The sequence below is a fragment of the Pyrgilauda ruficollis genome, unplaced genomic scaffold, assembly GCF_017590135.1.
Source record: "Pyrgilauda ruficollis isolate IOZ18807 unplaced genomic scaffold, ASM1759013v1 scaffold48, whole genome shotgun sequence".
NCBI classification, from domain to species: Eukaryota; Metazoa; Chordata; class Aves; order Passeriformes; family Passeridae; genus Pyrgilauda; species Pyrgilauda ruficollis.
In genome coordinates this window covers 5,005,223-5,149,401 of record NW_024526377.1, presented here as the reverse complement: position 1 = coordinate 5,149,401, position 144,179 = coordinate 5,005,223, and the positions used below count along the sequence as shown (strand labels likewise).

At 42.9% G+C, this 144,179-nt stretch overlaps 2 protein-coding genes across 2 annotated transcripts; one reads left to right on the top strand and one right to left on the bottom strand.

The window, feature by feature from the left end:
* Window positions 1–37,748: 37,748 nt before the first annotated feature.
* On the top strand, window positions 37,749–77,372 carry NDRG1 (N-myc downstream regulated 1). Its single transcript, XM_041479398.1, has 16 exons — window positions 37,749–37,802; window positions 51,219–51,297; window positions 54,042–54,077; window positions 61,382–61,487; window positions 62,890–63,010; window positions 65,257–65,319; window positions 66,898–66,958; window positions 67,415–67,501; window positions 68,662–68,718; window positions 69,651–69,754; window positions 70,158–70,214; window positions 70,964–71,015; window positions 71,771–71,818; window positions 73,353–73,388; window positions 74,717–74,768; window positions 75,523–77,372. Exons 2-16 carry the CDS (start codon window positions 51,235–51,237, stop codon window positions 75,786–75,788), a joined length of 1,209 nt encoding a protein of 402 aa, XP_041335332.1. The 5' UTR covers window positions 37,749–37,802; window positions 51,219–51,234; the 3' UTR covers window positions 75,789–77,372.
* Window positions 77,373–87,203: 9,831 nt separating this feature from the next.
* Window positions 87,204–122,468, bottom strand: CCN4 (cellular communication network factor 4). The gene is made up of 5 exons (XM_041479389.1): window positions 122,312–122,468; window positions 94,507–94,786; window positions 90,575–90,832; window positions 88,430–88,623; window positions 87,204–87,574 (listed from the first exon to the last, which is right to left on the bottom strand). The coding sequence occupies exons 1-5, from the start codon at window positions 122,357–122,359 to the stop codon at window positions 87,275–87,277; spliced, it is 1,080 nt and encodes a 359-aa protein (XP_041335323.1). The 5' UTR covers window positions 122,360–122,468; the 3' UTR covers window positions 87,204–87,274.
* Window positions 122,469–144,179: the final 21,711 nt, after the last annotated feature.

Here is a 144,179-nt window from a genome sequence, read left to right as displayed (position 1 = left end):
GCTGCGTCTTTCATTCCTGCAGAGGAAGCAGCAGTTGGTACATGCTGGCAAGGTTTTTTGGGTCAGGGTGGGCTATCAGGGCTGTAATAAAGGGATAATGTGAGGGTTTCTGTGAATCCACCTCACCTTTTTAGATCTCCAGAGATACCAGGATACCACAGCCTTTACCGAAGCACTCCTCTGATAGAAATCAGCATCACAGAGCTGATCTGATGTGAAGTTCATAGGGTCAGGCAGCAGTCTAAGCACCCTTGGAAAAAAATATATAGAGCAAAAATGATTGTTTAAGCTATCCTATGGAATTTAACATGGTAGTAACTGAAAACTGGCATCTATATGGCCTCAAAGTCTTCCTGTGAGATACTGAAATTTTTTTATTATGGTCTTTTTTTTGCAGCTGGTTTTTTCAAGATCATCTTACACATTTGTGCTGGAGCAGGCAACAGAGGTTTTATTATTCCCATGTTGTTCTTTTTGCTGTAGGCTCTGGACATACGTTCTTTTGTCTCCCAATTTAAGTAGGTTAGTTAGCTTTATTTCCTAATGTTAATACAATCTTTGCTTAAGGGAATGTTGCAACTGGATATTGATTTCTTATAAAAGAAATAGGACAGGTCATTTCAATTCTTCATGAACTTCATCTTCCCTACTGCTTTAGCAGAGCTGGAGGATGGAAAACCTGCTCTTGTTCTGCCTCACTGGCCCTTCCTTCTTTCCTTAATTCCATTCCTCCCTCTCCATTTTCTGGTTTCAGGTCCAGCAGAGAGGCAGAATCAGTCCTTTGTCCAAATTTGGCACATTGCCTCCAGGAAGATTTTACTTGAGAAGATAATGCAGGGCTGGGCCCAGGGATGCACCTTCCCATTTCCAGTCTCCTGCTCACTGCAGTGCACCTGAAGCAGGGGGTGGCTCAGCTATGACAGGGTGTGTGTCATGACATGACCTGTGACTCTTAGAGCCACCCATCATTGGGTGTTTCGAAGAAGAGGGTGTGAGGCATGACAGACAGACACTTCAGCAATTTTTTGCAGAGCATACAATGAATCTTCCTCTTACTATTCACTATGTCAAGTGTTATTCTGTTGCACGCTATAGTGCACTCTAGGGTGCACTTCTCTACTAGCCTTGGAAAATAAACTCATTAATTCTTTGTGAGTCCTTAGAGCGATATCTTATCACATAAATAACAATTTTAGTCATTTTATAATCTTTCTATTAAAATGTGGCTTAGCACTGAAGGGTTTTGTTTTTGGCTTGTGTATCTATTTTCTTGGTTTTGTCATTTAAAAATTATTGCTCACTCAGTAAGAGATGTTGTGACTTTTTTCTGAACCAGGAGAAACAGTCAGACCCTAATTTGGCTCTGTCAGCAGTGAAAGGATGGAGGAGGAAAGATGGAGAGTATTTTTCATTTTACTTTGGCCACATATTGCAAGAGTTTGCAATACCTGTTTACAGGCAGAACTGGCCAGTTTGCTGGCACAAATGAGTCATATGAGCCAGAGCAGACTCCATTCACAGCTGTTAACCAGTGCTTAACACTGACAAAGGCAAGGAGGTACAGGGATTGGAAAGTCCTCTTGGGATAAACCTGAGGACAAGCAAAAATATGATAAAACTCAGTGAGAGTTGTCTGTAACTCACCAAGTAGCCCAACACAAAATGCAAAGGCTTGGGCTGGAGCAACAGCAGTTTGGAAGGGACACTTGCTCCAACTTCTCTTAAATACAGGCAAATAAGCTCCTGTGTAACTATGGGCTTGCTGTTGGTAGCCAAGCAGGGATGGTGCAGGTGCAGTCTGACAGTGTAGGAGGGCAGTGGACTAGCCAGAGCCTACGGAGAAATCAACTAATTCAATAGTCAACCCTATCAAAAGGAGATTAAATAAGTCCAAAGGCTCACTAAAAGATACTTGAAAACTAGTTTTCCTAGTCAGTTTTTGGTCCTTTGCACTGTGTAGGGGATGACTATCTGTGGAAGTCATTTTGTTTAAAGGATTAGTGGACAGAACATTCAGGGAAGTTTCATTTATAATATTTTTTTAAAGCATTCTTTAATGACAGAAGTTGGAATGAAGAGAGTGAAAGAGAACTTGGTCTGGGTTACAAACAGATTTTAATGGAAGAAGAACCAATTTTGGTCCATGTCAGCACACACAGATGTGGGTTTGTGCAAGCATCTTTCTCAAACACCCCTCCATGGGCAGCCCTGTTTTGCTGTTCTGGCACAGATGTCTGTTGTTGAACAGATGTTGTCTTGTAAGCTCCCCTAAGCAGCTCCATTTTCCAATCAGAATTGTAACTGGAATTATGTACAGAAGATAATTGCAGCATTTATAAAAGGGGAGTCCAAAAAACTGGCCTTGCAGCTCAGCGAATTGAGGTCACCCACCAGGCTGCTGCCCTCCCCTCCTGCTTGTTTCAGAAAGCCAGATGATTTTATTAGAGTCAGCTGCTGAATAGAGACTGTTGGCATTACAGTCCAGGAAAGACAGCTAGGATACTCTTGTCACTAACTTATTTCTTGGCCAGAGAACAAACCAATGCTTGCTGTATCATCAAACAGGTAACGGTCTCTTGTGTAATTAGATCAAATTATTATAACAGTGATTATAATAATTTGTAGCTAGTCGTCCCTTAAGGCAGCTCCTTCATCATGTTTTCCACTGTCTGCTCTGTGACTGTCTTGTTGAAATCATGAGCATTTTGGGCAGGGACTGTCTGCGTCATATGCAGGGCTGGTCGCCCTCCTCGTGCCTCAGGAGCAAGGTTTTGGTAATTATATTGTATCACTGAAATCAGCTGATAGTGACAGGAGGCACCAGTGTAGCATCTGGATGAGTATATAACAACTGCAAGGAATCACAATATTATTTTCCCTGCCCTTAATTTCAAGACCTGTGCAAACATGTAAATCCACTAGAACTGGGCTGTCTGTGCAGTTGGCTAATGAAACATTGCCAAATAGTTTAGGCCTCAGCTTGTGAGATGCAGTGGTATTCAGCAGGTGTAAATCAGTACAAAATAGTGTTGAAAATCTGACCCATAGATTAGAGAGCTATATATGAAGCCAAGGAATGATTTTTGGATATAGCACTGCCTGAATTAAAAAAAAAAAAAAAAAAAAAAAGAAATCTTCAGTCTGCAATGCTAATACAATTATAATGTCAGAAAAAATAAAGCATCAACCATGTTAAATAAACATCTCTGTGGCAGAAAGAACAGAACTTTTTAAATAGACAACATATATCTGTGAGCCAAACAAAGAACTCTTAAGAGGCTCTCCAGAGTACTTTTCTTCAAACAACTTAAAAGTTTCTCCATAGCTCCCTTTTTCTTCCATATTCTAATCGCAATGATATGATTTTCTAATTCCAATCTCAGAGCATGGCAGACAGATGAAACATTCTACTGCAGATAATCTTGTGGTTTGACAAAATTCCACTGTTTTTGTAAGAGCTTCAGCTTGCTACATAGACTTGATTGCAAAATGTCTGTAGATGCAGAAGTGTGTACACAAAATCTGATGTTAAGATCTAAATGGGGCACTCTAGACCCTTGGATAATGGACCATGAAACTAAAGTGTGCAAGTTGAGGCTTTGCTTCAGTCTCAGCTATTCACAGACCCTGCAGTGGCAGAAGTTATGTCCACTGGAAGTTCACTGCAATGACCAGCTCAGACTCCACCAATGCAGAGTGACAGCATTGCTTCTCGTTCAAGAAACAGATTTTGTTACTGCACTCTGCACAGTACAAAGCACACATGGACGTATTTATGTGTACTAAATTACATGCCTATATAATATACACACATACACACCCTGAAGAGGCATGTATATACTTACAATTGAAAGGAACAAATATTAATATTTTGAAAAATGAGGTTTTAATTGTCTCCATAAGTTTTCAATTTCTCTCAACTATAATTTCAACATAAGTAATTTTCACAATTTTGACCTCATAAGCACTCAGACTAATGGGGTTAAACCAGGTTGTTGTTCTTGCCCACCTAATACAAGCTCTTAAAGGACAATGCTGAATAAGGGATAAGTAGTATTCCATAATACTGGAAGCCACTGGGATGATGGATGGGTTGTGAAAACCCAACAGTCCCACCATGAGCAGGTGGGCTGACAGGTGAATAAAGGCCTGTCATACAGGTCTCTGCAGTTCTTTGTGTGCACTCTTTGGAGTGTTTGGATTGAGGTTATGCAGCTTCTGTTGTGTGACAGGTAAAAGGGACAAACATTCTTAAACATTCTGTGAAATCCTCTAAGATCTACCAGTCACATGAGGGATATTGTTCTCCTAGATTCAGAATGAGCTGGGAGCTGGAATTTCACCCATGCCTGTGGCCATCACTATGAATAGCAGGTGCTTAAAGCAGTCAGAGTCAAAAATATGAGGTAACAGAAATCACAGCAAAACCAGTCATAACAGAAGGTTGTGTTTGTGATGTGCAGCAATTTTAGAACCTCTGGGTATTTCAGTCTTATGTTGATCCCAGCAGTTTCAAAGCTGTAAGATTTCCCCTTGGTCAGCACAGTAGTTGTCTCCCAGCTTGACACAGAAGCCAAAGCAAGAACCATCAACCATCTCCTCTTCCTCCTGTGTCCCTGCCCCATAGTCCGTGCTAGGGCAGGCCTGGCTGCCCTTGGCAGGGCTGGTTCCCTTCCCCTGCAGTGTCCTGGGGAACAAATTGACTTTAGGGGATGGAGAAGGGAGGTCAGACCTCCTGCTTGAAACACAAAATAAACCATCCCTGCCTGTGCACGTGGTTTAACCAAACCATCTTCTAGAGCTGAGAACCAGCTTCCATCCCCGAATCAGCGAGGCTGTTGAGGTGGCCATCATTGAACCTGCCCTGTGCTTCATTGCCATTCCCTCCCCAGGAGGATGCTTTAGGGGGAAAGGTGCAAACACCTCCAGGTACTCATGGCTCTGCCAGCTGGCTCTGTAAGATGTGAAGCTCAACAACAGGCGACAAGCAAGAAATCGAAGAGGAGTCAGTCCCCAGCTGGCCATCCATGGTCAAGAGAAAACTCTGGCCTCATGACAGCTTAAAAATATGTCAAAGCTTCTTTCTGTTGGCCTAAAGAGGCCTGGGAGTTATGGCCCAATGGCCAGGAGATTTGTTGCCCTCCCCATAAAGTCACAATAAAACAGCCTCCTCACCAGAGCAGCCAAGGGGCTTGAGAAGGCAGAGGAAGCACTTCTATATTTGCCTTCTGGATTTTGAGTGCACATCTCTCAGGAGAGGCTGGATTCTTCACAAAAATGCTTGAAACTCCCTAGGAAGGGATTGTTCTGTTTTGTTTTGAACTTAAAGGCCTCCAGTTGGCTTGGGACACTGCCACCAACCACGTAAGGAAAGCTTGAAGCCTTCTTGCTCAGGGTGGGGTAAAATCCTGCTGTGGGTGTACAAAAGGCCTTCAGAGGCACAACTTTCCCTGGGACACAACCTTCTTGCCACAATATATTTTGTGGTTAAATATAAACTGTGTGGCTTGGTGTTTTAATGACAAAATTCTACTGAGGTTTCTCTTTTCCCTCCCATCCCCCTGTGACTTTTACTCCAGGTTTTCCCTGGAAATAATTTTTTTATGGCTCTTGCGTGCCTGCTATCACTTTTTCCCCCCAATGATTTTTTTAAACAAAAAATGCATAAACAATCCAAGAAGCAAATGGAAAACTGGTTTCTCTGCTCAGGGATAGGAACCTTCCTTACTGCCTTGAATATCTTGCTCTCTCTTAACCCTCTCTGTTGCTCCCTGAATCCTGATTATTTTAGTGATTTACAAAACAACACTTATGATCAAAACCCTACACCCTGAGTACGACCTGTATGAGTCTGTGGATGCATTTTGTAGGAAGTGCAGTAAAACCAAACAGGTACAGTGTTGTGACTGCTAAAACTTTAGTCTAACTACCAGTTTCTAAAGACATCTTCATTAAAGATCAAATCTGTGACCATGTGAAAGATTTCAATATGCTGTGGTGAAAATTCCTACAGAAGGAATACTGTTGACCCAAAATACAAAATAAACACATAGTCTATTATTGACTGTAAGTCTCACAACTTCCAAAGCCATAGCATGAACTGCCCTTAAATTTGACTAGCACTACAAAATGAAAACACAGAGGTAGGCAGAGAAATATAGGTAAAGACTTCCTTTATTTGCCTAGTGAGGTGACAATGGGAAATTGCCTGCAAGATGCACCACAGCAATTCAGCTTCAGAACAAGGCTGGGAGCTTGACCTCTCCAGGTCACAGTGTACAAATTGTGCCCATGTCCTATTTAATTGATGTTCTGCTCACCACTCTGTTAAGCAGCAGATTTGGAAAGTCTCCAGCTGGTGTGGATGAAAGAATGGCATCTATTTTCCCCCGTTCATTCCTCCACTGCTGTGCAGAAGAAGGTAGGATTTTCATCTCTGTTGGGATTTTAATCATCACTTTTCAAAATGAGTAGAGAGCACTTATGATTTTGTTTCTGCCTGTTAGGACTGAACTGTGAATGAACAAAGTGGTGGTGTAAAGTGGCTCTGCTTGTGGCCCTGGAGTCAGAAACTAACTTGTTTCTCATTCAGTGGCACTAATCCATTGCAGACATGCAAGTGACATATTTTCAAATAAGATGTCAATGAAAGGATTTGGTTCACTTCATGTTAGGCACATCCTCCTTTTAAATTATAAATGTCTTTCCTCCCCTGCCCCATCCCATCCCCAGTGTGCCCTAGAGGGATTAGTATTATATTCTTGAACTACAGTAAAATGGGGCTAGTGAGCCAAAATCGTTGTCATTATCAGTGTTTTAGTTTTAGATAACAAAGACAGTGCTTGTAAACAGCACATGTAAAGAAATTTATTGACCAGAGGTGATCCACCTACAGAACCAGGCTGCTCATGGACAGGGAAGGAAATGTGAATGGATGGAAAAGCTAAGTTTGTTTAATATCCTAGTGTGCTGATGTTATCTCTGTTTACAGACAGACAAACTGAAACTCATAAGGACTGAATTGCTTGCCAAGAAAACACAGAAAAAGGCAACAGCAGGTCTGGAGAAAGACTTTGGATCTGCTGTCTCCAAATCATCAGCTCTACCAAGCAACAATTACTCCCTTTAATTGATAATTCTCTTTTAAGGGTTTGGAAACAGCTGAGCAACAAGCACAACACAATAAAACATGTATTTTTGGCATCTTTTTGGCCATGAAGGATGTGATTTAATATTCCTTCTTTTTGGCATTGAGAAATCCTATATAGGGCAAAGAGCAGCTGTGTCTGGCCTTCATGAGTGATTAAAGGTGAACAATTGATTTACTATTTTTGCTGCAGATCTTGTTGGCAATCATACAAAATGTGAATTGCCTAATTGTTTTTCTCTTAGTAAATGTAGTGTTTTTAGCATGATAAATATTTTTACTCAAATATTTATCTCTCTGATGACCTGTTCTTTTGCCTTGGTTGTGCTAAACCATCATCTCTCTTTTCAACCTTATCTTCCACAGGGAAAATTTCAGACCCTCTTTTCACTCATAAGAAAGAAATGGGGGGGGGGGGGGGGGGGAAATCCCTCGATTGTTTTTGATATACAGAGATCTTCACATCACTGAAAAAAACCCAGCTGCTGGACTATATCATTAAGTCCTTTCTGCTGTTTAAAACTGCCTCTTGGTATTTGACTTTAGTGTTGTGTTTGGACCTTCCCAGGATGAGTTGTCAGCTGTTTCTGTCCATCTGAGTCTGGCTGCTGAGTCTGTTCCAGGTGTAACAGGGAGGCTTTGCAGACATCCAGTGTGCAAATGCAGAAGCACCTCCCCAGTAGGAGTTAAAGAGGATTAGGGTTAGAGACATCTTAACTGGGGTTCTTAAACCCATCCAACTCTTGGGATTATTTACCCTGTAAATAATAAGAAAAGGAGGCTCAGGAGAACCTCCTCACTCTCTACAACTCCCTGAAAGGAGATTGTAGCCAGGTGAGAGTCAGTTTCTTCTCCCAGATAACAAGTGATAGGAGAAGAGGAAATGGCTTCAAGTTGTACCAGACAAGCTTTAGACAGAGTATTATATCAGTGAACATTCTTCACTAAAAGGGTTACCAAGCCTTGGAACATGCTGACCAGGAAAGCAGTAGAGTCACCATCCCTGGAGATGATGGAGATGTTTAAAAGACATGTAGATGTAACACCTATGGACATGGTTTAGCAATGGACTTGGCAATGCTGGATTAATGGTTGGACTCAATAATCTTGCAGGTCTCTTCCAGTCTAAAAAATTCTATGATTTTAGAAAGCTTAATATGACTTCAGGCAGCCTCAATGCTGTTTACTTTGCTGAGGCACAGGGTCTGCTTGCAGTCCCACAGACAGTGTGATGGTCAGGTGTTTGTGAGGTCTCCGTGTGGATTGAGGTTCCTTGTGCCCATGCTTACCCTGAAGTAGCTCTCCATGGGAACAAGTAGTTCATATCTTACAAACTCCTGCATTCATGTCTAATTTATTCATGCCTGTCTTACACAAACATTGAACAAACTGCATGTGCCCACCAGACCACATGACTTTGTCCCTCTGCCTTCATAGCAGTGTCACTGCTGTGTAAATATTTTGAGCATTTATTTGCTCTAATGTTATTTGTGTGCTATATCCACATCCATACTGAAATCACTGTCCATGAGTCCACTTTCTCTCAGCCCTTCCAAAGTCCAAATATTAACCCTCTTTCTGCCAGGAGACAAAACATGTCCCTGTGTTGCCCACCAGTGTGAACTACCAGATTCCCAAACATGTGAAGCACCTCCAGTGGCACACTCCCAAGTACACATCCTCATACAATGCCAATGGACAAAGTCCAAAAGATTCCTCCTTTTCCACCATCCTCCTGTCCATGTGCTCAAAGCTCTTGCTCCAGTTAAGTTCATTGACCTTGCCAAAGCCTTTCCTGCATTTCTACTTTTGTTTAGCTCATGCTTACCTTCTCTTTCTCCCTGTCCCACCCTTTACCTCCTGACACCTGAGTCATACAATCATTGAATCACAGAATCATTAAGGTTGGGAAAAACCTGAACAATCATTGACTCCAACCATTAACCAGCACCGCTCTTATCACCTTTACACCACATCCCCAAGTGCCACATCTACACATCTTCTAAATATCTTCATTATAATAAATCATAATAAATCACACCAGGACAGATGGTGAGTCAACCCCTTCCCTGGACAGCCTGTTTCAAGGCTTGACAACCCCTTAAGCAAAGAAATTGTTCTTAATATTCAATCTAAACCTCCTGTGGTGCAAATTTCCGCTTCTTCTTGTCTTATTGCTTGCTACTTGGGAGAAGAAGCCAACTCCCACCTCAGTACAATCTCTTTTCAGGGAGCTGTAGCAAGTGATAAGGTTCCCCCCTGAGCCTCCTTTTCTCCAGAATGAAAACCTCCAGCTCCCTGCAGAGCTCCTTGTAAGACTTACTTTCCAGACTCTTCCCCAGCCCTGTTTCCCTTCTCTGGACACACTCCGATGCCTCAATATCTTTTTTGTAGTGGGGGGTCCAAAACTGAGCACAGGATTTGAGGTGTGACCTCATGAGTGTCAAGTACAGGGGGTTGATCACTGCCCTGGTCCTGATACTTGGTCCTGGTCCTGTTTCTGATACAAGGCACTGCTTTAGGGCCCTTCTGGGAAGCTCCTTCTTGTAGGACACTGATCAGGACCATGTCACATCAGCACTGCTTCCAGGTTGCCACCAAATCTCCACTGTTTTCCTTCTTTACCAGGCCTTCTTTGCCTAACTGAGCTTTTTCACTTAGGTTTCATCCTTGGCAACTGCAGACAGCATTTCATGCTACCAACCAGCAGTGGCAAAGAGGGTGAAGGTCCTCTCACTGGAGTAAATCAAACAACTAAATCTGGCATGCTGCTGTCCAAGTGGAAAAAAACAGGCCTGTGCACAAAATACTGCAGAGCATGGAAGTTCAGTGTGCTGTGCCACTGTGAAAGCCATGACCTGTGCACCTCATGTGATAGCAGTGCTAACTAAGCTCTGAAAAGAGATAATTTTTCCAGTAGCCTCTTAAAGGATGTGGGTGGCAAAACAGCGACAGTAATCAGCAATGCTAATTGCAGTCACACATCAGTTCTCATTGGTGTTTTCCAACTTTTCACATAAAAGACATTGTTCCACTAGAAAGTGGAGGTCAAGCTAGCTAATAATTCACAGCATGTTTACTTTCTCCCAGGATTGTTTAGGATGAATTGTATCTTGTGCTTTAAAGCTGTTTCAAGCAAAAAGCCTAGAGAAAAAATAGTTCAGTTTGAGTAAAGATTTTTATAGCTGACCTGCCAGTCAAAGGGATTCAGGTAACTAGCTGGTCTCACTATCTGGTGAATGAGACTCTGTTGCACTGATTAATGTGTGGGGAGTATCTCTGAGCAGTTGATCTGTTTTTTCCTAAAATGTTGATGTCAGTGAAACGGAGCTATTAGACATATCTAAAACCATCCACTATGTCTGTTGCTAAAAATCATGGGACTGTGAGTCAGTCATCCTGAATGACTTATGGCTCTCTCACTGATTCACTGAAAATGAACGTCCACACAGCACCCAGCATGAACCAAATGAAAGCTCAGATGCAAAGAGCAAACAAACCAAAGGCCAGAGGGTTTGTCACTGGCTAATTAGGGTAAATTGTAAGGCTATAGTTTCATAAGTCTGTTTTATTAGGTTAAGGTGTTTCCAGTTAGGAGATGTACTCATTCAGAACGGACTAGTTCCTTTGCAATCATGTGCCCTAGGTTATCTAACCATACCACGGGTGAATAATGTATTTTCCCAGCTGAGAAATGTGCAGACATGCTAAAGTGTTTTGAAAGGAGTGTTTTAGTCATTGCATTGTAGTGAGGTGTTTTTCCTCCAAGTTATGGAATATGACTTTAGTAGATAAATGGGGGAGATTAAGCTTTCAATCACAACATATCTATTTAAAATCTAAATATAGAATGGATTAAAAAATAATCAAGCGAACAAACAACTTTAATTTGTATGCAAGTATAAGACCTGGTACAACACTGCATTGAGGACGGTTAGTGATTCAGCTTTGTCAGCAAACTAGACATTTTCCAGCCTCATTAATGACCTGGACCTTCTAATGCCACCTTATACAGACAAAGGTACTTGTCCCAAATTTGTCAGCTAGTCATTAGCAGTCACTGAAGGCTGGAGAACTCTTGCCTCCAAGACACTTCTGGGAGTTCAGCACCAAGCCTGGCTGCTGCCCCTGTGAAAGGCAAAGCTTTAGGTCAGATCACCGCTGTGGCTTGGCCTCCTTTCAGGGTCTGCTCCAGCTTCCACTTGCCACCTTTTTCCAAATGCCTGATGCTGCCTCCCAGCACAGCCCAGCCCCAGCAGAGAGGGGCTGTGCCCTGCAGGAGCTGCTCAGGGCAGCAGAGGAGCCCTGGGCAGCTGCAGCAGCCACGGTGCTGAGGCAGAGCCAGCACCAAGGAGATCCTGCTGCTGCCCCGGCACCTCCTCTGTGTCTGGGGCACTCACTGCTGCCTTTCTGCAGCAGTCATGAATATTTATTTTTTTAGATGAACTGGCACAGAGCCCAGCCTTGTATGTCCCACAAAAATTAAACCCTTAAGCTCTGCCTTGCTTTAACCTCCTTATAACTTGTCCCTAGGGAAGTGGTGGGTTAGCCCCCCAAGCTGCACACTTCATAGTGCACCACCACAGTTACATGCACACACCCAGAACAGGGACAGAATTCACACCACATTTTGCAAATTGACATCTTGTCAGGACACAAATAAGGGAAACATTTCTTATCCCTTGGCAAGTTCAGGTCACATGCTGGATCTTTGCTCGCACCCTCAGTGATGAGTGACTGTGCTGTTATCTTTGATGTACCTGCTGTCTGGACCAGCACGGGCAGTGGAGCATGTCCTCCCATTCCACAGAGGAGCAGGAGGTTTTCTGTAGAGGTTTTCTGTACTGAAAGTCCCTGATGCAAAGGGAACCACCTCTTGGTTTGGCTGGGATCCAGGGCAGATTGGAAGGACTGGTTTCAAGACAAGGTGCCAGGCAACAAAACAGGCACAAGTGGAACTTCACGTGCTTTATTACTCAATACTGTGATAAGAGCTTTCCTTGCTTGTTCACGTCCCACCTCCATGGACTGCCAGTGCTGCCCTTGGACAGGGCAAGTGTTGCTGTTGGTATCACGTAGTGCTGGTGGAGGACTGGTTCTTTACAGCCTCTGTGCTTGCCTTTCACAAGGACCAGTCACTGAACTAGTTCTGTGGTCAGGCTGATTCAGAAAGCAAAACATTGCTACTACAGGCATCTGTTTGTGTCTGTGTTTGGCACAATCTTGAGGCAACACCACCTCCCTGATCTTCTCTTTCCTGCATCTTTCTTTCAATGCATTTTTCACTTCCTGTCCTGCCCCCTCCTTTAGCAAACCTCAGTTGTTTCATTTCCAGAGAATGCCATTCAATCATATCTTGAATTCAGAAGGTATTTTTCTAATTCCAGTGTATTCACCTTGCTCATTACCAAAAGTCCTTATGAAAATCGTGACGATGTTGGAGGCTCAGAGGGTAAACCAACACACAGTGCTGATGTTACAGGAATCCTTTATCATGGGAAGGGGAAAGAAACCTACACTTTTGCCAGCTTGGAGACTGGAAGAAGAGCTGCCATGAACATTCTCCTCTGCTCTCAGCTATTCCCTCCTGCAATGCTCTTAAAGCAAATTATGCAGGACAGTTCCATATGATTGTCCCTTGTGTTCACATGGGGCTGGGAAATGGATTCCAAATTGCAATGGGAGAGGAGCTGGGTACCCTTAATGCCTTGTGGTTCCCTTTCTTGAACCATTTTGGCCTCAAAAATACAAAAGGCTTTGTTTTGCTCAAAAGAGGCAGGGCACATCTTTGAAAAAGGCAAGTTTAAGCCAACTGTGCTAGTTTTAGTATCCAGTGCAGCCCACAATGCAGGGCTTTGTGCAGACTCCAATGAGAAGAACATATGTGCACATTTCAATGGGAACTGAAAGAAATGTCCTGTCAACTGACCAGGAGCTGGAATGTTTAAGGAACAGTTTTCCAAGTGAGTGCAATGGTGTAAGAGCAGTTAGGAGATTATTCAAACCAACACACAGAGCAAACCTCTCTGAAAGAGTCTTGCCCTGGACAGATCTCAACTGAAAGAGATCTCTTTCTGAATTGTGTTTGAGTAAAAAATGCATAGGCAGGAAAGGATCTCTGATCTCTTTTAGGTTTTGCTCCTCCTGGAAACACTCCCCTTTAGGCAGAGGAGAGGTAGAGAGAGACCCAAACAGAAATGTCCATCTAGTTAGACACGCTTCTGGGATGCACTTGTATCAGTGGTTACTCCTCCTAGATGGAGTCTAGTCATCCACTGCCAGTCTACTGGATGATGCACTTGTGGGAGGGACTGTTGTTTCTTTTTCTCATGGAAAACCAGCTCAATTACTTTTGTCCTTCATCTTGAGCTGATTTCTATGAGCAGCTGACTGAAGAGTGCTGCCACATACTGCTCTGCCTGTAGGGTGATTGGCAGTCATTGACAGCCAGGATAGCAGGGGAAGGAAGGTGGAGACAGCTCAACCACTGCAGCTCCCCAGAGCCTTGTGCACCAAGTTGTGAATGGTGAGCCTTGACAATTGACACAGCAAGGAGAGACTGATACCTGTGATCTAGAGATCAGGTGGGTAAAAGAACACTCCAAGTTCCACTTGGGCCATAGTGGAAAGACAGGCAGAATCTCTCTCAGACTGTTTCACAACTCTTCTGCACGACTCTTGTTTGCTCCAGAAACACTGCTACATCATGGATAATGACAGATATCCTTTATGTAGAACACCTTTTGTGTAACACATCCTCTGCCTATGTAAAGTACCCTAAAAGTACCCTAAAACAGGCATTTTTTAATGGGACACTGCTCCAGTACTCTTCTGGATTGTGGGTTAGGGTACAGCCAAGACCAGAAGGTGCCTGCTTTTTCTTTTCCTGCTTTTCCTTCCTTCCAAAAGGAAAGCCCATACAGGAGTCATCAGCAGCCAAGTACACTCAGGAGAAGGCTCCTCATCCTCAGCACACAGTGATAGCTTCATTTCTCTTCTGCTTCAGGCATATAAATCCAGGGTAGGACAGCAATGCAGCAAACTCATGCACTTCATGTTCCTGTCAGGTGGCAGTGCTTGTGCTGGATCTTCAGATCATGTTTATGCACTGTTTATGGAATCTTACCTCTGGATTTCATGGTGAGGGTTGTGTATGTAAGGCCTGGGCCTTGGCACTCCTGAGGCCAATGCCTGGCTACAGGTCCCCTGAGAGTGGTTTGATTTGCTGCAGGGTCACCTCTCACTGCATGATGAAATGTGCTTTTGCTGCCTTGTTTTAAACACCAGAGTTAACACAGAATCCCACCATGGAGCATCATGTCTGTGATGGGGAAAACACTGGGATTCAAGTACAAGTAGAGCTTATCTCAGTGTGTGGTTGGTCAGTTACTTTCCACAATATTTCTGCTGTGCATAGAACAGTTCTTGTACCTGTGCAGCTGAAATATTACACAGACCAACAAGCTATTGCTGGCCTTTCCTCAAATGTAGGTGTCCCTGCCCACTGCCTCAGGGTGTGTGCACATCAGAAAGAGACAAGCTAACCTGGCAGAAACCATCTTTCACAAATTCATACCTCTCCTGAGCAATTCATCTTGCTTGCAACCATCACCACATCAGTCACACTGTCACTGTGGCATGAACACCACCTCCTTCCATTTGCTGCCCACCTGAGGAATGAGCTTGGCTCCCTTGCATTGCATGGAACAGTGACAGTCCTGGTAGAAGGAAGTGCTGAGACCAATCCACCTGATTGCCAGGGGTGTCCCCCACCTTGACTCTACACCAAAAAATGCTGAGATCTCTGGGCCAAGGTGCCATGGCACTGCTTACCTGCTCAACTGCAACACCATGAGCCAAGGTATCCATGGGAAAGGGTTTTTCCAAACTCTCTGCAAGCTGTTCTTCTTTCCCAGGCTAACATGTTGTCAGTTAAATGGTCTTGAAAAAATGCTGAGAAAAACATGTGGTTTGCACATGTATCTAGCAGACAGGCAACCCCCCCAAAAAGTAGTCTGTTCCTTCTTCTTCCCCATGCCTGGGGAAATCTGTTTCTGATTTCCATTAATTTTTTCACAAACTTATGAAAATCAGAAGTTCAGTACTCTGAGGTTTTTCAGTCACCTGGTTTGAGTAACTTCAGGAGGTAACCCCAGATCTGTACACCTTGTTAACCTAGCACATAAGAACGAGGTTATGAGGTTAGCTCTCAAATTTGTGCTTACATGCCTTTCAGAATTCTGCATTTATGTTTGAAAGGAAATGTTAGGCTGTTCTTACAAGGCTGTGCCCCTTAAAGGTGAGTACACACAAAGGCCACACTACCTGGGTGTCTTTGTTTGACTTTTAGATAGTTTTCTTCCTTTCATCACTCCTAGACAACCTTCTGTGTCTGACAGCAGATGGACAGTTAGAATTTGTCTTTGTGCCCCCCAAATGCCACATTTTCACTGAAAAGTAGCCCATGCATCAGGCAATCAGCTGTGCTGCCCTGTGGGGCATAAAAACTTATTTCCTCTAGGAACTGATCCTTGTCTTCTGTCACAAGGTACACCAGAGTGGTGATTTTAGAATATGAACCTGAGGGTGCATTCCTAGGGGAAAGCACAAGAGCCTGGGGATTCAAAGGCAGCAGGGATGGTGATAAAGGCAATATAAGGCATCTGGTTTGGTCTCACCCTCACTGCATGTGGGGAAGGCTTCTTGAGGGAGGTGCTACCCACATCAAGCCAAAGTTTTGTCTTGGGCACAGCTGGCTGGGCTGGTCTCTAACAGATCCTGGGAAAGAAGAAATGGTTCTGCAGTGTGAGGAGTCAGAATTTGAGTTGCCTCAGTTTCTTACCTGGATAATTTTTATTTGGCAAACATAACCCCAGAGCACAGGTGGGAGATCAAACTGTTCAGAACCCATACAATCCTCTGTCTCAGGGACAGAGAAGACAGAGTCTCTGGTTTTTGAAGGAGGCTCTTCTGCTTAAAGTAATCACCCCTCTTCTGAATTTTTGGATTCAGAAATGAAGCACTAGGCATGGGCCTTTTTGGCTACAAAAAGCCCACCCTTCATGCTGAAGAAGCTCTTTCCTAAAAGATTTTCCTTTCCTCCCTCTTCTGCAGCTGGTTGACAGAAGGCCTTAGAGATTAGCTACGTTCCTGTGAGCTATTTATACAGAAATATTTTGTGTTGAAAGATGTAAGCCCTTTGTTTCCTCTGTATATACACAGTGATCCCTGCGGGCAAGCAAATCCTGCTTTGTTTTGGATCAGATACTCTGTGAATTGCTGTTGTAAAACAGCCCCGAGTGCACTTTTATGAGTCAGTCTCACCTTTTTGCTTCCACATATCACCAGGCACTCTCAGATGTCTGTGCAGCTTTCCAATTGAAGATTAGCCTACTTAAAACAGGTCTAATCCCCACTTGGGATGATGCTTCCAAAACATTTTCTCTGAAACAATATTTCTTGATAATTTTTCCAGGCAGAGAAAACATTTAGCTCCCCGGTTGAGCAAAATAGGAAAGCCCCTCATCAACATGCTTGGCCAATTTGGCTGGCTAATGTGTTGGATTAGGCAATACTCATATGTAATGGAATCCTCAAATCCTAAAATAAAGTGTATGGGATCATACAGTATTCTCTGCTTTTGTAATGGAGAGGGACTGTGCTTCCACACACCCCAGGTGAGAGGACCTCAGAAAGGAAATGGAGATGAGAATAGCACAAAAATGCAGGCAGACAAACATAGGGACAGATTTCACCTCAGACATCCCTTCCCTTCCTCCCTTGCCATAGCACAAAGCTCATCTGCTGGAGCATACAGTCAGGCTCTTATGGAATGAGAAACTCAGGGATGAGACCCTGCAGAACTGCCCAGGTGGAGATTTTTCTACATGTCTCTGCATTGTGGAGAGCACCAGAAATTTGTGAATCTGAAAAACCAGTGAAAACCAATGAGCTCCACACTGAGCCAGCTTGATGGGTCTTGAGACCCTCTGACCAAAACTCCCACAGGCTTTTAGGCTCCATAAGCAAGGACTCTGTCACAGGGAAAAACCCAGAAGAATGAAGCCTGAATACTGGGTTTTGAGGAGAAGTCAGCTGGCAGTTCAACACGGCCTTTCTAGTCTCTAAACCTTCTTCTTCTCACTTCTCTCCTCAGTTCTAACAGGAGCAGAGGCAATTGGCACAAAGTGAAAGACAAGATAATTCCACTGGACATCAGGAAACACATCCTTACCATGCAGGTGACAGAGTTCTGGCACAGGCTCCCCGGGACACTGGTGGAGTCTCTCTTTAGAGGTAACAAAAAGCCAGCCAGATATGATCCTGGGCAACCAGCTCTGGGTGCTCCTGCCTGAGCAGGGGGGTGGACCAGGTGACCTCTGGAAATTCCTTCCTGCCTCCATCATTATCTGTGGTTCTGTGAATGCACAGGAGAGATCCCTTCCCCTGAATCCTCTCACATTCTGTGTGGCAGCAGGGAAGCTCAGCATTAGCAGCAGCTCTCTGTTACAGCTCTAACTGGGAAACAGTTTTATGTGACCCAGGATGAGTCACTGGACTTGCAGGTCAATGGCCAAATACTTCATTTTGTTACACCCATTTAGTCCTGTGGGCTTCAGAGAGTGGGAGGGTAATGGAGCTGCTCCAGCTACATTTTATTAGAGCAAAACTGCATTTTGGCCCAAGCTGTTTCAAAAACACTCAATAAACAAAGCACACTTTAATATAATGTCCTGAAAAGGTCACAAAGTCTTATTCCTTTGGGAAGAGAATTAATTTAAATAAGACTTGGTTGAGCAATAATAGCATTCTAAAGGGAATTTTGCTTTTTCTTGGACAGTATAGGTTGCCATCAGTTGCTGAATCCTTCCTCAGTTGCTCAATTTAGTGATACAAACATAAACTGCTGCTATTTACTAGGCACTATTTACAGTTCTAATTCCTCTGAAATGAGGTTTTATGCTAATGGCTTCCACACTTCACTGGCATTTGGGTTGTAAGAATTTATATTGGAAGATTTTTTACCTCAGCTTTGATTCAAGGATTTTATTTTTGTTACTTGCATGCTATCTGTACCACACTTATTCGGCATGCTGCAGCTTTAAAGGGCTCCTTCAGGTCAACTCAAAGCACTCTGAACACTTTTCCACATTTTTATGATATATTTGGAGAGTCAATGATGATTATTTTCCATATTGAGACAGCAATATGTTCCAAATGTCCCCATCCCTCCCAAATAAATATCCCAACCAAACAAAAAACGTCTATAAATCAAGTTTCATTATATGGTTTTTATGAAACTTTTTAAGGCCAACACAGATGAAGAAGGATGGCAGATGACTCTGGCCTGCAGTGGAATTTTATTCTGCTCTGCAAAGCAGAAGTGCTGTAGGAAAAAAGGTCACTATTGCTGCCAATGTTGCCTTCCAATAACAAAAGTTAAATTTTAATCAATAGGTTTGCTATAATTGATTCTTTTTACATGGAACCATTCTAGGCTATGGCTGATTGTTTTAAATCAAGCATATTTATGGAGAGTAAAATAAAATATATTTGTGATTTGCAGTTTTTCTTTTACTAAGTGGAATATTCATACTCATTAGATTTCTTATTTCTATCAAAAAGGAAAAATCTTCCACTTTTAAAGATAATAAAGCCTCCAGCTATATTTATACAGAAGCCAGACAATAACTCCACATTTTGTCTCTTGAGTTTTTTTCCTCTGTCTTCTTCTTACCTCATATATTTCATAGTCTTCTAACTCTACCAGGCCTGATTGCTGGGATCGTGCCTGGCATTAAACATTTAACAGAGACCTTTTGTTGCTCACTGAATGGTTATGACAAATGGCAGACTGTTACAGCAGGAGCTGTGTTATCAAAAATCAATCATGAGCGTGCCAAAAACTCTGACTCCTGTTGCAGAATTTCAGCGTGGAACAGGCATTGTCTAGATTGGAGAAAGAGACAGCTCATAAACTCCAGCCAAATAAAAACCTTAGGAAGAATGAGGAACACAGAGATGTCCAGCTGGAGCCAGCAAGTGTGTCACCAACTGTGTTCTTTTTTACTTGCTTTTGCATGAAAAATCCCTAAAAGAGGGAGCCTTTAAAGCTGACTGCAGTAAGGACTGGTGAGGGTGAGTGCCCTATCTGCATTTAAGGAGGTGGAAGGAAAGAAGAGGAACAAATCCAAGGAATTCAGTTGAATGTGGAAAGCTCTTGGAACGAATTATGCAATGGCCTGTGAGCAGTTGGAAGAAAATACAGTGCTCAGAAATGGCCAGCATGGTTCTGTCAAGAGTAAAGCATGCCAATGGAATTTAGTTCCTTCTCTGACGTGGTAACTCACTGTGCAGGGCTCATGTGGTCAGGTTTTGGTAGTGCAGGGTTTACAGGGGAGGCTTCTGGGAGAAGGTGCCAGAATCTTCCCACACGTCTGACAGAGCCAATGCCAGCCAGCTCCAAGACAGACCCACCACTGGCCAGGCCGAGCCCACCACCAACAGTGGCAGCACCGCTAGGATAATGAACTAAAAAAGGGGGAAAAAATCTTCTGTGCAACAGCAGCCAGGGGAAAGAGGAGTGAGAATATGTGAAAAAACAGTCCTGCAGAAATCCAGGTGAAAAAATAGTCCTGCAGAATCCAGTCCTGTGAAATCCAGCCCTGCAGAATCATCCAGGTTGAGTGAAGAAGGAAGGGGGGAGGTGCTCCAGTCACTGGAGCAGAGAGTCACCCAAAGCCCAGATTGGTGAGGCAGCTCTGCCCCTGCAGCCCGTGGAGGTCAGTGATGGAGCACAGATCCACCTGCAGCCATGGAAGTCCATGGGGAGCACAGATCCACCTGCAGCCCGTGGAGGTCTGTGATGGAGCACAGATCCACCTGCAGCCTGTGGAGGTCTGTGATGGAGCACAGATCCACCTGCAGCCCGGGGAGTTTTGTGATCAGCCCGTGGAGGTCTGTGATGGAGCACAGATCCACCTGCAGCCTGTGGAGGTCTGTGATGGAGCACAGATCCACCTGCAGCCCGTGGAGGTTTGTGATGGAGCACAGATCCACCTGCAGCCATGGAAGTTAGTGATGGAGCACAGATCCACCTGCAGCCATGGAAGTCCATGGGGCAGCACAGATCCACCTGCAGCCATGGAGGATCCCCTGCCAGAGCAAGTGGATGTGTCCTGAGGGAAGCTGAAGCCTGTGAGGAGCCCAGGCTGGAGCAGGCTTCCAGCAGGACCTGTGGCCCAGGAAGAGGAGCCCACACTGGAGCAGTCTGACCCTGAAGGACTGCAGGCTACAGAAAGGAGCCATGTAGGAAAAGTTCAAGGATAATTGTGTAATTGGACTCCATGCTGGAGCTGGAGAAGAGCATAAGGAGGAACGGGTGGTGAATTGAGTAAAACCTCCATTCCCCATCCCCCTGTGCTTCTGGAGGAGCATGAGGTAGAGGAGTCAGCAGTGAAGCTGAGCCTGGGAAGGAGGATGGAGGGAAAGTGCTTTTAGTTTTCCTTTCATTTCTCACTGTTGCTAATTAACAATAAACTAAATTAATTTTCACCAAGTCAGGTCTGTTTCACCCTTGGCAGTAACTGGTGAGTGATCTCTGTCCTTATCCCAACCCACATAATTTTCACCTCATTTCCTCCCCTCATCCTGCTAAGAAGGAGTGAAAAGAGCAGCTTGATGGGCACTTGCTGGCCAGCCAAGGTCAATCCACCACACGTGCTCAGCTGATGGCAGGGAAGCATCGATGTAATTAATGGCATTAGTAGTAAAGCTTTGGGATAGATGGTCTACAAAAAATACTGTAATGTAACCACAAAATTCAGTGATACGACTCATAGCAGGGTGCCATAATTGCTACCCAACAGAGATGGAACATAAAAAAGCTCCTTTCAGATTGTGATTTATATCACTAAAATAGAAATCCAATTTACACCAGCAACTGGCATCAACACGTGCAGGCAAGTTCAACACTCAAACTGATCTCATTATGCAGAAGAAATGGCCTAAATTAGTGAATTTATTAAAAACATAGAAATCAGAAATCATGAACTAATTAGGAGAAAAAAGAACCTCTCAAGGCAGCAGTAACAGAGAACAGGCTCTATGAACTGAAAATGAAAGAGGATGATATTTGGGAAACAAAGCAAACATCACCCTGGGCTATATTAGCAGGACTACTGTAAGTCAGATACAGGAGGCAAACTTTGCCCTCCATTTATCCTCTTTGAGTAACAAATCCAGAGGACCCTTCAGCACCTCTGACTTCCAGATTTCAGTGCCAGCTTTGGATACCAGAAGTTAAAAAAGATGTAAAGAAAACAGAGAGTAAAAAAACCATGATGCTGGCAAGCCCTTGAAGCAACAGGACATATGAGGAAATGTTTTAAAAATAAAGTTTGTTGTGCTTTTCTATACCAAAAGGGAAAAAGAACCAGTAGAAACACACAGAGAAGGAAAGCCTGAAAACTGCTGGCCTTCCTGTACTTGGAAATGTTATCAAGAATGTTACATATTACAAGGAAAGCTTGTTCTCTAAGTGCCTTTAGCCTATGATAAGAAAGAACTAAAAGGAAGAAAAAATGAAAAATAATTTCTTAAATTAACGTATCTCAGAAGAACCTAGAGAACTCCCAAATTCTATTTCTGGAGGATTTTAAAAGAGGTTAAAAAAGTGTTGATAAGCAATGGTTATATTTAATTGACCCTTGTTCCGAGGAGGCACAGATTCCCATTCTGAGTTTTCTTCAACTCTAGTTTTCTATAATATGATATGAAAATAAATGTTCTTTCCACTGAGAGCTGCTGGCAGCATTCTCACTTTAAGAGGAAAAAAAAGAGTAATATTTGGAACTGCTGTGAATTTCTTTCCAACTCATGTTTCCTTGATTTTTACTCAAAGCCTCAAGGCTAGTAGCCTGGTCTTTTTTCAAATGTTTACAGCAAGTCAGTACTTCCAGTAGCGTTTCCATCTAGTCTCTTTTTTAAATCCCTTTTTATGCAGCACTACATTGCTTTTGGTACTTTTTTTTTTTTTTTTTTCTGAGGTCTTTTACTGTCTAAATGGCTACAAAAACAAGAAACCACTTGAGTTTCCCTAATCCTCTTTCTATAGAAAGCTGGATGAAAACCTTCTTTCAGTCCTTTGCAGGGTCACATCCCATTTTCCAGGATGTCTGAGCCTCCCTTCTCCACATGCTCTGGTGATGTTTATGCTCTTTTCCTTCTTGAAACATTTACACCATTAATAAACTGAGCACAATGCAATAATTAAATATTTGCACAATGAGGAGATTGAGCACAAAGGGATAAGGAGGAGAAATCATATTCAGATTCCAGAGTTACTTGTGTTTTGTCTACTCAGTATAGTGATATATGCCTGTGTTGCCCAAAGCTCTTGCCAGCTGGGCTACCCACTTCCCCAGTGGAGCTTCCTAGACTTAAAATCATCTTAAATGCAGTTAAAGTTTCTAAAACCCAGCAGCTATGCCATGAGTGAGAAACAGTCTAAAGAAGATGAAGTTGACTTTTACCTCAGCTACCAGATCCCTCCCACCCCTTTTTTATTCATGCTTTCTGCTACTACATCCCTCCCTCTATGACCAGAAAAACAGGAATCTGTTCCCATTCAAAAAAGGGTTCAACAAAGAACCTACCCAGTTACTGAAAGCACCTCAAATCTTTGGTCAATCAGTCAGACTGGGATAGATATGCTGTTCCTTTTTCACTTTTATAAACAAACCTCCTATATTAAGGAACTGATAAAAGTATTTAAACAGAAACACACATCAATGGCAACAATGAATCATTATTGTTATTTAACTTCAGGAAGGACTTCAGGTGTCACAACATAAGCGACTGTTTATGAGAAAGAGGTGTTTTAAAATAGTGGTTAATCCTGACCTTAAATATTTACCAGGCCTGCAGGCTCAGTATCTCACTCCGTGCCCTGGCTCAGCCTTTCTGCTGTACCAGGGAACATGGGAACTGAGGCCCCTTCAGATTATTCCAGGGAGGTTTGACACTTGGCCAGGAAAAGTCTTGAGTACATAACATAACTGCTGGATGTTGGCAGTGGGCACACATACAATGTGGCTCTAAAAATGTCTAGTTCAGTACACTGCAGCTGCTGGGAAAAAAAAAGGACACTTCCCCTTTTGGTGAAGAAAGTTCTGCTTTGACAAACTTTTAACAAGAGGCACTGGCAGCTGCAGAACCCAGGGCACTTTTGGTACCAGCAGTTATCATGAGACACAATTGTTTGGGCTTTTTCCTGCTTGGGCTTTTAGTGTGCTGCTGGTTCTGTGTGATGACCCAGGCAAAGGACACAAGCTACCCTGCAGCACTGACAGTGGCTGGTCTCCAAGAGCTGGGCACTTCTTGGAAGCCACTTGGATATAGGTGAGGATCCATTTTCCACAGCACCTTCCCTAGACCAGAAATTCTGATAACTTACTCTTGCAAATTTGCCTGAAGGAGGGTCCAAACCAAGGATGTGGATTGTCCCATCTAGAAAAAGCCCTGAAGGACTTTATCCTGAGGCAGATAGGGTTACAAATCTTGTCCTTTGGGGATAAAACCCACCAGATTCCTCCATCACCTGAGTGTTTATCACTCAAGTTGTGAGTGATAAACGTGAGCTCTTGCCTGAGGTTATGGAGAGGTGGTAGATCAGACCTGGGTGGGCTTCCTGCAGGTATCCCAGGAATTCTTTGGGACCCTTCCTGGAAAACCATCATACACACAGAGAAGGAACAGATGTGGTCTGGCTTTCATGTCTGCATCTGGAGCTTTCAGCATGGCCAAGACCAGGATTAAGCTAAAACCTGATGAAAGCCAATCAATAATGGGTCTCAGGCAGCTCAAGTCTGCTTTCAGCCTTTGTCATGAGTTTCTAATAGTGGCAGACAGAAAGGTCTAAGAAATCTCCTTTCACCATTGAGAATAAACTGCAGTAAAGCAGCTTCACAGCTGCCCAGGGATGTGGGGCAAGAGCTGTTCCTTCTCCCAGCCTGCATCAAATGCCACAGAAAGAACACAAGATTAAATTTGGCTTCTGTGGGCTTTTCTATTCTGAAACTAATGACAGTGATAACCCAGCAGGAAGAGTCAGATATGGCATATCTGATTTTGCACTCAAAAAATCTAGGTACAGGTTTTTGATTATTTCCATGCTACCTTAAAAGAATTCATAAAACAGGTTCCAAATTTTACTGTCATTCCCAGTTTAAAATACTGCTGCAGATGGATCATTATGATTTTCAAAATGTGTTAACTAGTTATGGTCAAGGCTTCCTTTTTCAGTTATGAATTGTTTTCAGGACTTATTTAAGTTTCTAACAAGATGGGTTTGAAATTCTCTCCAAATATAGCTTGAGATATCATGTTTGAAATTTGACAGTAAAAACTGCAACAGATTTTTGCCCTCTTTGATAATTTTTAAAGAGCTTCTTCTGAGACAGAAATAACCTACGATGTGTGGGACAAACAAAGCCATAAACGAATTCCATCAGGGAAAGCACACCAACAGGAAATCTTTCAGTAACAAATATTCTTAATTATTCCCTTATCAGTTTGCTCAGGATCTTTCAGAGCTGAAAGGACACAAAGTGTGGTACAGGCAGACTTTTCAGATACAGGGCCTTTAAGCATGAACTGTTTTGTTTCAGTATACTCACATTACTCTCCCAGGGTGATGTTGTATTAATCATCCTGCTCAGATGTGTCCAAGCTCCACGATACATGGTGCTGTTTGCTGGGATGGATTCTCCCTTTCTGCAAGGCTGCCCAGTGCCACAGACCACGTGTGGGTGGATTACAACACTCAGGTCTTTACACAAAGCGTGCCTACGTGCACTCAGAATCCACTCATCCCACAACACCAATATTTGTGCTAGCTCCAATACTTGTAATTACCAACAACCTCAAAGCATTCCAGTCTTATATTCTGGCCTTGGCTCTCAAGCAGAAAAGGATAGGGAATTTCCTCACCACTTCAATAGTAATTTTTGTCACAAAATGTCTCTCAACATTAATTTTTAGTAAAATAACCTTAACTTAGTAAATTAACCTTAGCTTACTATATTGACCTTAATTGAACAAATTAGCCTCAACTTGGTAAACCAACCTTAACCTAACCTTAGCTCTCCCAAGCAATTTAACACCAAAATCAATGAATAATAATTAGACACATTTATAAAGCTTTGCTACACACTCTTAAACACCTGTGGCCTTGCATCCATTTATGTTATGGCTCAGCTCTGGGTGATGAAAAGCTAAATTTAATCCTCAATCCTCAGCCATGCTGGCAGACACCTGGAGAGTTCAGTGAGGTAACAGGGATCAACACACACTTCCTGAAAAGCTGTTTTTCCCATTTAGCACCACTGGTGATCAGCCCACTGCAGTGAGGACCCAGGAAGCAGCAGCAGGTGGGAGCTCCTGCCCCCAGGCTCTGATCACTGCTGGGCATCACCTGCTGTGAAATGAGATGTGAATTAAAGAGAAATGATGTGTCATTCCACCAGGATCTTCCACCAGGGCCATTTAAGAAACAAGCTATAATGACTGTGCTTCATAGAAGATAAATACAAGTAGCCCTTTAAGATGCATTTTTCCAGCTGCTGTTAACACTGCCTTGGTTGTTCCTTCTTACTCTGCTTGGCCTGTACTTTTTGTAAGTAAGGCAGGCCTTAGGATTTTTCTATCTCTCTTCACTGGATACCCTCCAACACAGCCCTGAAAGTTCCCAGTTTTTGTGACATCCTTGTCCTCAGCATTTTCACAAGAATTCCTTCCTGCTCCAGCTGGTGCTCTGCAGTTCGATGCCTCTGAATCAAGTTTTATTTACAGTGCGCTCTTACCCTTCCAGTGACAAAGGAACAAGGCAGTGCAGCTGCCTCCTAACAATATCTTCAACCAATGTCTTCTGATCTAAAGCCCATCCTTAGCAGTAGTTCTGCCAATGTGGACCACCTATTTGTTTAAAAAAGGAGTATTATGTTTACAGGTTTCAAATGATGCTGACCTGCTCACATCCACCCTCAGATGTTTGCTCTATTAGATCCTTGTTCTGAACATTAAGAAGTGGGTCAGAAATAACCATATTTCTTCCAAAATTAACAGAGACCTTATGCCTCTGATTTTTGCCTTGGGTTTTTAAACTCAAAGCCTTCCTCCCATATCCAGAGGACATGCTGTACAGTAGAATTTCTGTCTAGAAACTGCTTATTTTTCCAAGTAGGTGGAGCCTCCAGAGTTCACCTTTTTAAGCACTCTTGGCACCCTTCACTGTTGACTCTGTTTTACAGTGGAGATCCCAGCACTGCTGTGATCTACTCTACGCACTCCTTTCCTTTGGGCCTGCTCCTTCCACTGAGCAGAACTTACTTTGGTTTCCTGTAGCTTTTTGTTACCGTCTTAAACATCAGATTTATCTCAGCCTTCCAAGCCATGATTTGTGTCTGTTTCCCCATTATATTCTCTGCCACTACCAAAAAGGGTTTGTCTTCATCATCCCTCCAGTTTCCTCTCACACAGGTGCAGGCTGCTGTTAGACCATCCCTGTGTCTCCTCTTGCAGGACAAACAGGCTCAGCTCCCTAACCTTCTCCTTGAAGACCATCTGCCCTGCTATAACTATCTTTGCAGCCCTTTGATGAGCTTTTATGGTTCTTGACATCCTGGTGGGTCCCAAACTGGTCTCACCAGGCATGCATAAAGGAGGTAATAATTTCCCTGAATCTGCTTCTCCTGATACAGCTCCATGTGCTGTTTGCACCACCTGTAATGAGAGCAGATTATTTCCTCCTTACACATTTTGGCATCCAGATTCCCTTTATAAAGGCTCAGCCCTTCAGTTTCCAGCCTGAATGTGTGGGGTTATTCCACACCAGCACAGAACCTGACACTTCTCCCTGATGAATTGCAGGAAGTTCTTGGTACAGTTTTCATGTTTCTCAAAGTCTTTCTGGGTAAAAGCTTTGTCACTTGGGATCAATCATTTTCCCTTAGCAAGCATCATCTGGAATTTGCTGCAGGGTGCACATCCCTTGCCTCATCATCCAAATCACTGATGAAGACATTGAAAAATCCTGGATGCCCTTGCTACTCCATTTGTTACTGGCCTTCAGCTGGATCTTAAGCCACTGATTATGACACACTTTAGGCCTGGCATCACAATCATTTTCCAAGCACACTCATGCATCCTCCAATACTTTCTCAACTTGAAAATAAGAATGCTGTGGGTGAGTGTCAAAAATGTTACCTGAGACAGGATATATTCTCCATTGTCTCTTTATTCACATAGCCAGTCTTTCCAACAGCTGTCCTTTTTCCAAGGACAAATGTCAGGAACCTCCCCTAAATAACATGATGCTTTGCAGATGGTGGACATCAACCTGGCAATCACTCATCTTTGATGGTTGCACTAGTTGGATGGTCCCTACAGCAAGGAACCTCTCTCCTTCTTTTGGCATTAGGCTGAGGAAAGCTTTCCTGGAGGTATGATTTGGATTGCAAATTTCTCTGTTCTGTGGTATCTTGAGGAATTCTTCATTTTTCTTTTACATTTGTTTTCCGATAAAAATACAGCAGTTATATTTTATTTATGGGAGTGTCTGTATTCTGTTAAAAAAAACTTATCAGAGTTGTTCTTGAGTTAACTGAAAGCTGTTAAACATATCAAACATTTCAGTTGCTGTGAGAAATAAGACTACTGCCTTCATTTTGGCACCCAATTTCAGGCAGATGGAAGCTGAATTAGTGCTGAAATTTCCCAGTGTTTTCCATCTATTCAGAAGATGTCAGCAGAGGTGGTTCTTCACTGCTGCAATTCTTCATTAGCGAGAAGTTTTTGAGGAGCACTGAGGGCTTGAGATGTTTGCAGGGGCTGCTCAGTGTTTAACTCCAGGTGGATGCATGTGATAACAAAACACACAGAGGAGCCTGCTCAGATCCTCTGGATGTGTGTAGGCTAAAAGGGACAGGGTGTGAGCTCAATACCCAGACCCTTGCCTTCCCACATGCTGAATTTCTGTTTTGCTCCTTTTTCTGGGCTGCCCTCTTCCCAGGAGCTGCCAGCAGTATGTAGATGACCACACTCCAGCCTCCCAAGGCTGTCTCATCCTCCTGCAGAGCCTCGTGCATACCCTGGGGGATGCAACACACCCCTTCAGCTTCAGGCCATAAAAACATCACTCTTCTGGGTTGCAACACCGCCCTTAGATTTTTTTTCAGAACCTTTGTACTCAAAAACACAGCACAGAAATAAAGATAAATCTTAGGACCCGAAGGGACGCCACTTGCAGCATAGAAGGGAGCCAGGGCCAAATGCCACACAGCTTGTGGGGTCAGTCTGACACAGAGGGCTTGCCCAAAGACTGAAGTCAGGCCACATCACTTGGGGTCAGGGCCAGACACTGGGCTTGGCCATTTTATATTTAGCAGAATGGACACAGCATCTGTTTGAGATGCAGCTTGTACAGGCCAAAACTTAACACCAAAGTGGGATTTTTTTTTTTTGTGACTCTTTTGCTCTGCTAATCTGAAACAGATTTACCATGCCTTGTTTAATAGGGAACAGCCTGTAAAGCTATTAAATGAATGAATTGCTGGTTTAGAGCTGGCTGTTTGGTTCTGAGCAACTGTTTTGAAATGGCTGGCAAAAAGAGCATGTCCAGTGTTGCTGCAAGAGCTGCAATCAGCTTACCTATTGCTCTCTTCTCCTGTCCCTACTCCCTCCATTACTTTGTCTTAAGGCTACACCCAGTATTTGTCAAAAGAAGCTCTTTTAAACAGACTGCAGTCAGAAACTGCTGCTTGTGTCCTATCCATGAAACTTTTATATGAAGCCATTCAACCCTTGTCTCCTCTACCTGGACAGAAGCCAGGGAAGAAACCTGAAGTATCTGTTTCTTAGCTGTTTGTGTTTTATGCCCAGGAGTCCAAGAACAGGAACGTGGTCCCAGTCCTGCTGGTGTGATCAGCTCTGAGTATACAATGCCAACCAACAATATTACTTTGTGTTTCCTAGATTCTGTGTCCAAAGTTCTAAGACCAGCATTTATGACCAACAACTTCAGAAAAAAGCAGCAGCCATCTAACTAATCACAAGTGACACATGTCATTTAGGGTCTTGAAGGGCCAGACTTTCTTTTAGTGAATTGTTCAGCTTTGCACTGCTGTGCTTTGCCTGTGGGCAAAAGGACACACACTTTTCAGTGCACTTTCAAGCAGAGGGCACATGATATTTCTATGTGAGGAAGATTAGACAATGATCAGGCCTTTTACCAGCTCTTCCTTATCAGACATCAGTGAGGACAGAATTATGACTTGCACTTGCTCAGCTACTCCTCAAACTGATAGGCACCCTTCAGCCTGTTCTGCTTGATTTTGAGCTATCTCAGCCTTGGTGGGTTCAAAAGTTCAGCCGAGATGTGAGCTGGATGTTCCTTCAGTGAGGCTGTGAAAAATGGAATGGGAAGGATTCTGGTACACACAGATGAACCCTGGCTACGTGTCTGTGTGTATAGCAATGCCTCAGCCAGACTGAGTGGGAGGAAGAGGTGAGGGGGGAGGGAAGTGTTTCCAGATTTCTAGCCAGTAGAGGAACTTCTTTAAAAATATAACAGCTAAAGATGGGAGAAAAAGGGAGAGAGGAGGGCAATTGCACTTCAGTTTTGGAGCAATTTTGCTCAAACAAATGACCACAGACAATCAAAAAGATGCCAAATTGCATTTGGTGCCTTCTGCCCTGGTCAGTATAGGAACTGCAGGCATCCCAGCTAAAGTGACCTGCAGCAAAGTGTTTGAAATCAGGAGATTTCCTAGTGGCTTCCAATTTCTGTGATCTCTTGTTTCTAACAGCCTAATTTACCAGAGCACAGACTTATACACAGCACCTCTCTGGCCACACTTTCCTGCTAAAGAACAAGTTTCTGCAAAGTCTATTTTACACAGATGGCTTTGAAAGTCCCCTTCAAGTTGCTTGTGCAGCCCCCAGGTGAGCTCTGTTAGAACATCCCTGACACTGTGCCTCCAGGGAGGATGTGAGCAGGGCTCACGATGGTCAGGTACACAAAATCCTCCCTTTCTAGTGTGTGAAAGCAGCTTTTAAGAAAGAACAAGTAAAACTTGCAGACACTTCTTTTAAATTTACTGTTGAATTTGCAGCCCTGGACAGTATTTGCAGTGGATGTCTCAGATTCTCACTGAGCAAATCACAGAACCACAGAACCACAATATTACTTTGTGGCTTGAAAGGACCCACAAAAACCATCGAATGAATAGGGACAGAGTCCTGGCGCCCCTAGGTTTTGGCCAGGCACACTGAGGGAGGATTACAGATGCAAGAAGTTGTGGATGACCAATTGTGAGCATTAGCTGGACTCTGTTAAAATCTCTGCTCACTCAATCCCTCAGAAGTTTCATTAGTGGTCTGTGCAGCTTGTCTTCTTGTAGGTCCTTTGGAAAGAAAAGTTAAAGGGGAAGAAATGTTAAAGGCTAGATGTTCATGCTGAAAGCAGTACTTTCTAATTGGATTTCTTTAGGCAGAGGAAACTCTGTCTGACAAACACGAACTTTCTCATTGGGGATGGGATAGAGAAGGCCACCCATCTCTGAGAGAGCTGAGAAAAATCCACTCATATTTAATACCTTTCAAATTTCCATTTCTCCCATTTCTAAATGCTGTGTAGGACTAAGGCACTGTCTTTAGCTCACAGTTAAAATTGGTTTCTGTACTTCCTTGCCTGCACATAGTTGCCCACAAAAAAAATCAACATGAATGAAAAAAAAATATATATATCATGCCAGCTTGGTAAAGCTACATCTGTAAGGAACTTATTGTGTATGTTTAGTGTAGATCACTATAGCAACAAGCTCTGTGCAATTGTCCACAAGGTGTGTACATGTGTGTTTAACAGGTGGACAGGTCTGAAGAGTGGAATATTCCTCCAGCACGAGCAAACAAACTCGTGCTAACCCAATTCTCTAACCCCCCAGCAGCCCCAAACAGCTTTATTTTAGACCACTGGACAAACAAGAGGGTAGGTGAGTAGCTGGTCACCACACACATCCTGCTGGGGCCCCAGGGACCTTCATGGGCCACAGTGCATGGCACTGTTCAAATTTCTGCACAGTGGCAAGCAGGTGACAAAGAAGGATACACAAAGAACCCATCTGAGCAGCCAAACTGGGACTAAATCAGTGTGTTACACTTTGATTGTGGTGAATTCACCTGAACCTCACAGAATCCCAGTCACAGAATCACAGACTGGGTAAGGGTGAAAGGGACCACAGTGAGTCATTTGATCCAACCTCTCTGCTCAAGCAGGGTGATTTCAGAGCACACGGCACAGGATCATGTCCAGACAGCTCTTGGATATCTCCAGTGAGGAGGCTCCTCAACCACTCTGTGCAATCTGTGCCAGTGCTGAGTCTCCCACACAGTAAAGAAGTTCTTCCTCATTTTCAGGTGGAACTTCCTGGGCATCAGTTTCTGCCCATTGCCTCTTGTCCTTTTCTGGGCACCACCGAGCAGAGCCTGGTCCATACTCTGACACCTCCCTACAGACAGTGACAGACATTGGTGAGGTCCCCTCTCAGCTGTCTCTTCCCAAGGCTGAACAGGCACAGCTCCCTCAGCCTTTCCTTAGAAGAGAAAAGATCCAGTCCCTTTATCACCTTTGTTATCCACCACTGGACCCACTCCAGGAGCTCCACATCTCCCTTGTACAGAGGACTCCTGAAACGCACACATCACTCCAGGTTTGGCTGCACAGGGCTGAGCAGAGGGGCAGGTTCACCCCTCTGACCTGCTGGCAATGCTCCTCCTGATGCACCCCAGGATACCTTTGCCCTTCTTGGTCCCAAGAACACTGTTGGCTCATGTATAGCTTGTTGTCACCAGGACCCCCAGGTCCTTCTCCACAGAGCAGATTTCCAGCAGGTCAGCCCCTAACCTGTACTGATGCCCAGGGTTATTCTTCCACAGGTTCAGGACCCTGCATTTGCTCCTTTAGTCTGAAACACAGGTGCCACTGAGACCTCTAAAACCCCAGCTGGGCTGCCACCAAATCCAGGACATGTGTGAAACCACTGCCACCCTGGGAAAAGGAATTGCTCTAGATCCTAACTGAAACCCCAGCTGGGATTTCTTTCCTTTTGTCTTATCCTGCACAACAGTGAATCCCTGCTGGCTTAAGCTTTGCCCAACAGATAGATCCAAAAATGAAGGCTCTTTCTGTGAGCTCTTGGTGTGAGAGACAGGTTTTCATCTAGATATGGCAATTGGAGCCTTTTCTGTTTAGAGGAGGAGTGAAAGTATGCGGCAAATCCCAATTCCCCTTCCAACTGTAGCAGGGATATAGAGCTATCTCTCTGCCTTCACAATGACATCTGTGAGCTGCAGAGCCAAATTCTTCCTTTTTCCTGTTTGGCTTGAAGAACTTTCATTATTTTTACAAAATGCATTAACTCCTTCAAGAAGAATTGCAAGCAAAGCATTGTGCAATGGATGTACTCCCACCCTGCAGGCTGTGGCTGAGACTTTTTCCTGGTAGCAGAAGAGCTGTGCTCACACACAGCTGAGTGTGGTACCTGACACCAAGTCCCTGGTTGCCTGCATCCTCTATGGGTTACAGACTGTGAGGCAGTACAGAGAAAACTCTCAGTGACCATAGGTATTCATCTCAGAGGGAGCTCACAGTCAAAAACCTTATGTGGAAATAAACATAAAATCTATTTTAGACCTTGTCTCTCTTGGCTTTTTCTCTTGGCTAGCCTTAATATTTACCAGTCGTCATGTTGGCTTCTCATAAACCCAGTTCTTAGGCACTTATTTGTCCATGTCATGGGACCAAAAGCCTGAGTGGGGAACGTGGGGCTGCGTCACTCGGCAGCCGAGTCCCGCTGCCAACGTCGCTCACAGATTCCACACCAGCCAACAGATCTTCCTACAGAAATGCTCCCCTTGGTAAAACACTCCACCAAAACCTCCTGAAGGCACAAACCTGGTCAAAGTGAAACAGATCAACCCCCCAGCCACTCCATTCTTTACAGATAAATGCAATCTTCTGAAATACATTTAAAAAAATCCACTTCCTTTGCAAATGGCAGGAAGTTCCTAATGTAAGACCAAATAAATGACTCACCCCCCATCTATGTTTTTGCTGAAGCAGCTAAACCTGCCAAGAGTAGTTTCCAAACTGGAAATAAGTACTTAAATGGGGATATGAATAATACCAGGCAAATCTCTGACAAAGGCATGTGAATCTTCAGTCTGTGGTGTTATTTATTTATGTTTTTAATTGAGGTCAATGCCCTTGGTTCAAAGCTGCATTGAATAATTTTTGGAAGGACAGCAGATCTGAATGGCTACATGTCAGCATCATCCAGGGATCCAAAGACAACAACAAAAGACTATAGTAGAATAAAATTCCCAGTGGAGAGGGTGTGATATTTGATGGGTCACACAGGGAATGCTTTTAACATGAACCAGCAAACATCAAGTATATTTTTCATAAAACATGTAGCTTAATCCAAAATTATTCCTCCTGTATTGTTAGTGAGAACAAGGGAACACCCAGTTTCTTTTGCAATGACTAATAATATTACCACTGCTTAAATGTAAACAGTGTGCAGAGATCTTTCTAAACAAATGCATAATATCTTTTGCAAAATATAATGCTGTACTCCAACTTTATTTAACTCTTTTTTGCTGCTGCAGCACAACCACTGAAATTTCCTGGATTAATGCTGGTATGGTAAGAAATATAATGTCAAGGGAAAGAGGAATAGTCTCATAATTAACATCTGTTTCCATAGCATTGAAATTGATGGAATTGACACCCTTTGGTGGACTTTGGATCAGGTCTCTACTCTGGTGGTTCTTCATTTGCACCATACCTTTTCCCTGAAGCCTTGTTAACATTGATTAGTTAATGGCTTTAAAGTGCTATTTAAATGCTGAAATATTGTAACTGCCAGATACTGGAACACATAGGCAGGTTTCTGCTCAGCACATGTGATTAGTCTTTCATTAGCATGGAATTATGGCCTTTCATTCTTTGGTTGTGTAGCTACCTACAATAATCCAATTCAGTAAAATAAAATACAACAGTAAATCCAAGACTTGTTTACTTTACCCTTAAATAACTTGAAGACCTATGCTGTGATCTCAAGTGAAAGCACCAGCAGCACAGGAGAAGTTTCAGGTTCATTTGCACAGCCTGTTTGCTGGCATGGGAATGGAGATCTGGTCAGGGCAGCCACCCCTCCGGAGATGCTCTTCTTGAAAGGACAAGTGCATGCCAGCTGCACAGAGCTGGTTTATCAAGTGAAATAATATTTACAGTAGAAGTAGCCATTAGGATTTCAGAGGGCCCACATGGGTGGCAGCTTGTATTGTCTCCCCAGCAGAGTGGTTCCTAAAGTACACACGTCTGTACACGTACAGCTGCTGCTGCAGGAGCCATTCAGCTGCTGTGGGAATGCAGTGAGAGCAGTCCTGCAGCCCAGCACGGCCTGAAAACTCACTAAGGCTGGGTTGCTGCATTGTCAGCAGTGACACTGGCAAATTAAGTCTGGAAATTCCTGTTTTTCCAACCTGTCTTCTATGCAGACTTTTTCAAGCAGAGGGGAGTGATGTTCCCCAAGCTTTCAGCTGTGCTCCTTTCTGGCACAGGTCAGAATTTGGATCTCTGAGTACTTTATCAATTACATCTTTACACAGTAAAATACTTCCTAAGTTGGATTTTTAGAATTACTTCATTTTCTTTCGCAATCCACCGATCTCTCAAAAGGGACTGTAAACCACCATGTTATCCTCAGCCACAACTAGCAAAATAGCTGGGAGGAGTGCATGAACTACTGAAGGCTCTGTTTGGATGCACAGATTACCAGGCTTTCCAAGCAACTACTCCTTGGGACTTCTACCTGCCTGCCTTCAGCATTTTTAAAGGTCCAACACTGCATGTGATCTAAATAACAAACTGCAAGACAAAAGCAAAAGAAAACACTTCATTTCAGTTTTCCAGTCCATTCCAGACTCAGTACTTATTTTTTAACTGCAAAAGTCTGAATCTAGTGAACAGAGAATAGTTCATTTCATCTGAATCTCTGAAGCTTTCAGCCCCTTCCCCAAAAAGCAGCCAAGCACAGCACACTAAAACTGCTTGAGGATGGGCCAAATCATACAATTCAGACACTGCCCCAGATCTGTTTTCTGAAGGACTGAATGGTTTTGAGAGAGGATATTGTTTCATGATCAGATGAAGGAAGGATTAATCTGTTGGAAAATTAGTCAAGCCCACGTTCTCATTCTAGCATTTGCAGTTGTTCCATAACCTGGTACATCGAGCTAGACAGATCTTCCATAACAAACACAGCATGCCAGTGACCTGATGACATAATTTTGAACATATGACTTCAAAATAGGCTCAGTTGCAAATCAAATTATTTGTGATGTTTTCATTGGTTTCCTGACATCACAGTTTAAAACAATTATGAAAAAGATTAGGCCTTTTGTAATTTAAAAAACAAAAACAAAGAAAGCACGTGGAGAACAATGCTGTCTTAGGATGACAAATGCTGTCTTGAATTGTTCAGAAATACTTTTCACCCTTGCAGACATTAGTTAATCAGAGGGAAGAAAACAAAACATTTCCTTTATTCTACACTTGGTAATACTTCAGTTATAGCTGCAGAACATGATCTTCCATAATTTTGTGGTGAAAAAGGAACCAGACTTCCAGGGTTCTACTTCCAAGGCAGCAGTTTCTGATTCAGGTGCAGAAGCTGACTTGGGAGGATAGAAGCTAATATGCATTTAAACAGAAGCAAGCTTTGGTAGACTCCAGTTAATAACCTTATTATATAGCTGAGAAAACAGGGGCTGAGAGTTTAACAGAGTTTCAGAGTTTGAGGAATTTCTGATTTCCTCTTCAGGCTACTTCACAAGGGGCAATGACAACATGCTGTGGATTTGATGTGTTTGGGTCACAGTAACATGCCATAAAAGTGAAGTTTGTTAAGTGAAATCACACGCTTGAGGGAAGAGTGTTTTACAGTAAAGTCAGAAAAAGCAGCTCAGGCAGTGACAGTTTAACCCGCCTCTTGGCGGATGGCTCCACACAGAGCTGTGTATAGAGAGATACTCTTTGCTCAGCAGGCGAGGGCCTCTTTTTTGGAATAAACGATTAGCTGCACTTCTTGCCAAAGGGCTGTTCACTGGGAAACTCACCCAGCACTTGCAGCACCAGCTGCACCCTCTGAACTTCACGAGAAATGTGCAAAGACATTATTTCCCTCCTGCAATTACAGTTCCTTCCTAGCGGTCATTTTAATGTGTGAGCACAAGATTTTGCAACTCTGGTAAACAGACTTTATATCACATAGAAGTATGTCCGCAGGACTTTGCCAAGACCACCTGTGGCAGGACCCCGCTGTCGCCATCCTCGGCTCAGCCTTTCCCAAGGCGCTGCTCGGTCCTTGGGCAAGCCCTTGCACACATCCCCTTCTCCTCGCCAAACTGCTGCATGCCCCGGCTAATGCGGGAAGGGGGACGCGGGTCTCCGCCGCTGGCTGCTCTCCAGCCTGCCCGGGAGCGCGATGCCAGCGCTGAGCCTCCTCCGCCGGGGCTGCGCGGCCAGTGGGGAGGCGGCCCGGGCTTGGGGGTGGATCTCGGGGCTCCCTGCAGATACCAGGGCTCCCTGCAGATACCGGGGCTCCCTGCAGATACCGGGGCTCCCTGTCGGGCCGGGCACGGGGGCGCAGCCGCCGCAAAGGCCCGCGGCCGGCGGGGTTACAGTAAAGTCAGAAAAAGCAGCTCAGGCAGTGACAGTTTAACCCGCCTCTTGGCGGATGGCTCCACACAGAGCTGTGTATACAGAGATACTCTTTGCTCAGCAGGCGAGGGCCTCTTTTTTGGAATAAACGATTAGCTGCACTTCTTGCCAAAGGGCTGTTCACTGGGAAACTCACCCAGCACTTGCAGCACCAGCTGCACCCTCTGAACTTCACGAGAAATGTGCAAAGACATTATTTCCCTCCTGCAATTACAGTTCCTTCCTAGCGGTCATTTTAATGTGTGAGCACAAGATTTTGCAACTCTGGTAAACAGACTTTATATCACATAGAAGTATGTCCGCAGGACTTTGCCAAGACCACCTGTGGCAGGACCCCGCTGTCGCCATCCTCGGCTCAGCCTTTCCCAAGGCGCTGCTCGGTCCTTGGGCAAACCCTTGCACACATCCCCTTCTCCTCGCCAAACTGCTGCATGCCCCGGCTAATGCGGGAAGGGGGACGCGGGTCTCCGCCGCTGGCTGCCCTCCAGCCTGCCCGGGAGCGCGATGCCAGCGCTGAGCCTCCTCCGCCGGGGCTGCGCGGCCAGTGGGGAGGCGGCCCGGGCTTGGGGGTGGCTCTCGGGGCTCCCTGCAGATACCGGGGCTCCCTGCAGATACCGGGGCTCCCTGTCGGGCCGGGCACGGGGGCGCAGCCGCCGCAAAGGCCCGCGGCCGGCGGGGCGAGCCCGTGGCGGGCGGGCGGCGGCACCGCCCGGCGGGCGGGGCAGGGGCTATAAAGGCGCCCCGCGGCCGCGGGCGGCGATCGGAGCGCGGGGCGGCGGCGGCGGCGCAGGGACAGCGGGAGCGTGGCAGGTAAGGGAGCTCCATCCGTCTTTCCATCCGTCCGTTCAGCCGCCCCCGCGGACCTCGCAGTCTCCTCGAGCGCGCATCCTTGCATCACCCTCCTCCTTTTTCCGAGCACTAAATCCCCCTCTCCCGTGGCTCCGAGCAGGGCTGTGCCGGGGGAGCGGGCGGCTCTCCGCGGCTTGGAGGGGGCAGCGCACGGCGCGCCCCGAGCCGGACCCCGGCCCTTCCCGGGAGCGGGATGCTGCTGCCAAGGTCCGGGCTCCCGGGTAGCAGCGGGATGGGATGGGTTGGGCTGCGTAGGAAAACAGCTGTGCAGCCAAGGCACATACTTTCTCTAAGGAAGTTGACCACTGGTGGTGGTTGCTTGTGTTTCTCTGCTCTCGCAGCTCTGTGCTGGGTTTGGAGCACCGGGCAGCACGGCCCCGTGTGCGCTCTGTGTCTCAGCGGGGTTGTTGCCATCCTGTGTGCCGACAGGCACAGTTCCGCCCGTGCTCCAGGCGCTGCTCGGCTCGCAGCCCCTGAGGGGAGTGTGTGCGATGGAGGCGCAGCCACGCGCTGGAAATAAGGGATTTCACTTCTGGTGAAATAAGGGATTTCACTTCTGTTAAGGAGGAGGTTTTGGCTGATGCTTTTCATCATGGTTCAGTTTTCCTATGAAACACTTGCAAGTTGGCATTGCTCACACCATAACCCACTATTTCACAAAGATCACAGCGCCCTGCTTAGCACCCCATCGCCAAACAGACTTAGAAATATTTCTCACCTACGTTATTTTGATGATTTTCTTGCTCTGGTTTAAATAGGAACTGTATTTTGAACCTAGGAGCTGTATTTTGCACAAATGCAATTGTAGTGACGTAGAAGAGGTCAAAGACAACCTGAAGCTTTCTGTCCAGGTTCTCTGCATGGTGTTTTGATTGTTTTGCTTTCTTCTGGCTTTTTATCAACTTTTTTTGTGTGTGTGTATTGAAGTGTGTCAAAGATACACAACTGCTGCAAAACTCGCTGTTGAGGGCAAGCAATGGAAATAACCTGTAAAGAGGAGCTATCAAGTGCTTCAGGCAAACCTCTGACAAGCCTGCCTTGCTGTTTTTAGCCTTGGCTGTTGCAGGTATAATTTACCTCAAAACTTCAGCCAGTGGTATTAAGCAGTGCACTTTGAACTTGGCTCTGGGAACATATTTGGTGGCTGGTTTTTGTGTTTTGATTTTTTGGTTTTTTTTTGGGGGGCGGGCTTTTTCTGTTTTAGTTCAGTTTTGGTATTTTCATTAGGGGTTTTTTTGGTTTTTTTTTTTTTTTTTTTGTGTGTGGACTCTTCTTTCCCGTTGTTTATTTTAATTTTGTGGTCTTTTAACCACAGTCTAATGTAGTTTGACATAGAATGACTGCGTTTTTATCACAGGTACTTGAGTAAACAGCAGTTAGCTAATGCTGTATGATGTTCTGTGCACAGCAAGAATTTAATGACTTTAGATGAAATGCTAAAGCTTGGAGTAGATGCAGCACAAATAGTGATTCTTAAAGGCTTGTACAGCTCCCAGAGTACTAATGAGTCCCAGGCCCTCAAAGAAGAGTAACTCATGAACGTGTTCAGGAGGAACTGGTGTGTGTTTTGATATGGAAAACACAGATGCAGTGAAAGCAGGTTTTTAATGTAGTAATGACGAACTCCTTAGGGTTTGGCTTTTACACCTAATATTTTTCAGTAAAAATGGAACAGATGCCACAGCATAATGGTTTGGGGACCTGGAGGCCTCAGCTTCTGGTTCTGAGTTCTTTGCACAGCAGAAAACTGAAGGGGTTTGATTTCAACTTTGAAAACTTTGAACAGGAATTTCTACAAGTACTGAACTGCAAGATCACAGAATGGTTTTTGTTGAAAGATTATCTGTTTCAACTCCCCTGCCATGGACAAGAACACCTTCAACTAGACCAGGCTGCTCAAAGCCCCATCCAGCCTGGCCTTGAACACTTTCAGGGATAAAGCATCTACAGCTTCTCTGGGCAGCCTGTGCTAGTGCCTCAGAATGAAGGCACAATGAAGAATTTCTTCCCAATATCTAGCTAAAATGGACCTTCTTTCACTTTAAAGCCATTCCCCCTTGTCCTGTCATTACACACCCTTGTAAAAAGATGAGCTCTTCCCCTGAGAATGGGCACTGCAAAGTGACTGACCTTGGACCAGACTGGGGAAGAAGGGTCTAGACAAACTAGGGTTTGCATTTGTTTCCCTTAGAAAGAAGGGTTTGTGTACTTATTTCCTGTATTCATTGGCCTCTTTACCAAGATGACAGCAAGATAGAGATGTCAAAGTGTCAGGTGTCCACAGAATTAGGCAACAGCCAAAAAAGTGTCACCCTCTGCTGAGGGAGGGCTGCCACATGCACTGCCTGTGTTTGGGAACCAGCACCTGGGCTACCAGAAAACAAGCTCTTAAGGTTTTCAGTTTGTGCCTTCCACAATGGCTTTTTTTATTCATGCCAAAAGAAAAGGAACACTAAAACTCTGGCAGACCATCTGGGTAGATTGTATGAATGCTCAGTAAAACCAGCAGGATTCCCCTATTGTCTTTCCTCCAGTGGGAAGTACTCTGCTCTTTGGATATTCCTTTTTGGGCTATGGCAATTACATGGGGAGATTACAGGGCACCTTTTGGAACACTTTGGCAAGGGAACCTGATCCTTAGAGGTAGTTATAGGGCAATTAAGTAATTTGCACTTGTAGTTCAGGTGAGATTAGCAGTGAAGCATTGGGAGAAAAATTCTTTGATTCATATCTTTAAGCCTAAGTGATTAATTTCTTTGACTGAAGTGCAACATAAATCTTCTCATGACCAGCTTAAGAGATTTTAACAAACTTCTAGCTTCCCACAGAAAATACTGGTTTTTTCACTTACCTCATTAGAGCACAAAACATAGAGCATATATGTGATGAGACATTTCCTGCTTTTATTGTCTCAAAACAGACAAAGAGTAAAAGAAAAGATACAGAAGGGGTGAAGCTGACTTGAAGCTCTTCAGAATGAACATGAGCAGAAACTGCGAAACTCTCAAAAATAATCCAAATTCTAATTGTGGTGGATCAGCAATGTTTACATCATGTGCACAGCTGGAAGCTTAAGGCAGCAAAAGCCTGTTTGCTGTCAGGGAGAGCAGAGCCTGGGGAAGCAATGGCCTGGATCAGTTCAGTCACAGCAATGTGCAACATGAGTGGCTGTCTCTAACTGCCATGGTTTGATCCCTTGGAAGGAAAACCTTCCAATATACAGGAAAAGCAACTGCTTAGCATTAACCAGGATGAAACACTGGTTCTGGAGATGAAGTAAGACCTCCAGATGACTTTTTAGATCTAATTTTCAAGTTCAGTCACAGCATCTAGAAATACAGAAGTACGGAGGACCCCAATTTTTCCTGTCACTGTTGTTAAAAGATGGCACTGCACTTATAGACTGCCCCTGGCTTCAGCTTTTGGTGTGAATTTGAATGTTTGCCTAAAGCAGGATGGTGCTGTCCCTGAAGCTGCCTCTGTGGGAAATTTCTCTGGACAGTTAGGAGGGGGCTGATCTCCAGTTTCAGTAGCTCATCACAAAATCATAAAGGGCTTGGGTTGGCAAGGACCTTAAAAACCCTCTAGTTCCACCCCCTCTGCCATGGGCAGGGATGCCACCCACTAGATCAGGTTGCTTAGGTCCAGGAGCAGCAGTTACTCCTCTGCCTTCTGTCCAAAGCTTTGTTGCAAAAGTTCCAAGTAAATTACTTGCTACTACTGGAAAGTTAGGGGAAATATTCTGCAACTGCTTCAAAGACTAAGAGTACGGCAAACCCATTTTCAGGTTCAGTGGTGTGTGTTCCTATGGATGACTAAAATCTGGGTTAGATATCTTGGAAATCAATGGCTGTGAATATATAATGGCTATTGAACTTGGTGTTTTTGTCAAATGGTGGCAGCTTTTTTCCCCATCTGTGTCACTTCCAGAGCCCTGGGTGACTTCAGTGAGGGACAGCTAGTGGGAGGTAATCCCTACTGTCAATCTCCTTTGGCTGTGGTTTTTAAGCAGCCGTAAGGAGCCTTTTAGAGCTTTTCCTGAGTTTGTGTTCACGTATCATTAAAGTGTTATTATGACATAATTAATCCCAGTACTGAGAGTCCCTGCAAATCAGTACCAGTATTTGTCATTTAAGCCAGAACAGCAAGTGTGGAGTATAGAAAAAAGCAAAGCCTGAAATTGTCCAAGTGTCAGACTTGAATGTGCAAGCTCCTATGTTGGATGATGAGGGTTTAGTTTTACTTTTGTCTCAGGGCTGCTGCAGGTTCAGGTCTATTTTGTTTCCCAGCTGGCAAGAGAGTGTTGCCTTTGGATAATGCCCAGGAGTTTGTCGTCAGACGGGGTGTTCTCCATGCAGAGGTGCTCTGTGGTGTGCTTGCTGATGCACAGCTGGACTGCCTGTGCTGAGGAAATTTTCCACAGCTGTATCTCTTTGTACTAAGCAGGATGTGTGTCAGTTTTGCTGCTCTTATTTTGTGTGGCTGATCACGTTTCCTATGTTTCTTTTGGGTTTGGGGCTGCTTCCTTTCAGTTAGTTGTCAAAATTTTAATATATCTTTTTCATCTGTCAAGGTTTTTCTCTTGGTAGCTGGAAGTTAGTCAATATAGATCTTCCTTTTCAAGACCTGTTTTTAGAACTGGGTATTCACTACTTTTCGAAGCCATCAACTGGCTGCTTCCTGCCTGACCTAAGTATAGCTTTGAAAGTATAGCTTTTTCAGCTTATTTTCTACCATGGACATGTAGGGCTGGTCTGCTAGACCTGTATATATGAAGCAGAAATTAGTGGAAACACCAAACATTAGGACTTAGTGCAGCATGAAAACCCCAACTCACTGCAAAACAAATCTTTCCATTTGCCTTCAACAATTCCTTGGATGTTTTGTGTGTGTGTTGTTTTTCTGTCCTTGCCATTTCATCACTCTTACAACCTGACTTTTCTTATAACCTGACTTTAGGAAATTCTGAATTTTAGGAAGCACAAACTAAGTAATAAGGATCTTAAACTCTAATGTCATCACAAAGACTCTGTAGGTGAAGGCAATGTGATAAAAAAGGGGTAACATTTGGTAGTGTGTTTACTGGTAGGCATAATCTGTAATGGAAAAGTAATCAGCAAAGTAGGATGCAACTTTCAAAGGAACTTTTATTTGTGAACACAGTAAACAGACATGGGAAATGCACTGTTCAAGAAAGGAAGGATTGCTCTTGCTGTGGTTTTTTGGGTTGCTTCCTTCAGGAAGCTCGTGTGCACCTTGTCAAACTCATGATGTCACTTTCCTGCTGCCATAGTTCTAGAGTGCTCTAAACATGCTTTGCATGTACTGTAACTTATCCCTGCTAAATTTTAAGATGTATTTTTATCCTTTGACAAAGTTGTGGCTTTTTGGGCCATGAGACTAATTATGCAGTAGAAGCACTGCAGAATTTTATGATAACCTTTTATATTTTCTTTCCTAGATGATTCAGTTTAAGAGCATCACATTTTTTCCCATCTGAAACACTATGAGTTTTATGAAGTTTTACATAAAATCCCAATGCTATATAAAAGCTTGGACATGTATAACTCCAACCCTTCTTGTAAACACGGCCTGGAAAGTGATAAGAAAGTTCTCTGCCTGCGATAGGCACTAATCTGTAGTGTAGATGGGTAAGGCTTTGAAATAAGTCAGCAGAAGATGGTGAATTGCCTTTTGCCTACTTTGAAGGATTTTGAAAGGGCTTGTTTTGAGAAACAAGGAGTATTCTGGTACTGGATGTTGCTGATTTAGACACTTCCTCACCAGTGCCACCTGTTGTGGTACAGGCTGTGTGCTCAGCCCTTGGGAAGATCATATTGTATATTTGGGTGCTGATGCTTGCAGGCAGTGGAAGACTTTTGCTCAGATGTAGTCCCACATAATTCAGCATGTGAAAATGCTTACATTTGGGTAATTTTATAAAGGGACTTGCTTGGGAAGAATGAAAGATATGTCTTTACACAATGGCCATTTGTGCAAAGTTCGAGTTCAGATTAAGCTGTAGAAGGCTAAAGTTCATCCTAGAAAAGGGAGCTGGCCATGCATGGGAACAGAATAATATCCATAAATTATACTTTTCAACAAACAAGCAAAAACCCTCATGCACTCATCATGGAAAACTTCAGCCCAGACATTTTGGCAGGGGTTAGAAAGAACTTGTAATAGCAATGACCAAGCAATTTTAATAGGTGGTAGAACAAGTCATCTATGTACTCAGAAGCTGCAACCTGTATAGTACAACCTCATGAATAAATGTAAATTAAGAAATGTCATCAACTTTAGCTGTGATGCTTTTGTAACTTAAGTCCTCATCATTGCAACATCAATGTGAAAATGCAAAACATATAAAAAGAATCCACTATAATCTTGTGAGGGTGCAACCTAGAGAGCCAGACAACATTCCTCATCTCTGAGGATACTGTGAGCCTCTCCCTTCTGGAATAATCTCAGTATGTTTTTGCCTCTAACTTTGACAGTACCACCCACTTGTTGAAGCGGCTGCAGCTGGGCAGCAGCTCTGAGCTGTTAAGGCATGGCAGATCGAGAATAGGAGGGGGCAGGGAGCATGCCCTGACACTGGTGAGCTGCAGGAACAATAGCTTTTTTCTTGTCTGTTTAGACTGTAATCTTTGTGGCAGAAGCTGTGTCTTCCATGTTATGAAATATCTAATCCATCTCTGCCCCCTCATAACATCTCTGTTATTTCCTCTGCCCCCAAAGCCCAGCCCAACAGCCCAGTGCAGAGCAGGTGTCAGGTCCTGTATCAGTGCATCACCTTTAATCTTTGTTTCGGACCCTTGTGTGTGGTCAGTGGAAGGAGCAGTGGGATGGATGCAGAGGAGGGTGCTGGGGCAGTGGAAGGAGACAGGTTGGCTGGTGGGGTGGGTGTAAGGAAACAAAGCTTGGGAAAGCAGCTGATTGCTCTTCATCCTTTCCACCCTCCAGTGCTGCCACCCATGGCCTGGAGCCCTTTAAAGCTAAAGCACAACACTGGCACCAGTGTGAATGGGCAAATCTCTCTTTTTTGAAGATCTGGTTCCAACCCTTCTTCTGCTAGGCCAGGCTGCTCAAAGCCCCATCCAGCCTGGCCTTGAACACTTCTCTGCATTACCAGAAAGAACCACTTGTCACAGAGGTGTGACCCGAGGCAGTTTCAGGTAAACATGAATTTTTGGAGAATTTCATTAGGGTTTGTAATCTGTCCCTCATGGAGCATGTTATAGTGTAGGTAGCATTAAGGATTGCTACAACAGGAAAAAGCCCTAAGGCATTGAAATCTTTCCATTTCCCTGCCAGTTAGGAAGAGAGAGCACCTCATTATATTGGGAGGGGTACAATGATGGGGACAGCAGGGGTGTCCTTTGGCCAGCTCACCAACCCTCCCACAGCCAGCTTCTACTCCTGTGGAACACGGGAGGACCTCAAGCTTTCTAAGGAACATTCTTCATCGCATCCCACAGAGAGAGGGTTGTGTAAGATACATTGCAACAGTTTCTTGCTCAACATCTGTGGGGTGGGCAGAAGGGCTGCTTCCAGCTCCCTGTGTTTTGGTGCCGCTCTCCATGTGCAGCTGCCGGCGTGGTTTGTGTGTGGATGCTGACCAGCCCCTGGTGTGAGGGACCGGCAGCTTCAGGGCCGTGTCTGATCCCGGAGTGACCGCTGAGTTCTGTCCATCAGGCACTGGGTCCAGAGTGGAGACGAGCCAGGGGAGGTGAACTGGAGCTGAGCCTGGAGATCTCCTCCTCACTGCAGGAGAGTGTCCCAGCTGCTGGCAAGTGGGGCTGGGGAGATGCTGTGGCCCCCAGCTGTGCCTTTGTGCTGGGTCAGCTGCTGGCTCTGTCCCTGCAGCTGTCTCCCTGTGGCTTCACCCGGCTGCTCCTTGGCACAGGGCTCGAGTTCTTGGCTAAAAGGTCTTGGTTTCCTAATCAGATTGATTAGCACATAGCATAAGTGTAAAGTTAAAAATGGTTAAAACTTAAGGTTCTTGGTTTTTTGGCTTGAAAAAGTAACTGTTATGCTGCATTATCTTCCTAACAACTCACATTTGGTTTTCTTTTTCCTTTGGCTGCCAGCTCTCATTTTCAGCTAAAGCCTTCATGAAAACCTGCTGGTGGAGTAACTCACAAAGAGGGTTGAAAGAAAATAAAAGTTAAATGGCTAGAAAAAAGTAATTGAGTATCAGCAGTGTAGAGGGCTAGGTGATAGCAGCTCCCAGGACACCTATGAACTGGAGACCACCAGGCAGCACAACTGTTTCAGCTCCCTGATAATATTTGTTTTAATGCTTTGATTCCTGACCTTTTCTCATTTGAAACTTCAGGCTATTTAAGGGTTCTGCTTTCAAACTTCCTTTGTCTCAGGTTATTAACTTTTAGTTACAAATTGAGATAATGTGTAACTGGAGGCTAAGGAAGCCTGGAGAGTCCCAGGTAGTTGAGCGTCTTCAACTTTTGACACTTCCTGCTCAAAATGTTTGTTCAGATCTTATTTAAATGCCAAAAGTAATTTGCCTTTTTTAAAGGGGAGGAACTGCTGTAAAACCTCTTTCATAATTTATTGTGTGGAACGATGACAGAGAAAAGCAGTAACTGAGCACAAAGGACCTCGTGATACCGACGCCTGTAACAAAGAGTAGTTTAAACAGGGCAGAGTGGGGGCAGATGCTTATGCATGAACTGTTTGGATGCTTGCAAATGAATCATTTGGTTCACAAACAGGAAGATTAAATTTATGAACTTTGTTATAAAATATCTGAGATGTAAACTGCACTTAGAGATGCATTCTGCCCCAAAACCACACACGGGTGCTATGAACTGTCTTGTCTTGCTGTCCACTTATCTCTGTTTAGTCTCTGATTAGTGGAGACTATTTTTTTTCAAGATTGCCTCCAGTTTGCAGTAACCATGTTTATGATAGGCCAGTCAGACAAGTTTACAGCATTTGCTGTTAATGACTGGAAGAGGTCTAATTGGCCGTGGAAGGCTCAAAGGCTGTTTGAGTATTGCAGTAACCTTTCTTCATTGTCAGATGCCTGAGATTGTTTGTTTTTTTTAAGTGGATATTTGCCAATCAAGTTTTTCAGAGCTTTGGAGACATTTTATCTCTCTCCATTCTTCTCTCATTCTTGCATAATTGCTCTGGTGCACAAAACTTCCACCACCCCTGTCCTTCCTACCTTCTTTGGTGACAGTGCAGAAGACACCCATAGTTTTCAAGGGATAAAATGCAGAGTGATGTGACTGCCTTGGAAACACCTTTCACCTGTGGTCCTGGAGCACAAGTTTCATGTGGCCCCTCTCTCTCCAAAGAGAACAACACCAGTTCTTGGGAGCTGGGACCCTCAGTGCCCACAACTGTTTCCCTCTTTACCATTAGATGCTCATGAGTATTTAATCCCACATGCAAAGTGATTGCAGGCTGAGCAAGCAGGAGGGACAGCAGAGAGGAAAATGCCATCAAGGTGCTCTGGTTACCCTTCTACACATCAGTACTCAAAAGGAGAATAATTTCTGCTGCCAGTGTTTAAACAAGCCAATTTGAGGAAATTGCCTTCTTTATGAATTTCAGGCAGGAGCCTTTTGTTGCTCTTTGTTTTCTATGATAGCATATAAATAAAAAATGGTTGGGTGTGAGGGCAGAAAAATGCTGTAGAGCCAGTAGCAGTGCCCCCAAGCCCTTCATGGGTGTGAGGCCATTGTGTTTGATTTTGCACCCCATGGCACAAGCTTGGACAACCCTGTATGTGCCTTCAGAAATAGGAAGTTGGAAATGGGAGATCTTGGAATTTGTTTGCTTTTGTGCTTGAGAGGAATTTGGTCACACTGATGTTTGGTATTTATGATTGCAGTGTTTCTGGGGTCTGAGGATGGCCTGATGGGTGCCTTCTTAGCCTCTTTGCTGGCATCTCTGCTATGCAAAGCCAGGCTGCACATTTATCCTGTACCTTCTGCTACCAAAACAAGGCTGCAGCAATGATTGTCCTTCCAGCAACGATGCAGAGGGAGAGGGGACGTGTTCTGAACTTTTAATATCAAAATAATCAGGCTCCTGACAGAAATTCATGAGCTACTAGCCAGTTGCTGCAGTGGTTTTGGAGCAGTGGGATTGGGCTGGAAGGGATGTATAGAAAAACCTCTGAATGAAATTAGCCAACACAGATGACTTCATCCTACCCCACACTTTCCTTGCTTCCTAAAGTCTGATACCTTTCCTACTACTTGGCAAAGATCGATATGCCATCACTTTTAAAGCATTTTGCCACCTCAGAAGTGTTTTAAACCTTTAGTTTTCTCTTAAAGTATAATTATTTTAAGACAGGTACCTGGGTACAGGTTGGTGGGTGGCCGCTTGGTGGAAGTAGCTTGTCCTGGAGAGGAGAACCTGGGACCTCTCAGCAGACTGAATTGGCCAAGCAGAGTGAAAAAAAGTTGTTTTTCTCCAAGCTGGCAACTTTACACTACTGCTTCCAGATATAAATGAACTTTGTCTTTGGAAGGCATCTGTGAGGGAAGTGCTTTGAAATGTGTATAAAGGGATGCTTGTGTGGTTATCTATTTAGGAGAGTTATGCAGATAGATTAGCTTTGAGCTGCCCTGTCACATAACAGAGGGCAGCACAAAGCACCTATTTAGAAAGTAAAAAATTTGTGCTGAACAAGGGTGGTACAAAGCCACTTCCCCATCTTTCTCCTTAGAAAATAAGATGTTTTTTGCAGTGCTGTCAGATAGCAGGGCTTTGTTTGCCAGCTCTTGTGAACAAACAGCGTGTTGTTATCCCGCCTTGACGCAAGGTTGCTGCTTGGTAGGAATGTTTCAGGTATTCCTGATGCACAGAAGGAAAACCCACAGCTTGGGAATGTCTGATCTGAAAACACGGTGGCTCCAAGATATGGTATCTTTCCAAAAGTGAGGACTTGAAGGTAGGGCTTTTGTTCAGCAAACTTGGTGGCAGTCGTGCAATCTGCTGGTCAGCACTTCCTAATGCCGGCTCTTTCGGAAGCACAGAGCAACAACTTTGAACTCTTGTGAAAACAGGATTGTTTTTAAGGCTATAAAAAGCATCCATCTTGTTCTTTTTTGGCACAGTTTTTTCACTCATTTGTAGGCAATGCTCTGAGTCCCTGAAAATGCAAAACTACCCCATGTAAACAGCTCTATTCCACAAACAGTGGCTGCAGCTTTGTCCCCCGAGCCACTTCTTACTGGAAAACTGCAGGGACCTGCCTTCTTACTCTCCTCACCTTTGGCAAACCATAGAAAAATCTCTTGCACTTCTAATCCCTACTGCAGTATTAGGTGTAATATTAAGGTATTTGTCTTAACAGAATTTGCTGAATTTACAAAAAAAAGCTCTTAGGTGCAATTGCATATGGATATTTCAACTGCCAAATATTGCAACAATATTTATTTTTCCTCTCTGCTGTGTCCAGTGGCCCACTATGTAGAATTATAGAAGGCTGTAATCAATGTAATCACAAAAGCATGTAACATTTCCTAGAACGTCACTTGCATTTTTTCAATATTTTGCAATATTTTTTTTTACTGGTTATTCTTTATGATTAAAATTTATAATGGACAAAACACAATGGAAAACGTGGAGAAAAGGGTGAAGCAGAGTCATTTGAGTCTCCTGACTAATAAAGTACCTCTGATGTCATCTTGTAAATTTGAACTACAAAGCACTGTCAGTGGGGTTAGTTTTGGTTCTGTCTTCATGCCTCAGCTGGTGGTGTAAAATATTAATGAAAAATTTCTCTGAACTTAAAATCCACAGTCTAATTTTTACCTAAAATCTCCGCAGTTGCATAGCTAGCAAGAAGAGCTCCTAAAGTCCAAAGCTATTTGAATGTGAATGGACACCCACGTTTTTCATTAAAACATCAGAATTAAAACACTCTTTTAGTCTGAGTGTGTCCCTTTGTGGCTTTCTGCAGCATCCAGCTGTCCTGCAAACTGTCACCAGAGCATCTCTGCCCAGGGACAAGTGCATCGAGTTAACCCGTGGGGCAGAGTGAAAAATAATGCTGCTGCCACTGCCTGGGTGCTCCTGCAGGCTTCACAGCCCTTCCTGAGCCTTCAGGTCATTTATGTAGACAGCATGATGGGCTTAAATCAGATTTAAGTCAGGAGATGGGGAATCATGCTTTAAAGAATCGATGTAAATTGTGTTCTGTACTTCTATGCTTATTTTCAGAAAATAATTAAAATGTGTTCAGTTACACTTAATCAATAATTCCTAAATATGTTTCAGGCTTTTGGCTTGCTTTGAGTACACCTACTCATATGCTTTACTTGAGACCGTGCTAAAATTTTTATAAAAAGTAAAATATTTAATTTGTTTTATAATTGTGTAGATGGACAAAATTGGAAATTTATTAAAGATGCCCAAACCCCATATGATATGCATTTCTCCAGCAGACTAAAGGATATGTAATAAAATTACTTTGACTTCTGTATTTGCTGTGCAGCAGTTCCAGGATCTCTTTTGAGAACTGTTCCTAGTCATTCATTAGAGCTTCACAGGGAACAGCCCTCTGACTCTGGTACCTTATCTTTGTCAAAGGAATGAGAAGATGACTCCCAGTCTGGACAAATGCAGAAGGTGCTCTGCACCTGAGCCATGACCTATGACTCTGTTTGCCTTGGCCATCACCTCTGCTGGGGTTTGCTGTGTCTGTGTTCCCAGCTGAGCTTGGTGCAGCTGAGGGCTGGACATCACAATGCCAGTCCAGTCCAAGAGCAGGATACAGCAGTCTTGTCCTTTCCTTTGACAGTTTTGAAAGAAAAAACCATTATTGCATGAACCTTGTTGGTGTCCACTTAAAGGAGTATCTGATTTTTATCTCTCCTGAAGAATGGAGCACATCAATCTGACAATAAAATGATGCTAATGTGTGTCCAGTTTGGTTTTCTCACTGTAAAAATCTGGGGAATAGTAAGGAAGCCTTGCATACATGGAAAAAAAAAAATGGTTTTCAGAAACAACTATTCAAGCACATTTCAATAGGTAGTCATGCATATTTGGCTGTATCTTCTTTCTCTCTTGCAATGACAGTTTCCATGGTTCTCTCTGCTGTCCCTACCCTGTTTTCTTCAGCGTTCCCTGCTTTGAAGCTGCCAAACTTCTGTTTGATCTTGCAGCCTTAATATTTCTTTAATCTCATATTGTGCAGGAGTGTGTATATAAATAAACCAGGGAGGCATTTTACAAGAGATTTATAATCTTCTTGCAGAGGTCTTTTAAACTATAACCTGAAAGAGTGGGTCATTGTGGGGGCTGGGTGGAGCAGGATCTTTACTTGTTCCTGTATTTAATCTTTGATGCAAGCTGAGAACAAATCTCTTTTCCTCTTTGCAGATATCAGCTACTGACCATGTCAACAGAGTTCCAGGATGCTCACCTTGCAGAGGTGAAACCTCTGGTGGAGAAGGAGGAGGTAATTAATCTAGAGCTTTTTAGAGCTTATGTGTTTTCTGTCAGGACTGCTTTTGGAACTGCATGTGTGTGCTTAGATTATTTTGAACATATTGTGTGGAAGAAGAAAAGAAAAACTGGAGATTGAATAGGAATAGTTCATTGAGTTGTTTTGTTGGTTTTGTTTTAATAATGCAAAACTGACCCTAATTATTTGTTCTTGTTTGGTTTTGTTCTTTTAATATGATGGTGACATTTTTTCTTCTTTGAGTAATGACAGCTCTGGGTGTCTTTATCTGTATCAAAAGATGCCAATTGGGCAGTCTCGTGTACATGCCTCTACAGCTACACGTTTCTCAGTGTGAAGACAGACTTTGCTCTGTCAGCTGCCTCTCACAGAGAGAGCCTTTACATTTCCTTTGGGCACAGCTGAGTCCAGAGGTAGGGCTGAGCCCCTTCTTGTCCTGAGTGCACTGAGCCATGAGTTACAGCCAGCTGGGTGTGTACACCCCACAGCCTGTTGCAGCCACCGGAGTTGCAGCACAGAAACATCCTAGCCTTCTTTTTTTTTTTTTTTTTTTTTTTCCCTTAACCTCGTTATACTACTTTCTACTATTTATTGGACTTTAAAAAAAACAAAAAAAAAAACCAAAAAAACAAAAAAAAAACAAAAAAAAACCCCCAAAACCTATCAACATCTGGATTTATTGGCTATCTGACCCTTTAGTGGTATCCATACTTTGTGCTTTGTGTGTTCATGGGGAAAAAATTCACTGTAATATGTGAAGAAACATATCAACATTTTCTTGAAACAAAACTAAGATTTTTCTCTTGTTCCCAATGGCATTTTTCTTGACAATCATGTATGTAAATGTGTTGGTTTTTTTCTATTCTTTTACACTAGAATTCATTGCTCTATCTGCTGCTTTCGTTTTTATTCCCTCCCTCTTTTATGTAAACACTTCAGAAAATAATTTCCACTTGTGACTGCAGTGAAATGGCCAGAGAAACTTTAAACACGGCTCCTTTGCCAAGGACATTGGATGAAAGCAGAACTTGTTTGGATACCACTGAATGCAGTGCTCAAACTTTTCAGAAACTAAGACCCCTTTTTAATGCCCATATTGTTCAGAACTACCAAAGCAAAGGAGATTCTAAGCAGAAGTCCTGTTGGTACTGGAATATTTTTGTTTCAAAGTTCAGAAATATCTTAAAATACTGATTAACTTCCTGGGTTTTGGTACCTCATGGGCCAAAAGTTGGAATCCTGACAAGGAGCCCTATATGCTTTTGTTCATGATGTTACCTTAAATTTTGTCTGCATGGGGGAAACTAGGACAGAGTTTGATTTCCTCTGTGGCCATTTTAACATCGATGGAGGATGCTTATGTGTTTTGAGGAAGCGGAAAAGGTTGTCCTGGAGGCTGCTCAGCACATACTGAGATGAACAGGGGAGCTGGTTTTGAGTGGGTTATTGGGTGAGGCTCTCTGGAGTTGTGTCCTGGCTTGTTGTGCTTGGGTTTCTGCTGCAGCCAAGTCTTTGTTCCTGAGCAATGATTACCCTTATTTCATATGCTGTTGGTACAGGTGCCAAATATACTTATTCCTTTCAGCCCTGGGTCCCACAGGAGCAACAGTGGCTGAAATGTTTTGTTTAAAAGATCATGAGACCAACAATATGAGTGAAACACAGCATATTGTCTAAAGCTAAGGCTGTGCAAAATTATTTCTGCCCAGTCAGATCTTAGGTAGTTGTTCACCTGTCCAAGACTGTGCCTAATTGCCTAAAAGTCACAGCTGTGAGAATTACAGGTTGTACTGCAGTGCTTCAGGGTCCCTAAGAAAGCGGCTATGGTGCTTCTGACATCTGTCCTTAATTTACCTGGGCTTCTGAGGCTGAGTGACCTCCTTGCCAGAATTCTTAGCTTTCCTTTTTATCTCAATATTATTTTTCAAGCTTTGGCCTTTTGCGCTTTGCAGCATAAAGTGTTTTCTTGGCTGCTCTTCCCTCTGTTTTCTTTCCCTCCAGTGGAAATAAGAGTTTGACTTCTTTCTTCTCCCTTAAAAAAAGGAGGTAACTATAAGACATTTTCTCCTTTGAAGCTATAAGCCTTGTAGGCTATTGGAGGTGGGGAGGTTGTCACCTATCTCCTTTCCTGGTGGAGACCCTTGACAGGCGCAGCAGATTGTCAGTAGCAGCTATGGCAGGTGACAGGGTGGAATGGACCTCTCTGTATCCAACCAGCTTCTCAAACACTGCAAAGACTAATTCTGGTCAGAATAAGACCCTTCCCACTTTCCACATCACGTAACCAAGTCCCAGTAATGACTGCTTAACTGAGTTCCAAGTGTTCAGTACATTCTTGAACTGAGATTTCCCATCCTAGGCAGGACTGAGGCTGTTGGCTGTCCCATGGCTACAATAAGTGATGCAGAAAAGTTCAGTTTTACTGCTCCTTCTGAGTGCATTGCTCAGAGATTTAACAATAACTGAGGATGCACCAGCTTTTGACCATCATTTTGCTGGTCTGTTATCTAGTATTTGCTGGTCTGTTATCTAGATTTCATTTTTACTGCTTTCATTTCTCCATGAAGATTAGTGGGTTTAAAAGTTCTTGGGTGAATTTTGATGCTCGTCAGAAGAGCTTTCATTGAATGGACAGAGAGAGCTCTCAGCTGCAGAACTGGGAGACTTGAACACATATCCAAGCATAGATTTCCATAGCTGCAAGTTACTTCCATTAATGCTTTTAAATCTCTTCACAGGCCATCACTCGCCTCCTTCCAGACTTCGATGTTCAGGCAAGTAAAGCTATTATTCTTTCTTTATTTTCTTTTCTTTTTCTCTTTCACTTTTGCACAAGGGGAGATTGAATTGACATTTGAGAAAAACAGCAAGATGTGACCAGAAGGGACTGCCTGCTTGCCAGGAATGCTGTTACTGTGGGAGAGGGGTCTGAATGGGGCTGTGCTGTAGCGATGTGAAGGGGACCACAGGGGGCCTTTTGAGACTGGAGCTGAGAAAGTTTCAGTCAAAGGGGGTGGGTGGTTTGCAAGCAGTTCTACTCTTGCTAAGAGAATGAGAATCTTCAGCAGTGATGGTGAAAACAATATATCCCTCCCACATGGACACACACTTCCCCCAGTTAATTTGCTTTCGTTAGCAGTGTGCGTGCATTTCCTCAGAGGAAACGTTCCTCTGAATGCATCCCATTATGCTGTTGAAATTTTCCAAAATATTCCTGAAGCCTGTGGGTGGTGGAAGGTGCTAAGCAATCAGTATTGTCATTAAAAGGAGTGATGGTATTTCTATATTTTTATTTAGAGACAGAGCATACAAGTTCATAGCACAGCACTAGGGCACATGGAGGCCCTTCACTTTCCCTGAGTGTCATGCTTTTGGCAGATGACCTGGTCACTCTCCTGGCTCCCCTTGCTTTATTGCCATTTGGGCTTTTGACTGAGAATTTGTCCTTGCTGATTCTTAGCTGAGACTAAGGAATTGCATGGCTGCAGGAGCCAGGCTGGAGTGAGCTGGGATGGAGATCAGGGAGGGTGTACCTGCCCCGATGATCAGTGTGAGTGCTGTTTTCCCACTGCTGAGGACGAGGATTGTGTGCTGGGAAAAGAGGGTCACTGGGTATCTCATTTTTATCAAGGTGTGTAGAAATGGAAGCAGGCTGTACAGAACTAGGAAAAGCTATTAAATTGTTCTAGTCTCTGTTCAGGTCCTAGTGTACCTCTACTTTATTGCATGTTTTATTAGCACCCCTCTATATGTATATTTTTTTTTGCAATGTTGTGCCAGTTGCTTTAAAAATACAGCCCAAATTTGAGACTTTTTCTTGGAAACCAAGTGAGACAGCTATCTTGGACTTTTTTCATCTTTCAATGGTTCTTACTTCTACAGCAAAGCTGTACTTTACACTAATCCTGCGTCTTGCCCCTCATTTTTTTTCTGATGAAATCTACTGCCTGAAGTCTTGATAAATGTAAGTTAAGATTGTCACCACACAGCTTCTTGCAGGACTGTGCGCAGCATGGGAGAAGCTTTTTGTTTGGTTCCAGATTGATCACTTGGTCTAAATAAATTGAATCTCAGATTAAGTCTGCTAACAGGAATACTACAGTCTTTTGATTAAGAATCCAGAAGTGACCCATATTTCATTTCTATTCTTGGAATAAATTGCTTGGTTTGTAAACCATCTATATATATAGATTTTTTTAACTTGCAAGATCAAATTCTCTAAGGCTTTTTGCTTTTTTTTCCCCTCCATGTTTTGGATTAACTCTCACTAATCCAGAGCAGTGGTTCTCGTCATTTAGCTCTGTTCTGCCAGCTCTTACTTTTTTTAATGATCTATCTTTGTTAAGAGTTTAATCTTTAGTTGTTCTATTTCAGGAAAAATGTGGAATAAGTCTCAATGCATTTTGTTAAAAATTGTGATTGCAAAGGAGACTTAGCCTTGGTCCTTAAAGCCACAAGTACCCTCCCTGTGTTTCTTTAAGTTCGTTTTTGGTTGATTTGTGGAAAAAGTGGTTAGGAACTGCTATGAGAGATTTGATTGCTTAGTTCATTAGTGAAATTCCTGTGTGGCCCTAGAGGACCCAGGTCTCTCAGGACTGAGGCTGAAGCATGCTCTGAGGGAGCAACCTCTCCTATGAACTACTTGGCAAGAGGATGGACCAGGCCAGGGAAGGAAGTTATTGGTGCTTGGCAGGATGGAGCTTCCATGCCTGTGTATGGACATGGGTGTCCACCATATCCACTGCAAGTTCCTCTGTCCTTCTGGGAGCCAATTAAGCAGTGTTCAGTTAATGACTTTGTTTCTGCCACTAGTGAAAAGAACTGTCTGTGACGTGTTTTCCTTCCAAGAGTAAATTTTACCTAGTTACTTGGATTTGGAAAAAAATAGGTTCTTACTTCACATGCAGTTCTAGACAGACTGGAGTTAAACACAGCTTTCCATTTTTAGAGTAAGCCACTGTATAGTGGTATATTGCCCTTCTGAAGGCACATGTTGCAAGACATGTACGTGGCTATTCTCTGGGAAAAAATCTTTGGAGTTACTGGGGATGGCCAAGACAAGAGATGAAAGAACTGACAGCTCTGAGCTGCCTCCAGTCAGCAATTTGTCTGTTATGATGTCTGTGGCACCCACCTGAAAACTGAAGTAAAGGTCTCCTGTGTCTCAAGCAGGGGAGTGTTCCTGGCCAAACCTGTTTTAGGATAATTGATGATAAATGGTGCAGGGCACTGTGCCCTGGATGCCTTTGTCTTCAAGCCAAGCACATTTTAATTGCATTTCCAGTTTGATGTGTGTGTGTAGTCTCTAGCTCAGTAGCTTTGGAGCCAATGGAGCCTTGGCTCCTCCTCACTGTGCGTATTCATCCTCCCAGCTCTGTTTCAGTCCATCAGCACTCTGCTTTCTCAGTCACTCAGCAGAACTTGGAGCAGTGTGGCAGCTGCAGAGATGAGTTTGTCCCCTGCACTCATGGCCATCTGTATCCATAGGCAGGAAAGATCCGTTTCTGCTTTACTTCCTCCTCCTCCTGCCTGTTCAGGGAGAAGGGAAGAGCTGCAAGGGAGATGGATCAGCTGGAGCAGCCAGCAGGAGGGGTGGGATTCCCAGGTTTGGGGCAGTGTGCTGTGTGGATTTCCTCATCCTTTGGGGTGCTGAAGGAAAGGGATGGGAGTGGCTATGGTTTGCATCAGCAGAGTGAGAGCAGAGCAGGGTGACCCGGCGCTAATCGGACTAGGAAGGATCCCTGGGCAGAGCTCTCACAATAACCTGCGTCAGTTCCTGCTGCAAAGTTTTTGTTCTTGGCTTCCAACTTAGCAGGGTCACTTACATTTACATCTGAAGTCATCATCCTCACTAATGTACCTGACTCCCAGCCTGATTTTGGGGAGCCTTTTTCTTAATATTAATTCAAAATAGAAATTTTAACAAATTAAAAAAAAAAAAAATTGGAAATGTGGACATTGGGGTTTTAGGAAAAAACAAGCATAAGATGAATTGAAATTCTATTTTAGAGTAAAAAATCTATTGAGAAAATGCTAAAGAACTTCAGGGCAAAGAGGGTTTGAAATTCAACATTGAAATAGCACATTAAAACCTCAATTTTAATCTCCAAGAAATTTAAAAAGAAAAGTGGAAAAATAGCTTATGCAGGTATTACTATAATAAAGTTCTTAAATAATATGAATTTAAAATATACTCTCTCCTAGAAACTTAAAAGCTATTTAAATCATCTTTGAAAGCTCCGAAGCTTTTCCCTCAGTTCTAAGGCAAGAGAAGGGAGGTGTATTTAACAGTCATAATATCATGAATTAAAATAAAAGCATGAGATTGTAATTGAGGATTAAGTATATTTGAAAGCTTTAAAATAATCTTGATGGAATTCAGTATTTTACTTAAAATATAAAACATGACGTATTTAGCAAAATGTGCAGTGTGCATGTGCAGTTTTCCTTTTTAGATATCTGAGAAAATTTGGTTGTGTATTCCATACTTCAGAAAACGACTTGTTCATAAACGTGTTTCTCAATCCATGTCTTACTTACCCAGGGTGGAGGGGAAGGAATAACGAGCCCTCCTGTGTGATAACAAATTGTCTTTCCCTTCAAACCTCATGAAAAAATAAAAAGGTCACTTGAAGAAAAATAAAACCTATTTTAGGATCTACCAGCTCCTCCAAACTGAGACAGCCTCCCTTAAATTGCATGTACTGAAAGTATTTTTATGTGTGTGTTTAGTGCCCTGAGATAAGACTGCACCTCTGTTAAAGTGAGAGATGTGAACAGATGGTGTGTTTGTCTTTATCCTTCTATCGGATTAGTGTACCTTGGATTTTTTTTCCAAGATAGTGTTTTAATACAAATCAGTTGGTGAAGAGCCTCTTACTATAATGTTGATGTTGATTGGGATGTGCTGCCATCTGTTTTCAGTGCTCTGCATTTTGAAAACATCCATCCTTACATCACGTAGACAAATCTCTTGATCTTTAATAGGATCAATAGGGATGTGAAGTTGTTGATGTCACCAAACAAACTGGTTTGAATTGATTGTTTTTTAGAACCTTGTGTGCATTTCCCATTAAGAATTTGTGCTACAAGAAAACAGCACAACCCTATTGAATTAGGGGAGTCTCACTGTGACAATAATGAGGAATTGAGCCAGTTGTTAAACTGACTGTGTTGTGCCACTTATTGGGAGCGTGGTCACCTGTTGTCTCTGAACTATTTTTAGTTGACACTGAGTTTGAGCTAGATTCAGGTTTCCAGTTCCAGAAGAGTTCTCTGTGGCAGTCAGTGGGATGTGCAGGTTCAAAGGTTTGGTTTTATCAACCATGAACAGACTTCCTTTCATGCATGAAGGAGGGATGATCCTGAATCTTGAAGGTGCTCCCTGCAAAGAAAACAGGTTCTGGATTTTCACTGTTGTTACTGGAAAGCTCTAGCACTAAAATCTGATTATATGAAATGCCTATTAGTCTCTAACTGAGGAGAAAATCATTTCAATATTCCACACTCAGCAGGAGGTGTGTTACACAATAATGCTTACTCTCATTACAGTGCTGAGGTTACCAAATTATTTTTTTTTTTATTTAGCTAACCATGAGAGAGTAGAATGTGGAAAATATTAATTGCCATCATTATTAATTTCATGTATTATTAATTGCTATATACTGGCATTGCAAATTTCTTTAGGTGTATTGTATAATGACAGTACCCAAATATATATTAATGATATAGAATGTTACTGGGGCCCTGAGCAATCTGATTTAGTGGGTGGAATCCCTGCCCACAGCAGGGGCCTGGAATTAGATGATTTTTAACATCTCCTCTGACCCAAGCCTTTCTATATTTATATTTTAATAGTATATATTAATGACCTACCCAATGTATAACGTACAATACCATATTTTCCACCAAAAGCTGAACTTGGTGACATTAGTGTGGTGATGTAGGAATCCTTTAAACTAAATGTTGCTTATCTACTTTGGAAATACCAGATATCAAACGTTTAAATGGCCTTGTTTTTTTTTTGTTCAGAATCATTGTGACTTACACTAATTTTTCATTCTTTTGTGTTCACTGGAGACTTTAATCCTGGCTTTTAGGAAAGAAATCAATTCTGATTTAATTTAGCATAAGTTTGGGGTATTTCAGCATTTTAGGTAACAAAACACTAAATGAAGCTAAACTTCTCAAAATCTGATGGAAACGGCAACAGGAAAGACTGTGCTAAATCCCAGGTTAGAAATTTGGCACTTTGTACATTGTGTGGCAAGGACTTAGTTCATCTTTGATGTCTGACCTCTGAATACTTTCTTCCCCTGGTCAAACCTGGCTCAAATCCTATTTAAGAGTGGCATCCTCGTGATTTAGTCTGTTTTGGTTTCCCCAGCTGGGCATTATGGGAGTCATAAGCCTATGTAGGAGAGCAGCTTGTCTATATAACCCAGTTTCCTGCTGGGGCAGAATAAAAACCTGCCACCCGTCCTCTGCTTGACTCGCTGGATCTGTCACCCTGTTTTGCCTAAGGATGGTCCTAGATGTGGAAGATACAGCTTACCTGATAAGTAATGCAGTGAGTATGCAGAGGAATGAGTCTCTAAGGAGATAGAGAATCTGAAAATTAGAGTTTTGGAGTATAGTAGAGAGAGCAGCGGTGCTTAACTTGTCCTGTGTGCAGAGGGGGATAGATCTTGATTTACTGCCTCAGCTGTAACTTAAAACTGATGTAATTGTGTAATTAAAAGGAAAATAGATGAAATGTAGAATGGTCTTGCCTAGAATCCTTATTTGTAGCAAAATGTGCGGTGCGTTCCTTGTATCAAATTGAGGAGCTGAGATTTAGATTGAATTATTACTTCAGATATTGGAAGGTAATCAAATATTTTTAAAAGGTTTTTGCAGAGGCTGTACACATCTGATTTGTACAGTATAATTTTTGATAGATTTGAATTTAACTTGGACTTTGCCTCTGAGTGTTACTGCATGGAACAAGTCAAGCAAGCCCTGCAGCAGCAGGCAGTGCACTGCACTGAATGCCATGGATCATATCTGTGTCCTGTGCTGTAAATAAAGGGTTCTGGGGAGATGCAAAGATTGCCTACTGCCTATATAATTCCTTGATTGTTATGTGAGTGCAACCATATTGTAAATAAGTGTCAGAAATAACTGTTGGTTTGTGAATTCCTTGATACACGTTAGCAAAATACAAAATTGTTTATACCCATCTGAAGTTCAAGTGGAAAAGAAACAAAAAAACTCTTCCATCTTTTGTGTAACTCACATCTAACTTAGAGATCCAAAAGGTGGTGCTCATGGGGACTTGGTTTGTTAATGAAGGTGTCCTTGGCTTTAAGATCAGTAAGCAGTATAAACCCCTGTTATGCCAAATAATAGCAGTTTACTTCTTAATGTTGTTTTTTCTGATGAGCACCAGAATAATATTGTGGCTAGTTTGTTCTAATAGCAAACTTTAGACAGTTGGGTTTATGCTCAGGTCTGTACATCACAAGCTATAAAACAAACACATGTAGCTGCTGATTTTATTGGAGAAGACTACTGCAATCCCAAGGCTTCACAGTGTAATAAATCCTCATGGCAGATAAGCATGTACAAGCTGCTTAATGCTTTCTTTGGGGAATAGAGGTCATTTTCTCAGCTAGAGTTCTTTTCCTAGAAATCAGAAATATTTTATCATGGTGACTTGTACTTTTGCAAATGTGGAGGGTCAGAGTTATAAGCTCTTGGTATTCTGGGTGTCATTACAACAAAACTGCTTTCTTTGCTTCCTTATCCTGCCTTTTAATGTGGTTAAACACTGTTAAACTGTTCCCTCAGCATCTGGTTAGAGCCAGCAGTTTGAGTGCTTCTGTAATTGTCTGTGGTCTGGAGGAGGTGACAGCCAAATGTCAAATGTCAGCACAGAGCCCCCACCATGGGGGAGAGCAGGGGGTGTCAGGGTGGGATTGCAGGGCAGACCCTGGGATGGGGCAGGACCCGTGCTCGTGGTCCATCAGGGTCTGCTGCAGCAGCGGTGCAGGAGCACTCGGACAACCGCTGACAGATTGTTGCTGTCCTCTGCCAGGAGCAGGATGTGGAGACTGTGCATGGCTCCGTGCGGGTCACCATGTGCGGCACTCCCCGCGGGAACCGCCCGGCCATCCTCACCTACCACGACATCGGCCTGAACCGTAAGTGGGCTCTGCCTTTACCTGCACAGGTGCTGGGACAGCGCTGCCACAAGCAGAGGTGTGAAAGTAGCAGTGCTTAGGAAACCCTTCCCAGGTCCTTGCTTGTTTGTGTGCCTTGGAAGACATTAGATGGCACCTAACTCTTACAGCAAGTGTAATTCTCAGATTTTTTTTTTTTATCCTTGCTCAGTAAGTTGGAGTACTTCAGTTAAAGGGGTGAAAGATCTCTGGTAGTTCACAGTGATTGTGTATGAATGCTGTAAAAAATCTCAGGGGGAGGCTGATGGTGTATTGCCAACAGGACTGAAAAAAGAACTCTGCTGGGGCTTTGGGTCCTCTCTGATAAGCAGCCTTGTGCTGCTTGGGTTTTTATGAATTATGTGTCAAGTCAGTATGAAATGAGTGCTGGCTTTGTGTCCCTAGCCAGCATTAGGAAAAATACTTCAAGTGCCTTTTATCTTATCTGTCATATGATGAGTTAATAGCCAGACCTGCCCTAGTTTGTTCTTTTGTCAATGCTATTTGTTGCACACAGTTCATGGTTTCTTAATCAGTTATCAATATTTAAAAACACCTGCTGATCTTTATGGGCTGGCTATGACGAGGGGTGAATATTACTATTAAGACCAAAAAAAAAAAAAAAGCTTCCTTGCCTGTGTTTTCTGGAAGTGTCATTAATTTTGATTTTCAGTGAATCAGCTCAGAGAAAATCTGGAACTTAACTTTAAATTCCATCTTTTTCTTTCCAGAGTTACAAGTTATAGACTTGCATATTCTTCTAAAGTTGATTTGGGCTAAAAGTATTTTATATTCTGCCAAGATTTTGCATGTGTGTTTTGTGAGGACATTCAAGAAACACACAGAGTATTGAACCATTTTCTAGGCATCTCAAAGATGGTACTTTCCACACCAGAAGGAAAGTATGCCTTGGAGCCTATGGCACTGAGTATCCCAAAAAGATGCTTTTGTCTTGAGCTGCAGCAGTTGATCACATAATGTTTTACTTGTAATATTTGTGCAAAAGCACAAGTCACAATCTTAGCCTTGAATATTTTTTCCCTCCACTTGTCTTGACACAATTAAAGGAAAAAAAAAAAACTGACAAGGAAATGGATAATTTAATGTATGACAAAACCTGAGATGAATACCCTTGGCTAAATTTTGTTAGTATTTTAACTTTGCATAAAGAATAATTTTTGAGGAATTAGGTGTACCAAGTAAATACTTCTAGTCAGTACAAAAATAAGATGGAAAACCTTAGCTGACCCGATTGTTTGAACTTTCCATTAACCTGCAGGATAGATTAATAAATTACTTTTGTAGCTGCAAACTTAGTATTTTTTTCAGCATAATTATTTCATTTTTCATTATTTCATTATTTCATTTCTTTTTCCTTCCCAAGATAAAACTTGTTTCAATCCTCTCTTCAACTTCGAGGATATGCAGGAAATCACCCAGCACTTTGCAGTCTGCCATGTGGATGCACCTGGTCAGCAGGATGGAGCACCATCTTTCCAGGCTGGGTGAGTTGTCAGGGAAACAGCCCATGCTTTCAGTTACCCTATTTTTGGAAAAAAAGAGCCTTGAGCTGCAGTTTCATGAAAAAGTACTTGCACCAAGCACAGTAGTTGACTTTTGGATTTAAATCCTGACACTATTTCTAAAGTACTGGAGTGTTGGGAGCTCTGTTTTGTTGTGCCAGTTCACAGCAGACTTTGTGGCTGCAGTTTTGCATTTGAGCTCTGCTAACTAGGCTGCTTGTAAAGCAGTTCCTTGACAGATATCTACATCTTGTCAATTTAAATATTGACTTAGCTTGTTTTATAATGACATCCTGAATATAAATACTAATGAAAACTAAATGATTGCTGTAAACAAGACAGGCATTAACCTCTACATCACCTCCTTCATAAATCTGTGGTCTTTATGAAGTGGCAGCATGGTAGATGTGAAGTTGATAACCTTCCTGGAAAATGCAGGTGGTTGGGCAGTAACAGGGTGATGACCCCCACAGAAGGCTGTAGGTAGCTGTGTGCTCCTGGCTGTGCCATGTATGGTGCTGTAACTCTCAGAAACCTTGTGGGCCATGAGCACTGCCACTGCCAAAAATGCTTTACCTGTTTAGGGCAAGTGAGACAGGTTTACCTTGAGATGCCCCTTGGACAAGAATCAGCTTGGCTGAGGAAGGGAGCAGCCAGCATGCCAAGGAGAGGATACAAGGCAAGGAGCAGTTGTTCTGTAAGAACTGCTATTAAGGAGCTTATAAGTACCCTTATTGCATGAGCCAGTCTATTTCCCTGCTTAATATTTAAGCTGGTCTGATGCTGCTGTTAGCTGCAATGGCCCAGTTGTCTCTCAGAGCAGCCTACAAAGCTATTTCAGTCACCCTGTCTTTGCATTTGTTTAAATCATGAGCTTTTAAGTGCCTTAGCCCTCATGTCCTGGAGGAGTGTTAACACTTCTGAGTTGTCAGCTGCAGAGGGCAACCATCATGGTCTGTGGCTGGCAAAGACTTGATATAGTCATGATGGTTGTATAAGAAGCTGTATTATCTCTACCTGCCCTTCAGCTGGGAGACCAGCATTCCCAAATTAAGTCACAGAATCATGGTTTGGTTTAGAAGGGAAACTTGCAGGTCACCTAGTCCAACCCCTCTGCAGTGAGCAGGGACAAGTTGATCAGATTGCCCAGAGCCCTGTCCAACCTGATCTTGAATGTTTGCAGGGATGGGGCACCCACCACCTGTCTGGGTAACCTGTTTCAGGATTTACCACCCTTGTTGTAAAAAAACTTCTTCCTTAGATCTAATTTAAATCTACCCTCTTTTAGTTTAAAACCATTATCCCTTTTCCTATCACAACTAGCCCTGCTGAAAAGTTTTTCCTCCTCTTTCTTATAGGTCTCCTTTAAGTACTGAAAGGCTGCAATAAAGTCTCCCAGACCAAAGCTGTTGCAGTGGCACCAGCTTTTGTTATGTTAAGGTTTAATTTCCCAAAAATAAAATCTAAAAAATAAATGTTTTTCAGTGCTTGGTGGTTTTTGTTTGGTTATATTTTGGAGACTAAACTAGAGAATAATTAGGTATAACAGAGATTTAAATACATCCTAGGCAGATATTTTCCAGCTCTACTCTGGATAGATTTTTTTCTATGTGCTACTCAGTTGAGATTTTTCTCAGAATTTCCTTCTCTTAAAGTTTTATTTCTGCTTTTAAGAAGACCAAGATCATTAAGAAACAGCTGGTTTTATTGAGCCTTCTTCATCAGCTTCATAGCCTTTCTTATGCCTTCATTTTCTTCATCTATATTAAGGGAAAGCTGTTCTCATTTATCCTATGGTAATGTTTGTGTCCCTAAAAACATGCAAGTAAGTTTTTTGCCAAATATCTAGAAGTCATCCCTGTAGTCTCTGATTATGCAATACTGGGAAACTTTTTTGTGGTGGACTAGAAATACAAACATAGTGAATGCGGTTGGAAACTCATCTCTCTTGTTCAAACTTTCTCATAAGTTCTAAGTGTTAACTTTCCTTGGGAAGGACTCATTGTAGTCTGTTTTGTTCTTAGACATCTGCTGTCTTGTGACATATAGAATACATATATAGATTATGCTCATATTTCTGCTTCTGATTTAAATTCAGCTCATACACTCAGTGATCTCATGATGACCACGTTCGGTACTAGCTCCACAGTGATCATTGTGTCTCTAAATATGCCACTGTGTACTGCTGGATGTGGGGTAGTAACTCCTCAAAAACATGCTTGTTTTAGGTATGTGTATCCCTCCATGGATCAGCTGGCTGAAATGATTCCTGGAATCCTGAAACAGTTTGGGTGAGTGCAGAATTGTTTACTTATTTTTCTCATTCTCTCTATGTGGCTCACTGAAAGAGCAGGCATTTGTTTTAACTTGGCTGCTTGGCATTTTGTTTGCTAGAAATACACTTGTGGTTCTTTTGGATTCCTCTCTTACAGATGGATTGCTTTTGCCTTGGTTTCTGAAAGAGCTTATTTTTTGGCCCTTTTTGAAATGTCTGGTTATTTTTAAACAGGAAGCATCTTAGGAGAGATCCCATGTGCCTAATTTAGGGCCTTCCTCCAGTATTCTCTGTGCATAGCCCTCTCAGGGGCAGGGCACAGACAATCTGTTCTTCCCACTGTAACAACCCACGTTTTCCTGTGTGGTTAAGCAGGGAAAAAAAAAAAAAAAACCAAAAAAACACAGTCCCATCTGAATACATTTACTGTTTTGCTTCTGTGGCTTGAGTGTTCTAGGGGGTCAGTCTGACCTCCCTGAGCCTCTTCACTACCAAGTGCAGATGCCAGGCTACCAGTGTTTAAAGACCTAGTGGCAGTGTTCCTGGATGGTCTACCTGCACCACGTCTGGGGATTTGTCCTCCCTTAGAGCTCAGCTTTAGCAGGAGCTGTAGCTGAGAAAAGTTCATTTTCTGTGGAGCTTGTGCTCCTGGTACACAGTGGAGAGGGCAGGTAGGCACCTCCAAGGGGTTTTTAGAACAAGCAGAGAAAACTTGGCATTCAGGCAGCTTTGGAAAACACAGGCTGGACCGTCTCCCCAGTTTAGACATTGCAGTTATAACCAGCTCTTACAGTACTGTGGAGCAGGTTACCTCACTACCTCCTTAGGGGTATTTTTTGAACTGCCTAATGTCAGGCAGAGGGTCATCAGTTCTGTTGCACTGCTCAAAAAAATGTGACCAATAACATCAGTACCTTGAAAATCAATGAAACTGGAGTGTTTTTACAAAATCTTGATTTAATATTGCTAATGAGAATTAAAACTAGCCTCAGGTATTTTCCTAAAAACATTGAATAACCTGTTTTTCTCAGTGGTTTTGTCTAGCCTTTCCTTCCTTGTATTTTCTATGACCTTGAAGGTGATGCTTTAAATCTGATTTCAGTTAATGCAAATATTTGGTTTGTCTCTGCCCTGTTTGGTTATGAAATTTAAACTTCATCACCCCAGTGACTGGATAGCAGGAGATGTTCCCCTGCCAGCCTCCTGTTAAAGAGGAGCCAGTGCCCCAGTTGTATGGCTGTGATGGGGAAGGCAGGGGGAGCCTGGGGAGGGGGAGCTTTGTATTTAGGCTGCAGATTTCAGGTCTGTATCTTATAAGTTTTTCTGGCAGAGATTATAATTTCCTCCCAGGATCAGAACAATGCTGTGGTTGCTCAGTATATTTACTTAAGGATAAGTGAGGATAGCTGCTACCCTGCAATGCAGGAGGACCAGGGTCCTGCAAATATCCCTGGGGCCACTGACATTGCTGAGGGTGCACAGCTTGCCCAAGCTGAGCCCTCCCTCCCTTGGCATGTGAAAGAGGAAGGCTACTGGTGTCATTTTATTTTCAGCACCCTTCCTCATTTGTCTCTTCCGTTTTATTGCTGTGCAGGCTGAAAACCATCATAGGAATGGGAACTGGAGCTGGTGCCTACATTTTAACCAGATTTGCTGTAAGTTTTGTGGAACTTCCCTAAAGCCTCAAGCCTGATTTCCCTTACACATTGTTGTCCCCGTAGCATGCATGGAGAATTCCTGTTCTGCCATGCCCAGTTAAGTATGCAAGCCAAGCTTTCAAGTGAAATACCACAATCTGCAGGATAGCTAATCCAGAAGACCTAGATTTTCCATTTTAAGGCCTGGGCTCTACCCAGTTAATTTGCAGAAGGTTTTTATAATGGGAGTTCTCTATTTAAACTGAGGGTGGAGAAAAAGTTAAATCCTAATGTTCTCCAGCTGCTCAGTTGAATTGCTTTAATGATTTTTTCCCCATACATATGCTTCTTTTCTGCAAGATAAAACTAGACCTACCACTTTCATCCCCATGACATAATTTGTTAATTTAAATTTTTTGCTGACTGTCGAGCTGCAAAGGATATCTGATGAATCTTAGATCTTCTCTTTTGCAGTTAAACCATGCAGAGATGGTGGAAGGATTAGTTCTCATTAATGTAAACCCTTGTGCTGAAGGTTGGATGGACTGGGCAGCAACTAAGGTAAACCTCTTTAAGTTGGAAAAATAAATCGTACTGCAAGCCTGTGGGACATGAGGAGCTTGGCAGTCTTGTATGTCAGGCATGGCTGCAGATACTAAACATCCTGGGCTAATTCCTTTTGGGTATATTCTTCCATTTGCAAAAAAATCTTTATACAGGGCTAGTGATAAAAATAAATACTTTGAGAAAACAGATACATGTGGCACAATGGAGTGACTTGGACAATTCATAATAGCTCGTAACTGCTGGGGAGAACAGTTTACCTGGACATGGTAGTTTTGGAAACAACTTTCAAGAAAACTTCAAGTGTAGTGTAGCATTCAGTGCTCTCTTGTTCATGGTTTTGTTTACCAACACAGTCCAAAATATGAAGCAGAGCATAGAAAAATATCCAGAACAGCATCCTCTGTGTTTCAATCATCTGTGAGTCTTTGATGCCAAAAGGACTCAAAAAAGAGCATTGGCTACAGATTGTTTATAGGACCAGAAGTTGCTGATATAAAAGAAACTCCTAGGAGAAACTTGCAGAGCCAGGATGTAACATTCTTTCAAGGCTTAGTTACTGTATATATTCCCATGTCAAACTTATCAAAATAAACTGATAGACAAACTTATTTAAATGAAATGTAGTAACTTTTCTATGCTGAATGAACCTCCTGACGCATTTTGATACTCACCCAACGCCACCCAATTCTTCCACATCTGTGCCTCTGCCTTCCACCTCTCAAGGTGAGTATAGCTCACCTCCAGAGCACAGCAGGTGCCTTATGTTCTTGAGTTTTTCCACACCAGAGCATTTACTGCGGGTTGTGAGCTTCTGGTACCGCTCCATTGCATTGTCAGGGAGGAGAGTGGGCACTGGGGTTCAGGGGCAGCCCCAGGCTGGTTTGCTTGGTGTTCCTGCAGGGGGGACTCCCTGTACACCTCTGCCCCTAGCAGTGTGTTCCCTGTGTAACTGCACTAGTGAAGACAGCTGATGAGAAAGACTCAAACCCGTAAGGGTGTTCTAGTTGGACTGAGGGGGAAAAATACCAGTTTAGGGTATTGTACATGTAGAGAGAGCAGAGAAACATCCATTGGTCTGTTTATGGGTAATTGGAAGGTATAATTTTTTCAGGGGCTGTGTTAATAGCAGATACTTAGGTAATCTTGCTGTTCAGATTTCAGGTTGGACGAATGCTTTGCCAGACATGGTCATTTCACATCTATTTGGAAAGGTAATATTCAAAAATTCCTCTGATGTATTCAGTCATCTGTATTTACCTCCTGGGGCTGGGAGAAGTACAAAGCTTTCAGTTAAACAACAAAAGATGAAGCTAAATTGAGATAGGATTCATACTTGTGTCCCCAGCATTTTGGACAGTATCCTGCTATGGGGTTTTCTGTGTCCTGAGTGCTCAAGTGCATCTCAGTTGTGACAACTCTAGTAGGGGCAGCTCCCTGTCTGGGCAGCCAACACTTCAACATGGGTATAAGAGTTGTATATGCTCATGTTCTGAGCTGAAAAACCCCACAGATTTTTTTATGTAATATTCCTGCAGCTCTGTGACAGCTGGTTATTGGTTATTAGCATTAACAGTGCTCTCCAGTGCAAGCCTAATGCTGGACTGTTTCTGAGGCTACTTCACTGTGCTTGAAACTGCAATGGAAAACTCCATTCCAGCAGAACAAGGAACTAATCTATAAAGACTTTAGAACCCAACTGTTTGAAAATGTTACTGATTGAAGTCCTCAAAGCTTAGTTACATACTATTGTGAAATTGAGTTCCACATTACATGTTTGTAAGCTTTCAACATCTGCTTTACCCTGGAAACATTTATTAGGCTTCTTACCCTGAATCTGCTTTTGTTTGTTTTAAAACCTCACACTTGTCTGACTGTAACCATCTGCACTACAACATGTTTTGCAATTGTGAGATTTAAACATTACAACATATTTGAGTTTTCAAGTGAAAATTGTGGTTCTGCAATCAGAAGCCAGTATTAATTCTGGGTGACTTCACTGGGTGCTGAAAGCTGTCCCTTTCCTCAAGGAAACACTCCTGTTGTGCATCTCGTATCTATGAGTCTGATACACAACTACTGTGCCATGTCTTCAGATCCTTTCAGAAAATAGCCCCTGTTCTGAACAATTCTGTCTCCACTTTAGGAAGAGATTCACAGCAACCATGACCTGATCCATACTTACCGTCAGCATATCATTAATGATATGAATCAAACCAACCTTCATCTCTTTGTCAACTCTTACAACAGGTAAATACATTTACCTGATTTCTAACTGGAAACTTCCAGCTCTTTAGAGACAGTATTTCTTGCATAGTGGGATTACATGTGTTCCCCCAGTATGAAGCTCTGCTTAATAGTGTCTCTAGGGATCTCAGATGGTTTGCTTATTGGAGAAGGACCTCGTGCACTTGTGGGGTGAAATGTTATACACTGGGACTGAACTGCAACATTGATCCTTCAGTCTAAATGTGGTTCTACATCAGTTTTGAAGGCCACAACATATTAAGTTGTGATTAAATTAAGTCAGATTAAATTAACAAGTGAGTGTCTGTGCTTTCTCCAAACTAGAAGAATATAGAAGTATCTATAAAATTCTGGTGTTTCAAAAGCCTTTGTCCTCTCTATTTTTTTTTATTATTTTTTTTTTTAGTCGGCGAGACCTAGAGATTGAGCGCCCTGTTCCTGGAGTGAATGTTGTCACCCTTCAGTAAGTATTTTATTTGAGAGCTTACTGCAGGTCAGGGACTGCCATTAGGAAGAACACCTCTCTTCAGACCTGGCAAACATATTAAAATTGAAAGTTAAGTAGTTCCTGTCACGGTGCATCTAAAAATTTGGGCTTACAAATGTGTTATGGTTAATGGAAACTATAGCTCTAAAGGCACTTGAGCTGTGCTAATACAACCATGAAATCCCAGCCTAAAACCAATTAGAAAACCAACCAGACAACAAAAACTTCCAGGAAGATAGAGCAAGAATGAGAATGACTGACAGATCATCTGGCTTTTCCATATGCCCCTACTTGTGCAACATAAGTTGCCAGGTCCTTCCTAGCTCAGCTGCTGATGGTTATACACAGAACACTCTGTTCCTCTGACAATCTGTTTGGAATTGGATGGACAGAACCAAAAGTTGGAGCTCAGGGGTCTGGGGGGGTGGTAGGCGTGAGACTTTGATGCTGATACTCACGTTCAATTTCTTATAAAGCAAGGAAGGAATAAGAGCACTGATTTGCTGCCAGCTGGGGAAAAGAACGGGTTCTCAGGCAAGGAATCAGAGCATGTCACTAGATCTGCAGCTAATGCAGGATTTGATGTATCTTTAAGGTGTCTGGACTACAAACCAAATCATTTCACATGCTTAACTGTCTCACCCTTCCAGAGACACAAAATTCAGCTCAGGACAAGTCTGGGCTGGGTGGCAGAGATAACATCACTTGTGTGTGCTTCTTTGCAGGTGTCCTGTCCTCCTGGTGGTCGGTGACAGCTCCCCAGCAGTGGATGCCGTGGTGGGTACCTCGAGCCATCTTTGCCCCCCTGTGAGGATGGGTGGGCGAGCCAAGGGGCGGCAAGAGGCCAGCAGAGCCCTTGCCACACAGCAGCCCTGAGCCCAGTGGCTCTCCTCTTCCAGACCACAGGAGAGCTGCCATTAATTCCATGCTGTTTGTCCCTTCTGCCTGTGCACTATTATTTAATAGCTACCACGCTAGGAACAATCACCACAGCAGTTCCAGTGAACCGCAAATATTTTCCTTTAGAGAGGAATCTGCTGCTGGTATTTTAACTTGCTGTGTGGTGCTGGAGCTGTGCCCTGGGTCACTCTGGAAGTGAAGAGTTTCTTTTTGACCATTATAACTCTCCCCAGATGACTGGATGACTTCAAATGTTGTGCCTTAATGGGCATGCCCAGTCTGCTGGCCTGTGGCCACATGGCTACTCACCACTTGGGACGCTACCAGATGACCCCAAATCACAAGATAAACAACACTTGTTGCCATTGAAGTCCCAGAAACAGATGGGGGAAAAAAAAGCCTCCAGTTCCCAAGTATGGGTTTGTAACATGGACAAAATGCAGTTAAAAATGTGAGCTGACTTACTTGGGTTTAAAGATGTGTATATGTATACAGAGTCTTCACACAGAATCATAAGACACTCAGTTTAGCCTGAATTAAGCCACCAAACAAGGTGTTGGATCTGTTTTGATACAAGAATTCATACTTAAAATCTTGTGTGCAATGCCTTATCCTGCTATTCTTTTCTATAGGTTGAATGCAACTCAAAACTGGACCCAACAAGGACCACGCTTCTGAAGGTAATAACAAAAACTGTGCTTCTCAAAATAAACATTCCTCTCACATAAAACCAGTTGGATTAGCTAAAAAAGCAGAACTAGAGTGACATGTTGCAATACTGATAATACAGTGAGAATCCAGTTCTGATTTAAAAAGACAGTTCCTTCAGGGTGAGAGTATTTTAGTGAGATAAACAAGACTAGGGGCTTCGTGTCAGAATTAACAACAGGGAATTTCTCAGCTCCTCCATTTTAGAACAGTAGGGATGAGAGTTGAAATGTTCAGTATTTCACATACCCATAATGAATTTGACTAGAGCTGGCAAAGCTGATCTTGAGATATTTTGAAAGGTTTGAAAAGCTGTGAGCAGAGTAGGAGTGCAAACCAGTTCATTCTGTTCCTGTGCTTGCCTCTCAGCAGTAGTGTCAGGTGAATCAACAGCTAATCTATCAGCCACAGTTTGGTCAACCTACCTTTTATGAGGGTACAGTCCAGGACATCTTCCTGCTATTTTCCAGAACATTTGCTAAAATGTACTTAAAAACAGCAGAACATCATGCAAAGGTTTTGGCTGATATTTGGCATTCAGAGTATGAGTGCAATCTTCAGCTTGTAATGAAGTAATGATGAAGTAATAGCATGCAAACAGTGAAACAAGTTTGGTCATGTTTTGCCAAGAGCTTCTACTGCATCTCTCTTTAGTGAACTTGCCAGTGAAAATTATAATAAATAGTTTTTTTTTTCCTCCTAACATTGAGGAGTTCTACTGCTGTCCTATAATGTGGGTGGGGCAGACACCCTAAGAAAGTTTGACACTGTCTCAGACCTTGTATCAGCGACCAGCCTTTGCTCAGTCCAGGGATGTGTCTGATGCCAGATCCTGCTGCAGGCCTGTTTTTCTGCTAACTAATCCTAGATAGGATTTGGGGTTTCCTGTAATTTACAACTCTACTGTTTTCAGCTTGTAGTGTTCCTTGGAACAGGACTGTTTTTGTTGGGTTGACTTTGAGGGGTGGAGTGGCAGGAAAAATGAAATGCTCCAAAAATATTTCATGCACTCAAGATAGCTTTTCTCATTTGGCTTTCCCTGCTTCCCTTGGCAAGTCAGGCTGATACTTGCCATCAGCAATCTCAGCAAATCATTTTTTCCCCTTTTTTCTCTCACCTCTGAGCTTTAGGTGTTTGTTTTCTCTACCCTGTTTGTCATCCAGGTCAATGCAGAGTCATGTTATTGGAATTCAGAGCTGAACTTGCAAGCAGAACTAATAGGCTGGTTTCTAAGAAACTGGTAATGGCTGCCCAGCAAAAAGCATTTGTAGCTCCAGCTGATGCTTTCCCTGAGCATCAAGAGCCTTTGTGGTTTTCTGGGGTGCAGTCATAGCTTTCCTAAACATTTAACAGCTTGCTTTGATGTGTTCGTCCACGTGTATGTAGTCACACAACAAAAGGAAGTGTTTTTTCTGCCAGATAGCTAAAAAGGTCATTTCAATATATCCTGAGCACAAACGAGTTCCTCTGGCATTACTCTAACTGGCTGTTCTCATCCTGTTTCAGATGGCTGACTGTGGTGGGCTCCCCCAAGTTTCCCAGGTAGGATTTGGCTGGCGGAAATCCTACTAATCGTGTTCTGCAGAGTGTCAGACTGCAACAAATGAGTGTTTTCCTGTAGGGTACTTGCTGTTCCCAAATGTCAGCCAAAAGGATGGTTATGATTTCATGAATAATGATGTCAGTTGGTCATCTGAGCTTTCTTTTTTCTTTAAAGAGCAATGAAGCACAAAATTAAGATTGGGACGGGATATTATTTTCACTGATAGTCTTAACCAAGTAAAGAACTGAGGTGGGAATGCAGAGGTATTATTTGATGCCTATTTACTAAGATAATGTGGATTAAGTCTTGAGCCACTGACATTTTAACAACATTCTTACTTGGACTATTTATAGTATACATCAGGAAAGTGGAAGAAAGGAAATAACAATGCTAGGTTATTGCACACACTGGCTCAGCTTGACTGTGGAGGAACTGGAGTTTCTACAACACGTTTAGGCATAAGTTCCAAGCTGCTAATAAAGCCAGGCTGGCAAAGTTAAAATTTACCTATGCCCTTGTGTTGCTTCACTTAAAGAGCTGATTTGTAAATCAGCTTGGGAATGTGATCTAACGTTTAAACAGATTTCTAAGCAACATAAAGTGATGTATGTGAACTTCAGGAAAAGCTAAATTTGTAATTGCCTGCAGCTGAAGTCCCTATATAGGCAGTGTGTGCTCCAACAGTGGGAATTGGGAAAAGGTTTTTTTAAAGCCAGACAGTAGTATGTGCATTGCTTCTGTTACAGAGAGTCCATTCTTTGCAGTGGTTCTGAGAATAACACAAAAATATTTTCATGTGAAATAATTGAGACTTATGTAAAGCTTATGTGGCCCGTGTTAGCAGAGGAGAATAACAAGGAGTGCCTCATTGCAAGAATGTTGTAAGCAGTTGTGCTGGTCTATTCCTGGTGAGCTTTCTTGCCCTATACACATAACTATCAGCTCTGAATGGCTGAATTTGTTCTCTGCTGATTAGGAATTACTCACTTACCAGTCTTGTATGAACTGCCCTGTACATTTTGTGAGGACAGTTGTTTTACTTTGGTTCACCTGCCTCAGAAAAACTGCTCAAGTCAAGTCTTGAGCCAGGTTTAGACCATTTGTATTCCCTAGATCTGAAATGCATGTATCCATTTTGTAAAATAATGGGGGATGACTAGGGAGGGAAATGATGGAATTTTTTTAAAAAATAAGTTTTCACACAGTCAGTAGAAGCCAGAGAATATTTAATATGTCCCTGTTAAGATAGGGCATCTGTAGAATCTGTAACATTGTAAAATATAACCTACTGAGTGCTGCCTACAATAACTCTGTCTCTCTTTTGCAGCCTGCCAAGCTTGCTGAAGCTTTCAAATACTTCGTTCAGGGAATGGGATACAGTAAGTATTGGTTTTATTGAATGGCTGATCTTGCTACCGAAGTTAATTGGGCATCTAAGCACACAGAAAGTCTCTGATCCCAGATGTATCACCTTTTCCTTTTTGGATATGCATTTGAAAGGGGAAAAAACACATGCTGTATCTGTGCAAAGGGTTTTCAGGCAAAGTGATGTTATTTAATAGTAGAGAGCTTTGTAAACAGCTTAAACCCACAAATACCTCTTTTACTTCATCTCAGTGTTTTTAAGGTTGGCTATTTGTAATAGTGTCCCCTCGTGGCATCAAAGGATATGGTTCATCTACTGCATACAGCATTTAAAACCTCATTGGTTTTAAATGAGGTTTAAAACCTCATTTAAACTTCTTTGTGTTGTAGCTGTTTGTTTTTTGTATATTTGCTTCTGGCAGCTGCTGTGAGGATGCACTATGAGCCTGGGCTGCCAGCGAGGTTGAATATTGGAAAGTAATGGGAGGGCTGATGGTCTCTTCAGTTTCCCTCTGGATTCTTGCAGCCACAGCAGTGTGCCCTAAAGTTTCTTGAATCCCTCAGCCCTGGCCACTAATTCCAGTGTCGTAATTTGGTCTCCTTAACCACATGCCTGGAGCAGGGGAGGTACTGCTGCATGTGAAGGTACCCTGAAAAGTATCCATTCAACCATGGAGGCTCCTCCAGGGATGGGGAAGGTCGAGGGGAAGGCCAGGGCTTCCTTCCAGGTCCGTGCAGCGAGGCATTAATGAGAGGCTCTTCTTCCAGTGCCCTCTGCCAGCATGACCCGGCTGATGAGGTCCCGCACTGCTTCTGGCTCCAGTGTCACCTCCTTGGAAGGACAGAGGAGCCGCTCCCACACCGGGGAAGGCACCAGGAGCCGCTCCCACACCGGGGAGGGAACGAGGAGCCGGTCCCACACCGGGGATGGCTCCAGGAACCGCTCCCACACAGACACACGGATCGAGCTGACGCCCAACTCGGCGAGTAACGCTGAACAATCAAGCCCCAAGTCCATGGAAGTGTCCTGTTAGACGGCTGTGGGAGGTTTAAAACTGGTCACAGTGTGAAAAAGTAATGGATGCCCCCTGTGTATCACAAAAACATAACTGGTATTAATCTCTAGCTATTCTGTAGGATGAACTCTGTTCACCAGGGTCTGAGAGGGACCAAAGAAAAGAAGCATCTCATTTGCTCTATCATTATTCTTGTATCTCAGACAGCTGCTGCTATTGTGCCCTCCTTCAGTGGATGCCAAATTCTAAAGGATACTTGCCAAAAGCTGATGTGGTTGTAAACACTTCAGAGACAAACCAGAATTGCTCAATACCCTCCTTTAAAATTAAAGCTGTTACAGGCCCCTTTATCTCTTCTTCTCTTGAAGTAAACTGGCACAATTTGAGATGAGTTTCAAAGCGGGGGAGAAAAAAAATAACTGTTAAGGATGACTTTAAGAAAAGGAAGTGAAACAAATGTGTTATGGCCTCATGTTGAAGCTGGAGTTGAATTCATTGTATATAGCTTGACTTCAAATGATAGAGAAGTTAACGTATCGTGCATTTATAGGCCTTCTAATTCATTAGTATTCAAGCCTGTTTTCCTATGTACAATAATATACTACTAAAATAGGCATTTTAATGTGACTTTGAGATGAACTAAATCTTTAAGGTTTTTCATTTCACTTTTTTGAGATTTAGTTCCAGTCTTCCTTTCCTTCCCCCCTCCTAGACCCTAAAACCTGCTTAGCCAAACGAGGACAGGATTTAAATTTGGTAAGCAAGGTAGGATTTCCTGTTTGGGAACTTGGGCCAAAGGGTTTACCAAACTGGAGAAGTTGGTGTAGTTGTAACAAGTAGGGTGGCTGTACATGCCAGCTAAGCAGAAACAGCTTGATATTTCCTTCAGAAAGCTTCTTATCTTTGCAGCTCAAGTTTTTTTGTGTCCAGCACAATTGTCCTAAATTTGGAATTCTGTAAGCAAAGACAGATCCAGCTGTTCTTTGTCAGGGGAGATGAATAACTGTGGGATGGGCATGTAATTAGATACTGTACATTCAACTGCCACTAATTACTAGATTTGAAACTGATTAGATTTCACTGGTGCTGAAAAGTGTATTCCATGAAGTGGTGGAGCAGCAACACTGTATCTCTGGAATACAGTGTCTAATGACTTTGTAAATGTCATGATCTGCTGGTTCTGCATCTTTGCATAGCCTCCTTGAGTTGCTTTCTTTGAAGCTAGTGGCTTGATACCTTTCTGCCACTCAGAATGTCACAGATGGGTGTTCTTAAGTTTGTCCTTCCATAGCTAGTGGGACAGGATTTCCACAGCTCCAGTGCATACCTGCTGAATTGCAGTCCTCACACAGACAAAAAGCTCAAATGCTGAGCAGTTAAATAGCAAACTTTAATACTTTGGGATTGCTTGTTCAGAAGAACACCATCTAGGTTACTTTATATTGACTAACTTCAGCTCTTGTGTAGAATATCCATAACATTTTGTGGGAAGAACAGACAATTTCCAGAAAGAATAAAGCTATTGTGTAAAGTCTATCAAGAAAAGTTTCTTAATGAAGTATTTGTATTTATTTCAAAACAAATAAATTTGTAACTTTGCAATGTCTGGTGTGTTCATATTTTACCAGGAGTACAATAATATTTTTCAGTCCAAATGTATTCTTGTCATGCCTTTGTATCAATGAAGTCTTTCTGATTTTACTCAGATCTGTCATTCCCTGCTTTTGTGCTCAGAGCTTTCCCTCCTCCAGCCTACTATTCTAAGAAAACACCACACACTTCTTCAGCGTTGCTGCTGACTATTTTAGTACTAAAGGGTATAGAAATACAGAAAAATACTGAGCCATGATAGAGAGCACTATTTGCTGTTTGAACTTTTTTCTGTTTCCCTGGCTAAAGTACTGTCTAGTACAAAGATCTGAGGTCTGACATCCTCACTGGAGTTGGTGCCACGCTCATTGCATCCTTTCTGATCTCTAAATCCATTGATGTGATGAGTTCCCCATGAATATCTGGAGTTATTCAGTCCTCCTGACTGAAATTGATGCCACTTGTATTTTCTAAAGGTGGTTCTTTTTGGAGGTCTTACAAGAATGTAACTTCAGGAAAGTAAAGATTAACCTAGTGACTTACTTAACATCCTGGACTTTTCAGGGACAGGTGCTTTGATGACTCTGCTGGGACTATTTTGGGCTGCTCATTCCTCCTGTAGCTCAAAAAATCCTGTGATAGGAAGATGCAAAAGCAAATATTTGTCATGTCTGAGCCAAGGCTCTACTGGATATGATGATTCAGCAGTCAGGGCTGGACTGATAGCAGCAAAGGGCTTGACGGCCAGTGCCAGTGAAAACAGAAGCAAACTGTGCCAGCTCATCTTACAAAAGAAGGGCAAAGTTAGGTTCTTTGCTGAGCTTTTCTGGGAATGGCTAATCATTCCTTCCACAAGGACACCATGGTGTGCCTGTCAAGCCTAGGCAGTTTATTTTGGTTTAATGGGGAGGAATGCATCCAAGCCTTATTGCAGCACAAAGGGATCTGCGAGCACTTCTGAGCTGCAAGGAGTTGCTAGGATCACTACAAATGTCAGCTTTGCAATCAGAAGGGTTCATTTGGCAGAGAACGCTGTGTCCCTGTGCATAAAAGCTGGAGGGCAGCGCAGAGGAGTGGTGTCTTACCTTTTACAAGGAGTTATGACTCCTCTTTCCCTGCAGTACTGGTCCCCTGGCATCTTCAGCTTGTGTTGTAACTGAAGAGATGCAAGTGGCTTGCAGATTTATTAGAAATTTTTATGAAAACCTGACCTGCAAAAGCTGACTTTGGTGTTACTGTTGGAGACAAAAATAGCCTGGATATTGTAGAGTTGTTAACCTGGAAAACAGGAGCTGGGGTCTCACTTTTTTCCAAGTGTGAATGGCCACTAGGGAACAAAGAGCTACTGTGGCATAGAGGAAATTCTGACTGGGTAACAGGAGGTTTCCAGAAAATAACCAGTTTGCCCCTCACAGTGCTTTTGGGCCTATAAAGAAAGAAAACAGGATGGGCTCCCAGGGACCATGAGGCCTCCTGATTGCATTAGTGTATCTCAATGCCAAATCTTTGCTGCAGTGTTACTCTTCAAAACCACTAACAGAAAGGATGTCATTGCTGAAATCCAAGTTATTTCCACCTCTGCCTAGGCCTTGACATCTACTGTATAAAAAACTGGCTAAACTTCATGCTATCCTCCCCCCTCCCTGTCCTTGCAGAGGGGGGTTGGGGGAGGATGTGCCAATACCATGTGGTGGCAGCAGGACTTTTGTGCTGAAGGATGCTGCTGCTTTCCTCTTTAAAAGCCTCTATTGACTGGACAGCTGGAAACTTTAACCTAGATGTGTTTTCGAGGTTTATGATTGATGTCATGTGTTGAGTGATGGACTGAGCTGGAGTGAAAACTGTTTATAGCAAAGCTGCTTATTTTTTTCTCCCCAGTGCTGGAATCCTCTCCCTGTCTGCTTTTGCATCTTGGGCAGAGTATCTGCTGCAATCATCCATGTGCCTCTCCACCAAAGCAACACACTGAGCAGTGTTGGTTGCAGCTTGGCCCTCCCCCTTCCCACATGCTGTCTGTTTCTTTTTTTTCTTTGCACTATTTTGCACTACTTTACATTCACATGCACAGAAAGCCTCTCCCTGTCTGTCTATATGAACAGCTGGTTTGATGTGTGGATTTAGCATTTCCACTGAGCCAGATACAGACTTTATGGTGATAGCAGATCACTGCTATGCCTAATGTTAAAATAAGTGACAGAAAGGATGTCAGGGTATTTTAAGAGCTCAACCCTTCCCCCTCAGCCCTTTGTAACAGACAGACACTGCCTCTCACTGTTTCTATCTATTGCTTCATTAAGGGCTCCATTCATTTTATAAACAACACAGCTGCTGACCAGTGTTAGGGGGGAAGAAAAAGGAAAAAAAAGGCTTCTGATTGCAACTGCCAGACAGTTCAGTGTCTGTTCTCTGCAGCTCAGCGTGGGGATCATTTGCTTACCCAGCACTCCTATGGGCTGGAGGAGAGTTATTGTTTTGATGTCATTGAAGGGGCAGCCCCACATCCCATAGACCCTTACATACTTTGGCACTGGTGGATGTGCATCACACACTGGATGCAGACATCGCTGGGCACGTCTGGAACAGCCCAAGGGCTGGGAAAGGGCAGGCAGTTTTCCTACACAAGCAGCTGCACCATAGTGGGCTGTGACCTGAAGTAGAGCTGCAAAAACTATCCCTGGGTGACCTGCCACTCTCTGCAATTGCTTGTGGCTGGGGTGGATTATGGTATTCAGGTCAAGGTCAGTGTGTGGAGGGGGCTGGGCGAGGGCAGGGTTGTTTGCTGGGCAGCAACACTGGAGAAGGGCTGGGGCAGCTCCAGGCAAAGCCTACATGAGCCAGGGCACTTGGAAAAAAGCAGGACGTACCACCAGCCTGGGATTTTCATGCCCTGGCTCTGTGTGTGTATATATCTATGTGTGTGTATGTATCTGTGTGTGTATGTATCTGTGTATGTACTTGTGTGTGTATGTATCTATGTGTTTATGTACCTGTGTGCGTATGTATCTGTGTGTGTGTGTATACCTGTGTGTGTATGTATCTGTGTGTGTATATATCTATGTGTATGTATGTACCTGTGTGTGTGTATCTATGTGTGTGTATGTATCTGTGTGTGTATCTATGTGTGTGTATGTACCTGTGTGTGTGTGTACCTTGCTTGTGGCTGGGGTGGATTATGGTATTCAGGTCAAGGTCAGTGTGTGGAGGGGGCTGGGCGAGGGCAGGGATGTTTGCTGGGCAGCAACACTGGAGAAGGGCTGGGGCAGCTCCAGGCAAAGCCTACATGAGCCAGGGCACTTGGAAAAAAGCAGGACGTACCACCAGCCTGGGATTTTCATGCCCTGGCTCTGTGTGTGTATATATCTATGTGTGTGTATGTATCTGTGTATGTACCTGTGTGTGTATGTATCTATGTGTGTGTGTATACCTGTGTGTGTGTGTATCTATGTGTGTATGTATCTGTGCGAGTGTATCTATGTGTATGTACCTGTGTGTGTATGTATCTGTGTGTGTATATATCTATGTGTATGTATGTACCTGCAGGAGGCTCAGCAGCACCATGGGCAGGGAAGATGGGGCTGCTGAGCTGTGGGTCTGCCCCACCCTTTGGACCTGGCATTGGCACAGGGAATGTCCAATCTGCTTGTAGGGTTTGGCAAACCCACCCCATGCAAAGGTGCCAGCCAGCCCCACACACAAGGGTGAGATGCACACCATCCCACAAACCTGCTGGGCCTAAGACCCACACAGACCTCTCCAGCTAGGAAATTGTCATTTGCTGAATGACTGCAATATGTTTTCATTTATTTTTAATGATAATATGACCAAATAAAAAAAAATCTTATTTCTTTATCACCAGCTGCCAATGTTAAACATTGATCTGATCCTGTGGTGATTCCCTCTCTGCTGCTCATGTGTGTTTGGGGCAGAGGGGATCCTACAGAAGCAGAGCCTCACAAAGGGTCAGCAATTCATTTGCAAAGTGCAAAGTACTGAGGAGATGATGATATTCCCAGAGTAGTGAAAGCAGCCAGGAAGCCCTTCATGCAGGATTGTGTGCTGGGCAGCTGCCACATGGGTGAGCAGAGGTTGAGAGGCCAGATGGGACTTCTGGTACCTGTAGAGACAGCAGGGAAATACAGTACCTTAAAAGTGTAGAGGACTGCCCTTCTGCCCTTCCTGGGGAAAAAAAAAAAAAAAAGAGAGAGAGCAAAAGAGTAAGAGTAAAGCAAAAGGCACACTGGAGTAGAAGGCTGGGGAGACTGAGAAGGTGCTTTCTTACCATAAACAAGCCCAAGTGACCAATCTTAGTCCAGGACAGGAGGCCACTCAAAGTGTTTATGTTCTTATGAAGGTAAGTAACATACTTCAAGCTGGAAGGCAAGCTGGATTTGTTGGAAAACACTACAGGTATTTTTTTCTAGAATTAAAAGGTAGAATCCTTACTGGAGTTAGCTCTGGAAGTATGTAAATGAAGGGATACAAAACAATGATTCTTTGATTTAAATGCTTTCCCCCATGTTTTTAATAACCTTGTTTGAACAATTTCAGTGTGTATGGCTTTTGCAAACAGGTTACTCCCACAACTTCTCAAGAGAACCAATAATGAAGACATGCTTAGGCAAGTTGGGTAATACACTCCACTTTGCTCAAATACTCTAGACCTCTGTCCCAAATCCAATAAGAGTATTGCAGAAAAAAAAACCCAAATGTTGAGCCAGAAACAGACCAGCAAAGAAATGTCAGTTGGGAAACAACTGGCTTTACAATCTGCCAAATATTCAAAATTAAGGAAATGTTCTCAGACCATCCTTTTTTACCACACTGCAGTGCAGGCTCTTTAATTTTATGTGTCCTCCAGTTCATGGCTTTGTCACAGATTGCAAATGTCCACTCGGACATTGGCCAGGCAAGAAGATGGAAAAAGGAAATGTCAGTCACAGATATATTTCACCTTCATTTGCTTGCCTAAACTTCTAAACAAGGTGTCAGTCACAGTTCATTAACCATTTGCCACTTATTTAATATCTTTAAACCACAGCCGCAATGTGCCATGTTAAAAAACCTCACCATAATGCTTTACAAACAAGTAATGTGTTATATAGCTGGAGTAACTCAGACTGCCAAACCAATCTGGTTTTCCCATTAATTTTTTCATATATTTCAGTATATGAAGCTTACAGAAATAACTCTATAATTGGAAACTCTATAAATGGAAAGTCACAATTTGAGAAGATAAATGTATGGAGATGTGCCTCTAGATAGTGAGAACACTGTCTCTATCAGTTTAATAAACTGTTTCAAATTTCCTTCAAGAAAGCTGGGACAAAAAAAAAAAAAAATCCCAGGGTTTCATTTACAAGTCTTTATAAATGTTGTGGTTTTCCTGGAATATTAGTATACACAGCACAACCCTAGTGAACACATCAAAAACATGGCAACTGCACTACACCTTGTTTCCACTTGCAAGAACACCAAAATGGTGTTTTAAATTCCAGCCAACGCTTCATGCAAAGGCATTTTAATAAGCTTCATGCCTGCTGGTATGAACCAGCATGACCAGACCTTCAAAATCCCACCCTTCATCCTTGACCCAGCCTACAGGACCAACAGGATGGTTGCCATGAGCTGAATGTGTGTTAAACTGTCTTGGCTTAGGTGGATTGCAAAATTGTCACTCTCATCCTTTCTCTAGCCTTTCACTCGCCCATTGCAGCAGGGGGGTCTGATCCTGGTATCTCCTCAATGCTGTAATTTTCTTCCTTGGATGGTGGCATCACTTTCAGGTCCCAGCAGAGACCTGGCCCATTGCACAAATGTACAGTGAGCATCAGTTCCTGCTGGAGGAGTTTTCACTCCCAACAGAGGCAATGAACAGTAGGGCCTTGTTCTGGCTTTGAAATCCTGAGGAAAAGTGAAGCAAAGGGCTGGATCCATAAAAGCCTTTGGGGATCTAGATCTTCAGTGAATTAAAACAGTAACCACAAAAGTACTTTTGTAAAGGATACACGATTTCCCCAGGCACAGAAGGAGCCAGGGAGCTGAATCTAAAGCTGGACTGTTGCCTTAGTCCTAAGGCTAATCTTCTTGTAAACACCCATTGAAACAAAGGATCTCAAATGCACCACAGAGTGCAGATCAATGTAATTGGCTACAAGTGACTCTTTTGCCCATTCAGAGCCACTGGACAGACAACCAGTGGCACAAGCAGAGCAGTAGAGCTCACAGTGCTTGGTTTCCTACAGATTTGTGTCCAATGTCTCTACAAAACTCCTTTACAGCACTGTAATAACCACTATTCCCCATCTGTGATTTCTTCAGCTCTGCCTCCTCCATGGCTACTCGTTTCCAGCTGGCAAATCTGTTGAAAAGCCCTTTGTGCTGCTGCTGGGGTGGCTGGGCCACACTGCAGACCTGCTGGGTGCAGTGGCTGCCGGGCAGGTGTGCACGGGCTTGGCAGGGACAGTGTGGTCGGCCTCTTCCCTGCCCTGCTCTTTGATTTCATGTTTTATTGCAGGAATTGCAATGCTTCTGAGATCCTTACACTTCTGCCTGCTTTGTTTGACATTTCCCACAAAGGGACTGCCTGACAGACAAACAAATGAGCAGTATGGCTGCATACACTCAGTTTCCTTAGGAAACCAGGCTGGAGACAGAAACATCTTGGGTGCGTTGGGCAAGATCTGTGGTTTCCAGGCATTCACTTCACTAAAAACTGACACGCACTGGAGCTGCTGGTCATGCATTAGCTCTCAATAGCTTCTTTTATCTCTCAGTGAAAGCCTTGTGTTACAGCCACTGCAGCATTTGATTGCTGTGGTTACAGAATTAACTAATCGCAAAGCAGAGCAAGCCAGTTAAGGGAAAGAGATTTTCATACATGATCTGGTCCTGTTTTCTTGCTTCCTTTTGTGTACATGTAAGACAGAGAAAGACTGAATGTACTTACAAACACAAATTATATGTGCACTGCTTTTTATGCGCCATAGGAATACATAGATATATAAATATACGTGTATATATATTCATGGAGATGTTTCCATAAGGTTTTATAAATAATATTATATACAATATTTATATAGATGACTGCAAATGATATTTTATAGGTGTGCATACATCTACATATAAATGTATAGATGTGTATTTATTTTTATTATTTATAATTTATTTCTTTTTATGTGTATACACACATGCATAAATATGGCATTTTAAGATGGACAATAATTAGAACACAGGGTTCCAAGTCATATTTGGGAACCTGGTTGAGCAAATGGTCCTGGTAAGTCTTCCCTGTAACTTTTTAATACACACCATTTTCCCTTTTGGAAAACATTGTCAAATTCTTGGCCACAGCCTCTTTTTTGTATGTTGACATGGAACTTTTTCTAACAAAGGGATGGAGTTTGCAATGTAACATTCTCATTCTTGCAAGTGCTGAGGTCATGTTTGGCTGGAGGCAAATAGGTCAGGTGTGAATTCTGCTGTCACATCATCCAGGCCAAGGCAGTCATGAGGTTGAATGTTGCAAAATGTGATGGCCTCAGGTTCCTTATCACTAGAGAAAGAAAGAAGGGCTTTGCACCTGCATAGGAAAATGGGGGCAAGGATCACCTATCCTTTCTGCCATGAGAGATTTCATGGAAGTTTCAAAAAAGAAATAAAGCTTTAAATTCAGGAATGACCTAGGTGTATAAAGAATATATAGGCCAAATCCTTGTGTACAAATTAAGATGCTATTGGTGTTAACAGCTTTTGAAGGTATACAGCATTTTTCCTAATTGTTTTTATATAGGCATGGTATTATTTTTAGGCCACTCACAAGAACTTTTAATTCATCATCACCAGAAAATTTTATGTCTCCAGAAATTAATCAAGCTTCTGCTGGGTTATCAAGATGAAGACAGAAACTTTGCCAGCTGAAAGTAAAGCAAAATAACTGCATCACCCAAAGTTCAGCCCTGTATTGTTCAGATCTCCAGATCATGTGTCACTCAGCAGTCCTACACAGTTCTACTGTGCCACCAGGGACTTTTGAAGTGGATACTACAGTTCTCTTGTTCATGCAGAAACACAGTTCTGCTCTCCCAACTGAAGCAACAACAAACACATAGGACATGGCTGCTGTACTAAAAATAAATTGGAGAAAAAACTGGCTACAACATCCTTCAGTGATGATAAATTTCTTACCTGGAAAGGTAATGACAGGGTTGTTTGTTTGTTTGTTTGTTTGTTTGTTTTTAGCTCATATTTGCATGTGAGACCACTTCTGTAGAAAATGTTTACATTGACGTTTACTCTAAGCATTAGCCCAGCTGGAATGAATGCACCAGAAACTATGTCAAGCTTTGCCTCTCATTCTGCATCCACACATTCTCAGAGCTGATGTGAAGCCTAACACCTGTTTTCTCATTTAACACATCTCCTTTCCTCCACCCCAGTCATGCAAAACAAAGATTTGTGTTACTGGCAAGGTGGCAGTGGGAAGAGGCACCTGTGTGTTGGTAACACCATGGGGAGCAGGAGGTGGTGGTGGTCCCCAAGCACAGGCCACACAATTTCTATTTCTATCAGAATAAATGGATGCAAGAGGTCATGTCCTTCATTTCTTATCTGGCTGTCTACATTTCATCTGCAGAGATATCCTAGGAGCAATACATCACCTGTGGATTAGATGGATCCTGAAAACATGAGCTCTGGGGTGGCTGTTTTGGATTCAGTCAGGCTATTCAAAATCAGAGAATGCAGAGAACTATGAAAATGTTCTTGGCACAAGATATTTAAAGAGTTTTGAGGTGAGTCCAAGGAGAGCAGGACACAGCATATTGCAGTGAGAGACAAAAACAGTTCTTGGACCCAGCCTATTGCAGTGAGAGACAGAAACATCACACAGAGATTTCAGAAGAAACATTCTTCCCTCTAGGATTTTCCCATGAAATTCACCATGCAGTAGAATTTGACTACTGAGAATAACAGAGGGGTGATTCTAGGACTGATCTCAGTGTGACAGATGTTAGACTTTAGCTTCAAGACCATCAAATCCTGGTGTCTAATGTTGAATATAAAACATATATGTCAGTTTTCCAGCTTAGATAATAACATTCAATGACAAAGAAATGACAATAAGGATGTCTGAATTTCATGTCTAAGCTAATGACAGCCATACTTTTGCTGTCATACTAGTGCACTGTTCTTCCCTATGGGCAATTAAACTGCTGGCTTAGTAAATGACAGTGCAAATAGAACCGTCATATAAGCCCCAACATCAGTGCATAAAGGAATTTCTGGCTACTGTTAATGGATGAAGATCTATTAGAGTTAAAAATCTTGTTTGTTCAAGGCCTCTTCAAAAACAGTGTGACAAAACAGAGATTTAACATTGATGCCTTAGGTTTTTGCTTTCATATTTTCCAGATTCTGTACTGCATTAGTTTATAACTCTGAACTTCATGTAAAGTACTAAAGCAAGTTATCTTCACAGCTTAGACAAAACAGCCCAAGAACCAAGGACACCACTACAGCTTCAGGCCCAAAAAGTATAAACAACATCAAATTGGGGAGAGCAGACTGGGAGGATGGGACTTCATAACCTGAAGCTGTAATTGGACAATTAACCCAATATGTAAATGGACCCAAAACTTATGAAAGTGTGAAAACCCATGACCAGTCGTCCATCCTGGGTATAGCCTTGGCTGGGCTCTTGTATTGCCCAGGTTTGTATCCTTTGAAGGCCTTTTTAATAAATATCGACTTTATTCCTTTAACACTGTCTAGCCTCTCTTCTAGATAGCCTCTCAAGCCATCAACATCCTAACTCAGTAAAAACACAAATTGCACATTGGCAATGGATGAAGATTCTCCTTTTATTTTAAAACCTCTGTAAAATCAGAGCAAAGGGTCAATTCCAGAATTCAGCCAATTTAATTAGCGATTTCAGAGTAATCATAGTAATGAGCCAAGTCAGCAAAGATGTCATTGGGGTTCCTGCAGTTCAGGTTGCAAAAACAAGCATTGATCCACATAATTTTCCAGGAAAACTCAGTTCCATCTGGGCACTGAAACCTCACTTCAATAGTCTTGGACTTGTAGGGTGTGCAGCATCTGTTGTCTGTGCAGACGCCGCAGTATTTGGGCCTGTATGGACTTTTGCTCACACATCCAGAGATGGTGTAGTTCGTGGGTTCATTCGCCCTGTAGACAGCCAAGCATTTCTTCCCAGGCTAAATCAGAGAAGAAAATAAAAACAAAGAGGTTAATATTCAGTGCTGATACATGTAGGACATAAAACTCACCTTGCTCTTTACAACTACCTGAAAGGAGGATGAGGCAAGGAAGGGAAGATCGGGGGGATGGGGGGGCTCAGCCTCTTCTACCAGGTAAACAGTGTTAGACAAAGAGAAATGGCCTCAAATTGTGCAATGAGTGTTTCAGGCTGGATATGAGGAAAAATTTCTTCTCTGAAGGAGAGGTTAAGCATTTGAAAAAGCTGCCCAGGGAAGTGATGGAGCCACCATCTCTGGAAGTATTCAAAAAACAAATAGACGTGGCAATTTGCAGTGTGGTTTATCAAGCATGGTGGTATTCAGTCGAAGGCTGGGCTTACTGATCTTGGACATCTTTTCCAACTTTAAGGATTCTGTTATTCTATTCTATGATTCCTATGTTTAAAGGGATTTGTAGATTAGGAAGACTTTTACAGCCCTGACCTAGCGGTGTGAAAGATTTACATGTTTAGACATAGGAACCCAAAAGCTGCAAGTAGGATACTTGCACAATAGAGTTCATAGCCATGACCAGGCATGCAGCACTGCTTTTCTGCCAGCTGAGTACAGGGCTGTCCAAGCCAGCATCAAGCACAGCAGGCTTGGCTTGGCTTTCTTTGCAAGGACCTTTTGGCTGGAGCTGAAAGTCTCAGGGAAAGGCTTTCATATTAACACAGGCAGGGCATATTTTGGAACTCTGTGCAGCACAGTAAGTCCATGTACAAGTGCAGCCTCATGAGGCCTGAATGCTGCCAAACAAAGGCGACTCAGTGTCCATGCAGCTCGAGGGGGGCACAAAGAAGCAGTCCCCACCTTGATGTGCTGGGTTATATCCACCTCACAGGGCCTCATGTTGCACAGGCGGCTTTCCTTCAGGAGCCGGCACTGGTCGTTGTCATTGGAAATCCTGGTGGAGATGCCCAGCCCACAGGTCTTTGAGCAGGGACTCCAGGGTGAGGTGTGCACAATGCAGTTCTTCTGCCAGGCTTCATCCTCTCCCTCGTACGCTGCGGACACAGATTAACCCCACATTATTCAGCCCGGGCAGCTTTACATATTAAACACCCTCTCCCCAGCTCATTGCACATTCAGGCCACTAACCCAAATAAGTAAACCACAGTGAAGTGGCTCAGCATTCCTGTGAACTCCCTCATCCCACCCCCTTTGTGCTGACCTACTTGTGTCAGACTCTCCATCGCTGCGAGCGCTCGGGGCCAGGGCTCATTCCTTTATTTCCCTTCACAGCCTCACACAAGGGGGTCCTTGTTTGGGACCCCCAGGTGCTGCCACAATATAAACAATTACAGAAGCCTGAGCCAGCGGGTGGAGAAAGGGGATGAGGTCTGATCTCACCATGGAGGTTTATTTCTGAGCCCATTCTATTGGTTCCCCGTAGCAGAAAGTGGTCAACAGTCTCTGCTGGATGGCAGAGGGCTTGGGAAGCAGCCACAGCCTTTCAGTGGGAGGAAGAACAGCTTCAATAGCTCTCAGAGAGCTCAGCAGCCATTTCAAGAAAGGGTGGGCTCTGTTTTGAAAGCAGCCAATGACCCTAGTTATGGTTCTGTCCCAGCCTCAGCCAAAGTCCCCACTGCTTTAAGCTCACAGGACAGTCACAGGCAAAACTCTGATAGAAATTGCTGCATTGAGCTTGCTCGCTGTTATATTTATTATTGTATTAATTATTATATTACATGTAATAAATGCTACTCTGACTTCTGTAAGACTTTTCCTTACAGGAGAAAAGTTAGGAAAACAAAGCTATTTTTTTTTTGCCCGTTTTGGGACACAGGCCATGAGGACATAAGGCCAGTTTCAGTAGTAGATATTCTGAATTTGGATGCACCCCACATTTCAGAACTATCAGGGACAGAGAAACAAGGGCTAAACTCTGGTGGTTTTAACTCATAAATGAAGACCAAGGCTTTTTTTTTTTTTGTGCAACAAAAAGACAAGGTTTGGGAAAAAGCTCTTCCCACCAAGGAGCCAAAATCTTTGTTTACATCAGTCCTATCTCTCCTTGAGCTTTGCTTTTGTGAGATGGTCTAAAACAGGAGCTAATGTGGCTAATGTCACTACAGTGTGTCACAGGGAATTTTGACAATAAATTTAAGACATATGGCAAGTTGAATCCTTCTTAAGCATTTGGGACCATGTTTGAGGCAAATGATACCAGCCCTGTGCAGTGGGCTATGTGATCATTACCATAAATGTGAGTGTGAGGACAGAGGGTTTAATGATGCCATCAGTTCAGAACTGATGACGTTGTACTACCACAAAGACAACTTAGCCCACCTCACAGTGAAATTTCCACACAATAACTGCCATCAAGGTGTTGTGTAAGTTTGAGACTCTTAAGTCCTTTCCTAATATACGGGGGCTTTAAAATTGCACTACAATAACAATATAACCTGGACAGAAAGCCTTGGTCCCAAATTAAACTGAGTCCATTCTCTTTCCCAGAGGGCTCAGACTGAGGGGAAAAAATAAAATGAAGAATTAAAAAGGACTTTTGAAATCTTCAGAGTTCCAGCAGACATGCCCTTCAAAGGGGGCTTTGGCACACAGAATTCCAGAATGGTTGCACAAGAATGTTTGATGAATATCATATGCACAGAATCGTGAAATGGTTTGTGCTGGAAAGGACCTTAAAGGTCATCTCAATGAACTCCCCTGCCATGGCCAGGGGTAGCGCCCACTAGATCAACTGGATAAACTAGGTTGTTTAGGGCCCCACCCAGCCTGGTCTTGAACACCACCAGGGATGGAACATCCAAATCCATATTGCTACTAACGAGTTCCACTGGTGTTTGCCTGCCCTGTCCTGCAGCACGTGCTGTGTGGGAGGCTCTATCTCCCTCACAAAGGTTAGACACCTGCCAGGTCTGGCAGTACAAGCTGATACTTTGCTTGTAGACTCTGCCAGATGGAAAGGAGAGATCTGCCTCATTCCCACCGTACCTGCAGAGGAGATGTGGCGCGGAGATGTCTTCCTGATTTTCCTGGAGTCATCACAAACCCACTGCTCGCAGCACTTCCCTGCCATCTTAATCAGCTTTGGGTTTGGGCACCAGACAAGTGGAGGACGTGAGTTTGTGCACATGGGCACACAGCCCACAGCCCCATTAATGCACGTGCAGTTGTATTTGCAGTTGGGCTGAAATGTCTCCCCATTCTTGTACCTGACTCCATTGAGGACACATCCTACACCAACAATCTCTGAAAAGAAAGAAAGAGAGAGAAAAACACACAGAGCACCATTAAAAGAATGCTTGCAACAAACAGCTCTGATGTGTTCCTTTACCAAGGATCCCTGGGCTGGCAGTGCTGTGGAGCCACGTGTTCAGCCTGATGCTGCACCATGTGTAGTCACACCATCTAGGAAACTGTTTCCATTCTAAATCACAGCAAAAAAAGGAGAACCTTTTAATGTTTCCAGGAAAAAATAAGTTAGAATACAAAACACATTTTATCCATAAATTCTTACTTTAAAAAACCAAAATAATTTCATAGCTTGGTGGTAGGAATTACCTACAGGGGAAGAAATCAAAGTTATTTAAAAAAATATATAGTGAAATTTGAGGTTTTCAAAGACATATGAGGGGACTTCATGGAGTTGCACATATGACACAGCTGTTCACAACACTGTATATCTGAAGCAAAAGGGAACGACAAACAAGGGAGCAACTAAATGGCACTGGATTCCTATATTTAGGAAACTGGATCTTTTCCAGTTTATAACAGAGCAGTTTTCTTGGAAAATGAAGTACACATCATAAAGCCATGAAAATAAATATTCGATGTATAACTTTTTAAAATAAAATCACTTTTAAAAGTCAAGCTTTCTGATTGCTCGTGAACAGGAATCACAGAGCAGCATTTTTGGTTTTGTTTGTTTCAAATTATACACAGTTATTTGGAAGCAGTGGCTTTCAATGGAAAATTCAAACTTTAGTCTTGTGTTTAGTCACATGGAGGCACTGCTCACGCACTGGTTGGGTTGCTTCTGTTTTGAGTCTGGTCGGAAATGGAGCTGCTTCAGGAAAACACAAATTGAAATGCTGGATTAAAATTCTGCAAAGGCTTCCTATTTTTAGAATGAGCTGAATGAAAACATCAAGGACAAATCCCTTCTTCTGCACAAAAAATGAGAGCTGTTGGAATTTCAAGCACAGATCTAGATATCCAGTTCACACTCAGCTGCATTTTTTGTAATGCTTAAGCCTTTATGCTGAAAAGGCAATCACTCAGTGCTGGAGCTGTGCCTGAGAATGCAGAGAGACTTCTAGGTATGCACACAGATGATGATAGTTCAAAAAATGCTGTGTCTCCTGGTGTTTTCCTACGAGCATATTCCTCCCAGATTATGCTAATTTAGTGTCCTGCAGGTTCATAAACCAAGAGGTTCACCATGATGAGAACATCCCCAAACACAGACAAAGGGGCTGTTGAATGCCTTCATAAAGAACCTCACTGAGACTGCATCAGAATAAAGCAATTTGGAGGCATGCCCCTATTCCCAGCCCCACATGCACAACACCTGCCTCACCTCCTGGGCCTGTGCTCAGCACCTGCTGCCTCTGCTCTGCTGCAGAGAAAAGCCAACAACAAAAGGAGAGCTGCAGTGACTCCCAGGTTCCTATTTGATGTCTGTGTGGTTACATCCTGGGGCACACCTCAGCATGGCAGTCCAGATGCAGCCTGAATTTCCCTCAGTTTGACCCCACTCCCTTTCCCAACACATATTCCTGACTCTTTCAGGGTCTTCAGTTTCCATAAATTATATTGTTTCTGTAGCCTTTCATGCCCTGGATTCTCTAGATCTAGCCAAAAGCATCCATATGCAAAGCCAGTTCCTCACAGCAGTTAGTCCCCAACACCCAGCACAGGATTCCCACTCACAGGAGCTTTCAGTCACCAGGTCAGGACAGAAGCTGGTGGGCTCAGAGCAGGGTGATGCAGCCTCTATGTGGCCCAGGGTACAAAAAGAACATATCAGCAGACCCTGTCCTGTACCTCTGCCTGGGTGCTGAAAACAAGGGAAAGGCCACAGGTTTCTGTGGCAGAGACAATCTGCCTCACATTCTAACCACGGAAAGACCTTCCTCTTGTTCCCCTCAGCTGTGCACAGCTGCTCACCACTCACCAATAACCATAAATTCACACAACCATAAGTGTCACATGTTGTCATGGTGGCAGGGAAGTGAAAGCACAGACTGGGAATCCCTCCAGAGCTCACTGGAGAAGCTGGGATCAGTCTTCTTTCAGCACAGTGCTGCTGCCACAAGCACACCGAGCGCCTGTGATGTGTGGGAGGACTGCAAAGACCAAAAGACATCCAACTAAGAAAACAACCATTTAGATAAATAAACAAATGCAAAGCAACATGAGGGCCTTTAAAGAGGTCTAGGAAGCCTGATAGCTTTGAGACAACATCCAGCCTGTTTTCCTCTCCCAGCACAGGGCCAGCTGTAACGATGTCATTCTTGACAATGTTTGTCTAACCTGCTCTTGCAGACCTCTCATGACTGTTCTACACACACTTCAGACAATACATTTAAATGATCTCATATCCTCTTTTCTTAACCTTAATCTTTTCTAATCTTGAAAATCACTGTTTAAGCTTACAGCTCCTAGCACGTAACTTCTCTTGTTGTTATTTTGCCTGTATCCTTTGCATGCTTGCTTTTTTTTTTTTTTCTGAGCCAGTGCAAAGCCAAGGTCATTTCTTACTAGACTTCCCACTTCCCACCCTTCTGCTGAGGAAGAGCAATGCCTAGTACCACTTCTGGGAGAATCTGCCAGCTTACCCTGAACTTCTTAACTCCTCAAACCTGTCCCTTGTGTAACCTCCGCTCATATTCTAAAGTTTGCGAGATTTTTCCTCTTTTGTGGATCAGTTATTCTATCAGTCCATCTCACACTCAGCTCTCCTCCAGGTTACCTTTCACCCTTACATTTTCTCTTAAATAATTTGTTTTTATGTTTCAGTCCAGAAACCCCTTCATTTGAATGGCTTTTTTCCTGTTTATGAACCTAAAGCCATGACTATATGTTCTAATAACTTACTAAAAGCAGCCTTTCTGATCAGCAATGTATGTGGTTGTGCTGATGATCCTTTCACTTTTAATCATTCCCAGAGTAATAATTTTGAATAATTTCTGACTTTTATGAGAGGATCAGAGTCCCCTCATGTTCTGGAACTCAGAACAAGTGAATATACTCTTAATACACAAAACACTACCCAATTTCTTTTTGTGCTTTTTCTTGAAAAGCATTCCAGTGTCACAGAACCAAGAGTTTGCTATCAGAGGCGAGAAGAAATCCTTCTGTCTCATAACAGCTAATGTGACTGTAACCATTGTAAAATTAAGGCTTAAACCTCAATTTGTAGCTGACAAGCCTCTAATAGGAGATGATTTATTCCTGACCATCTTGTCAGGGTATTCTACAGACCACGTGCTATCCTTCTAAGGCTATAGGGAATTAGCCAAAAGTGTCCCCTTAATGTCATGGTTTTCATGTAGGGGCCCATATTGCTTGTCTTTAAATCCAGCTGCCTGCCTGCCTTCCTTCATCCCCAGCCTACTACAGCACCTCCTCCTGTTACAGGGACTACAGAATAATCTATTTACACATATGGAGACTTTCAGATGCTGGTTGGTCTTTGCTCTTGGCTGCAGCCAAATCAAAAGGCAGGAATTCAGATGTCATTTCTCATCCAGCCAACTGCCCTGAGAACAAAGACAGCTACAAGGGAATGGAAGACGATGCACAGAGGACCTGATAAGCGTGAAGCCAGGTATCTAAAACGCGATAAACCTCAACCCCTGCTCAGCCTGACGGGAGCTGCCAGCGTATATCTAAGTCGAAAATATATGTACATCACTTACGTGCACATACTCCTATTTCGTACCTAGGTCTGTCTCCACTGTAGTCACAGTACAAGCCCCTGTGGAAGTCACAGGTGTCAGCCTCTGTGCAGCTCTCCCCTCGCTGCCTGGCACACGTCTTGCAGCAGTCACAGCCGTCCGTGACCAGGCTGACGCCGACCGCGCACCGGGGTGGGGACTTGGGGCACTCGCAGGGCCACCTGCAGTACTGAGTCCGTGTGTAGGTCTCTGTCGTGGCTGGGACAGTGCTGGTCATGCTGAGGGAGGTCTGGCCAGTGGCCTGCAAACAAAGAAACACAGCTCGCAGAGCGTTACAGAGAAATGGGGGCTGTAAACCCTGTGCTGCTTAGTGCTCCGTTAAAATCCCCTCAGGTCTCACGAGTAAAAAAAAACTTCAAGAAACCAAGCCTGCAAGTCAATTCAAAATTTGATAATCAGATAAAAAACCTGATGAAGGTTAATCAAGGTAGGAAAGGGATTTCATGTAACACAGCGATGCGATTCCAGGTCACTATTACTGAGATCAGGGAGTACTGGGATGCCATAGCTCCTATCAAAACCCACAGAAGGCAGAGGCTCATTGCATTCTGAGCTCTCAAATCCCTAGACAACAAACTCTGGATGACATTTAACAGCATCAGCCATGCTTGTGGTACAGGAAGGGTGCAAATCAGGCAAGTGACAAAGCAAAGATTTCATTTTTCTAAGAGGATCACTGCAAAGAAAACCTGTGCTGTACCTGGGCATCAAGCAGGGCACAGTGTCTCAGGCACAGAAACAAACAGAGTTATTCACATGGTGTCATCAGCAGAAGGAACATGGCACTACTTGGGCACATGTGGTCTAGAAGCCCTTTCTAGTGCTGCAAAAAATGTGTGTAACCCTAAAAACTTCAAAGAAGGAAAGTCAGACTCTAGAAATTGCTAAGGCAATTCCCTCCCTTGCTGCCTTCCCTGTACTGTACTTTATATCCCCATTGTTTTTTCCTCTTTGCAGTTTGAGATGCCTCAAACAAAAGGCTTTCCAAAAACTCTTCATGAAGAAAATGCCTCACCCAAGAGTTTGTGGGAAAGGACCCCACAGCTGGTGAGCTGTCCATCAGGATATCTCTGCCAAGTGCATTTACTGTCTTTTACACTTTCTTTGTTAACAAGCTCAGATTTTATTAAAGTACATTTCTAAGCCTGCTACTGCTGTATCTGAAGGTGTATTTAAATATCTTGGAAACTTGTTATCCTATATTTAGAACACTAAATTGTGAACACATTGCTAATCACTGCCAAATAGACAATGTGTTTGCTCTGGGCATAATTCCCAATTCCATTAAGGCCCCCTTTACAAACAGTTGGCCCTAAAGTAGGCTTAAAAACACCTTTAAACTCTTGCTTAAACTAAAACATACCGATATAATTTACTCCCACTTTAAGGCTCCTTGATGCTGTCAGAGTTGTTAAAAGAGGAACATTCAGATCGATGAAAAGGCCTGGCCTTTTAATCGTAGGATTTTTCATTCCTCTCACAATCATTTGAGTAGGTGCAATAATCTGCCACTTGAGAAGAGAGGCCTCCTCGAGTGCCATAAACCTATTTACTTTGCTGCTGATCATTAAAAAAAAGTGCTTAATAATCAGGTCCAGATATACAGACAAAAGTCACACAGCTATTTAAAGAGCTCATTGCCACAGCCCAGCCCTGTAAGTAAATCCCTTCACCATCCCTTGTTTCTATTGTCAACACGAGCAAGCAGCTTCTCCCTGTGCAGATAGGAACGTGTCTGTGAGCCAACACACGTAGCAAAGAGGAGTCCTCACGCTCCCGTGGGTTTAGTTAATACGTGAAGGACTGAGGTTGAATTCTTGTAAAGCACAGAATAGCTTGGAGACATTTGGTGGCTTGTGAAAAACAGGAGTTTACAGTAAATTATTCGACAGTCCTTCCTCTAGGTCTGACACCTGAGCTGGCCAGGGAAGCGTTTTCATTGCCCTTACAGTGAGGCACTGTTGTGGATCTTGGATGTGCTGGCTGAATTGTGCAGAGGTGTGGCTGAGTCCATTGGATGGAGAGTGCACATGAGCATCTTCAGATAGTCAGTGTGGACAGGCATCAAAGTACCATCACTCCTGGGTTTTACAAACGGGGAAGGCATGGACTGATGGGGTTGGCACCATGTCCTAGGCTCCATCACCACCTAAGCAAAACCCAGCCTTTGGAAACTGTTGTCCACTGGAGCCTTTAAAAGTGCACAACCTGCACAGCCTTGCAGGCTCTCCTCCTCTCCCCTCCTAAGTCCCTCAGACCTTCACTGTGAGAAAAAGCATTCCGTAGATTTGTAGAAATATTGGGCTTCCCATTTCCATGGTCAGCTGTCATCACTGGAATACCCAAGTCTCTTTGGAAAAGTCATTCAGCCCTACTACTTCAATGTCCCAGAACATTTTAGAAAATAGACCCCTCCATTTTAATGAGTATGTTTGTAAAGTCATCATGACTAATGCTTTCCACAAGTGCTATCAACAGGAAATCACACTGTAAGAGCCTTCCCCAATGCCCATCCTTCATTAGAAAAAAACATCAAACAAAAAAATCCACCCATGTAATTTAAGATTTCAGGATCATCTATTTAGGGTCAGTGTAATGCAGAGGAGGACAATGATTTTGTAAGAAATCTGAAATAAGATTTCAGATTAAGAAAGAGACAAGAGCAAAGAGAAAATGAACACCAAAACTCACAGTAGTGGGGATTTGACAAGTTTATTTTAAAATATCAGAAAGATGAAAGAATATGCCTGTTAGGAAATTAATTTTCTGAAGTACTGGTAATTAACCTGTTTAATTTAATTATTCTTTAATCTTGGAGTCTGCAGATTTGTTATCTTGGGTGCCAAAGAGAAAATATTCCGCCAAAATTATTCATGAGTTCTAATTTTTCTGCTTCTGGAGAAACAAGCCTATCCTCATTAAAACAAGATGAAGCCTTTCTCACCCTGCTATGCCTGATAATTCTCTATTAAAGTCACTCCTGATTTATGCTTGGCAAGCTCCAAAATTACTTTCTTTTTACATCTGTAGAGCAGCTTGCTAGCAACAATTCCCACCTAATTTCTGTCTTCACATTCAAGAGAAGAGAAGGAGAAAACAAAAAAGTTACCCACTGTCTGCCATAGCCACAAAGTCAGTATTTTTAATAACCAGGAGTTTTACTACCAAGTTTCAAGATGTAAAATGGATAGCAGCATTTTAGCAGCACATTCTTCCTTCTGGCAACATATATTTTCCATCTATTGAAAAATACTGCAATTGTAAGCATGTTTTAGTTTTGAAAACTGGAAGAACCAAGCTATGGTGCTGAAACTAGTGTATATAGCCCAAACTGCAAGCTAGGCAGACTTATTCCAGCACTTTTACATAATACATGAGAAGCCTCTACCTTTGATTTAAAGCAGCGAAGTATCACAATAAACCCCTTTGCTTCCAGCTTTTACAGATGTTTAAAAATATATTCATGTGTATTGATTTTACTGTTTCAGTGCTGCAAGATCTTATTCTTAAAACCTTTTTCTTTCAAGTATTTTTCTCGTTAGCTGGGTGAAGGTAGGGAGAAGCTATCCCTGTTCTTCCCTTTCAGTTTATTGATGGGAAATGTTCAGACAGGATGGTGATTTCTAAATTGGATTCCTTTGGCTGCCAAGAGAGCTGGAGAAGTGGTTCCATAGAAGCAGAAACATTAGTACTTTATCAGTTTCCACTGTTTTCTCCTTGGTGGTAATTATTCTCAAAGGAGAACTTTTTATTTCAGTCAGAACTGCCCAAGCTGTGTTTTGCAGGATACATGTTATTGGGTGGACTACATTTAATTTCTCACAGTAGAACACATTAAAGAGGTAGTTTTAACCTACATTTTCGATGCTGCCTTTCTGAGCAAATGCCAGATGTTGTTGATGGAAGGATATAATGTGATCTGGATTATCCTGTTCTCTATCTCTGACATACTCACAAGTGAAAATGATTAGTGAGGAATTTTATTAAAACATTCTCTGTACTACAAGGTCTGACAACGTCATCCTGTCACTGTTTAGAAGTAACTCCAGATTTGGAGCTTGACTGTTCTAAACAAGAACACTGAAGTTAAAAACACAGTTTTATGCAGACACTTCGGGATGCATCTCCTAGGATAGGGCAGAGCACTTGTACATAACACACATCTGCTTTCCCCTGGTTCCACCTACTGGCTGAACTATTGAGACAGCACAAGCAGAAATGCCTGTAGAGTCAATTCCAGTTCCAAGAACCACCCTAAGTATTCCCATTATCCTAAATTATATTAAAGACACCCCAAGAGACTCATGCACATTCCCAAAGTTTTTAACACTAACCTGGTATAGCACATTCCCAGGGGAACACAGCATCTGGAGCTCAATAAATAAGTAAAAAAATGAAAAGACAAAATAAAATATAAACAAACCATTAAATAAAGCCACGTACCTTTCCATCCCTCAGTTGTATTTCTGGGCAGGCATAGAGAATGTTTAGTTTCATTCCAGAACTGACAGAAGTTAAAAGCTCATAATGCTTGTCAGAGAGATGGCAATGTAAAACAGGACCTGGCTTACATCACTGGGCTTAAATCAGGCCCTCAGGGCAGACATTTGTTCTTGATTTTGCTCAGCTGAAACTTCTGTGCTGAATATTTCTGAATATTTGCATTATTATTATACCCAAAACAGATGGGTTAACAGAGAGCCAGTTCTTACAGGGAGATCAGCAGTAATCACAGTACCATCAGGACTTCCTCGCTGTTAAACTATTGCAACAAATCCCTAAGTCCCCCTGAATGCTCATAAATTGTCACAAGTTAATGCTAGGGACAAGTAGCATCAGGACAGAGATATAAATCTGTTTCTACAGGACACATAATTTAATGGTCAGAGGAAAATATGATTATGCAGGGCTCAGCTTCCCCATGCATGAGGGTCTAGATAGCTCATTAAAATTGATCCCAGACATGAAATCTCCTGGACATATTGTGAAATAACAGACTCTGAACCCAGAAAATATAAGACAGTTTTAAAGATGTCAGGTGCCAGCTGGATTTATTCTTGCTGTGCATGGTAGGTTGAGCAGAAAAGAACGTTCTGCATGAAGCAAAACACCCAATAATAGCCTAAGAAAATTAAATATCCCCAGTGAGCCAACCATTATATGTCTGTGGATCCATGAATGATGAGCAATCAGCTTCCCATAACTTTATTTTGGGAAATGTATCTGTGGGAAGAATGTAGACAGATGTTTGGAATAGTCTTTTCTAACTCAGTTTAGACAATTACAGAGTAAAGATTACATACATTCATCTCTTTGCCAAAAAATTGCTTATACTGGCAAACTCAGTGTGACCTCCCCTTTTCTTCAAATTTTTCCATGAAGTATTCAGAGGGAAAAAACTTCCCTGTTAGAAAGCAACCTGATGTTTTATGACTGTTGTCCCAGTAGAAGCACTTATTTAGAATAGGGTGACCTAAACATGTTTGGGCATCATTAACAAATTGGCACTGCCACCACTGGCTCCACAAACAGAGATGCTGAACAGCAAAATTTCTGTGCTCTAAGAGCATTCTGTGCTCTAAGATCATTGTGCTGCAATGAGCTCATCCCATGAAAGAAGCTTGAACTGGAGTTTGAAAAGTAACAGGGAACATCTGGAGGAGCAATGAGAAAAGTCTCCAGAAGGTACAAGCAGACAGACTTCAGTTTTAGGAAAGAAAAAATATTGTGGACCATCCAAGATCACAGAGTTTGAAACCATCCTGAAACTGCACAGTACAAGATGTGGCTCTATCAGCCAAAAGCTGGGTAGCAAAACCAGCAGCAGTTCCAGCAGCCAGGCAGGAGCAGACTGCTTTGGCAGAGCTTTTACTTTACAAGTGGCCTTGTTCTGCATTTGCTTAACTCCTTTTCAGTCATAGCTGTGAAATCAAAAGGAAGATACTTTTCATCTTCTTACCCTCTTGGGGATATATTCTTCCATGCTGTGCATAAAAAGTAAAGAAAAATTTAAAAGCTCCATTTATTTGTTTGTTTGGTTGTGGTGTCTTTGTCCATGACAAGAACAGGGCAGATTTCATTAATTTCTTCAATATTATCTTGGTTTTCATGATTTTTTAAAAATAAAAATATAAATCTGCATTTTCAAGTATCCTGAATTTTCTGTTTCTGTTCCAATGCAGAGAATTTTGACTTAAAACAACTTTTCATTTTTCAATTTCAATGTTATTTAAATTCTGTAATCTGAAACAATTTGCTTGACCTAATGTCTGCTCTTCCCTGAAGTTGCTAATTAACTGATGAAGTCATGCATCTCTATTTCCCTTAAATAGCAATTTTTCCTCCATATCAAGTTTTCACAACCATTTCTCTCTATCTCTGAATTTCTGTGTTGGTCACTTTATTTTCCAACTATCAAAGTTTCTTCCTCCTTGAAATCCATATTATGTGCTCTTGTTTTGCAATTGTTATGTTAATAAGCTTATTTAGATGCAATATACAAAAAATATCTGGTTTTGGTGAGATATCAATAGAAAAATTAATTTCCTGGACTACAGTCTTGAACCCTCACTTCAAATGGTTTATCTGGGAATTTGCAGCCTAGAGCATTGCAAGATGGTCAGAGACCAAAAGGAGAAGACACTGAGGAAGTAGGGCTGCTCTCAGTCCACTCTTCCCAGGGGTAGCAAAGGGTGAAACAATGGGCAGAAGCCACAAAATGTATTTGGGAAGGTTCTGAACACAACTTCTTTACCAGGAGAGCAATGCACACCAGGACAGGTCATCCAGGGAGGCTCTGGATTCTCCATCCTCACATTTTGCACTCAGAGGGCAAAGACAATGAGCATTTCTGGCAGCCTGTGCAGGCACACCTTGCCAAATCCATGTGTTAAAATGCCCCCAAATCAAAACAGGGCATCTTCCCCAGTTCAATTCTGCATTATGCCTCCTAAAGTCTGCTTCTGGCTCATAAATGGAATAAAAACTGGTCTATTTGTTTAATGGTGCATATAATGGAGATAAAAGAACTCTATTTTTCAGGACCATCCCATCTCCTATCATAAGCCCAGCCAAACAAAAGCTATTTGACAGATTATTATTTTATTTGATAACAGGAAACATACTATAAATCTGGTTTTGTAGCTGGAAGGAAAAATAAGCTGCTGCTACTGCTACTTTAATGGCCCCTTTGGAACACATGGCATGCCTGGCTTCATCCAAAAAACATAGCTGACATTTAATACAGTGTTATATCATTATATCAAAGCCACCTCAAGACTCTTAATGAAAGATGAGCAGTCTTTGCACTGCTACATCCCTGTGGTTAAGTAACAAAGAGATGGAGCCTACAACTTGTCTGAATAAACAGCAGCATGTCCAGATACAGTCTCATCACAAAAGGGTATTTTGTGCCAAGTGTGGCATATTTTGGTAACTGTGGCTCATAATATATTATGAGATCTGCTAGACAGAGAATGCAGCTGCAAGACAGAGGTCAGCAACATCCTTAGGGCCAATAGAAGAAGCCAGACTTCTGCATACTTGAGGAGGACCTGAAACTAATCCTGAGTCTGAATGCAGAGCATTATGATCCAGCTTGAAGTGATATGTGTTATCTCACCCTTTGCCAGGCAGAATCATGGCAAAAGTCTCTTGTAGCATCTGAAGTGAGTTGGTTCTGTGTGTGCGAAAGGATCAGTAGAGCAGCATTTGTACATTTGAAGCAAAGGCATCCCCAGCAGAGTGGATGGTCGCCTGATCTGGGTGTGGTCTGGCCATGCTTCCGTGAGGAAAGCAGCTTCTCTTCGCAGAATCATGGAATCCAAATATTCAACCAGATTTTAACTACAGCCTGTGGCTCTTTCTAGGAAACCGAATCAGGAAAGCAGTGGAACACAGAGTGGGAGAGAAGCATAATCTGATTTTATCTTACGCCAAGCAGGGGGAAAGAATAATGGCAAGAGTGCAATTCTAAGTACCAGTAATGACAAACTCCATACATGTGATTGCTGTGCTGTGCTTGCAAGGACAAGACTTGCACCATGGTCTCCACCACAGCTCAGCTTGACTTGTGGTACTTTCACATCTGTATTGTGAAAAATTCAGCTGATATCCCCCACCATGAGGTCCTCTGAGAAAAAACCAGATCAAATTCCAAAGATCAAATGGAAGAGTATCTAAATTAAAGAAGGGAAGCATGACTTGAAGATGCATCCAGACAGCAAGAGGTCTTGACTGATGTTCTGAACAAGCAGCAGGCATCTGCAAGTCCCTGAAAACAAGACCATGGCAGTGCTAAGGCATCTGGGAAGTGAATGAGTGTTGTCATCACACTGAGGGTGCAGAGGAAAGAGAGACTCACACAGAATACAAACCACAAAACCTCCCTGTGAGTTAAAGTCATATGACATGGTTAAGGCAGGCTGAGGTACAAACCATGAGCATGAGGTAACTGGAGTGGCCAGGTTGTCACAAAGAGGAAAAGGGGAATTGAACACCTCCTCCTTTTCCCCCCATCACCCTCTGGGGGCATGTGATCACACTGGCAGCAGGACAGAAACAGCACCATGGCCTATGCTACTTCCCAGGGTTAGGTTTTCTGCCCTCACTGTCATGTAAGTCATGGAATCACAGAAGAGAAGGGGCTAATGTGGATGTCTCAAACACCAAGAGCCAAACAGCTGTGGAGCCAACCAAGGGTGTTGGCAACCACACACTGTGAGAAAGAACAGCATTGGCTGGAGAAGGGATCACAGGCAGTTGGAGGCAGTACATTTCTGGGATAAATGTCCTTGCACTGGCTCCTGGAGACTAATACAATGCAGTACAGCACAAGGGCAGGGATGAAGCTGAGCAACAGGCTCAGGGGGAATCAAAACCACTAAATACCCCCAAAACCCTCCAACCCATTTCCAGAAAGAACAGACTGTCTGTGCATGCTAAATAATTTCCATAGAAAATTAAAACTTCTTTCCAGGGCAGGGAAGATTTATCATTAAAATATTACCCCCATGAAGCCCTGGTGTGTGTGCCCCCCAGGAACCTGGACACCCTATCACATGGATCACCAGGACTGGTGATGTCTCTCTTCCCTCCCCTCTTCCCTTCTTTAATCCAATCCATCTCTCTCTCTCTTTTCTCTATCACCCTATACCTTTACCCAAACCCCACTGCTGTGTGCTTACACTAGGAGAACAGGGTCGAACTTACACCAATTTCCATGCAAAGTCAGTAATTTGCCAATAAAACCTTGTCAACTTTCATGGGCTTTTGCCATTGTTTGCCAACATGAACACCTATGAGTCTTGGATGCTCCCCTTTCTTAGAAGGGTGGGACACCCTGTAAAGTCCCTTCTGCCTCTTTCAAAATCCCAGACAGAATTCCCATGACATTTCTCTGTACTACAGTGTGAAATTATTCGCTCAGACACACATCTAAACAACCTCCAGTTCAGGGATCTGAGGGAAGTATAAAACAATACATAGCACAGAGCAGATGCTGCTTTAAATCACATCCTAGAGGAACTGAAGTAGAGAATTCCCTAGGGAGACATTATCTTCCTAATCTGTTTACTTCCTAAAGCTGGTATCAAGCTTTTAGCCATATCACAGGATACCAATGTCAAACAACTGCCTCTTAAAATCCCTCTGACAGATTTAATTATGTATTTTGTCACTGTGCTTTAAAACATGCAGAAAAGGTTCTCCAAAGGAAATCTGAAGTCCTTTGCAGCAGTGATGCCTGAAAAGAGGACCCAGCAGCAGAATGCTAACACAAACCTTCTGAGCATTTTTTCTTCTGACTTGAAAAGCAGAAATCTACAAAACAACAACACACACATGCAAAAATAGACTTAAGACTTTTAAATAAAAGCAGTAAATTCAGCATAAATGTAGCTGCAAGCACTGCATGAGATCAAGTGTACAGAAGACCATGGTTGGAAGGGAGTCTGAGCCCATGCACAGCAGGTAGGCATCAAGCCAGACACGGGGTGGTCCATAAGCTAGAGAAATGATGAATTGCTGATGAAAAGCTCATATTAGAAGCTAAACTGGGATCAGCACAAACAACCTTGCCAATTTTATGGTGAGATCATTAGTGATTAGCTAGAGGCCTGCTTTTCCCAAGCTTTGCTGAACTTATCTGCCTAAATCCCTGGAACAAGCCCAGCCTATCTGAAGAAATTTACTAGCTCAACATGTGGAGCAGAGACATTATGTGCCAAAACATGTACACAACGACCCTTCCCAATGATGATATCAAAGAGCATTAGGCCTAAAGCCATGACAATGGAAAGGAACACTAAAAAAATCTGTAATTTGTTAACTTTTCTAGATGGAAGTTGAGACACTGAAGTAGATTGGAGTACAGGTTTTGTAAGCAGAAAGGAAGAGACTGTAAATTTCAGATACTCAATGTACTCATTCCCAGATGTACCAAATCCAGGACAGCCCTGTGCTCAGTTTTTTATGATCTGTTACAAGTGACAACCCTGCACAGGTAGTTTGTAGTTTACCAAAACAGACAACGTTGGAAAGAAGCATCCTCTTTCTTCAACATCTAGGAAAACAGATCAAGTGATATTCTTACCCAGCTGCTCAGCTCAGTCTCAGTGGTGGTCTGGTGTGAAATGCTGTGCAGTACCTGAACTAAGAGATGTGCAAAAGGACATCAGAAGCTCACAGACTGAATGCCATCTAGAATGAAAATTACCCCTTAAAGCTGGCACCAATCTGAGACAGATGAGCTCTTCATGACAGACTTTAACCTATCTGGGGATCATGCTAGGAATCAACATCAGTGCTGCATTTCCAAGAGAGCATCTACTAAGACATGTAAAAACACAAATTGTTTTTTCATATTATTAATTTTCTTAGTGCTGTCATAAACTTCATGTAAGCTACAAGCCCAACCACAAGCAAGCCAACCTCCACTTTCTCTTTAAGAAAGGAAAAGAAAATCTTGCTTTCACGACAAGCCCATCAGGAGGGAAATGTTTTGGGGCGCACAGTCATTTGAGGGTCAATTTATCCCATTAAAAGTATAGAATAAACATTTTTCTTCTCTGTGAATGAAGAAGCTACTAATTTCTAATTTCTTACACATCCAACAGGATATCTGACCAGATTTCCCCCAGGAAAGGCAGGAATCCAGTAGAGCAGGTTGCTCAGAGCCCCATCCAGCCTGGCCTTAAACACTTCCAGAGACTGTGTGTCCAAAACTTCTCTGGGCAACTGTGTCAGTGCCTTCCATCTTCACAGTAAAGGATTTCTTCCTAATATCTAACATAAATGTCTTATCTTCTGATTTAAAACTGTTCCCCCTTGTCCTGTTACTATCTGCCCATGTAAAAAGTCTCTGTCTCTCTTTTTTATAAGCTGCTTTTATAAGTAATGGAAAGCTACAATGACTCCACCCTGAAGCTTTCTCTTTTCCAGGCTGAGCAACCCAAAATCTTTCAGCTGGAGAGAGGAGAAGAAATGGAGGCAATCAATTTTGATTGGCACCTGGAGATGCCCATGCAGTAAGACATAGCTACAGATAACACTATAAAAGAGAAGCTCCTTTTCTAATGCAGACCACAAAGCCACATGGTAATTGCACATGGATGCATCTTGTTCACTTCTCATAGTCACTGCAAAGGCTAAAAGACAGGCAGAACAGCGTGACTAAAATATCAATGCCTTAAAAGAATATTTATGCTAATAAAAGTCAAATAATTTGCACCAACAAATTAATTTTATCTAGTCCATAAAATAAATCTCCCTGGCAGTCAAATGTATGAGTGTTTTGGCTCCAAAAATGTGCTGGAGCAAGTCACCAGCTCTGTGCAGTACCGTAGAAGATTTCAGGTTTGCTTATAAGCAGTAATCACACTTGTGAGACACTCAGTAGACCACTGGGATCTTTGGCACTGGTGAAATTATGTGTCAAAAGCCACCCACTCTCCTCAGCTTCTCTGAGCAAGGAGCTGCATTCCCAGCTGCTGGGTGCAAACCCTGGGCCCCTCTCTGCTGAATGCAGAGGGGATCCTTGCACTGACCTCACAGGAGCCTTGACAGCTCTACATAAAATGCCTGATTTTAATGCAGCCAAAGGTAGAGAACAAACTCTACATTGGAAGAGTAGGACATTGCTGTTTGAACTCAGCTTTAACCTCTCTGTGTCTGCAGAACAGGAGTGGCAACACTTCTTTTGCTACAAGGAGCAAACTCTGAAGACTGTGAGCTGCCCAGACCACAGAGGAACTTGCAGCTGCCAGGGAGAAGGGAATGAATGCAGATGAGGGAGATTCTAAGAGTTCACTGTGAAGAAATCAGTATGGACAGGGAGAGGTGGGAAACCCAGAGCTGCTACAAGGGCTATAACCCCAGGGCTTTGCTGGTGCTGCACCTGGGAAGAACAAATTTCTACTCACTCACCCCTAGAAATATCCTTATTCAGCTTTTAGCATATGATTTTATCTGAATATGACTTTCAAATGTGTCTGGAAGAGTTCAAATATGGTGGAACACCACAGCTGAGCACCTTCAAGAAATCTACTTTAGAAAAAAAGGGTTTCTCTATTTTCTTCACATAAGGGGAACAATTGCCTGGCAGCCAGCACATTCCTCAGGCTGGATATGCCTGTAGCTCCAGCAGCAGAGAGGTTTCACTCAGGATAGCAGAGTCAGATGCAACCAGGTCCTCACCAATGGGTATGATATCACAAATGCCATCAATTAAAGAGGGTGTGATACCCCCAATGACATCTGTTAAATAGTGTGCAGACCCAGAAGGAAAACAGACACAGGCGAAGATTTTGTTCTGGTATGAAGGGCTGAAACACCCCTGGAATGTAATTTATCCCAAGATGAGGTCTATTAGACACTTTCTCATCCCATGAACTAAAAATTCTCTTTACAGAATTATGGTACTTTGGTTTTCTGCTGGTGCTCTTGCCAGGGATTTTAATTATTTCAATTACTGTGGATTAAACTTAGAAGATTCAATTATTTCTCCTCTACAAAAACAACATGAAAAAATGGGGATTGTGAAGGACAGAAGTATTTTCACCAACAGCAAGAGGAAATTCTGTTCCTTTTGAATGAAGTGTTGAGCTACAGCAGGATAAGTAATGTGTGGAGATGTGCAAAAAGAAGGAGGGAAGAAAAGGATGCTCTGGACAGAGAAGTTAGAAATTTCCTTTAAGGAGAGAAATTGGTGATGCTGAAGCAACATAACTGCAAGATCTGAAGGGTTAAACTCTGTGTTTACAGAGCCATCCAGTAGGAAACACAGCTGTATCAACAGGAAGTGGAATCTGGAGTCAGAAGTGCATTTTTAAACTTGTCTTTTTCTTTCTCAAACCTACCAAGGAGATTAACAGTGGCGACTTAACAGAGAAAATAAAGACCTCAAATGTGCACACTCTGTAGCAACAAAGGACAGAGAGGGGAGAGGGCAGATCCAGTGTGCTGGCACAGCACTTAGCAGCAGTAGCATCCACTTTCCAGCCCACCATGAAGACATGAAGCCTATTCAAGGCTCAAGGAAGTCTCACATGATGGGAATTTGCTGACATGGGGATGTCTGACAGGCCCTTGGGTCGAGCAGAGCCAGAAGCAGCCAAAGTGCTGTGGACCAGACCTCAATGTCTGTCCATCTCAGCACACAGCCCCACATCTTGCCTGTCCTCCAGGCCACTTTTCTCCTCTCTCCCCTACTCTCCATGGTTGAATATCCTTAAGAAGTTATAATTTCAATTTTGTATTGCTCAATTCCTTCAGCCAAGCTCCCAGCCCCAGAAGAGTGTCCAGCTCTCATTGGTTTCAATACAAAACTCAGACACAAAGTAGAGAAAAATAAAGGGATTTTAGAATATTGGTGTGGATCAGGTTCCTGACCCTACCCAGAGCTCCCATTAGCTTTCCAAGAAAACAGTGGAATTCAGTATTTTAACTGTAATACAAAAGGGCTTTTCTCCCTGTTCACCCTCTTCCTCCATCCCCCATTTCTGATACAGTTCATCACAACTCTACAAAAATGGCAGGAAGTGCATTTGCATTTTTATCAGAAGGTGAGTAAAAAACCTGCAAGTTTTGTTACAGGGCACTTGGAGTGCCCTTCCTACTCAGTCTCTTTTATTAGAAAAAACAAACCACAGACACACAAGCAAGCCAACCTGTTACAAAGAGACTGATGCAAAATGGGAAGGAACAACATTTTATTTTTCCAAATACACTCATTTTGCAAGCCAAGAACTAATGATTTCAAGTCTGCTACAAACTTCATGGTGGTTGGGGGGAGTTTAAGGCTGACATTTAGGGACCAGAGTCTCACCCCCACGTTCACAGAGCCCACAACCATTAAACCCCCAGGTCAAAAGAGAAAACAGATACTGCCTGCTTGGTAGTGGCTGTGGAGAGAGGATGCCTGGGTTTCACAGACACTCTGACACATTTTTACCTTATTTTCAACTATTAAGAGGGATTTAGATCCATATCCTGTTTGGGGTTTTATTTCAGGCAATTACTCAATTCAGGGGAAATGGTGATGTATAATTTCATGCCATAGACTTTAATAGCATCAAATAATCCATATAGATTGGCCCAAAAAATCCCAAAAAACAAACAAACAGAAAAAAAAAAAACCAAAAAACCAACCAAAAAGTAAAAACAAACACTGTCTTACACTTTAATAGCATCAAAGGGAAATAAGATGATCACAAAATATTGCGAGATTTAAAAAGTACCAAAAAGAAATAGGGCTTTCCATAGGCAGAAGCTGAAAATCCAGGGCAACTGCCAGGAGGCAGCAGGATGTCCATAACATTAAGATCATTCAGAATGTCTGCTATTCAAATATCTCAGAAAGATTTATTCAACGTTCGTGAGAAGGGAATAAAAGAATGGTTTTGTTCCAAAACAGTGTTTCCTTAGCACTGAACTGGTGTTCCAGGGAGTTCCCATCAACAGATGTTCTGAGAAGGTCTCTGCATCTCAGGTTTAAGGGAAATCTCTTTTTAATAGTTTGGCTACTTGATAACATTCTTTAAAGAAAACCTTGAATTCAGATTCAAAATTTTCACCTTGATGTTCTCTTAGATTTGTAAAGTTTCCTTACTTTGTCATGGGCAATTTCACCACATCTGGTCTGTGTTGGTCTGGATTTCCATAGAGCTCACATTTAAAATTCAACAGACCTGGCACGGGAAAGTTCCTTCTCTTGGCTGCTAGCTCATGGCTAGGAAAAGAATTCTTTCCCTTTCTGAAAATCAGCAGCACTTGGCTGAGGATATTTGGCATGCAAGGCTTGGATAAAGCAGGTTATAAAGGTGGTTATAGAGGTGGGTATAGAGGTGGGCATAAAGGTGGGTGTAAAGGTGGGTATAAAGGTGGGTATAGAGGTGGGTGTAAAGGGGGGTGTAAAGGTGGGTGTAAAGGTGGGTGTAAAGGTGGGTGTAAAGGTGGGTATAGAGGTGGGTGTAAAGGTGGGTATAGAGGTGGGTGTAAAGGGGGGTGTAAAGGTGGGTGTAAAGGTGGGTATAGAGGTGGGTGTAAAGGTGGGTGTAAAGGTGGTCAGCTCCCAGTGCAGTGACAGCTCTGAATCAGGCATTTGCTCCTACCCTGGAGCCCACGTCAAGGGGTGGCCACTGGAGCTGGGGGTGCCCAGGCCCTGAGGTCACTGACTGGGGTTCATCTCCCTTGGCAGCCCCACACTGTGGCCCTGGGAGACAAAGAGTCCCTGCTGCTGACAGGAGAACACCACGGGGTTCTCTCAGCCACGTTTTGGCTGCCCAGAGCAGCAGCTGAGCACAGCATCAAGGGTGAGCAGCCAGCAGGGAGACAGAGCCAAAGGGAGCTTGGAGAGAGGATCACCTGGATAACTCTCCCGTGTGAGGCCTGGGACATGGGCTGATCCAAACAATCTTCCTAAGGGATACTTTTTTTTTTTCTTTTTAGTGAGAACTGCTCTGGAGGAGCAGTCAGCAGAGTGATGGCTTTGGGCAGCATCCTGTCCCATGTGCCATGAAAGAGAAGGCAGCAGGGGTGATGAGTCCCTGAACAGGGAGAACAGCCTGTTCCTGAAGATCTGGCCCAGAAACAGCAAAAAAAGCAAATTTGTGCCATGGGAATGAGGGGCTTTAGAAGAAGTCAGAGCCAGCTCTTGAGCCAGCCTGGGCTTTGCACTACAGCCTTAAACCAGATGTGCCTGAAGCTCAGATCCTCTTTTAACACACAACAGAAAGCCCCAAAAAGCAGCTGTACCTTCCCTACCACCCCTAACAAAAGACGACACATTGCAAATGTGGAAAAAAGAAAATAGAGAGAGGCCTTGAATTTTACAAGACTTTGGGGGCAGAACCTTAGCTTTTGAATGAAATACAGTGGAAACTACAAGTAAGGAAAAGAGAACAATTCCTGGCACAAATTCACTAAGAAAAAAAGAAAAGGAGTGAAATTATAAGATAGAAAAAGGATGAATTGAGCTGGATAATTAATTCCTTGGATTCTAAAGTCAGTGGAAACAACTGAAATTCAAAGCTTTGGTAAAAAGAGACACCAGAGAAAAAACTGTTGCAAGAATTAAATATGAAGGCTGGTGCACTTAAAGGTATCACCTCTCCAGCTTGGAATGAACATACATCACATGCACAAGCAAGAAGAACGTGTCACATTCTGATTCCAGGAGGGATTACTCATGGTGGAAAGAAGCAACTTTCATGAGGCTGATATTATTAAATGATCCTGTTTTAATCTGGGGGCCCCAGAAGTGAAGTGACTGTCCCACAGGCAGACAGGATATCTGTGGCAGAGCCAGAAATAGCAGTTAGATTTCTTGTTCCTACACTGTAACCATACCACGATCCCTCCTCCTACACACAGCTAATAGACTAAGTCACTGAGTTCTTCCTGGATGCAAAAAATAAATTGTTCCACTGAGCTGCCTCTCAGGTGCTGTCAGCTCAGCAAAGCCAGTTTCTTAGTGTTTGCATTTCAACCCTCACGTGCACCTGATGTCTGCAAAAAGGCAGAACTCTTTCACCTCTCCAGCACCTTCAAATCCCACACATCACTGGTGATCAGCAGTTTATAGCTTGATGGATCTGTGCAGAGTGATGAAATGGGTCTTGCACAGGTTATTCCCTCTTACTTGCAGGCAGCTCTGATAGTGCTGAGACTAAACCAAGCAGGTGACAAAATTCCTGTTCGTGAACCAGAGACCTGCTGGCACTATGAATGCCATAACACAGAACATAAAAAAAAGCCAAACAAAACAGGACTTTGCTCAGGCCAGGGTATTGCTGCCACTTCCCCATCCCAAACCAGCTTGGAAAGTGGCAATATCTCAGCCTTTAAACAGTTAAGGCTGCTGCTTCCAGCTATGGGGGAGGACACCAGCTGCGCGGTCTGTCTCTCGGAGGATGAAGAAGAATTGCTAATGATGTGGTTGCTGACGTCCTGGTCTGCCACAGCCCCGACACGCGAGGGCAGTGTTGGTGCACAAATGATGCTCCCAGCAGAGCCCTGCTTCTCCCGAGCATCCCCGGGGCCAAGGCTGCTCCACGGACACCATTTGTACCAGAAAAACCACACTGGGGAAGCGGATGGGGAGGGGGCAGGAGGTGTTAAGCCAGGATATTTCTATCCTGTCAGCTCCCACTGCAGAGGCAGTTTTTCTAAGGAGGTTTCCCTTGTATGTTAGAGGGTGAACAATGAAATCATAATCAACCCCTTTATGATCATACAGTCACATGTGAATGAAACAAATTCAATTATTTAATAACTGCTCTATAAAATGTTACCGTTATCGAGGATGCAGTGGTTTTAAAGGAATCTCAACTTTGCTGCTGTAGTATCCATTTACTCCTCTAAACACATACTCCAGACTCCCAGATGATACTCTGGCAAGCATTTTAATATAGCTGGGACAGGGAGAAACAGTGAAAAATACAGTACAAACATCTCCTCAAGTGCAAGCAGACTCTCTGTATGATATGTATGGAAAAACTGACACAAACCAAAAAAATGCAAAGGGAGTGGGGGGTGCATATATGCATGTATGTACTATGTATATATATATATATGTATAGACACACACACGTAAACCACACAGAATTAAGCATATAATCTTTAAAAAGCAGAAACATCTTATTTGAGCCTGAAACTAGGCATTGTTCTACCACAAACCCAGGAGTTCACCCACACCCAGGAAGCTTTGGTGGGCAAGGAATTCACGAGCCTTCATAAGCAGGATCACACCACCTCTGTGGGGAACCCCAGTGCACTGAGCAAAAACAGCACAGGTTTTTATGCAAAATCTGGAAATATAAGCCAAGAAACCTCCCAAATTCCACTACCTATGACCCCTTTATCAGGCTCAAGGACTGCTGTGCCTCATAGAAGTAATGTAATTTTAAAAATGTGCCCTTGGGACACCACTAGAACAGTGAAAATTAACAGTGAACAGTGCCAATAAATGAACTGCAGTGTTAAATAGCAGAGATGTCATTTTATATTTAACTACTAAGGTCAAATGTGGAAATAAAACTCACAGAAAGGAGCCCAATTAATTTGCCCTTACTTATTTACTTCAGTGTTTATCAGCCCACACACAGATGCTGTGGGTATGATCCAGTCCTGTAAGTCCAAGATCTTGCAGGAAATATTGCTAGCAGTACTTATCAATAAATCACCTGCTGAATGGCCAAACTAGTTAATGAAATCTGGCTATTTTCCTAATTATTGTTTTCCAGCCTTTCTTTTCCCCCTCATTAAAACGTAACTAAAGAATTTTATCATGTAATCCATTTGCAGATTCTCAGCACTGGCTGCAGTTTTTGTGGTTTGGTCCTTCCTTGCTAAACAGCTAAAATGACCCAGCTGTTATTCTCAACCCCAGGAACTGGTAGCCTGGGGGCAGCCAGGAACATGTGCCAGCCATTCAGAGGAGAACTTAATTCTGCCCGTATGGATTTCAAAGTCTCTGCCTCCTTATCAGCCCAGACACAGAGTTCCCTTTGTCACAGCTGATACAAGCTGGAAATCATAAATGTGAGCTATAGCCTGCTTGGTCATCACACACCCAGGAATATACTGGTGGACTTGAAAAAAACAGAAAGGAGGATTTGCAAGTCCAAAACCTCAGCTACAGAGTGACCTCATGTACCCACAGCTATGAGAATGCCAAGGACACATCAGGCATTGCAGTGATGATGGCACAGGGCTGTAGAGCACAGCCAGGAGATGCTATGGGATAGTCATGGCACTTTCTGGGGAAGTTCCCAGTCTCTCTGCAGAGCCCTGGTGTATTATTGCTCACCCAGTGCAAGAAGGCTGGTCCCTACACAGATAAAACAAGCTCAACAGAGTCATTGCTTTGGGTGGTTAGTGTTGTCCCCAAAAGGCATCAAACTCTGTTCCAGCAAAGCCATGCTCCATTTCTTACTCTATATTCTTCTTTTCACAGGCCAAGGATATCTGTGTGGAGAAGAGGAAACTTCAGCAAGAGAATAAAACCACTCCCCTACCTATCCTGCCATCACTTGTAACTCAAAAGCTTCATTAATAAACAACAAAAAGAAAAGCCTGATTGTAGTGTGGAAAACTACTGTGGTAGAGCATGGAAAGAACCAAAAGTTTTAAGCCATGCAGAAATTAAAATGTGAGTTCATTTACAAGTTCTAGAAAAGGGAGAGTGCAACAGTTCATGCAGCTACAAATTATTGCTACCTTCTAAAGAAAATAAAATCAGATGTTTAATAATGGTAGTCAGTGAGTCATTCAGAGCAGTTTTGGTCAAAGCTGTGAAGCCTGTGTGGGCTGCACTGTTCCTGGTGGCATACAGCTAATTTTCTGTCAGGCATTGTACAGAATTACAAAACTGGTTACTAGTCCTGACTTTACTGTGTTCTTTTCCTTATACACAGATACTGCAAGGTGCAGGGGGTAATGGGTTTAAACTGAAGGAGGGGCAGTTTGGATTAGACATAAGGAAGATTTTTGGAAGCGTGGCTGAACACTGGCACTGGTTGCCCAGAAAGGTGGTGGGTGCTCCATCCCTGAAAACACTGATGGTCAGGTTGGAGGCCTCTGAGCAGCCTGGTTGAGTTGAAGATGCCCCTGCTTATTGCAGCAGGGTTGGACAGTTTGACCTTTAAAAGTCCTGTCCAACCCAAAACATTCTATAATTCTATGACTACATATGATATTTACATATTTCTGAATCTGTGTAAATACTACAAATGTTTAATAATGGTAGTCAGTGAGTCATTCAGAGCAGTTTTGGTCAAAGCTGTGAAGCCTGTGTGGGCTGCACTGTTCCTGGTGGCATACAGCTAATTTTCTGTCAGGCATTGTACAGAATTACAAAACTGGTTACTAGTCCTGACTTTACTGTGTTCTTTTCCTTATACACAGATACTGCAAGGTGCAGGGGGTAATGGGTTTAAACTGAAGGAGGGGCAGTTTGGATTAGACATAAGGAAGATTTTTGGAAGCGTGGTTGAACACTGGCACTGGTTGCCCAGAAAGGTGGTGGGTGCTCCATCCCTGAAAACACTGATGGTCAGGTTGGAGGCCTCTGAGCAGCCTGGTTGAGTTGAAGATGCCCCTGCTTATTGCAGCAGGGTTGGACAGTTTGACCTTTAAAAGTCCTGTCCAACCCAAAACATTCTATAATTCTATGACTACATATGATATTTACATATTTCTGAATCTATGTAAATACTGAGTCAAGCCACACAGTTGCATGTTAGAGATAATAATAAAACAATCCAATAATAAAACCATCCAATAAAACAATCCATCATATCTACTTGGAAGCCTTTCACTGGAGATTATTTCAATATGTTTGGAAGGGAAAGGGCAAATTTACTTTAAGATGAGTAGGAGGAGTTTGTTTCATGCTGGACCGAGAGATCTTGCTGCACCTTCCCATCAGAAAGCATGAGATATTTTTTCCTAGGAATCCTGTGAATTTGCAATGCAAGCTCATAGGATAAGGTCCTTTTGCAGTGCTGGAATTTCACTGTGCAGGTGTCCAGCAACATCAGGATCCAGGTGACTCACAACTCTCTGTGGATGAGCCCACAATTATTTCTGCAAATACCTCTCAGGTTTCCTTTTGGCCTTACTGCTCACCATCCTGGATTTCATGAAACTTGGCCTTCCAACTTGCTCATCTCTTGTTTGCTTTATAGGTTAAGTGGAATGACAGACCCAGACTAATAAAACAGAAGAACAACGTGGGAGCTATTGAGAAAGAGAAGAGGAACTGAGATGACCACAGAGTCCTGGAATGCATTACCAACCCAAGTATTAGAAATTCATTATTTGAGTTGTGCCACAAAGTTCAGCTTAAGTGCTATCTTCTTCCACAGCTATTTCAGCCTAAAGGCTCTCCTTTCCTTCCCCAACCACAAGAATATTTACTCGTGGGACAGAGTCAGTGGCTGGCACCCACAGAGGTAAAAATGCCTTTTTCCCCTTTTACTTCCCCACACCTTGCCCAGATGCAAGGATTACAAAGCCCAGCAGTAGTCTACAAGAAAATACAGGGGATTAAAAGGACTCCAGAAACTTCATCTAGGATGCCAGAACACACATAACATTTCAGTTTGGATGCAAACAAAGAACAGAGCACCAGCAGAGGTACATCCCAAAGCTGGGAGACCACCAGGCTGTAGAAGAACCTGTGATCCTCACCCATAGCTAGGAAACTCAGAGCAGCACTGAAGAATACCTGCACAGAGCTCCTAAAGCAGCAGTCACAGTCCCTTGACCCTGCAACACATCTGTAAAAATCAGATCTGTGATCTCCTGCAGCAATGGGGAGCTGAAGAGAACTCACCTCAGGGTGCAGCAAACCCAACATGTGAGGAAGGAATGATGGGGAAATTGGGTGCTGGAAGACCAGTGCAGCTTGGTGGACATCAGAACCCAGAAAGGAAACAAATGGGTAGCATTTCTTTGGGCCTATCAGCTACCAGTCAATGTTTCTACTCAACAGAAAGGGAAAATTGTGCTTTTAAGATAAGGGCCATAAGAATGAGGATACTTGAATTATATCATATGAAAGCAAAGATGGAGGCAGGAGGAATAAATGAATCCAGGATACCTACCCAACTTCCTACTGACAAATCTGAAAGACTGAGTAAAATCTCACCCTGCTTTCTGGCCCACACCATGAGACACTGTCAGGTTCAATATTCAAATGTATCTTCAGCTGAAGCTTTGGGAGTCCAGCTTTTGCCAGGCCACAGCTGCCAAGGTTCACATACATTTCTTGGGTTTACAAACAGCTTCAATTCCACTCATGCATGAGAGCCAGGCTGTCCAGACAGGAATGCTCAAGACCCCTCTGGGACACTGAGACATCCAAAAGGAGCAGTTCCCAGTAAGCTGAGCCTGGCAAGAAGTTAAAGCAACTCTTAACATCCTAACATGGGAACCCAGAGCTTCTGAAGAACAAAGACAAATGTCCCATATGGCCATAGAGGACTTCTGAAATTTTTGACCATAGCAAAACTTTCTGACTTCTGAAATTTTTGACCTTCCTGAGGAAGGCAGGAGAAATTAAACATGCATGAGTCCTTGAAAGGACAGACACACAGAATCATCAAATAAATCTCACACTTTTGCTAAAATCCATAGCTATCACTTTTAACTAATGCCTTCTCCTGGAGAAGCCTCCCCTGAGGGCTGGACTGCTGCAGTGTGGAATGGGGACAGGACCTGTCCCAGGGGACATTAACAGGCACAGCTGTGAGGAGGGTGAGGAAACCAATCCCTGTCCACAGTTCTGTTGTGGTCCATGCTGGAAAAGATATTGTTTCACACGACCAAAGCAAATTCAGACACTTGCAGGAGAAATTATGAAAGAAAATGCACCAGGTCCTACTTCTTTCAGCAGAAACTCTCTGTGTGTGTCTGTGTGTGTGTGCGTGTGTACTTAGGAAGCATCTTCATCAGAAACAGACTTGGGTGTGGGCCTCTGATCCACGTGAAGAACATTCAGTGCTACCTTCAGGATGTTGCCTTAGCAATGATTTCACCCTGCAAGTGCATGTGTGAGGGGGGTCTGCCAAATGAAAGATCAGCTTTGGGAAGGCCCTGTGCACAATGCAGCCATACCCATGCGAGCTGTGCCTGCCAGCTTCAGGCCTCAAGATGTTCATTTCCATCGCTGAATCTTCAGCTGCTATACCCAGGGCAATTTAATTGTTGTCTACAATTTATGGAAGTGTAGGATAAGAGCCCCTCTACAGAGAAGTGTATCCAGTCTGCCTCTGGTAACCAGATGTTGTCAAGCAAGAGGGAATAGTGGGAAGGTTAGAAGGAGAAGGCACAGCAGTTCTGAACCTGTGCTGCCTGATATTATCTGTGTGTCATTAGCCATGGTGCAAACCAGGAGAATCCTTTTAAGAAGAACTTAACAGGTAAAGCTCAGCTCACCCTCCCTGGAGAGCCATGGGATTTTTGCAGGGCAGAATAAAGGTGTCACTTTTTCTTTTCTTTGTGTTTTTGTTTTGCTTTGTTTTGGCTTTTTGTTTATGTTTGGTGAAAATATAATTTTTCCTGGAAGAGCCCAAAGAAATTTTAAAATTTTTCCCTGCTACCAAATCCAAATATTTTAAAGATTAAATTCTTGGCTTTATATCTGTAAGATAAATCTCATAATAGAAGGAAAAAGAACATGTGGTTCTTAACACACAGCCTGAGGCAGCTCTGAGCCTGGGTCATTATCAGTTACTATGTAGTGAAATAGGTGTCCACAAATGAGATGGTGCCAAATAAAACTATTTTTGAGCATCTATTTCCTCCTTCCCACCCATCAAAGCCAAAAGCTTTGCATTTGTGTACCATGACTGCCATCACATCAGATAAATCAATACCTGCCTACTAACAGATGTGATGAAGAACAACTTGATTCTTTGTTTTCTTTCTCTATTTGAGAAGTCTGCAAGTTTGCATTCACCCTATTATTTTTTTTATTTTAGATTGTCAGATGCACACACCACCCATTCTTTCACTTCAAATGTTTTAGAAACCTCCAATGCTGTTCTTCCTACATAAACTCCTTTACTAATTTTCTACAAAGTGCAGAATAGTTTCTTTAATCATCACCCTGGTTTAGGACATTTTGTCCTTTCTGCACAAGTGGTCTCACACTTCTGAGTCATCAGGGCTCAAGACTGAAGATGCTGGCTCTAACTCCTCAATGTGCAACACTGAAAGGAGCCAACACATCCAGTTTTAAAGTCCTTGCTGCAAAAATGACTCAGACACTGAGGAATCAGCCTGGTTGAAGTGACTTAGGCTCCCATGGTCTCTGTCCTTATAACTATATTTAAAAAAAAAAAAGTATTTCAAGAAATTTTTCAAAACTTACACCTAAAATTCCAGCTATATTCAGTTATTTTTTTCTTCATAAACCCATCACCTGTGCAGTTTTGCCCTAATAAAAACCCCTGTTGATAAAATTCTTTAAGAACTGAATAACTGCTTGTAGTTTCCAACAGTACCAGGAGATGCAGAACCTGAGAGTTGCCATCTGAGATGCCTTTGAGACCTGCCTGACCTTATATTATCTCCTCTACATTTCTCCCTGGAAAAGGAGAGTCAACCCTCTTCTTTCCCAGTGGAACATCTTTTTCTGTTCGTAGTTCCTCCTATATGTGAAGAGTGACAAGTCTCCAGGGAGACCACAGGGCTTTGCACAATCTAACAGATGTGATGAAGAACAACTTGATTCTTTGTTTTCTTTCTCTATTTGAGAAGTCTGCAAGTTTGCATTCACCCTATTATTTTTTTTATTTTAGATTGTCAGATGCACACACCACCCATTCTTTCACTTCAAATGTTTTAGAAACCTCCAATGCTGTTCTTCCTACATAAACTCCTTTACTAATTTTCTACAAAGTGCAGAATAGTTTCTTTAATCATCACCCTGGTTTAGGACATTTTGTCCTTTCTGCACAAGTGGTCTCACACTTCTGAGTCATCAGGGCTCAAGACTGAAGATGCTGGCTCTAACTCCTCAATGTGCAACACTGAAAGGAGCCAACACATCCAGTTTTAAAGTCCTTGCTGCAAAAATGACTCAGACACTGAGGAATCAGCCTGGTTGAAGGGACTTAGGCTCCCATGGTCTCTGTCCTTATAACTATATTTAAAAAAAAAAAAGTATTGCAAGAAATTTTTCAAAACTTACACCTAAAATTCCAGCTATATTCAGTTATTTTTTTCTTCATAAACCCATCACCTGTGCAGTTTTGCCCTAATAAAAACCCCTGTTGATAAAATTCTTTAAGAACTGAATAACTGCTTGTAGTTTCCAACAGTACCAGGAGATGCAGAACCTGAGAGTTGCCATCTGAGATGCCTTTGAGACCTGCCTGACCTTCTTATATTATCTCCTCTGCATTTCTCCCTGGAAAAGGAGAGTCAACCCTCTTCTTTCCCAGTGGAACATCTTTTTCTGTCTGTAGTTCCTCCTATATGTGAAGAGTGACAAGTCTCCAGGGAGACCACAGGGCTTTGCACAATGTGCACAGTGACCTGCCTGGCGCTACCACTCCATGGATGTCTCTGCAGAGTTAGAAAGATCTTCATTACTGTTGTGATTATGCCAGCAAAGATAAAAACTATGGATGATGAGGTGGGGCAGTGTTGGAGCTTTACCAGGACTCATCTGTTATGACACTCATGACTTAACTAAAATATCTCATGAGCAGGATGGCCATGCCAGCTAAATAGTCACAATATCCCAAAATAATTGCAATATTCCTTGCCCTTAATCAGACCAAACTAAGAATTCTCTGCTCCCAAAAGTCCTTTCAATACTACACAAGCTAAAGGAGTCCCTCCCAGATTCTCTCCCCATCCCCTCTCACTGATCTGTGCTGTACACATTTTTCATTCTTGTTTCCCCACTCCCTTGTATATGACAAACAGAAACTTGCTTTTTCTCAGCCTACCAACCCCCCATCACATCCCAGTTCAGGCATGGAGAGGGTCCAGAGAAAGCCAGTTCATTACTGGGGAGAAATTATCCCCACTCAGTGGTTTCTAAGCGCAGCCTTCCAAGTTTCCAGCCCCATGGGTGTGTTTAGGAGGTGACAGTGTCCCCGAATGCTCCAAGGGGCAGCTCCACCTGCTCTGTTCAATGGAGAGCCTGAGCTGGAACTACTGAGACCCAGAAGACTTTTGAGGCTATTTTTAAAACTGTTTTGAACTCTTTTTAGATACTCTTTAGACCAAACATGCTGCTAGGAGCATCTGGATTGCACTCACTTGCCTACCCCCTCAGCAAGTGCATGTTCCTGCATGTATTGACACACTCACAGAGATTTTCATGCCACAGCAGGTTTTTCACAAGAATCTTTGATACCAAGGGAACCCAGGACAATCATTGCACAATTTACAAGGCTTGCAGAGATCACTCTAGTGACAGTGCTTGGGGGGATGGGGGGCACCTCCCTCCTTTGATTTTTTCCTTGCTGAACAAAAATGAGCTGTGGTAAGAACCAACTTCCCGCAGGAGCGCAAGACGTGCAGTTTGCTTGCTGTCGGTTTTGTGGCGTGTTTTATTTTACAGAAGATGCCCTGTTACCAGCATCCACGCAGGACTTATCTCTGTGCCATCTGCTGTCACCCAGGTGCGCTGCTTTCCTGGCTTAGAGTCTCTCACAAAACACGAGCCAGCCCCTGATGCCAGCAGCCCTGCCACGCAAAATCCCCCGTGCAGAGCGGCTGGTGCCGCCCCGCTCCGAGCACAGGGATGCTGTGACATCCCGCTGACACGTGCCTGCCTCCGGAACACCGCACCCCGAGCTGGGTAGCCCAAACGGGTCTCTGACATCCCACTCGCTCCCGGGTCCCCAAAGCTCCCTGAGCCCCGAGGGCAGCGCTGGCTCCGGGGATGGGGACAATGCTTGTCCCGCCGGAGCCGCACGCTCCCCACGGCTGCTCTCAGCCCAGCCGAGCTGCGGCGAGCACCAGCAAAGGCAGAGCAAAACTCCGGCACCTTTGGGAATCAAGCGGCTTCCCCGGACCGGTTTTTCCAAAGAGGAGGGTGAGGAAAGCGGCTGCTGCTGCAGGAGCAGCAGCTCCAAGAGATCGGGAGGGATCAAACCCTCCTCCCTCGCCGGCCCCGAGGCAGCGCCGGGAGCGGCTCCACCTGCGGGAGCGGCGGCACCTCCGGGACCCGGTGCCGGTCCCGGTCCCGTCACGGCTTCGCCCCGCCCCGGTACCGGCACCGGGGCTGCCTGGTGCCGGCACTCCTGGGCACCGCCGCCCCTCGGAACCTGCCCTTTCCCCTCCACGCCGCTCCCCGACAGCCTCAGCCGTGCTGCTTCGGGCAGCAGTGGGGGATCCTCCATCCTTCTTTTGCTCCATGGCACAAATAGTAGCAATAAAAAGGAAAAAAACCCTACAGTTTTCTGTGCTGATCCACCTGGATGCTTGTGAAGAGCTCGACTCTGAGACATTTCTGCATCCTTTCCCTTTCCTTTCCCTTTTTCCTTTCCTTTCCTTTCCTTTCCTTTCCTTTCCTTTCCTTTCCTTTCCTTTCCTTTCCTTTCCTTTCCTTTCCTTTCCTTTCCTTTCCTTTCCTTTCCCCCCAGCCAACCTTTCTCTTCCTGCTCTCCCACCTCCCCGAATCTTCCCAGTGCCCACCTTCCCACACGCAGCACCCTCGGCTCTCCCAGCCCACCCTGCATTAAACCCCAGAGTGTTTGCAGAAGGGAAGACAGCTCTCCCCGGCAGTTTCCAAACTCACCTGCAAAATGCTGCTTGCTGCTAGAATCCAGGGCAAAAGCCACCTCATCCCTGGAAGCCGGGATTAAATGCATTTGATTGAACCCAGATTTAGAGCCGTTTTGAACAAAAACACCACTTTGGGGAGTGCAGAGCAATCCTGAACTGGCAACCCAGCCTAGGCACTCTGCCTTTTTCTCTTGGCTCTTTGGGGATTTTATTAAAGACAGACCTGACGTCACGGTGAAGGACAAGCCCTGCATTTTTCCTCTGGAGAAACTTTTCCTGCCTTCACTTCTTCATTTTTGTGTGTGGTGTTGTCCCACCTCCTGCATTTCAGTGCATCGCCGTGAGCCAAAGGGCTCTTAAAGGGAAAGCTGCGGCGCCGGGGTCCAACACGCTGCGATTTTAGCCCAGCTCCGAAAGGCTCAGAGCTCATCCCTCTTGTTGCTGAAGGCGTTCAGACTCTGGCAATGTAGTTAGTACAGCAAGAAACGTTTGATCTGGCTTTACTGGTTACAATCAATGACATGACACGTATACAATTATTCACAGATATTTGATGTATTTGATTTTTAAAGAGTGACTTCATTTGAAGAGCAAAAGGACATTTGTCCTGCACACCCTGTGGGAAGCAGTCCGACAGCTCCTTTGGGATTCCTCTCTTTACAGAGCAACCCTAGATCACACGATCCCCTGATCCCCTGCCATGCCTCACATCCATTCCCTGATTTCAGTGTTTAGGAGCGTGCATCAGCCCTATTACACTTCTATCCTGTGCCAGCGGTGGGCATGACGAATATTGTCCAGGTACATGGGAGTGCAAACCCCACCCTGAACTCAAACCTCACCCAAACTCTGATCACCTGTATCTCTGCTAATGTATGCCCTGATTTTAGCTGAGAAATGTCTGATGTATTTTTCTCCTTTTACTTAGGCACAGGCATAGGTTTTCCCCCAACCATTCTAAATCTGAATTTGAAATAATTTAAGTCTCTTTCACCCTTAAAATAAAACAGAATATTATAAGTAAAATGAGTGCTAGCAAAGGGAAGGAAAGCCCTGTTAAACAGCTTCAAAGCTCTTAAATGCAAGAGTTTATTCATGTGCTAAAATAAGTGTCAAGGTAAATTTAAAAGTAGGCAAACCTTTCTTCTTGATGTGACAGGCTGGACAGTGATGGGTGGATGAATCACTCTGATGGCCAAACCAGAACTGAAGTGTTTCCTTAACTTCTGCTCAGCTTTGGTTACCACCTGGAACTCAGGCGTGCCAGGTTGGGTTGGGATGAACCACTCTAAGCCCCTCATCCTAAGCAGCCATCCAACTATAAGAAGAATGTGGAGCTGTTGGAGTGAGTCCAGAGGATGCCACTATGGTGATCAGAGGGATGGGATACCTCTCCTGTGAGGAAGAGCTGAGAGTTGAAGTTCTTCAGCTTGGGGAATGCACCAGGAAGACCTTCTAGCACCTTCCAGTACCTAAAGGGGCCCCAAGAGAGCAGGGGAGGGCCTTTGGCCTTCGTGTAATGATGGGACAAGGAGAAATATCTTTATGCTGAAAGAGACTAGATTTAGATTAGATATTAGGAAGAAATCCTTCCCTGTAAGAATTGTGAGAGACTGGAACAATTTTTCCTGAGAAACTGAATTCCTCATCCCTAGAAGTGTTCAAGACGAGGGGCTCTGGCCTTGGATGGGGCTCTGAGTAACCTGGTGTAGTGGAAGAGGTCCCTGCCTGCAGAAGGGGGGTTGGAACTAGCTGATCTTTAAATTCCCTTTGTACCCAAACTATTCTGTGGTTCTATCCCAGCCCTGCTGGGTGTCTGGAGCTGTGTGGGGCTTGCTCCGCAGATTTGGCACAACTGAATGCTCAAGGCTGGGGCTGACAGTGGGTGGGGAGGGTGAGAAATCTGCCCCAGTGACTTCTGGTCACACAGCAACTTCTACCCCTTCATGCTGTGTGATGTGACATGGGCAGAGTAATGGTTTCACGCCAGCTGGACCAGGGAGCTCTAAAAGAGCAGTTTGTTTGTCTGGACAGACAGCTGCTCTGGGAGATGATTCAAACAGAATTAAATCAAACTGAAGGAAGCTCCCCAAGCTGTGCTCCTCCTCCAGCACCTTTACCCCTACCACAGCCCCTTCCCAGGACTCACAACCCTGAAGATCAGGCTCTGGATTATGTTTTCTGTCAGGTTCCTCCAGAACTATGTCCATTCTCCCTCCTCTATATCCTCCCCATTTTTCCTCACTTCCTCCTCTGTTTGCTCATTCTTTTGAATAGCTTTTCTATTTCAATATTTCTCTCACCCTGCTGTCACCAGCACATCCTTCCTTGTACATCTTTGATATTCTGCTGGGGAATGTAGCACAAACCCTGTGATCTTGGTGTCACCCAGGTGGTGTTCACTGCATGTGGACACTACTGAGTGCCAGACTTTGGTGTCCAAACCTCTAATACTTTGTGAAGTGAAAGTAGCATTTTGAGAGTTCAATTCCTCTGACCTAAGTAAAATGGCCTTAAAAAAAAAAAAAAAAGAATTAAAATATTTGGGTTAGCATAGGGTAAAAGGCTCAGATGTAAATCTGATAGCTAATATTTCATACAAATTGTGATTGCTGGCTTGAAGATAAAGGAGCCACGATAACAGGTCTAGCAAAAACAACTTTCCAAATGAAGGAGGAACAAAAGTTCAAAGCTCATGTGGTATCAGACTACAGCATCAAGGGAAAGAGCACTTTAGAAATGACATAAATATGGCATTGTGTTAGTTTGGGTTTTTTCCCAAAAAACATTTGGTTATCTCCCACTCTTTGACTATTTCCCCAGCGTATTTCATTGCCTCAGTGAATTCCTTAGCAAATGCTGTGGTCAAGTGTGTCGGCAAGGATGAAGTCACTGAGATGTGGACATCTGGCTGTTTGAAGCTCCACAGCCCACCTCAGCTGGCTTGTGAGAGTTTGTCATGTGATCATAAACCAGACACTCTGGCTTAGCTTGGATGAGACAGGGCTCAAGGACAGACCCTGCAGCGCCAGGGCAGGGGTGCTGGGACACCCAGGTGCCTGAGCAGCCTTCTGATAGTGATTCCGGTGTGGGTATGGCACACTGGGGCACTTACAGGGGTGTCTGGGTGCAATGTTATTTCATTAAATCCCAAATGTCAGGGACATTTCGGCTCTTGTTGAGCTCTTTGATAGCAGCAGCCCAAACCTGGGCTTCTGTGAGCTCTCAGGTCCCTCAAAGGATGACAATGGTAAAAGAGATCACTGCAGTCCTGTGTCACCCTGGCTTCATCCTGGGGAATCTTGTACTGACTGAGTAAATGAAAAATACACTTCTCTGTCTAATTCAAAGACTTCAATTTAAGATCTTCAAATGATGGAAAATCCACTTCATGTTTTGATGAGTTCAGTTACATTGACTATTAAACATTTGTGCCATATTTCAGTCTGAGTTTGCTGGTTTCATCTTTCTGCCAATGTCTACTTGGCTGATGAGAATTCAGCACTTCTTCCAGCATATAAATATGCAAAGGTTCCATAAATCACTGCTGACTCTTTAATAAAACAAGGAAGCCACATTGCTTTTAATTCTCAGTGTCAAATTGTTTTTTGGGAACTTGAATGTAATAGTATTATGGCTTTTACCTCTTTACCTTTCCATGGACATTATATATGCAAATGGCACTATCCATCACTCTACAGCCATCCACAGTGAACAGGAAACAGGCAGCATGTCCCAGTTCAAGCTAGCTCTGATTCTGTCAGGCTAATGCTTTAACATCACTTCTTCCTCAATACATCCCTTATGCCTCTCAGCCACATAAACAGGTTTCTCAATTTGACTTCATTTTGCAGTCTTCTTAGAACAAATAAACTGAGAAATAGATTGATTTATTTTGTGCTGTTTGATTTGTCTGACACTTTTACTGAAGGCTGTAGCCAGCCAAAGAATACAGGGACTACTAAGAGCAGAAAGAGAGCTCAGGGAGGATGGGTGCTGTTTCCTCTTGCAGATGCATGGCAGGAATAGCTCCTTGTCTGTACCTGATTTCCTTTGTAAATAGATGAGATCAGAGTCCACCTACAAGTCCAAGGGAAAAAAAGAACACCTTGGATTTTCCTGAGTCACTAAAGGCTGAGTCATGAGCCAAACCACTAGCTGTGTTGGTTTCCTGTCAGAGGGCTTTTTCTTCTTCTTTGCTCCATGATGAAGGTGACATCCCTTTCAATCAGCAGAAAGGCTGGGACTCAGGAAACACATACTGGAATGGAAAGGGAGGTGGAGAAATCAAACTGCACTATCAATTATTGTTGTTGTTATTGACACTACTTAGGAGATAGGAAGGAGAGTTACATCAGCCTGGGCCTTTGAAATATGAAAGAAGCTTTACAAACCAGAGCATGTAAACATCTGTTTTAGCTGACTCTTGATAACATTGAGCACCTGAACACTCAGCAGCCCCACTTCAGCACAGGTGAGCATCTCATTTTCAGAGATGCTGGCCTTTGCAGATGACACCTGACACCTGAGTGAAAGAAGCTGCAATCCCACAGAAAGAATCACTCTTTTGTTGTCTAAAGAGTCTTTCCAAAGAAGAAGATGGACGGGAATCACACTGTGGATACAGAGCCACGCGCTCCTTTGCTGCTGTTCAGCCTCGTGTCCCCCTATGCAGTGATGCAGAAGGTACCAGGAGCTAAAGGGGTAAATCCAGCACTGAATTCCCTCAGTCCTTTAGAAAATGCCAGATGAAGGGATTTACCTTGGAATGTTACTCAGCCCAGATATCCGTTACTGAGTATGTATCCACCATGCTGTGTGGCTTGAACTCCTTGTGCCAGAATATTTGTGAGGCTGATCACACGCCCAGCTGCTAAACAGAAAATCAGCTGGTCCAGGTAACCCAGCCTGACTGTCAGCACTCCAGGACCAACTGGTCATTTCTCCAAAGAGCTGGTGTAAATCAGCTCCACTGATTTAGGTGAGGCAGCAGCCAAGTCTGAAAAATGGAACATTCAATATTTAATTCATTCATGCAGCCAAAATAATTTATTCCCACCATTTGAGCAGGACTGTTGCCTTTGAGGAGACATGACTGTGGTTTCATTCCCCGTAAATAAAGTCAGATTTATTAGGACAGGTCTTCAGCTGGTGTCAATCTGTGTGACTCCTTTGATTTCAGCAGTACTAATCTGGCTGACAGCATCTGAGCTGTTCCACTGTAAGCAAAAATGTACAGGCACCAATGACAGCAGCTAAGAAACAAGTCATTAAAATACTGTTTTCTGTAGTTTCCCATATGAAAGATTATAGAACTTTGTATCTATTTTCAAATCTGTACTATATTAGATTTTCAGTTACTGACGACAGCAACATTGTATTTTCTTCATTGGCCTCAATAGCAATGGCCTCACTACTGTGTTCATCCATTCATAAATTCTCATAATTTCCTGAAGGACATTTATGTGGGCAAAACACATACTCTGATGGTTTTGAACCACTACCAGGCATTTGTAACAACAACAACAGTACCCTAGGGTATCCAGTGTTTTTCCTGAGTAATTGTCTGTCTTAAACCCCCACCAATTGCATAATTAAAGCTTTCAAATGGAACTTTAAATAAAAATTAATAACAACAATTAAAAAAATCAAACAAAACACCATCACACAAATAAGATACCAAGCTCTAAAAATAATTAATGACCAAAATGAATAGGCCATAAAGAATGAGGAAACTGCCAGAAACACAGACAAAATCTTAATAACTTCTTGCTGTAGAAAAGTAGTCTTCTGGAAATAAATGTTTACAAAATGTTTACTAACCATTAAAAGAAGCTGGCTTAATAATACATATTGAGTCTGAGCCTCAGCTGGTTTAAGTATGAAGTGCTTGGAGTTGCATTGATTTGTGGCAATTTCATGGGTGCAATGCATTATTCATAAATATTAGTTCAACTATTTGAACAAATGCAGGAAGTGCAGGGGAGGAATTAATCCTTGGGCTTGCCTCCTGCAGATGCTTTTCTTGATGCCCATTAAAAGAGAGGAAAATATGTAGGCTAAAAAGCTATGAAAGCATGAAGAATCCTAACAAACATTTTTGTTAGACACAAATTCCTGAAATTCAGGAATATTGTGCCACTCCTGAAATGGCACAGCTTGCTCCCTTTGTAGGTTTGTCAGCTTCATTATCATGGTCTCCTGGACAAGCAATTTTATGCCATGCTCCAAAAAATGATGTCACCCACTGCAGATAATGTCCACATGCTGACAATTCTATTCTCTAGATCAGTGACCACAGAACTGCAAAATTGTACATTAATCTGGCCCTTTTTTATTTCTACCAGTGCTGCAATATTCTGCAGTCTCTGGGATGGAGTTGGTTACATGAGGAGGGAAATCTCCTCTGGAAATTCCATTCTAGGGAAGAATAGATTTTGAACTTTTCAGTCATACACTGAGGCTTCCCGGCACTGTAGATATGTCTGTGAATTTCCAAGATTGGGTTCGATTACACATATATTTGATTGGGAAAAAATGCAACCAAACAAGTCCATGAAATTTCCTTAAATGTACAAGAAGTAAATGAAGTCTATAAAACAGAACCATCTCCTGTCTGAGATGGCCTTGTTTTTTTGTTAGAAAGAAGGTCAGCTCTTCCAGCCCAAGAGTTGTTTTTAATATTTTTAAATAAATGAGGGCAAATCATACTGTTTTCTTATTAAAGGACATAATAATGAAACCTTGTGAGATGTTTAGAAAAGTTATGAATAAATTTCCAAGAGATCAAACCTGTTTGAAACATGAAATATTTGAGAACCAAATATTTTCCCTCCATAGCCCAGGTATCCAAATGCTGCATTCTAACTCTGGTAACATTTTATTCAAAGTTTCCTGTGGCATTTGGTTAGTAAATATTTTCCTTTCAACAGAGCTGCTTTCAGTCTGTGTTTCCTGGGGAAATGGAGCTTATGCAATCACTTTGTGAGTGTTCATGTCTGTCTGTCTGTGTGCCTTTGCAGTCACTTTTGAGCCTTTTGGGCAAAACCAAGCCAAATGATGTCAGAAAGATGAGTATCTCACTGGTGATGGCATCTCTGCACTTTGTGAAAGGAGGCGCAGAGGGAGATAAGAGAGGCCACTGGAGTATCACACTTTTGGGAAAAGTGAGGTGTTTATTCACACACTATTAGAGCCAGAGAAGCCACACAGCTGAGACCTGTCAGTCTGCAGGAAAACACCTTCAGCTGGAGTTTGCAGTCAGCCACCAGACACAAATCTGTAGGGAAAGTGGCTTTTCTTGATGTAATGCTCACAAAATACTGCTAATTTAGGCACACATGGCCCACATGCTCTCAAGTACTCTTTTTTTTTTTTTCTTTTTTAAATTTCTTGCAACCAGAACTCTACGCTTCCTCTTCTCCCACCCCATGCCAATATTTGTTCTTAATTTGATCTTGGTTATCAAAACAAAAGAGTTGAAAACAGAGGTATCCATTTTCATTATTTACTACCACCTTAGGAAGTAAAATATTAAGTCCATTCCAAATTCCTGCCTGGATGCTTTCAAAGTGCAAAGATAAAGTCATTTTCCAGTAGATATAGACTCAAGAAGATGAATAAATTGAGGGTCTGATTATATGAGCTCTTTTAGATCTCAGCAGAAGGATCTCTAAAATGAGAGCATTCAGAATATACACATTTTTATTACTATTGATAATTGTATTTGAAGCATTTAAAAAATATGACAGTGAATATAATAAACTACTTTTCCATGCCCCAGAAGGTGTTCACCACAATGTCTGCTAGCATTCAATGTCAGTTTTACAAAATTAGGAGCATTATGACTTTGTCTCCTAATTTCATTTGGACACTGTTGCCAACACAACAAACCCAATGCAAAGAAAGGAACCAGGGCACAGGGGGCGATGTATCACACCTGGAGTGCCAGAGCAGAATCACTGCTCTGAGCTCTGATCTTTGTGATCAGTTCTACTTTTTTTCCATCCCTGCCTAGTGTGATAAAACTTTCCACCTTCTCCTGGTCTGAGGGCACCATACACAGTGATCACTGTTTCCCTCTGGACTTATTTTTCCTTCCCCTTCTCCTGCCACTCTTTTGGAGCAGAAGACATGATATAGACTTGATTCAACCTGAGGGAAAAGGAGAAGATCAGGCTGCATCAAAGCACTGATCCCACATGCTCAGGGAAAAGTTTGGTGCAGTTATGTCTGCCTTGATCCAGCAAATGTTTTTATTCTTCATCAAGTCAAAAAAGGATCTCCTGGGTCCTGGCAGTACTTCTTTCCCTTTAATATGGCTTTGGTCCATCTCCCTTTAATCTCACCTGAAGATGCTGAGTCCCTGAGGAATGCCTGGACTGCACATATTCAGACAGGACAGGCTTCCAAAAAGAAATTTGGGCAAGGAAGATTCATTTTGGGACACTATGTGAGACCTCATAGGGGATACACAACACTGGGCTTCTTAGGCTGTATTAGTTATCCGTGGTTAAGCACCAGAAAAATATCCAGAGGGAAAAACCTGTAGTTCTCATATTGAGCAAAAATTGTGGTCAGCATGGTGTCTGGTGGTTTTTTGTTTGGTTGGTTTGTTTTGTTTTGTTTTGTTTTTCCCCAGGAAAACCACCCTTTTCTTTGCACAGTGAGGACTGTTTTCTTCATCTTCTGTCACCTCCCAGAGGAAACTCAGAAAGAAAAATGTCTGACCCATCTGAGGTTTAAAGCAGTTCCTGAGATTACAAGTAAGGTGACCAAGTTAGGAGAGTTTTCATGTGTTAAAAACCTCTGGCATTATTTGTTCACCATGTGATGGGTCAGAGTTCTTGAAATGTGCCCAGGGAAAATGTCCACACAGGTGATGGAGAGGCCTGGCTTCCATCAGGGTACCAGTGATGGAGCACAGCCCCTGGCAAGGAACCTCCTCAGAACCTCTCTCCTGCCTCTGGACTCCAGGTTTTCCAGAGCAGGGAAGGATATGGGCAGGAGGAAGAGCAGGGCCAAGGTCCTGAGCCTCGAGTGATCTGACTCCAGAGATGAAGAGGAAAAATGGGAGGGAGAGGGAAGCAAGAGAACACATCTGAGTACAGAGTCAGAGGGCTGGAAGAGACTAAAGGGCTCCTCTCACCTTTCCCCTGCCCCAAGGCACAGCCTGCATTAACCAAACTCTAACTGACAGATGCCTGTCTGTCCTTGTCTGTGGGGAGCACAGCCCCGTCCCTCAAATTTCTCTGCAGTGACCTGTTCCAAGTCTTTCCTCTCCTCAGAGAGTTAAGCCCAAGCTCTATCTGAAATCTCTCTTGCTGCAGTGTAGGTCCACTGCTTCTTGGGCACACTGGAAAAAAAATATTTGATCTTCATTGCAGAAAATTCATTCATGAGTTTAAAGAAAATATACATAAATCCACTGCAGCCTTTTGTCTTTTCCTTTGTGGTGCCCCAAGCAGGGCTAGCACTGGGACTATATCAGTTTCTTGAGGTTGGGATTGAAGGCACTTGAGACAGTAGTTCATGTTCAGACTCAGGTGTTTAATATTTCTTATCAGTGCTACAGCCTCACAACCATGAGTTCTGCAGCCTTTCATTAGCAAGGTACAAAATTACTAACTATCTCGTTACAAGGTTTTTTAAGACTAAATTAAGACTATCCAATTAAGAAATGACACCTAGATTATTTTCACTTTTAACCCAATAACTGATCCCTTGAAACTCACAGTGCAGAGTTTTCTGTCCAATTATAAAACATCACCCAAACCCATGAAGAAGAAGAAGGAAAAAGAAGGTAAAGAAGAACAGCCTGCCTCTGCCCTAAAGCCTCCATCTTGGTTCATTTTTATTTCTATATTCTAAAGCCCCAAACTATAAGTTTTCTACCCTGTGATATTACACACTTCTAACCAACTACATACCTGTAATCCCAGTACTATCAATCAATTTTGGAAGCCTTCTCCACAGCCTCAGGTCAATTGCAGTGTTCTCTGTGCTGAATTATAAGGAAATTGTAAGGAATCTGCTGGGATAAAATGGTTGACAAAAGCAACAAAATCTCAGCATCAGCAGGAGTCTTCAGATATGCCCTAGCAGGACAAGTAACCTGCAGAGCTTTACTTCTTCCCTTCTCTCTACTTCCCCTGTGCTAGATTTCATGTGATAAATATGAATCCTGTTAATACACCCTTGGAGAAAATATCTGTCAGTGTGGTTGATACAGCTGAGGAGCCTGAGGCAACTCCATGCCTCCTGCTGTCCTCAATGCCTTTATGAAATAATTACTTCATAGGAGCTCCATGGAATCTTTTATTTTCAAACCTAGATTTGCATCATCAGCAGATGTAGCCTACATTTCAAAGCCCCTCTCCAGCTTTTCCTCCAGGACAAGAGGGCAGCACAGATAACCACTGCTGAGGATAACTCTCCTACCAGATAGTCATCCACACTACAGGATGGAATCTGGGTTGGATTTCCAATTCACTTGAGCAAATTTCATGTGGCAAAAGCCTTCCTACAGCCAAGGTGAAATCACACCACAGCAACTTCATCCTCTTATACAGTACATACTGTCTCTCCCTTACCTTCAAGATCTGTCATATCTAGTGATCTTTTAATCATGATTTGATTTTCAGAGTGATCCAAAATGGTCTGTTCCACGTGTTTCAATATTTTTTTCTAGGTGTTGACTGTATGTAGATTGGTTGATAATTCCCTAGCTCTTCCCTTTCCTTCAGAACATCAGACCCATATCTGCCCTTTTCTCTCCCTCCTAGGTCTCACATATCCTTCAAGAGTGTGGCTAGCCAGTTTTGCCATTTGAACCAAAACAACAAAAGAAAAAATTCTGTGTTTTTAATGAAATCCCTTAGCCTGCCTTCTGCCTGCTGACAGTTGAATTTCTCCTCCCCACTTGCTGGCATTACCATGTTAGTCGTAGGCTCATTGCAGTTTAATGGAGGCTGAAAGGTGAAAGGCATTAAACACTTCAGCCCTCCAGGCAGTATCAGCTTTTCTTCCTCACTAAGTGAAGGACCAGCTTCTTCCTTCATCTTCCTCCTTCTGCTGAAATATTAACAGGAAGCTCTTTGCTATCTTTCACATCCCTTCCTAGTTGAGTTTAATTAATTTTGTGCTTTGGCCTTTATGATTTTGTCCCCATATGCTCCAGCAATTATTTTAGAGGCATCTTTAGTAAACTGACCTAACTTCCACTTCTTGCATGTCCTCAGAGAGCATTTGCCAGATGCCTGGAATTGCCAGTCCATACCAGTGTAGGCTGTGATTTTCCTCCAAGCTGGAGACTGGGGGAAACCAGGATCCTATACCAAATAATTTCCACCAGGATGAGGTTGCTAAGAAGAAATATTCTGAGGTCATCTCTTCTGTGAGCAAAGAGAATCCTCAGTATTGCACTGGATTGAGAAGCAGATGCCTAAGAAAGAGTTGTGCCATCAAATGGCAGAAAGTATCAACCCTCTGTAATCAATTATAGATGTCTTTTTTTACACTCTTCTTGGAAACTGAGCCATGGGAATTTTGAAGAGACATAGGATATTTAATGGTCTCAAACTCACATCCCTGTGCATGAATCCTCTCCCACATTTTCTTAAAATTTTGCTCCTTTGCTCAGAATGGCGACACATCCTCACTAACAAGCCCAAATCTGGCATTTCTTGTGTCAACTCCCCTGGGAGATGCAAGTGCTTGCTGAGGAATAGCTGTTTCCACTGTGCGTTCCTGTGGAGAAGTGTGGTGAAGAAAGTGCTGGAGTAAATTATCTGCTGTTTGAGTTATTGTCATGAATGCTAAAACAGATGTTCCTTATGCATGAACTTTTCATGATCTTGGGCTGCAGGCTGGCGGGATAATCAAATATTATTACAGCATGGAACAAGGAGTTGTAATGGGCATATAAATCCCAAATCTAGCTCCCAATGATATAGTTTTTTCCACAGCTTATCCCTTAAACCACACACGTGCTAGCTCTTGCACATCCAGCAGTATTTTTTGTACCAATTCTTAGCTGGAAGTGAGACTTTTGGCAAATTATTTGGAAAACTCCATAAAATGTATACTCCTGCTTCCTCAGCTAATGCTAAGCTCAGTGCCCTTCAGTGTGCTCGAGGTCTCTGGAAGGTTCTTGGGCATGACTGTTTCTGTTGTCTTGTCCCAGGTGAGAATGTCTATTCTTACACCTACCATTAGCATGCCCTGGGCTTTGCAGGAGAAAATGCATCAAAGCCTTTTACAGTGCCCCAGGGACACAGAGCAGCTATAAAGCAAGCTAAAGCAGTTAATTGCTCTGCTTCCCCAAAGCAACATAAAGGAGTTGGAGCTCCCTAGGGACTCCAGCATTTAGAGAGTAGTTTCTGTTGTATGAAAGGCAGAACTCCTAAAATCATAGACATAATGCTCAAAGGGATTTTAGATCACACAGTCCAACTTTTCCCACTGAGGTGGGCTCAGGGTTACAGCTGATGATGTTTGCTTACACGTTTTTATGAACTGGCGGTGTTTATGCAATCTGTGTCTGCAGACAGCTTTGTGCCTGCCCATGCAGAATGGCTGAGCTCAGAAGAGATCTGTACACCAAACCCTCAGCCTGCTCTTTCTGTTTGCTGTGCAGCTTCCATACCTGCTGTAGAACATCTGACAGGAGCCAGCACTGGACACAGCAGCAGAACTCTTTTCTTCCAGTAGCCCCTGGCACTTGAACCTGGATTCAGACTTGTCACCATGTGGAACATTGTGACCCTGTGACTCTGGATTTGGGATCCAGGCCCATCCTTCCTCCAGCTGCACTGCTGGCAGACAGCAGTGCCCTGTTGAGAGCTGCCTTTCCAGGGAGCTTGAGGACATGTGGCAGAGCTGAATATCCCTGACGTTCTGCACATGTTGATCTGAAGTCAACTCTACATTATGTGACTGCCACATTCTCTTGTTGTAAACAGAAAAAAAAAAAAAAAAAAGAGAAAGGACATTTTGTATAAATGTCTCTCATCTTTAGCAATTCCTTGCAGCACTTTCTTGCACTCACCTTACTAATCATGAGGTTAAGGAAATGCTGCTTGAGAGATGTGGTAATGATTTGAAACCCAGCGCAAGCAGTAAAGATTGCACTGCTTTAGGAAATATTGTCATTATCTTATAAATACAGCATATCTGCATAGTCTCTGTCTTAGCACATATGGACCACAGAGAAGAAATTATATTACATCATCACATTACCATGTGCAGTTGGCCAGAATTCTGGGAGCTGTTCCTTAACTCCAGGATCAGATGAGACCAAAAAGGGGAAAGAAGCAAATGACAGGTAGAGCTGCATCAAAACAGAATGTTCAATTTTTCAGAATAATTTTTTTCATCTGAGACAGTTTTACAGTGGTAGAGTTATAAACCCATCTTCCCCCAAGCATGTCAAAGTTTCTGTGGAATGAAGTTCTTTGTGTGTAGTTTATTAATGAGTTGAAGTAATTTGCATGGTTGTATCCTGAAATAGCAGAGGCATCTATTTTCCTTTACCATATGAAATAAGAGTAATTGCAGCACACGCCAGAGCAATGCATTCAGTTTGGCCCTTTATGGTACTTATATCAAACCCTCAGCAATAGGGAAGATCTGTAGGACAAATAAAAGTGTGTTCATAACCTCTGCCATGGTAGGAGGCTCACCTGAGCTGTCTGCTCTGCAGTCACAGCTCGTTGAGCCAGTGGAATTCATGGGCTAGGTTATCCACCCCCACACAGGTGTGTACTGCTGAGGGTGAACCAGCCCCTCAACCCCACATTACTGCCTGGTTGTCCATGGAAACACTGTCATAGAATCACAGAATGGTTTGGGTTGGAAGGCACCTCAAAGATCATCAAGTTCCAACCCCTCTGCTGTGGGCAGGGACATCTGCCACTGGAGCAGGTGGCTCAAAGTTCGACCACACAGGGAACCTGCATTGGTTTGGTCACATAGAGAGATTTGCACTATTTGATTTCAGAACTACTCACTGCAGAAGTCACTCTTCCATGGAACTGAATGGTTTGGGGTTTTGAATTTGTTTGTTTTTTTTTTTCCATGAGGAAATTTGCTAGGTGGTGGAAATTACTCATTGATGGATATGCAATGCCAGATATGTACATGGCAATCTGAGCTAGCAGCCAGGTTTGACATGCTTGCTTTCTACCAACAAATGAAGAAAAATAGGTCAAAAAGAACAGAGAAAATTTGGGGAACTCATATACCCTGCTTCATAATCCTTTGTTAAAAACCAAGATATGCCTATGATACACATATGGATGAAGTGGGCTCTGAAATCTCTGTACAGTAATATATAGATGTGCATTATGCATTACCTGCTCAGAGCAGGGACATTTTTACAGGATTTAAGACCACCTTTCTGTGAATTGTAAGTCACAGAATTTCACCCAATTGCCTGCAATCAGATCATGCTAAAATATTACCTTGAAAAGCCTCCAGCCATGGTTGGAAACAGCAGAAGACTGAGCAGCCTCCACTCCTCTTGCTGACTTGTTTCAGCAATCTAATCAGTCTGCCTTTGCAGAGACTGGTAGATCTTACCTCAACCCTAAGCTTGTCTCATGTTAACTAACAGTTTTTATATTCTGCACAACTTCTCTTGGTGTTTTCTCCATGCCTCCAATAAACATTTCATTCTTCTTACCTGGTAACTTACAGAAGCCAAATTTTCTAATAACTTGCTTATTTCATTGTGAGATATTTTTCTTGCTGCCCTATTGTTTTTGGGGTTTTTTTTCTATGGCCTTTCTCTGCTTCCTGTGCATTTTTTCAGCATCCCTTTAAAAAGAGAGTTATCAGGCCAAGGTGCTGTACTCCAGTACACACTGCTGCCACAAAACCAGGTTAAAAATCACATCCCTTCTCTTACTCACTTTCCTCCCCTGTGTAAGTCTGATGATCACATCAATGATGTCATTTCCCCCAGCATCATTCTTAAGGTTCATCTGTGCATCCAATATCATCTTTAGGTCTGCTTTGGTTTGTGCTTTTAGGACTCAGCTGCCATCTTTATTCACTTGCATTTACTTTGAATGGCCCTAATTTACAAAATGTTTCATCATCTCTTTCTTACTGCCTAAGCACAGGAAAAATTTAGGAGTCTGACAAGATTTATGCCATTGGGAAGGTCTAGTTTCAATCCCAAAGCTGCTGACAAAAACTTGGATTTGGACCAATCTCTGTGAGATCCACTAAGAGATCTATTGCTTGATAAAATCTACTCACTAAAAAAAGTAAATAAATTGATAACTGACAGCTAAGTGGTTCTTTAATCCATTAATATTTGTGCTTCAGTGTTTTACAGGGCATATTTTATAATATTTTATTTAGAAAATTATGTGGTACTAAACTCCTAAAATATCTAGAGCATGTTCAAGCTATGCAGTCTCCTTATTCAGTTTACTGCCATATACAAAGTATCAGTTTTGGTAAATAAGAGCCATTTTCATATTAACATGTCATTAAATGTCATTAATTGCAGTCCTAGCCTTGAGCCTTGTTGTTGATTTATGAACGTCTCTTTTTAATACAAACAACTTGTTGGCTTCAAGCCTATCTTTGCATTTCTTGTTTGTCTTCAGCAAACATTGGCAGAGAATTAACATTTTTCCAGTCAGTTGTAGTTTCCCCAGTATTGTGATATTAAAAGGAAACGTCAGGGAACCAGACACGACAACAGCTTCACTTTAAGATGCCTGAGTCTGAGTTATCCAGACCTGCTGTTATTTCTTGCTCTCTGAACCACTCAGAGGGTGGTTTGTCATCCTCATGTGATCTCAGTGTATCATCACCCTTCTGGCTCCCAAATCAAAATGCAAGCATGCCACCCTCATTGTTACTGGAATTTGAGTTGTTCCTGATATACTTAAAAAAACCCTCCTTCTTCTTGCCTTTGGCCCTTTTCACTCTGGATAGTGTCCAGCTTCTCTTATCAGCCACCTAATCTGAGAGGAACCCCAAAAACATATTCCTAACCTTTTCATTTGCAAATGGTTTTTATTTTTTAATTGTTTGCACTTATTGCTTTTACTTGCCAATTGTACTTCTAACTAAAACTAGTGGTTTTTTTTTTTTTATTTTCTGATATTTCAACACCATTTTTATCAATAAAGTCCAACTGCTATCCCTGATGACTCTTGTTTTCCCTTCTTCTAGTGCATGTTTAGTTGTGATATTTGAGTTTCTGGGCAAAACTCACTGTTTTCATTTCTGCTATGAGAAATGCTGAACAAGTAACAAAAAGAGTTTGAACCTTCAGGAGGAGACTCCCAGCATACAGACACATGAAGCATCCAAAAATAATAACTGGAAAATACAAATCAGTACAAGCAATCTATTGGTGATTTTGTTAAAGCATCTGTCAGAAGGCATCAGAGCAATGCACAGAGTATTGGTTTGATTATTGGGATACTTAGGCCAATGCCTGACCTCTGACACCACCTTTTTGTGTGACCACTCTCAACTTTTTCTCTGCATTTGTCCTTTAACAATCAACAGATAACATTAAATAAATTGTATAATAAATATCCATGTTTAAGAAGAGTTCAGTGAAGACTGCAAATGCAATCACAAATCTGATGCTCTTGTGTTGAAGATTTAACTAGCAATGAAAAAGTTTTCATCTGCATATTTCCCCTTGTTTGTTTGCTTTTTTATTATGCAGTTTCCCAGGAATTTGGGTATTTTTACTGAAGGAAGAAAGCAGCTTTCTTTTAATTCATTGCTGTTTGTCTGCTTGGTTTTCTAATATGCTGCTCCCATGGATTTCTCCTTTTTTTGTGGTAAAGGAAGAATCCCACAATGTTTTTGCATCATTCTCCTCACTCAGCAGCAGCAGCACAGCTCGAGCTTTGGAGCAGAGTCAGAGATGATCTGAAGCCCTTGCAGGAAACCTCTGAGCCACAGCCTGCAGGTGTTGAGCAGTGCTGTGCTGCTGAGCCTGATGTGGTGGGCACAGGTGAATTTACACAGAGATCTTGTCTTTTTTTGCCTCCTGCTTTTTTCTCTGTTCTCCTGTCAGTGGGGTTTTACTGACACAGGTCGTGCTGTGTAAAACATGAATCTATGTGGCCACACATTCATGCTCCAGCATTGTTAACAGGCTCACAGAATATTCTTGAGAACCACCTGTGACAGAAAAATGCTGATTTTGTTACTAAAGTTTAGCTAAGGCAAATGCATCTGGAATTCCACATAATAAAAGAAAAAGGCAAATCTCTTAACCCTAGCCTTCCTTGCAGTGAAACTTTTAAGGCCAGCAGACAGAAAGGCTCTTCTTGCATTTCTCAGAAAGATTAGAACAGTGCAGGAAGTCTGACAAATGTCTCTATAACTCTCCCTGTGCTATGACAAGGTTAAGTTAAATATTTGTGTTGCTCAAATCTTATGCTGCATTACCACTGAGGCTGTTGCTGAGCATGTTGTGACCTACCAGCTGTGAAGGCAGAGTAGGAGACACAGGGAGCAGAGGAGGCCACTGAAATCTGTGGAGGATTTCTTTACAGATGATGGGATTACTCCTGGCAGGGCATGTTCCTCTCCATAAAACTATCACTGCCTGATCTTTCAAGGGCTGAGTACCACCAGCTGTGATTTTCTACTCTGGAACATTTTATAGGAAACTACTAGAAAATGTGATTTCTTTAGTCATTCAAATTAATTACAGATTGAACATTTGTATAGGAAATTTAAACTCATGGCTGTATTTCTTTATTGCCCTCAGAATTTTTTTTAATGGGTCTTGTTCTGAAGATATTGGAAAATATGTTTGTATTGGAAATTCTCTTGAAGAGTTGCAAACAACATGTTATCAATCTAAAGTTCTGTGTCTGTCTCTCTGGTTTTTTTTGGTTTGTTGTTTTTTTTTTTTTTTTGGCTGAGGCCCCTTACTAGTCTCACACTTCTTGGTTTCTCTGGGTCTGGATTGAAGGCACTTGAGACAGTAGTTCATATTCAGACTCAGGTGTTTATTATTTCTTATCAGTGAAACAGCCTCACAACCATGAGTTTGGCAGCTTTTCATTAGAAGGCACAAAATGGCTAACAATCTTTTGTTATGAGGCCTTTTAAGACTAAATTATCCAATTAAGAACAGACACCTAGATTATTTTCCCTTTTAACCCAATAACTGATCACACAGAGCCTGCAATGCAGACTTTTTTGCCCAATTGCAGAGTGCCACCCAAACCCAAGAAGAAGAAGGAAGAAAAAGCATGAAGAAGAAACCCAGGACAACACCCTGTGCCTCCATCTTGCTTCCTTCTACAACATACTAAAAATCCCAAAACCTAAATTTCTCACCAAGTGATACACCTACACTACTCTCCATAATCTATTTCACACTTTTGTGGATTCCAGTCTGTCTTGAAGTCTAGGAAACTTTCTCCATGAATGAGGGTCAAAGTCAGTGCTCCCATGGGGGTCAGGACACCTCAGAGCAGACAGAGAAATATTTCCAGTGTTCTGGGTTTCCACAACACTTCAGTTCTTGTTTTGATGATTTCAGCTTGCACAATGCAAAATATGAATGACACCAGCAAGAGCCACATGACCTATTGGTTGACCCAAATCCTGTGTGTGGTACTTGGCTGTTTCCACTCTTCCTTAGTGAATATTGGGGGATACATTCCCTCTGTCAGATACCACCCAAAATAGACCTTCAATATACCCTTGATCATTCACTTTGACTAAATACTGATTGTAAGTTGTACTTTCTTTTGTAGTGAACTGTCTCTTCCTGAAAATCAGAACTTGTCATGGGGCACAGTTCAGCTCAAAGGTCCTTCCACTAAACAGAACAAATAAGTCTGCAATGCACACAGCTCCAATCCTCACACCAACCCTGCAACAACGTCCAACACAAGCATTCCTGCAAGGCAGGTCATGGAGTCTGATGGCCCATTCCATCAAAACACCCCTGGTCCACACAGCAGTCCACAAACTTCAAGCAGCTGAAGCAGAACTGAAGCACAGAAGTTGGCAATGATATCTCAGAGGCACAGAGCACTGATGCCAGGAAAACACCAGTGCCAGCTGCTGAGCACTGTGACAACCAGAGAGTGCCAGCACTGAATGAGGTGGGCACAAGGTTTCTGCATCTTTTATCTCTGGGCCCATATTCACCCTTGAATGGCTATAATAGATATATTTAATATACCTGCAGCCTCAAATGTCCTTGCCCATGCAATTTATGAAGTCTTTCCATCTGAGTCTTCTGGGTCTACGTCTCTAGGCTTAAGAGAGATTTAATCTTTTCATTCTTCATAGATTATTCATAGTAAACATTTTAATAGTTGAAGTAACCAAACAACATATTTTAATCCATGTCTAACACACATGAATAACCCACTTGGTCTTTCACTAAGCAGTCACCTCCATCAGTATAGAATATACCAGTGTCCATAAATGGTGAAAGAACCCTGGAAGCCCAATAGCCATCCAAACAAAAAAAAAAAAAAAGCCTGTTTTTTTTCACAGTGTGTAATGGGAATGCTATTTGAGATGCATCATACTCTTTACACACTGCAAGAAGCATCCTCTGTTACTTGAATCCCATCATTTCCCTTGGAAAAGGGTCATGGAAAAGAAACCCACAAACCTTATGTTTAAATAACATTGTAGGCCTGGCTGCACCCCATGAGTGTAATGAAAATGCCTAATTAAGGTTTCCAGTTTAGCCCTAATTCACACTGCTCCAGTTTTACAGCATGTGTCTCATGTTGTGCTCACAGTGAGATCCCTCAGGGACTGAAGAGTCCCTCCACACCCAGGCAGTTTGGGTCAATCAGAAAGTATTTTATTAGCTCTGAGTGATCTTTAATGTTGTTTGAATACTGCAGTCTGGGTAGGAGACTCTAGCTTTTACAATAAGATTCAAATAATTCAAGGGCAGCCTAAATATGGCAGTGTTATTAGCAGAGCTGTTCAAGATTACTGCTTGATTTTTTTCTTCTACCACTACAACATACAAAGATAAAGCTCTGAACAAAGGTCTTAGGAGACAGAACTTTCTTACTGGGTTTCTAGGTGACTTTGAACTATCACTTAGGTCCCCATTTAACCCAACTAACTTTGATTTGATGCTACCTACATTGTCAGAGGATGAGAAAGACAGAAAGTAAAAAAGGAGTAGAAGCTTTCAGAAATAAGCTCATTATGCATTAATGAGGATTGTCCAGGTGACCAGCTGTCTTTGAAAGTTGCAGGAACCTTGGCCAGCTGTTTTCCTGCTTGAGGATGTTCAGCCCAGGCAGTAAACTAAATAAAAGATATTTGAGCATATGTCTCTAGGCAGCAGATCTGTAACTGGTAAACATTTTTTCTTTGTATAATGGGGAGCGTTGCAAAAAATATTCTCTAGAGATCAAGAGACATTGCATGCACAGTAGCTCAGCTGCTCCAATGCAGTCGTGTGCAGTAGCAGTAACTCAGCTGCTCCAATGCAATGATGTGCATTGCTCCTGGAACTCGCACAAAGGGTACACTTCTCCCTGGCATTACTTTCATAGGGTGTGAGCTCAGATCAGTTTAAATTGAAAGAAGGCAAATTTTGATTAGAAATTACAAAGAAACTCTTTACTGTGAGGGTGGTGGGGCATCAGCACAGGTTGTCCAGGGAAGCTGTGGATGCCCCAGCCCTGGAGGTCTTCAACACCAGATTGGACAGGGCCTTGAGCAGCCTGGGATAGAGGGAAGTGTCCTGTCCCTGCCTGAGACAGGAGGGGTTGGAACAAGGAGATCCTTCTGTTCCCTTCCACCTCACACTGCTCCATGATTCCATGGCTCCATGATGACCAGCCTGAGTCTGGCATTCCACATCCCAGAGAAGCACAGCAGAGCAGTAGAAGAAGAGCTGAAGCCTTCTTCTTGCTGTTCTTAGTGCCTGGTTCTTCTGGCCTTGTCCAAGATTATAGTTTCTCCACTGGCATCCTGCTGCTCATTGTAAATCGGTATTTACCACACACACTCCTTTAAGGGTAACCCAAGTATATAGCACATTAAATACCATCTAAATGTAAAATGTTTGGATTTGTAAATTTGCTTTGCTGCTATTTTAGCAGCATTGACAATTGTATTTGTTTTTAGAGACATTGTTTTTCTTTTCCCATGTCCTACAACATGACTAAGAGAGACACAGAGGATTAACCCTTCCACATCCAGACCACTGAAACTCAAAGCACACCCAGCCAAGCTGCTGAGCTGTAGACAGACTGCTCATGGGAAAACCACTGTACATGTGAGGGTTCCCAAAACCAAGGGATCTTTGTACAGAAAGTGCACATTTTTCTAGAAGTTTCTGTCCTTGGTTAACCCAGTGTAATAAACTATTATTAGAACCAAGTTACAATATCTTGGTTCTGGCAGCTTCCTCAGAGAGTGACTTTTCCTGCCACAGACCTACTGAGTCTAGAGACTAATTTCAATTTTGAAGCTAATTTCCATTTTGAAGGGGTCTGTAAGCTATGTCTACATCAAGTGACAACCACATAGCCTGTAGTTATTGAGATATGCTTTAAAGTGACTTGGACAAGGAGCAACAACCCAAAGCTTTAATGTTGGTTTGTTTTCTGAGGCAGATAAGCCAGCCTAGCCCTAGGCCATCACCAGGCTGCCACTAACACCCAGAGGGGAGTGCTGGGGGCATGGGACAAAACTGGAATAGCTTTGGTGCTGACAATTAAACTTGAGGTATGACCATGGCACAGTTAGGTCTATTTCCCTACTTTAACACTACAGCTGCAGCCACACAAACAAGTCTGAATCCAGCTTGGTGTTCCTAATCCTGATGGATGCCTGCAAGTTAGAATAGACACTAAAAATTCCAGAGGGTCATACTTTATTAA

Excerpts from the sequence above, each read along its gene's own strand:
- NDRG1 (XM_041479398.1), top strand. The coding sequence starts at position 51,235 with ATGTCAACAGAGTTCCAGGATGCTCACCTTGCAGAGGTGAAACCTCTG. Across the intron at positions 70,215-70,963 it reads GTGAATGTTGTCACCCTTCA|GTGTCCTGTCCTCCTGGTGG; the intron begins GTAAGTATTTTA and ends GCTTCTTTGCAG. Across the intron at positions 71,016-71,770 it reads CCCCAGCAGTGGATGCCGTG|GTTGAATGCAACTCAAAACT; the intron begins GTGGGTACCTCG and ends TCTTTTCTATAG.
- CCN4 (XM_041479389.1), bottom strand. The coding sequence starts at position 122,359 with ATGAGGTGGCTTTTGCCCTGGATTCTAGCAGCAAGCAGCATTTTGCAG. Across the intron at positions 94,787-122,311 it reads CAGCAAGCAGCATTTTGCAG|GCCACTGGCCAGACCTCCCT; the intron begins GTGAGTTTGGAA and ends CTTTGTTTGCAG. Across the intron at positions 88,624-90,574 it reads GCGCCACATCTCCTCTGCAG|CGTACGAGGGAGAGGATGAA; the intron begins GTACGGTGGGAA and ends CTGTGTCCGCAG.